Raw genomic sequence first — 144,179 nt, 5'->3', positions numbered from 1 at the left:
TCCTCCTCCTCTAGCCGCCGGTTGCTATCGCCTAGCAGCGTCGCCGCCGCTATCTCCGATCGGCGTCGACTAGCGTTGCCGCCATCTCCGATCGTACAGGGTCGGAGACAGAACGCAGATCAAAAGCAAATCACGCTGATCCAGGTATGAAGTTCGAAGAAAAACCTATATTTTTCCGATTTTTGCATATAAAAAGTGGGGGTTTAACGCATATACAGAGCATATAATCTGAAAGATACATAAGCATACATGCATGTACAAATTTCTGGAAAAACATATATACACCTCTTTTTTTTTTTTTAAGCTTTGTTTTTCGAAATTTTTCAAAAAAAAACTGGTGTCGAAAAATTGTTGTTTTTGGAATCCGAAAATCTAAAGATTTTTTTTTTTTTTTATTATAAATAATTATGTTTTTGGTGTTGGAAAAAAACAGTAAACAAAGGAGTATGATTAATATATAAAAAATCTCCTTTTTGTTTTGTGATAGGAATTCTGAATTTTTAGCCTTTTTGTTTTCATTTGAAAAAAAAAGGGATGACATGCGAAAAGGATTGTATAGATATGTTGGAGAAAAAAAACATACAGGTAAGGGAAACAAGCTCGGGATAGAAAGCTTAAAGGCACAGACAAGGCATATAACATGCATTAACAGAATATTAATCTGTATATCTAGGCTAGCAGAAATATGCAAAAAAATATGCATATAATCATACTGAAACAATCATATGTAAAAAAAATGTAAGTTACCGTTCACTGGAGCGTGCTGATAACGTGTTGTATTGCAAGTTTGTTATTAACCTTTGCAGACCTTAGCTCGCAGGAACAGTGAAACAAAGAGCAGTATGAAGAAGATAAAGAAAAGTGAGAAGAACAATTTTATTGCCTTGCTATCTCTAACTCCTGTACATGAATACAATAATATATAGAGTACAAATGTAACCTTCTCATTAAGTACAAAAACTGTTTCAGCTGTTACAAATTATCATAATAATGTCCATTAAGATTTTGATTTATAACAATAACAACTTTAAAGAAAAAGAGATAATCAAGAGGGGGGAGAATGAACGTCTCAACAAAAGAAATTTCATACTATTTATACAATTCTCAAAGTAGACTTAGATCAATCTCCACCGTCTATTTCCTTTTTTTGCGCCTATACAACGAGTCTTCCGCTGCTGCCGCATGAATCGGTCGACGAAGGCTTTCCGCTACTTTGCTGCACATTCTGCACGAATTGAAGACAAGAAGCAACATAAGACTGTCCACATCCCAGCCAAACTCGCCTTTGCAAAGTGATGTGGCAAAGCCACAGATACATTTTTTATTTTTATTTTTAATGAAAGGGGTTTGTAAATTTTCACTGCAAGCAAATTTGCAAACCCTGAAAAAGCTGCCGCGGCAGCTTTTGTATTTTTTTTTAAAATTTTATTTGATTTTCTGTACTTTTTAATATTTTAATATAATTAATAATGTTATTCTAATATATTGGGCCCACTTTTGAAAGTTGATTAGATTTGTAGGGATGTAGTGTGAATAATAGATGATTTGCAAATGGGATGATATGAAAGTGGGATCCATTTTTGAGAGTGGGAGAGATTTGCAGGGATAATATTAGCCTAATTATAATGTTTCAATTTGTTTTGTCTTTTTGCTATGAATTGGACCTAACTTAAAATAAACTTTAAACTAGAGTTGAACTATAAATTGGACTCAAAACTTAAATTTAACTAAATATTATTATAACACTTATTTAACTAACTAACTAATTAATTAAATTCTAAAATGAAATAATTATTATATAATAGTAAATAATTAATGTAAAATTATTATAAAGATGTATATAAAATAAGAGTGTAAAATATGCTTATCAAATTTTCCAACACTAAAACACTTGCTTGTCCCCAAGTAAAAATATTATTAGCGAAATAAATTAAAAACGAAATTTTCGGAACTCATAACACATCATGAACAACAATTTGAAACACCCTGCAATAAATAAGTTAGCACCCATATTCAAAATTGGAGGGAACTAAACAAGTAAGCCCTCACAGGGATATCACTCAAGTTCATTCCTATAAAATTGCTCTACCATACATAGGCTTGAATATCTTCTCAATCACCACTACCAGAGTCATGCATGTCACAAATCATAAGGACTTTCCACAAGTTGTAATGGGGCTAGGGTTAAGGTAGGGAATATTTAAGAAAGTAGCTCAAACATAACCTTCAAACTAGAGGAGCAAAATAAATGCAAATAATCCAAGATACTTGCTCAACACCCTCAAATTTTCACTCAAAACATTTCCCATTGACATTTCAACCCAACTATCATTCTCAAAAGTATAGAATTCTTCCTCAGTATGACAAGAACTTCCCCTTGCTTCATTTATTTAGAAGTAACTTCAACTCAAAATTAGTTGCTGATTCTTTCTCATTTTTCTCAAAAATTTGCAGCAATATTTTTCTTTTTCAACATATATTCATCATTTCTCACATTTCTTCATTTTTTCAATCTTCCATACTTTTTTTTTTTGAATCTTGAACTGCCTTCATTTTTTATAAAAGGCCAAAACCAAATTGGAAATGAAGATACAACCCACCTCACTCTCAATCATATTAACAAAATAAATGGTCTCCCCCACATTTATTCTTCACAAACTCACGTAGATTACAAAAATAGTCCAAAATTTGCTCCACTAGTTATTCAGCTGGGTGAAGGAACTATTTTTACATATAAAAGGCTTGTGATGTGGTTCAAAATAAAGAAACAAATGGCCATAAAGCTCAAAGTGGTTAACAAGGGGGAATAAATCATAGGACAAATAAGTTATTTGGCTAGTGAGGCTCAAGATCAAATAATGGCCTTAATCACACTTGAATCATGCATGGTCAAATTAGCTTTAACAGAGAATCAAGGCAAGTTCTAGAGAAACAAAATTATGGAAGAAATCACACAATAGAAAGGAAGTAAGACCGAAGTGTCAGTCAATGGCTCAAAACACTCACATGTTTATTGCTTACTTGATCTAGCTCTACATATCAAATATGAAATGCTAACAAACTAATCACAATTTGCCAGATTATTTATTCAATCATGTTATGAATTTCAAGAAAGGAAAATATAATAATTTTTTAAAATAATACTTATTTTGCATAAAATACTAATAAAATATTTTTGAAAATTTTGACATAAGCAAACAATTAATAAGATTTATAAATCCCCTCCTCCACACTTATTATCAACATTGTCCCCAATGTTGCATAAAAAAGCATAGAAAAGGATTATTAAATAAGAAAAGTGAATAAAAGGAAAAGAAAGGAAAATACTCCCATTGGGTTGCCTCCCAAGCAGAGCCTTTGTTTATCGTCGTTGGCTCGACTTATGATATTTCTTTAAATTTCCATCGTCTTTTTGAGTACATTCGATCATTATGATTATGTAAATGAATAAGCCCTTCCTGCAAATTAGTACTCAAAAATGATTTATTAATTTTTTCTTCTTTTCCATTAGATGCAATATCATCAAATTTAACAAGATTCGAAGAATCAACAAAAATTTCAAAACTATCATCACTAGGAGATTTCATGGTATCATAAATATTAAAACTCACAAATTTACCATTAAACTCCATTGTAAGCATACCACTATGAATATCAAAAAAAAATTTTGCAGTTTTTAAGAATGACCTTCCTAACAAAATATGAGAAATTTTATTATTATTTTCCATATCAAGCACATAAAAATCAGCTGGAAAAACCAAGTTATTAACTTCAACAAGAAAATCCTCAATCACACCCCTAGGATAAGTAGTAGATCCATCAGCCAATTGAATGACTACACTAGTTTTATTTAGGGGATTAGAGAGATCACCTCAGATAGATTATCACAAAGATAGAATTACAGAGTATATCGATGAATAAAACTCTAACTAATCCTAACTAATAGAAAGGCTAAGTCAACTAATCTATCACCACTAAAACAGAAACTATACAATATAAAATAATAATAATAATAATAATAATACATGACATACTAACACACCCCCTCAAGCACAAGGTTGTAAAGAGACAACATTGAGCTTGTCTCGTAAAGCAGCAAACCTTGGTGCCGGAAGTGGTTTGGTGAAGATATCTGCAAGTTGATCGGTAGTAGACACGTAGTTGACGACGAAGTCCCCCGAGGCCACCTTGTCACGGACAAAATGATAGTCAATTTCTACATGCTTGGTGCGAGCATGAAACACCGGGTTAGGACACAGATAAGTGGCACCGAGAACGTGGAAGGCTGACCAGAATGCATACTCAACTCTCGTAGTAAAGACACGACCCAGGTAACTTCGGCAGAGACATCCGCTAACGCTTTGTATTCCGCTTCAGTGGAGGAGCGTGCAACAGTGCGCTGTTTCTTGGAAAGCCAAGAAATGAGATTAGAGCCGAGATACACCGCGAACCCGCTCGTACTTTTCCTGTCTACCGGGCAACCAGCCCAGTCTGAGTCAGAAAAGGCATGTATACTGGTCGAGGCCGAGGGCGTGAGATGGAGGCCATAGTCAAGTGTTCCCTTGATGTAGCGTAAGACACGTTTCACAAGGGCCCAATGATCAACAGTCGGAGTGTGCATGAACTGGCATAGTCGGTTGACCGCATAAGCGAAGTCAGGGCGAGTGATGGTTAAGTACTGTAGGGCTCCGACTATCCGACGATACTGAGTCGGGTTGTCGAACAGATCTTCTGATGGTGTAGCTGGCTTGGTGACAGCAGCTGGTGTAGTGAGAGGCTTGCAGTCCACCATCCCTGAACGGCCTAGGAGATCCATCATATAACGCCGTTGGGACAAAATGAAACCTTGTCCTGACGCAACTGTCTCTATACCCAAGAAGAAACCAGGAGATCCTAGATCCCGAATTTTGAACGTAGTGGACAGTCGTTGCAAGAGTGAAGTCACCAGCTTGGCGTCGTTGCCCATCATTATTATGTCGTCGACGTAAACCAACAAAAACACTCGGGACTCCCCAGCAGAATAGTAAAACAAGGACGTCAGTTTTGGATGATTTAAAACCTGCAGACAGTAGAAAATCATGAAGACGCTTGAACCAGGCTCGTGGGGCCTGTTTCAAGCCATATAGGGACCTCTGTAGATGACATACATGCCCGGGTGTTGTGGGGTCCTCATACCCTGGAGGCTGCTTCATGTACATAGTTTCCGCTAAATGACCATTCAGGAAGGCATTGTGGACATCTAATTGTCGTAGAGTCCACTTGTTGGACACAGCAAGTGAAAAAAGCATCCGAACTGTGGTCGGTTTAACCACCGGGCTGAATGTGTCAAAGAAATCTTTCCCTGCTACCTGGTTGAACCCTTTTGCCACAAGCCGAGCTTTATAACGCTCGACTGAACCATCAGCGGTGCGTTTCGTGCGAAAAAACCCACTTGCAGCCAATGATGTTCATGTGAGGCTGAGGAGGGACCAACCGCCAGGTGTCGTTATGCAGCAAGGCATTAAACTCCTGGTCCATAGCCTCACGCCAATGCGCATGACCCACAGCTTGTGAATAGCATGTAGGATCCGCAACTGCAGTTAAGGCGTGAAAAGGCTCACCTGTGCCCTTTGTCATGCGACGAAGACGCATAACATGTTCCCGGGGCTGAGGTTGAGCGCGAGACTTCCGTGTCCTTGCCGGTGCAGTATGTGTTATAGCTAGTCGTGGAGACTCACGGGCTAACGGGACCGGTTCAGGTCCTGAGGGTGCAAGTGAGACACTCGGGACCGGAGCAGGTGTCGGGTCCGGAGTTGGACCATGTGACACAACTCGTGCTGAAGCCCACGGCAGGGCCGGTGTAGCCGATACTTGTTGAGAATAATCTGTAGCAAAATGGAAAACAGATTCGTCAATGCGGACATGACGACATATATAAGTCTTTCCGCTAATTAGATCAGTGCACCTATACCCCCTAAAGGACGGTGGATAACCTAAGAAGACACAAGGTGCGGAGCGGTACTCAATCTTGTGCCGGTTATATGGCCTTAGATATGGGTAGCACCGACACCCAAAGACACGAAGGAAGGTGTATGGGGGTGCAGTTTTAAATAGACGAGTGTATGGACTCTCATTATTTATGGCTAATGAGAGTAAGTAATTGATTAAGGTGTTTGCTGTTTCAAAGGCATATTCCCAGTATTGGAGGGGTACTTTGCCTTCTGCAAGTAGAGCTAAGCCTGTTTTAACAATATGCCGATTGCGCCGCTCTACTCGACTATTTTGTTCATGTGTATAGGCACAGGACTGCCGGTGATTTATCACTAAAGTTTGGAATATTGTGTGCAATTTGCGGTACTCACCCCCTAGATCAGATTGTATAGATTTGATAGAACGCGCAAACTGGCGCTCTACCAAGACACGAAACGACTCAAAGACTTTATATATGTCTGATTTTACCCGTAATGGATAAAACCAGCAAAATCTGGAGTAATCGTCTACAAACAGGCAAAAGTAGCGAAAACCACTATTAGACAATACAAGGGAAGGGCCCCAAATATCTGTAAAAATCAAGTCTAATACATTTGTAGTGGAATTTGGAACGCTATCTAATTTAAATCTAGACGATTTTCCCAGGTGGCATGATGCGCACGACTCGACTGGCTCAACTTTATTGCTCGTGACCGGAGTTTTGGAGTATTTTATTTAGGACTTGTTTGTGCGGGTGTCCTAACCGGCGGTGCCATGTAGTGGGAGTGGCCCGGGAACTGACGAACGCAAAATTTGACTTTGACACCGGGAGTTTGTACAACCCGCCTGCAGTTGGCCCCTTAAGAAGTACTGCTTTTGTTGTGGAGTCCTTCACAATAAAGAAATTATCATGAAATTAAAAAAAAAACGTTGTTGTCAACTGTAAATTTATGTACAGAAAGCAACGGAACAGAAAGAGACGGGACATGCATGATATTATTTAGATATAGTGATTTTGACACTGATGGTATAATTGCACGACCAATTCGCGAAATAGACAAACCTGCCCCATTACCCACTCTTAAGACATCTGATCCGCCATATTCATCTGATTGCCCGAGTATGTTTGCGTCCGGGGTGGCGTGAGCGGTGGCTCCGGTGTCCGGACACCACCCGTCTGCCGGAACAACCATTGGAGACGCTGGTACCTCGCTGGACATCGCGATGTGTGCCTGGGGTTGCGGTGGCTGCGTTGTGTATCTCTTATAACAATACACTGCCGAATGCCCGTGTGAACGGCATATCTGGCATCTCGGCGCACCCCTACCGCCAAGGCTTCCTCGGTTTTGACCGCCTCGACCCTGCCGGCCGCCGCGCTGATGTTGCGTGGACTGTTGCTGCCTCCCACCGCCATGCGAGCCACGGCCTGCTCCTGCGTACAAGGCAGTGTGCCCAGTTCCAACATCAACCGACGGGTAGTCATCCACAAGGATGAATTCGTGTGCCTGCAGGAAATCGGAAAGGGGAGTGAGGGTGACCGGAGCGCCGGTAGCAGTCAGCGATGTCGCCAGGGATTTCAGTTCCGGACGAAGACCCCTGATCACGTATAGATTTTGTTCCATCAAGGTGAGCGGCCGGCCGGCTTGGATAAGCGACTCGACGAGGACCCCGGCTCTTCCCAGGTAATCGGCCGTCGTCGAGTTGCCTTGACGCAGCATCTGGAACTGGCTCAGCAGCGTCAGGCAATGAGCTTTGCTGGATGAACCAAGAGCACCGGTGATGGAGGTCCATATCTCGGCGGATGTCTCTCGGCCAAGCGTAAGGTGGAGTACGTCGTCCGCCAGGGAGGAGACCAATAGCGACACGATCGTCTGGTCCTACTTGATCCACGCGTGATACTCCGGGTTGGCAACCGAAACTGCTTCGGCTGACGTCGTGGTCGAGTCGCCCGGTGGATGGTGCGCCTGGGACCGTCGCCGGTGGGCATGGGTAGCTGTCGTCCACGAAGCCCAAGAGGTCCTGGCCGCGGAGGAAGGAGAGGAGTTGCATTCTCCAGAAAAGAAAATTTTTCATCGTGAGTTTCATGGTAATATAATGGTGCGCGCCGGAGAGATTATTTCCGATGGCCGGTGACGGGGTTCCGGCGGCGGAGACTGTGCGTTCGGATGATGCCGACATGATGGAGTCGGAGATCGATCGACGCAGAGGGTGAGGGAGGGAAAATTGGTGGTGGAGGTTGAAGAGGATCGGATAACCTGTATGATACCATATTAGAGAAATCACCTCAGATAGATTATCACAAAGATAGAATTACAGAGTATATTGATGAATAAAACTCTAACTAATCCTAACTAATAGAAGGGCTAAGTCAACTAATCTATCACCACTAAAACAGAAACTATACAATATAAAATAATAATAATAATAATACATGACATACTAACATAGGGGTCCAAGATTTAAGAAGTATAAATAGAATATGGCATGACGCTAATAGAAGCTCCTAAACCTAACATATCATTTTCAAATTTCACACCACTTATCATGCACGGAATAGTAAACATACCTGGATCTTTACACTTGTCAGGAAGATTATTTGGACTAGCCACAGAGACATTCTCTTGCACTTTTACTTCCTCAACACTTTCTTTATTTTGTTTCTTTTTCAAAGTGCATAACTCTTTTAAAAAATTCGCATAGCGAGGTACTTTTTTCATAGAATCTAAAAATGATTTATTAGCCCCACATTCACAAAATGTCTCATACAGATCATTATTTGATTTCCCTCTATTTATTTCTAAAAGAGCTTAAGGAAATGGGGGTACTGGTTCATAATCAGAAAGAGAGGAGAGCTTACCTTGAGACTTCTCTTTATTGGTGGCAATGTTTCCTACACTTGTTTCCTTGTCTAAACCAACATTCTTTTCAATGGGCATACCTCTCACAGTAATTGCACTTACATTCTCTTTAGGATTAACAACCGTTTGAGATGGTAATTTGCCAGAACTCTGTGCCTCCAACCGACTAACCGTAGTTACTAGTTGGCCCATTTGTCTTTCTAAGTTTTGAATACTAGCCTTTGTTTCTTGAGTACTAGCTCTTGTCTCTTGTTGGAATTGTTGAGTCTCTTGTTGGAATAGTTGTATTTTTTGCTGAAACTGCAAAGTGTTAGTAGCAAGAGATTTAACTATATCTTCTAGATTTATACCTGAGCTAGAGCTTTGGGCTGGTTGTTGTCTTGGAGGAAATGGTTGTCTATATTGCTAAAAATTGGGACAATTCTGAACAAACTGGTTCCCTTGTGAGTTCCCATAGCTAAGGTTCAGGTGATCCCTCCCATCCAGGATTATATATATATATATATATATATATATATATATATATATATATATATATATATATATATATATATATATATATATATATATATATATGTAAATGTATATACCCCCTAAAAGACTTAGGATAACCAGGAAAGAGACACGTAAAGGATCTGTAAGATATTTTGTGACGATTATAGGGACGTATGTGAGGATAACATAGACAACCAAAGACACGAAGAAATGAGTAGGATGGAGGGGATTTATGCAATAATGAATGAGGACTGGAATTATTTAATACAACAGATGGCATTCTATTAATTAAATAAACCGCAGTTTCAAATGTAAAATCCAAAAACCTAGATGGAACATAAGAACGAGCCATGAGAGTAAGACCGGTTTCGACAATATGTCTGTGTTTTCGCTCCACACGACCATTTTGTTCGTGAGTATAAGCACGTGATTGTCTATGGTAGATCCCTAATTTTGTGAGAAAGGAATGTAACTTTTTGTACTCGGCACCTAAATCAGATTGGATAGATTTGATCTTACGATTGAAAAGTCGTTCAACAAGAGCATATTTTTGTTTCATGGGAAAATACCAAGTAAAAATGAGAGAAGTTATCAACAAAGAGAACAAAATATCTATAACCATCATAAGCCAAGAGAGAAGCTGGACCCAAAATATCAGTATAGATTAAATAAAAAAAGCTTGAACTAGAAGTGTCAACACGTGGCAATGAAAAACGAACAGATTTACCCAATTGACACGCATTACATAAACTAGAATTACAACGAATAGTACTACTAGACCCACTAACCGAACAAAAAGGAAGAACTCGACTAAGGACGCGATGATGTGGATAGCCTAAACGATCATGCCAGACAGACAGAGATGCACAAGCTGAAAGAAACGCGAAAGACGACGAACTTGGAACTGGTAGGGTGTGTTTGGTTCGCACATGACAATCGAAATCGGAATGAGAATCACATACTTGGTAATGATAATGAGTTCTGGTGAAAGTATTTTGCATGTTTGGTAGTAGGGTGGAATGAAAATGATTTTCAATATTGTTGTTTGATTATGTATAATCTAAAACCTGGAATGAAGCCCTTATAAAATAAAGGAATGAGTTTTTCCATTAATGGGATATTCCAAACTTGTAGTAGTTTTCTAAAAACCTGACAACCAAACAATAATAAAGACTTTCATACCTATTCCTGAATCCTAAACCAGTCAACCAAACACACCCGTAATGTGTATGACCCACCAGAACTATTGCCCCGAAGAAGAATCTCCTTGGTGTTGATATCCTTTACAACAAAAAGGGATGGGTGAAACTCAAAGAATAATTTATTATCATATGCAAATTTTTGAACAGATAATAAAGAAATAGATAATGTGGGAACATCAAGTATATTAGACAAATGAAACGACCTAGAGGGGGTATGAAAAGAAGCATGACCAATATGACTAATAGGCAAACCTGTACATCACCGACACTGGAGTGTGTCATTACCATTATACTCATCCGAGACAGAGAGTCCTGCTATATCTGGAGTTGCATGATTTGTTGCACCCGTGTCTGAGAACCAAGTATGAGAGTCTTGTGAGGAATCTGAAGGAGTTCCCTGATAAATCATATTAGCCTGATGATCCTTTTCATACCGCTTGTAACAAGTAACCGCAGTGTGCCATAGGACCCCAAAATGTTGATACATAGTTTGGTGATTACCATTCCTACCGCCACGGCCACGGCCACCATTGTCGCGATGGCCACCACCACCGCCACGGGACTGCCAACCATTTTGCCCGGAGCCACGACCACCACCACCACGCGATTGGCCCCACTTCCTCGCTGCTGTCTGCTTTGCTGTACAGCAAAAGTCGCCGGCGACGCATTCGGTCCACCACTGCCGGCGACGAACTCTCTGGCGCCGAGGAGATCTAAGAGCTCATGGAGTGTGACTGGTGTTCCCCAGATGTTGAGAGATGAGACAAGACCCTAGATAGAATTTGGGCCTCAACCCCTAGAAGACGTATAGATTTTGCTCCTCGAGTGGAACATACCGGCCAGCGAGAGTAAGGTCCTTTATCAGACCTGGGCTCAGCCGATATAATTGGCAACGGAGGCATCACCCTACTAAAGTGTCTGGAGCTGCCAGAGTAGGTTCAACGAGCGAGATCGAGACGAGGAGGCGAGAGTAGAGGTGACGGCAGTCCACATTACACGCCTGGTGTGATGCCCGATTGCCAAGGGCATAACTTCACCAGACAACGAAGACATGAGCATAGAAAGAAGCGCCTGATCTTGACGAACCCACAGAGGACGAGCGGGATTCGACAGTGGTGGCATCCCCTCCTCGCCGGTCGAGATCATGGCCAGCGGACAAGGGTTTGTGCCGTCCATGAAACCCATTAGGTCATGTCCGTTGAGAAAGGGAACAACTTGAGCCCTCCTAAATAAGAAGTTTCGATAAGTCAGTTTGACACTAATAAAGTGATGAGCGGTGGAGAGGATGGTTACGGTTGAAGCAACCGTTGAGAGAGCAGCATTAGAAACGGCCCGTCAGAGGAATTGACAGATCCGTCGGCCATTGGAAAGAAACCCTAACTAGCTGATACCAGATGAGAACTATTATTGAATGTATTAACAGTGATAATTACAAGAGTACAGATTCTAGGTATATATACAAAAGGAGACAGAGTGAGACTATGATTGTGAATCATAAATAGACTCAAATACATAGAGTCTTAATAACTGTAACACATAATTTTTTAATCAGAATCCACATGTTGGGTGACTTGCTCCATGTAATAACAATTGAGTGATTAGCAAGACAAACAAAAACAAATGCTTGCTGCGTTGTTCTCCACTTGCCCCACTAAAGCATTGCGTGATTTCCTAATTTTATATAAATGTTTTAATTTGTTTTGATTGCTTGTTTGATAAGGGCATATCTTTATTCCGTGTAAAAGAGTTCCAATTGAATTCCCTATATATAATTTATTATTTGATCTGATTCTTTTCGCACTAATTAATGGAACTACTATTTTTATACTTTAATTTTGTGGTTGGAAAGTAAAGTTGATAAGTAATCTTGCTGTTAAAAGAAAGACAAAACGATATTAGTGGCGTTTCAGTACGGTTTGAATTCTTCTCCATATTAGTCATTCAATAATGACTATTGTAGATGTTTAAAGACTCCAATGATAGATTTTAATAAATTTTTAGTGAATTTCACGTTCTAAAACACTAATAAACTTTTATGAAATTTTTAATTTTTAAAAATTTACAAAAATTATTAAAAATCTAAACTAAATGCATCTTTACAAACTTTCAATGACGTGTAGGCGTTCCAATAGGTACCACCCTAGTACACAATGCTGAGAAGCTAGGGGGACATGTAGGTGTTCCAATATCATCTACATTTGGAGTCGCAACAATGGATGGATCGCCAAATTGAGGATCATTGACAGGAGTTTATCTGGATGTATCAGCCTCCACCACCTACGTATAACTGCGGACGATTCGAACCAAACCATGCACTGTTGAAACTGAACCGGAATCAGAACCGTACTGTCAGTTCCGATTCTAATTAAGAACCGGAGCCCAAAGGCTGTTTCGGTTCTGAATAATTTGGAATTGGACGGGTCCGGTTCCAAAACCCAAAATAAAAAAATAATAATAATAAAAAACAAAAAAAAAAAATTAATGCACGTACACACTACACTTCCTAATTAAATGGCTAGATAGCTGTAATGAAAACTGTTAAACAGGTTTGTATGTACTAAAGGCATGGGAAGTGGCAACCGGGCATGAGAAAATAATATATATTAGAGTGTTTTTTCTTAAAATGGTCCCTCGACTATTACGACTCTGTTTGGCAAACCTAGCTGAAAAGCTATAAGCTAGGAGCTGAAAGCTGAAAAGGAGCTGAAAGCTGAAAAGCTATAAGCTCGGAGCTGAAAATATAAGAGCTGTTTAGCTAGCTGTTATGATTGAAAGTGTTTGGTAAAATTAGCTTTTTGATAAGCTGATAAATGTAAAAAGACTAAAAAGGACATCTTCATAAAATTTAAATTAGTTTATTTACATATTAAAATTTAACATTTCGACTTCCAAAAAAAGTAAACATTTTTTAAAATAAAACTATTTAGCATGATCATGATCTAGCATCCCATAATGAAGTAGCAATATTGTTGCGAATCTCCTTCATCTCCATAGAGGCCTGACTTAAATTTTCGTTGATGGAGATATTACTACTTGAATCTTGAAGGTAATCGGGCGGTATGTAATCTGGATGCTGCTCAAGCACATTAAACATCATGTCATCTTGCGAATTCTTCCGAATATAATTATGTAGTGCAAATGTGGCCATAATAACATCAATTTGGGTCTCCACACTAAACTGCGGCATTTTAGCAAGTATCTTCCATCTCTTCTTCAGTACTCCGAACGACCTCTCAATAGAAACGGAACACAGAAACTAAATTGCAGAGATTAAACTATTTGAATCAAGATGCAATATATACAAGAACTACAACAAAATAACATATACATACCTACGGACTGATGCTATGGGCTATGGCTATTGGATTGTTGCCGACTGCGGAGTGTGGCTGATGGACGATGCTTTTGCGGAATGCGAATGGGGGATGGACGAATGCTTTGCGGAATGCGAATGGTAGATGGATGAGTTTCTGAATGCAAATGAAGATGGGGGATGGACGAATGCTTTGCGGAATGCGAATGGTAGATGGACGAGTTTTTGAATGCAAATGAAGATGAAGAGATTTACGTGAAAGTTGCGGATAGGGAAGGGAAAGGGTTTTAATTCATATGGTTAAAAATGTCATTACTTTAAAATAATAAGGGTAAAGATGGAAAAAAAGTTAGGAAGCTAGGAGCTTATTTTGAAACGCTACCTAAGGTAGCGTTCCAAAATAAGCTCCTATTTTAAGCTAGGAGCTTATTTTGGGAACATTACCAAACAGAGCTTATAGCTTATTAGTAGCTTAAAATAAGCTATAAGCTCCTAGCTTATCTCGGCCAAACAGAGCCTACTAATTCTCAATTTTGTATTTCGACTTTCAATTGCATCAAATGTGGTCTCTCGACTTTTAGAGATTCACCCAATTTAGTCCTCCGTTACATATTCCATCTAATCATTGTTAAAATGGTGGGCATTTTTGTCCGTTAACCTATTGCATACCTAATATTCACTAAGAAATAGCCGAGGGACCATTTTGGGAAAAACTCTTTTATTTATTTTTTTTTTTATTTTCATTTTTTAGACTCTATCAAATTAGAATTTTTGTAATTTTTTTCTCACAAATATAAATAGTTAAAATCCCACAATACCTCAAAATTTTTAACTTTCTCTACAAACTTTTTCCCTATGTCTAAACATACGAACTTTTTCTCTATTCCTATCAAGTTTTACAAAAAACATCATAAATACTTATATACTTTTTATTTTTATCTTTTTATGTTCATATACATACATATCTATATATCTAAAAAATCATACTAAAAGTTCAATAGACAATCAATCACTATGTATCACATTAAATATTATTTTTATCATCCAAAATAACACTATTATTTGTTTTTTCGAGCTTAGACACCCAAAGAGTGCAAAATGTAGGGAAAATGTTGGACCGAAAGGTAAGTTTTTTCTAGTAACCGGCCTTCTCGGCTGAGCCGAAAAGTAAAATATCGTCTATGACCGAAAGGTAAGTTTACGTCTCAGTCACACGGCTAATGGCGCACTTCTAGGTCAGAGAGGTGTTTCTGGCACTTCTCGGAACTGAGAAGTACGCTTCACTTCTCGGTCAATGACAAAATGTTGAAAATTATTTTTGGAAAGTAGGCTTAACTTAGCCTACAAGGCCATTAGTTCAATTCAAAAGTTAGTACAAACCATAGAAACCATTTCCAAACTCCTACAACGTAGTACATCATGCTAAAGAGAGTCAACAACTATGATTATTAATTTTATGTATTAAAGGACAACTAAAACCTAACAAACCAAATGCAAAAATAATTAGCATAAAACAGACAATCCTAAACCAAAAGCTTCATCCTTTACCACAATTACAAGTTCTTGCCATGTTGAAGTTTGTTTGTATTTTATATATGAATATTAATAAAATTAAATTTGAAAGCGAAATTTTTTTACCAAGGTATGTAAAAAAAATGTTATTTTTAATAATAAAAATAATATTTAATGTGATACATAGTGATTGATTATCTATTAAACTTTAAGTATGATAAAAAAGCAAATTAACAGAGTTAAAAATGGAAACCGTAGCGGATTCGCTCTTAGAGATTTCCTCACCGGCGGCGACCCATTGATCGCCGGAAGACTAGGATTTACTCGAGAGAAGTGCCAAGAAATCCAAAAGAGGTTGAGATCAGATGCTATCGCCGTTGGGACTAACATCGGAGGAAATAATCAAAGAAACACCGACCTGCGTAGGGATATCTACTCCGGACTCGAATCAACGGAAAACTCCAAATGCTACCCCTCACCAAGCTTGGTTGCGTAAAGGAAGTTCCCAACCACAAGCCGAAGATGTGGATTCAGACGACGATATGTTGGATGAGGAGACGACGAAGTCTGAGTACCCAGTAATCTTGGTAACAAAGGTGGAAAAGGAAAGGTTAAGACGCCCTTGGCGGAGGTCGCTGATTATCAAGCTCTTGGGGAGAACGGTTAGTTATTCTTACCTCCTTCAAAGATTGGAACGCATGTGGAAGCCAGAAGCTCTATTCGAATTGATAGCATTGGATCAAGATGATTTCTTGGCCAAATTTGAATCGCTGAGAGATTATGAGTTTGTGAAATTTGAGGGTCCTTGGAGGTCTTGGACCATTATCTTATTGTGCAAGAAGAGTGGGAGCCCAGTTTTGATCCTCTGAATAACAAAACCAAGAAACTTCTTGTATGGTTCGATTTCCAGCACTGCCTGTGGAGTATTTCGATGAACAATTTCTCAAGAAGATGGGAAAGGGGGTCGGTCGGCCTGTGAAGATTTACACCACAACGAGTCTTGCTTCGAAAGGAAAGTTCGCTAGGATTTGTGTAGAGGTTGATCTTACGAAACCATTGGTGTCTAAATTCGTGTTGAATTTCAAAGAAAGACCTATTGAATATGAAGGTTTCCATATGGTTTGTTTCAATTGCAGTATTTACGGTCATTGCCAGGAGCAATGTGAGAATCTAGGAGCTGGGGTTGTGGATAATTCTGGGCAGGGTGGAGATAGACAAAGGACCACTGCACAACCAGTGGTTAAGCAGGTTCCGTCGGAGAGATTCGGCTCGTGGATGTTGGTTACTCGTAGAGATAGGCGGAATCGTAATGGAGTATCGGCCTTTCCAGTTGATCGTCCGCCTACTGAAAGAAGGCAGACAACCCCAAGGAACGAGCAAACATTCGAAGGTTTGGGGTCACAATCCCGTTTTGCCACTCTTGACGGACTGGAGGAGGATGGGGGTAATCAAACACAGCCTGGGTAAAACTCTGTCATGATGTTTCAACAGCCGGACGGGGGCCTTCCTAGAATTATGACCAATTTTCATAACCAGGTTTAGAGACAGCTAGATCAAGTTTTGGTGGAGCCTACTAGCCAGAGTGTTAGAGCTCAGGTGGTCTCTCAAGTGCAGCCACAAACCGTATCCCGGGGAGGGCTCAGAGGAGGTATTAGAAGGAATTCGGGAGGAGCGGTGCACACAACCGAGCAGTTGCGAAGGCCGATCATACTGTCGTTTGGGGATCAAACCAAAGGAGAAACATTACCTCCATGACCATTCATCATGCTAACAACATTCCAGAAGCTCCAGCAACAACGGACCTCTTGACTGTTTTCAAAGAGAATCCACAAGATCCGGGACCTTCATACTTGTGTTGTGCACCTCAGATTGATGAGGCTATGATTGAAGATAATGGTTTAGTCGCCCCTGTTGGGCTGGTTGGTCCCTGTCATTCGCGTTCTTAAGCGACTTGTGTTTTTCTTTTCATTTTGATATGTTGTGTCTTGTGTGGAATTGTCAGGGTGCGGTCTCAAGATCGTTTGGACGCACCCTAAAACATTTTTTCAGGATTCATAACCCGTCTATCGTGTGCTTGTTAGAATCCAAAGTCTCGGGTAGCCAAGATAACACTATCTGCTCTTGTTTCGCCTTCAACGAGTGGATTAGGGTGGAAGCGGTTGGCTTCTCAGGTGGTATATGGGTCCTTTGGAAGGACTCCATTGATGTCGAAATTATAGATACTCACCCCCAGTTTATCTCTATGCAGGTTAATGATAGGCAATCCGAACCATAGCTCTTAATGGTCGTGTATGGTGGCCCGAATCAATACCTTCGTAGACTTCTTTGACCTTTCATATAAGCTTTTCAACTCCCAGAAACCTTGGCTGGTGGCTGGTGATTTTAACTCGGTTACCTGCCAAGATGAATCAAGCAACGTAGAGCATTTTTCTATGGCCAGATGCAGGGACTTTAACGGTGGATAATTCGAGAAGGTCTGCTGGATTTAGGCTTTATTGGTGGTAAATTCACGTGGATGAGAGGCGTGAACTCGCCTTCTTTTAAGGGTGCCCGTCTTGATCGAGCTCTTGGAAATGTGGAATGGAGAATTAGGTTCCCGGATACTGTGGTGAAGCACTTGCGAATCATGAGATTCGATCATGCCCCTTTGCTAATCAATTTGAAGCCTCAGTTAAGAGAGATTATGCCCAGGAAGTTTAGGTTTAATGTTGCTTGGTCTACACACCCTTCCTTCCAGTCTCTAGTTCGGCAAACCTGGAATGATGGTCTGGAATTGGCATCCAATATTAAGGATATGGCTTTGACTCTAACAAGTTGGAACAATTACGTTGTACGTTTGGTAACATATTTCATAGGAAGAATCACTTTATTGCTAGGTTTGAGGGGATTCAACAAAGCTTGGCTCTCAATCCTAGATCCAACCTCATCAAACTCGAGAAGAAGCTGAGAAGGAATCTAGATGAAACACTTTATCAAGAAGAACTAGCATGGTTTCAACGGTCGAGGGAATAATAGATCTCTTCAGGAGACTGTAACACACGTTTTTACCACGCTGCAACAGCTGCAAAAAAGGTTAACGTAAGGTTCAAGACCTTGAAGGATGATGAGGACAATTGTATCATGGAGGAGGATCATATTAAGGTCCATTATTTTAAACCCATTGGTTAACATCGCATGACCAAACTTTTTGTGCCACTGCTTAGGCGCTTGTTTGAAACCATAGAGCGATTTAACCAACTTACACACTTTCCTTTCTTGGCCCGGAACCACGAACCCTTCGGGTTGTTCCATATAGATTTCCTCGTCTAATTCGCCATTTAGGAAAGCGGTTTTAACGTCCATTTGATGAACTTCCAAGTTCCACAACGCGGATATGGCAAGTATCATCCTAATGGAGTTAATTATCGTCATGGGAGAATATGTGTCGAAGTAATCAAGGCCCTCGCGTTGCCTGTAACCCGTGATTACAAGCTTAGCCTTATACTTCTCAATGGAACCATCAGGTTTCATCTTCCTTTTAAAGACCCACTTGGATCTTAAGGGTTTACTACCAGGAGGAAGATCAACAAGTTCCCAAGTGTGATTTTGTAGGATAGAATCCACTTCACTCTTTATAGCCTCTTTCCACATTGGTCCTTCTGTAGAAGTCACAGCTTCTACGTACGTTCGAGGCTTGTCCTCTATCAAACAAGATAGAAAATCGGGTTCATTTTCTAATAAACAAGTTAGAGTACCCGAATCATACTATAACAAGTAAGTTAGAAAATCAAGACCGAATGATTTTTCAACTCTTGCCCGCTTACTGCGTCTCGGCTCGAGCTCGGGTTCTTTCTCAGATTTCCCACTATCATTATCCATAGTTTCGTCAAACGTCCGTTTTGACGTACTTGGTCCCTCGTTGGACCCACAAGGAAATACATTTTCAAAGAAATATGCATTTCTTGATTCTATTATCGTGTTCTCATGTACGTCCGGATTATGGGACTCGTGTACTAAGAACCGACAAGCGTTGCTGTAGTGCATAACCAATAAAGATACAGTCCACCATCTTAGGACCTATCTTTACTTTCTTAGGTGTTGGCACCAAAACTTTGGCAAGACACCCCCACACTTTCAGGTACTAGTAGGAAGGTTTCCTACCGTTCCAAAACTCATAAGGAGTCTTATCGAGCTTCTTGCGGGGTACCTTATTTAAAAGGTAATTACTTGTCAAAATCGCCTCACCCCACATACCTTGAGGTAGGCCCGAACTTATAAGCATCTCATTCATCATATCTTTCAATGTACGATTCTTTCGTTCGGCAACACCGTTCGATTGAGGTGTGTAAGGTGTCGTACGTTCGTGTATGATACCTACACTTGCACAGAAGTCACCAATCGGTGCTTCGTACTCACCACCTCTATCGCTTCTAACCTTCTTAATTCTCCGATTAAGTTGGTTTTCCCCTTCATTCTTATAAAGAATGAATTTATCAACGATCTCATCTTTGCTCTTAAGCAAATACACATAGCAGTATCGTGTGCTATCGTTGATAAACGTGATAAAATACTTATTACCACATCTCGTTTGTATTAATATAAAATCGCACAAATCACTATGGATTAATTCAAGTGGTTCAGTTTCCCTTTCTATCGATTTGAAAGGTACTTTCGTTAGTTTTGCCTCAACACAAATTTCACACTTGTTATTTGTGTTAATTTGAAAGTTAGGAATATGGTGCATGCTAATTAATCTACGTATAGAATTAAAATTAACATGACATAGTCTACCATGCCACAAATTGGAAGACACAAGAAAGTAAACAGAATTAACTTTGCTTTTATTGATAACAAGAATTACACTGAACTTAAAAAGCCCATCAGTTACATATCATTTACCAACAAACATTCCTAACTTAGACAAAACTACTTTGTCTGACTCGAACACCATGCGGAACCCATGCTTGTTCAGCAGCGAGCCAGACACAAGATTCTTCCTCAGCTCCGGAACATACAGCACGTTGTTCAACGTCAGTTCCTTCTCGGAAGTCATCTTCAGAACCACCTTGCCCATGCCTTCCACAGCAGACTGAGCAGAGTTTCTCATCCACACCTTTTCACCTCAATGGTCTCAAAGGTGTTGAACATCTCTCGGTTGCAACACAAATGCCTGGTTACACCGGTATCGATGAACCACTCACGTGGGTTAGAGCCCACGAGGTTCACCTCGGTCACCATAGCCGAAAGGCTAATCTCGACCTCCTTCTTACTGCTCTCTCCAACAATGTTGGCTTTAGAATTCTTGTTCTTTTTCCTTGTAGCTTTGCATTCTGATGCTCTGTGTTCAGGCTTGCCACAATTGTAGCATTCACCAAGAAACTTGTTCTTGGTAACGCCACCTTTCGGACCTAGCTTTCGCTTGTCCTTCTTATTCCTCTTGGAGCTTTTACCGTGCTCCACAACGTTGGCCTTAGCGCCATCAACGACAGGAATTTTCCTATCATTCGTCTTGTTCCCCTCCTTAATCCTAAGTCGCTGGATTAGGTCCTCCAGGTTCATCTCATTTCGCTTATGCTTAAGGTAGTTCTTGAAGTCCTTCCAACCTGGAGGCAACAAGTGGACCACAGATCCCACTTGGAAGGCTTCACTCAGCACCATGCCCTCGTCACGGATCTCGTCGAAGATTAGTTGTAAATCTTCAACTTGACTTAGCACGGTCTTGGAATCAACCATTTTGAAGTCCAAGTATCAGGCAACCACAAATTTCTTTGCGCCGACATCCTCACTTCTATATTTGTGATCCAAGGCTTCCCAAAGCGCTCTTGATGTGCTTATCTTTCGATATACATCGTATAGCGCATCACACAATCCGTTTAGGATGTAGTTTCGGCAAAGGAAGTCTGAATCCTTCTAAATGCCAACAGCCATCATGGATCGAGCATCTTGTTCCTTCATCTCAGGAACTTTCTCGGACAAGAACCTTGCCAAGCCGAGAGTTTCTTGGTAGAACAACATCTTTTGTTGCCACCTCTTGAAGTTCGATCCGACACCGGTGAACTTCTACGACTTTTCAGTCGATCCGCTCGGTACCGAAGGTACCCAAGTCATGGGAATGTATCCCTCGGTGCTCCCACCATCTTGTGAACCAACGTTCACTGGTGGTGCCTGGGAATTCGCAACATTGTTTCCGTTCCCTCCATTGTTGTCTGCAACAACGTTTTCCTCTCCATGGATTGGTAGTACGGGGTCCTCCATTTCGTGTTCGTGCTTGGCCGAACCATTAGTGGTTCCGAACGACATTCGCACCGCCACAATGCCTTGATCACTCACCCGTCTACTTCCATACGATGCACCATCGCCCAACCTGTGCTGCCGTCCGGCCTTGCCTGACCCACTGGAACCAACCAGCTATCCCCAATCGCCCTTGGCCCGCGGCTAGTCGCCGCTCAGAGCTCCGCACTGTACGAGTATTGGTCAGCAGGTGTAACCGAGTTTCTTGCCTTGAGACAGAATTTGTACGAGTGTCCCAGTAATTGACAAAAGAAACAATATTTATGCAACCTCTCTTACTTGAAGGACACCCAACAACTCATTTTGTCGCGCTTACCAAGTTTCATGTGACGTTTCAACGGCCTTGCCACCGGGATTGAGACTCGTATGTGGTAGAAAGTCCTCCACAGGGCACCAACGAACCTGTCATTGCTCCTTACAAATGTACCAATAATTTCCCAACCTACTCAAGGATCAAATCTGACGTATACCCGAACGGGAGATCATAGAGTTGCACCCACATGTCAACAGAGTCCAGGACCACATCACCGGGTTGAACCCCCGCGCCCACCTGCTTGCGGACGAGGGTACTATTTTCGAATGACCAGGGACCCTCATCCAGAACTCGATGCATGTCCGTCTTGTGGAAGAAAACGAACAAGAACAAGTTTGGTTGGAGCTCAGTAATCTGGACACCCTTCACCGGACGGCAAACGAATGTTATAACCTGGCGCATGTACTCCACCTTCACTAGCTTGTCAGTCAAGAAACGGTCAACCACCACCCATGACTCCTCCGTACTGTCATCCACCAATCCAACCCACTCACCAACAGGTTCAAACTCAACCTCCTCGTCCTCTAACACCATATCCGCCCACCTGGCAGTGAGCCCTGCTACTCTACCCGAAGCCACTGTCGTTGCCATGCAAAAGCCAACCAAAGCTGAGGACGACTCCAGACTCTAGAACAACTGAAGCAGACGCCGTGGAAAATCGGAGAAAACCACCGGAAGGACTAAGCAAAACATCGAGAAAACTCAGGAAACCCTAGGAGAAGAGAGAAAACCCTAGAGTAAGGAACTTAATTATGTAAAATTTGATTGGGATGAGGTTCGGACCTAAGACTTTCCTTATGAAAATCAACGAGAAGAACTTAAATTAATAGAGGGTAAAGTAGGAAAATAAAAAAATTACTAAAATCAAAATAATCTGAACCATTCATTTCATCAAGTAATTTGACGGACATTTTTTAATTTCCGTTATAAGCCTAACTTTATTTTTTGAATGTAAGCCTAACTTTATTTACTTTTATTAGTATAGTAGATAGATAGTAGATAGTAGATTTATTGACTCTTATTAGTATACTAAATAATTTAATAAAGAAAAATATTGTACGGAAACAAAGTCCAAACCAACTTTAAATTAAAGGCTTTTCCGTACCAAAGGCTAACCACACTCTGTTAGCTTAAAGTGGCCTGGCCAAGACACGATAGTTTGATTTGACTCATCACTCATTGTGTCATTAATATATCAATAATATATAGTTTATAAAGAAAAATTACGAAGTGCAAGAGAGATAAAGTTTCCTCTTTATAATTAAGTAGAAACATAGGCTTAGCTTCCATGAATATATTATGTACCATGCTCCATATTATAAGATGAATCAAAGTGGATCACTAGTATATGCATCTTAAATGCTTATTTTAATATATTAAAATTTTATTTTTAGTATATTGTAGATTATTTTTTGTATACTATCTAAAAATTAATATTCAATACATTATAAATAAACACTCAGTATATTAAAAATGAACATTTATTAACGTTTTACCTTCTAACGTAGACCATGCATGCATAACTCAACAGGATAGCTCAAGTGGCAAATGAGCTCTCTTTATGACGAATCGGGTGGATCTAGACTGTTAAACGGACAGAAAAAGATCCGGACCACAATGTGGTGTACACAAAAAAAAAAAAAAAAAAAAAAAAAAAAAAAAAAAAAGACCATGCATGCATGGTCTACTGTATAATTTTCTCAACTTACAAGTTTCAAGATTCTACTAAAGTATATTTATTGGTTAGATGATGATAAAGATTTTTCATATAAGAATTATATTCACGCTAAAAATCATGTTTGGTCGAATTAGTCTCTATGGGTCCAAATTATAAGGCCAAGGTTGCTAGGTTACACCCAATTTGAAAAAGACTTTATTTAAGAGATCGGGTGATAATAAGCAAATGGTCAACACAATGTTGTGTGGATTATAATATAAAATATATTTTTAATATATTAAAAGTACATTATTTGTGTATTGAATGTACATTATACAAAATAATGTAATTTTAGTACTCAAATAATGTATTTTTCTTGAATATAATGTACATTAGTAATGTACTTAAAGTACATTATTTATTACTGAATGTACATTATTTAATAGTATGGTCCACACATCTATGTAAATCATGGTCCATACAATAATGACTGGGTGATAATATCATCATAATAAAGTAGTGACATTAATGCCAAATACCTTGTGCTTAGATAGCATCTCTGTAGCTTCCCTTGAGGAAAGGTCACAGGATGGAACTCTGGTGGTGGGAAATTGACTCCTTATGCTGTAATATTTAGAGAAAGTATAGAACATATACTACTTTGTAATAGAGTCAATAATATTTTTTTAAAAAAAATAGTGAGATTAATATTATTAGACTAGTTGGACCATTTAAATCCATTGTTCTCACTAAGCCCTTCTACTTTATTGAGATTAATAAATAACTCTCATTATTTCTCTTAGTAAGTATTATCTCGAAGCCTTTAATAGTAATTTTAGTTTGGGAAGAGTGATTGTCTTTGTCATCAAAATAAGGCAAGACAGTAAAGCTTATTATGAGCATGCCCCACATCATGCAAATTATACCATTGTTACCTGGTCTAAAAATAATATTTAGAATTTGTATTTACAATTAACATATTATGGACCCGCAGCTAATCAATTTTGTATACATAAACAAATTGAAGGTACTCTCATGCTAATTACATATTCACGTAACATGATAATTACAGACACATAAATTGTTATTTGCATGTACAGAATATGTTAACTATAGACACATAACATATTAACCAACATCTTATGTGTCTACCTTTAACATATTTTGTACTTGCATATAATTAACAGTTTATGTATTTGTAGTTATCATATTATGTGTATGTATTATGTAATTACCATGTTATATGTCTTTAATTTGTTTGCATGTACAAAGATTGTTAATTACAAATACAAAATGTATTAATTACAAACACATAATTTTTAGACCATAACTCACAATGCAATATGACCCTGATCCATGATATAACAATTGCCACATCATTCCTCCTCCAAACTCTATAAATGCCCCAATAGTGGAAACGTGTATTGGTGCACGGTTTAAGAGTTGAGTGTTAGTTTAGAGTTTAGAGAGATGCATGGTCTAGCACGCACTCTCCATTTGGCTTTTGGGATCTTTGGTATATATGTTCATTATATTTCTTCTGATCTCTATCCATTCGGTTTTTTTCTAATTATTCAATACACTTTTATTCTGACCCTTAATTGTTTTTTTTTTTTTTTTTTTTTTTTTTTTTTTTTTTTTTTTTTTGTGGATAGCAAATGGAACTGCTTTTTTCATCTTCTTGGCACCAATGTAAAATTCTCTCTCTCCCTCTCTCAATATACATGTATACATACAGATATAAACACTACTGGAAATTATGAAATTTCTGACCACCTGAAAGTGATCTTAAATCAAGTCTAAATCCTTGTTCCGACCACTTTTGGTATCCGAAAAAACCTTTGTTGCTATTTCTGACCACTTTTTGGTATCAACTGTATTTAAGATCACTTTCAGGTGGTCGGAAATTCCATAATTTCCAGTAGTAAAATATAGGTGTATATATGTACCTATATGTATGAACCTTCTCAAATCACTTTTAATGGGGTGTTTGGTGAATAACTGTTAGTTGATTGGGTTAGTAAGTTTGACTAGTTGATACTATTAGTTGATTGTAGAAAGTTGTTTGGTAAATTAGATGTTAGCTTATAACTGTTTACATGCAAAATGACCTTCTCAAAAAACTTATCAAAAAAATTGTTTTGAACAACTTTTAAAATTTTACTATGTTGAAACAATAAGCTATTACAAAAAGCTAATTAATCAAACACGACTAGTTAACCATGTGAAACAATTAATAGTGATCAAACAAACTAAAATTAGTTGACTATGTTACCAACCAAGGCTACTATAATTTAACTATAATGACTTTCTTTAAATGAATAAAAGTGAAGGCATTTTTATTTTATTAATCGATTATAGAAGGTGTCACATCTTTTATTATTTTTAATATTTGATATATATATATATATATATATATATATATATATATATATATATATATATATATATATGTGTGTGTGTGTGTGTGTGTGTGTGTGTGTGTATGTGTGAATTTTTATGAGGTTAGTAATATCAAATTATTATTGAGAAAAAGAAAAAAGTGATTTTTTTAAAAATATAATTGTCCTATCTTGTTTCAAATTTTTATTTTTAGCAAAACGATCTTGGAGTAGGAGACATTGATACCTTTTTTATATATTACTAATGGGCAATTTCATAATAAAACTTGTTGAATTAATATATTACTATGTAAAAAGTTAGAATATCATCTAACCTAGTTTATTTAGCAGTGTGTATCATATATATTAATTATTAATAAATGTTACGATATTAAGATATTAATATCCTTGCAATATCTCATCTTTTTCTAATTTGACCTTACTACATTATTAATATATTTGTAACTTTATTGCAAAGTTTTTCACTATTTCTACACTATCAAAATAAAATCTAATATAATAGCAACCATATCATTTTATTTTACTAAAATAAGTTAAACCCCACCTTACCAAATGTCAAGGTGGAAGCTATGCAAGGACACAGACAAGACAAGTGGAAAGCCTTGCATCCACATGTTGGATTTAATAATAATAATAATAATAATAATAATAATAATAATAATAATAATAATAATAATAATTACTTATGTTAATTTGCCATATACGATTGCAATTCCAATCATTTTAAGGATGAACAGATACTACAATGTAATAGAGCTAGTAGCATTCAAAAAAAAAAAAAGGATGGAATAGTCTTACAAAGATGACTATTTATGAATGTTATAACTAAAAAGAGCAAATTTCACTTTTCTTTGCTAATTGTTGTAATACTGTCACATTTAATTTTTTTATATAATTTTTTCACATTATATTATTGAATTTTATTTATTTGTCATCATTAATTATTATTTAAATTTTTTTTATTATTTCACCATTTAATAATTATAACTAACATGTAATTTTATTATTCAATTAAAGAGTTTCTATGAGAAGAGGGAAAATTACATGTTGGAGAAAGATGTTTCAATGACAAAATTATATGTTAGTCATATTTATTAAACTGCAAAATAATAAAATTTTAAATAGAGAAATAATATATTGTGGCAAGGAAATAAAAGTCATTGATATAATGAAATTAAATTAAAAGAATATTAAAATTCAATGTTACTTATTTTCCCTCTAAAGTTTACTTGATAATATATGTTTATTGATTTCTTGATGTAGTAACAAAACTCTATTTATTAGCCAATTACATCACGTGTTAAAAAATGAATTTCAGTTACTAATCAAATACAAAATTAAAAATAAATAAAAATAAAGTCAATTAATTAGTGCCACCCATATGAGAATGTTGATGTTAAAATTTAAAATTATGAGGACAATATAGCATCACTTATTACACTACAATTTATGTTTTTATCGTGATCGAATCCATTATAAATTGAATATGAAAATATAGTGTGAAAGTAGAGAAAAGTAATATTTTTGTTTAAAACACTAGGCCCAACAGAGTGTACACAATACCTGAAATAACGGTTAAAATGTCAACCCAAAAAATAAATAAATAATATATACAATACAAGGAATGAACTGTAAATAATATCTAGTGTTTAAAACGATAATGCCTAAAATGGATACAATAGTGTCTATTTATAGTGTCCCTCTTGATACTTGACAAGTGTACAATCTTATTAATTCTTCATTTTTTATCATACATGTGTCTCTCATTATTCTATAATTAGCGCCATTTACATGAATAAGTAAAGCATCATGTCCTTTAAAAAAAATACTCCGTAAGATATAGGGCAACTTGGCAGGTTAGTAGGGGTGTTGATGTGATTGATGTTGTGAGTTCAATACCCACGTGATATAATTCTTTTAATATTTTGCTCCCTTCTTTTGAGCCATCATCATGCACCCACTAGATATAGTTACTTTAATATTTTGCTCCCTCCTTTTGCACCCACCGGATATAGGGCAAATTATGTGTCCATCGGGCACAGATATAGGGTAAGTTTGAACACGATTTTAAAATTGTTCATAATTATAAATATATAATTCAAGAATTATGAATATATAGTTCTATAATTATGAATATAGAGTCGTGAACTATATGTAATTATGAACAAATAGTTCTGTAATTATGAATATAGAAATTCAATAATTGTTTATATAAAATTCAAAAATTAATTATATATAACTTTATAATTATGAATATATAGTTTAGTAATTATGAACATAGAGTTCTGTAATTGTAAATATAGAGTTCAATAATTGTGAATATGAAGTTCAAAAATTATGAATATACAACTTTATAATTATGAAGATATAGTTAAGTAATTATGAACGTAGAACTGTGTCCACATTGCAAGATGGACATGATTCTACAGCATAAGGATTGTCAGATATAGTTTCTTTAATATTTTGTTCTCTACTTTTGAGCAATCGTTATACCCTGCACCACGGTGCACATAGCACTGTGCGCCCCGCACCTTCCAAAATGACGTCGTTTTGATAAGTTGTGTGGAGAGTCGACGCGACAGAGTGTATGTGTATTATATTATATAATTATGTACATTGTGTTATACAATTATGTACATTCTGGTATACAATTATGTACATTATTTTATACAATTATGTACATTTTTTATACAATTATGTACATTTTTTATACAATTATGTACATTCAAACACACGATTTTTTTAACAGTTAAAAGTTTATGTACATTCTCATACACAATTATATACAGTTTAACATATAATCATGTACATTTTCAAAACATGAATTTTTTTCACAAATTAACAGCAAACACAAAAAAATAAAATTTTCAATAAAAAAAGAAGAAGTGCATCATTTTACACCAGGGCGCGCAAGATATAAATTGCCACTTTTGAGTTATCATGTATCCTTTCTTCTTAGCCCATCAAGACTATTATTCTTTTTAGGTCAAAATCTTTCTAATAAAATAGTCACAAGGCCCATCAACAACCTATGAAAACTATAAATATACATAATATTTTTGGGGTTCAAGCTTATAAAGGCAAATTTTGCCGTGGACCATAGTCTAAAACAATGTCGTTTCTTTTGATGAAAAGAAATAACACACATTCCGTGTAATTAGTTTTGTTTGTATAACATATTCAGTTTCATTTTGTATACATTATAGTTTCATTTCGGCACAATTAAAGTTTCATTTTGTTTCAACTATAGTTTCATTTGACATTATACATACAATAGTCTTCTCTCAAAAGGTTGAATCCCCAACTCTAAAGGCCCCAAAATAGTCTTATTATAGTGAGACTTGTTATTGAATTTCATTTTTATACACACTGTAGTCTAATTACACACGACTAAATTATAATTCTAATTAAACTACGGGTTTCATTGGACAATATACAGTCAAATATGTGAAACTGTTTTTTAGTTTTATTTTATATATATTTTAGTTTCATTACAACACAACTAAAGTATCATTTTGATATAAATACAGTTTCATTTGATAATATACACTCAATATGTGAGACATGCATGTTACTCAGTTTCTTTTTATACATACTGTAATTTCATTTTAGCTCTATGGAATGGATATCAAAGTGATTGGTATTGTTTGGTTGATAGGTTTCTAGAACATTACTATGGGTTTCAAATACCCCCTTAATTGAAAAACCCAAACTCAAATAAAATAACAGTATCATCTCCTTTCATTCCATTATTCCTTCGCATTCCCTTTGATTAGTGCTTTTAGATTTTTTTTTTGTTTTTTTTTTTTGTTCATATTGGTGTTTTGGATGTTTATATATATATATATATATATATATATATATATATATATATATATATATATATATATATATATATATATATATATATATATATATCAGAATCAATTGTCTTGATTTTGTGTTCTTGTATTTTTTAAATCTTTATTCTCATTATTGGATCATACATAACTAAACAACATTATTGATAATCTTTCTCATTCCACCATACTACCAAACATGCAAAATACTTTTACTAAAACTCATTATCATTACCAAGTATTTGATTCCCATGTGCGAACCAAACACACTCTAAAGTACCATTGTCAATTAAACTACAGCTTTATTTGACAGTATACACTCAATATGTGAGACATGTTATTTAGTTTCATTTTATACATACTACAATTTCATTTCGACATAGCTAAAGTATCATTTTAATTCAATTACAGTTTCATTTGATAATATAAGCACAATATGCGAGACAGATTATACAAGTTTATTTTAGATATATTGCAGTTTCATTTTGTTCTGAACACACCAAAAATATGAGATTTACTAGAATTTAACGATTGATATTTTTTTTTTTTACTTAAAAAAACGATGTCATGTTCGAACCATGGTTCACACAGCTGTGTTTTCAACCGGCTTATAAATATACACATTACTTTTTATTTTGGTAACATAATACAATATTTTTATGGGTGTTGCTATTTGCACCACCCTTTGGTTAAAAAGTAGGTATAAAGTATCTTGAAATTGTAAAAAGGTGAAAACTTTTAATAATTACATAGGTGGTGTAAATAGCCAAATGGGGGTTCATTTTGCTATTTGCACCACCTTGGTCAAACCTCATTTATGAGGTGTAATTAATAATTTTTAATTCAAATTTTAATTAAAAGAAAATTGTACTTTTCCCCCCTAAGTTATATACTTATAGTACTTTTTACCCCTAAATTATTCATGTTAGCATATTAGCCCCATCAATTATTCTAAAAGTGACGATTTCCCCCCTGATATATTAAATTGACATTTTTACCCTTAAAGTAAACATTTTATTTATTTATCTTCTTTAACAAATTATTGCGTATACGTAGGGATGACCACGGTTCAGTTCTAACTGAACCAGACACTATAACAATCGAATTAAAGGTTTCCGGTTAAGGGAAAATTGTAAACTTTTTCCCTTTGAGTTATATTATTATAGCACTTTTTTCCTCTCAGTTATTTGTTTATCCACATTTGCTCCCTCAATTATATTAAAAGTGGCAGGTTTTTACCATTTTATGTTAGGTGAACATTTATACCCTTAAAACTAAATATTTCATTTATTTTTTCTTCTCCAACAAATTATTGTTTATATGTACAGATGATTATGGTTCGCTTCGAACAATTTTTTATTTTATTGCCAATTCAAAATTTATTTATTTACTTATTATAAATTCTATTTCTTATTTTTAAACTAATATAAATTCAATAATTATTTTATTTTATTTCATTTTTTCGGTTCTGAATCGTAAGTATAAGAAAATAAAGTTGTGTTGTGCCTTCACAATTAGTTATATTTGTTCTATATTTTCTTTAACATTTTTAACCATAAGAATCTAAGCTCCACTCCCAAGGACCTATGACCATTTATTTGAAATGGTAATTGAAATGTCATCATATTACATGATAGTTGACTTAATCATATTATATATAATAATCCTATAAAAATCAATTGCTGTTAAATCAAAGTAATTGTAGATTACTAGTATATATGTCCTCTAATGAAGGTGTGCATTCCTCAAAAAGAGAGAAATCAAATATAATCTTAGATATAGAATCACACTCCAAAATGCCATTGGAGCGTAATGGATTGTCAACTTCAATATGACTGCGAAAGCCTAAGAAATCAATACTTTTTTCCCCTTTTTAACTGGAATGAAGTTTGGAAGAGTAATATATAACACGTGTGATTGCAAATTAAAACAAACTGCCTTTGGCTTTGCTTATGATTCAGAATCGAAAAAATAAAATACAATAAAATAATTAGTAAATTTATTTAAAAAAAGAAATAAAATTTATAATAAATAAATAAATTTTAAACTGGCAATAAAATTAAAAAAAAAATTTGTTTGAACTGAACCGTGACCATCCGTACATATAAAGAATAATTTGTTGGAGAAGAAAAAAATAAATGAAATATTTAGTTTTAATGGTAAAAATGTCTATCAAACATAAAAGGAAGAGAACATGTCACTTTTAATATAACTAAGAGGCAAATGTGGATACATTAATAACTAAGAGGAAAAAAGTGTTAAAAGCATATAGCTAAGGGGAAAAGTAGTGTCATTTATAATAAATATTTGTTAAAAAAATAATGTTTGACTAAAATTAATGAATGTGGTGCAAATAGCAATTTTCTATTTTTTTAGAAACTAAGGAAGGGGGAAACCCAAAAGTTACATGGATGGGCTGTCCATTTGCCTCCAAACAGGTAGCCCAACTTTCTCTTCTTCCAGGATAGACCATAGCTCGTCCGGTATGGTCTCATAGATCTTCAATCCTGATGGGCAGTCCCGCAGTTTGGCCATACAATCTGCAGCGCGGTTTTGATCCCTAGGAGCATAGGAAACTACCCAGTTGGCAATGTTTGTGAGCTCTCGGTTGCATGCATGAACTATGTTCCTTGCGGTATTACCTACCAACCCATTGTGATTAATTGCGTTGACTATACTCATAGAATCACTCTCGAAACAGACCCTCTCCATATTCAAGGAGATTGCGAGTTGGACACCTTTGAGAAGCGCCCAGGCTTCGGCAGCGTCCACTGAGCATGCTCCGACTGAGTATGTGAAGCCCTTAACATAATCTCCTTGATCATTCCTGATGATTCCGCCACACTTAGCTTGACTGGAGGATGAGCACAGGGATGCATCGATGTTTATTTTCAGCCACCCTTGTGGCGGTTTATTCCAGCTTATAAGCTTCCAGTTGCGTACTGATTGCCCTGTTCTCATCATCGTTGCCTTGTTGAAAGCTTCGTTAATTTCTTTGCACTGTGCAAGAACCCAGTAAACTTTCTGGTTGGTATTTAAACTCTTCCCATTGAATATCCTATCATTCCTCCATCTCCAGAGCCACCATATGGCGACTGCAAATGTGATTTTGTTCGTATGGCTTCGTCTGGTGCAATTCCATCCTTCTACTCCTGCATCCAGCCAATCTAAAAAGTTTGAGTCTTGGTACTGTCTGGCTGTGATAGGCATTAGTTCTTCCCATAGTTGCCTAGCTGTTGGACATCCTCGGAGTATGTGTTCTGTTGATTCCACCTGATCATTGCATAGGTCACAACTGGAATCCCCCGTAAGGCCTCTCTTGGCTCTATTTTCATTTGACATAATCCTGTTGTGCCTTACTAGCCAAATGAATAACTGCATCTTACTAGGGATCTTCAGCTTCCATATCTTCTTCCACTTGCGTGATTCGGGATGCGGCTGTTGATTAGTTATCAGGGAATAGGTTGAAGAGACGGAGAATTCCCCGGATAGGCTATGTCCCCAGCCAACCAAGTCTTCTTTAGCATCGTCTGTCAGATTAAAAGCTGCTAGCTTTTGAAGAGTTTGTGCAGGCAGAAGATCTGTTAAGTCCTCCCATTTCCATCCTGAATAGGTTTCCCAATACTCCGATACTTTGGCGTATAAGACTGGTAGCGGGAGATTCACCGAGACGTGGTTGATTAGCGGTTGTTGCTCAATCCATGGCTCCAACCAGAATAGCGTATTCCTGCCATTTGCAACTAATTTCTTTGTACCTTTCTTTATGGTTGGTGCTGCTTTGAGGACTCCTTTCCATGCGTTAGACATCCCTATTTTTGGTTGCCATGTGTTTGGGTCGGGACTTTGTATTCTATATTTTGCTCTCATGATTTGTGCCCATAGGCCCTCCTCTTCCTGTTGTAGCCTCCATCCAAGCTTAGCCATGAAGGCTAAATTCATTGCTTCCAGATTCCTAATGCCTAACCCTCCATTTGCCGTGTCATTTGTTACTGTATCCCATGCTACTAGGCTATGTTTTCTTTCACCATCCTTGCCTCCCCATAGAAAGTTCCTTGTTATCTTCTCTATTTCTTTCAGAATACCCAGGGGCATCAATGTAGACTGCATGGTGTACATTGGTATTGCGGAGAGAACTGATTGAACAAGAACCCTTCTACCTGCCAATGAGAGAGTTTTCATTTTCCAACCTGATAGCCTGCTTTGGACTTTACTCACTATCCCTTGAAATGATTCCTTTCTTAGTCTGCCATGCTGTGAGGGAACTCCGAGATATTTGCCTAGATCTTGGGTTACTTCAATCTTTAGTATCTCTGCTACCGACTGTTTTGTTGCTGCCGATGTGTTCTTTGAGAAATACATGAGGGATTTGTTGTAGTTTACTTTCTGACCTGAGCTATTGCAATAGAGGTCTAGGCACTGTTTGATCACTTGCGCTTGTTTTAGTGTGGCTTCTCCAAAAAGCACCATATCATCTGCGAACAGGAGGTGTGATATGCTGGGTCCATCTCTTGATACACTTATCCCCTTCCAGAGCCCCTCTTCTACTCTCTCATTAATCAGGTGACTTAATCGTTCGATGCAGAGCACGAATAACAGTGGGGATATGGGATCTCCTTGGCGGATCCCTCTCGTTGGTTTAAACCATGGAGATCTTTGTCCATTTAAAGTGACTGCCAATCTGGTCGATGTAATGCAGCCTAGTATATTCCTTATCCAAGTTTCATTAAATCCTGCAACCCGGAGAGAATCTTCCACAAAGTTCCATGAGAGCCTGTCATATGCTTTTTCAAAGTCGATTTTTATAACCATCATGCCCGTTCTTCCCTTTTTGCGATTCACTGTGTTCAGTGCCTCTTGATATGCAACTATGTTATCTGCTATTTGCCTGCCTGGCACAAAACTTGACTGGTTCGGCCCAATCAATCTCTGCATTGCTGTTTTCAATCTAGATGTGAGAGCCTTGGAAATTACCTTGTACGATACGTTGCATAGGCTTATGGGTCTTAGTTGTTTCGCATTCTCCGGGCTCTGTACTTTCGGGATTAATACTATGACAGTGTCATTGGATCCATCCGAGAGGTTCCCAGTAGCGAGATAGTTAAGTACAAAAGAGCTTAGCTTTCCCCCCGCTATCGACCAGTTGTGTTGGTAAAAGCCAGCATGATACCCGTCCGGCCCAGGGGCTTTGAAAGGGGACATGTCAAAGCATGCTTGTTTCACTTCCAACAACGTAAATGGCGCATTCACCTCTTCCCATTCGACTTCCGACAGGGATGGGAACTTGTTCTTCCAATTTGGTTTGTCTCGGTTGGGTGATTCTTCTGAATATAGCTCTGAAAGGAAGTCTTTCATGTGTCCAAGGATGGCTTCATCTGTTTCTAGCCAATGTTCCTGGCTATCTTTCAACCTTACAATCTTAGAGCGTGATTTCTTGGCGGCTGTCGCGGCATGGTAAAACCTCGTGTTCCTGTCACCCGTTGCTATCCAATCTTCACGTGAGCTTTGAAACCAATAGAGCTCTTCCTGGCTTAGAAGTTCCTCTAGTTCCTTTTGTAGTTTCTTATTCAATCTTATTAAATCTGATCTAGGCCGCTTCTCCATAGCAGTTTGAACTCCCTTTATTCTGGCAAGAACTCTTCTTTTTCTTTGAAAAATGTTCCCGAAGTAGTCGCGGTTCCAGCTTTGGAGTTTCCTTGCTAGTTCTTCTTTAGCAAGTTCTAGATTATACTCTGCATTCCAGTTGTTCTTGACTATGCTCACGAAGTCTGGGTGCCTGGCCCATGCTGCGTTGTACTTAAATTCTCTCTGGCTAGGAGTCTTCTGATTGATTTTAGTTCTTAAGAGGAGAGGTGCATGGTCTGAGTTGACTATGGGCAAATGCAGGACATTTGCATCCGGAAAACGTGTTCTCCATTCCAGGTTGCATAAGGCCCTATCTAGCCTCGCCGCTTTGAAAGAGTCCTGACTTAGTCCTCTTCGCCACGTGAACTGGGAGCCTTCGAAGCCGACGTCAATTAAGCCTTCATCAAATATCCAATTCCTAAATCCTGCACAACGTGAAGGTGAGAGGTTAGTGCTGCCAAATACTTCATCTATAGAGAGTACCGAGTTATAATCTCCTAGGGACACCCATGGACCTCGCATGTTGAGGCCCTCCTGGGTTAAAGACTCAAAAAGTTGCCTCCTAAGTGCGTGGTCAGGGCTGCCATAAACAAACGAGAGATTCCACGGTATTGTGTTATCTTCCTCGATTTCTAGTAGTATAAATTGGGGATGGGTTTTCGAGATTTTAACTTGGATCTCATTATTCCAAAGGATCCAAATCCCTCCAGAGAAGCCATAGGCTTCGACTCTAACCCACTGGTCATACGAGAGGTCAAAACAAATCTCGTTTGCATGTTCTCCTGAGACTTTTGGCTCGAGGAGACATAAAATACTAGGCTTATACTCTTGTAGGAAAAGCTTAAGGGTACGGCGGAAGGTTTTGGATGCCGCCCCCTGGCAGTTCCATACTAGTGTATTCATAAAAACAGATTTCAAGGGGCTGCTCAATTGAGCAGAGGAGACTCCTTGGCCATCCCACGTTGGCCTTGTCTCGGCAAATCATCCTCCATGGCTTCTCCTGGGGTGTCACAATCATAGAAATCCATTCCTTCGTCTGGGGGTGCTTCTACATAAGTGCTTGCTGATGGTTGGTTAGTCGATATTCCCGGGTCGATTTGCCTGTGGTTCACATATGATCTTGTGACTGGTTGGCCCCTTGCAGAACCCCGAACCAATGTGTGTTCATCTTCAGCTGCAGCCCTCCGGGGTGTAGTTGAGCTGCCCCTCCCTCTTTCTTGTGTAGGTACATTGAACCTTATGTTTGGTAGTCGGCTGGTCGGAGAGAGTGGGCCATTCGTAGGATCCTGCCCTCCATCCCTCTGTTCGCCTTCTCTTTGTGATTCTATCGAAGGGTGCTTCTCAGGCCTGTTCCGTGCTTCTGAATTTGTTCTACTGGGGGAGTGTGGCGGCTTCTCTTTCCTTTGCTGACTTGCTGTGGGGATCTGACTTGTTCCAAGTTGTTGGTGCCCATTAGTGCTCAGATGAACTTGTTCTTCTCTATACCGTCCATTTGCCCTTCCTCTAGATGGTGGATCCGATATTGGTTCCTTGCCTGTATTCCTTCGATTGATGTTGCCTTCGTCTGTTCTTTCCTCTTGCTGCTCATCCTCACCTTGAGAGCTTAGGGGTCCAAATCTGGAATTCTGATACTGTGGGATAGGGGTTCTTGATGAACTTGGATCTTGGTACCTTCCGGTCGCATTTTCCTTGGAGTTGGGATTTCGATGTACCCCGGTTTTGGGTTGTCGCCGGTCTTTTCTTTTCACTAGCATCCATGGTCCAAATCTGTCTTTGAGGTGGTCTTTGGCTGTAGTCCCTTGTGTAGTCTCTGTTGGTTTTTGGCTATCATCGCTTGCCTTCTCTTTAAGTATATCATCGTCCATGGCCTCCGCCGTCGACTCAGCCTGTTGCTGCTTCTCCTGGCCGCAAGACTCAGACCTATGTCCATACTTTCCGCACTTAAAGCAGATAAGGTGGATGCCCTCATACTCCACTGGGTACTCCTCATCTTCAATTGTAAATTTGGCTAGTAGTTGCTTGGTGATGTCGATCTCAACGCATATTCGGGCAAATTTTCCTCTTGACGCAAGGCAAGTTGTATCATCAATCTTTACTGTTTTTCCGATCTTATCGCCCAGCTTGACCAGCGTTTCCTCATCAAAATACTCAATGGGGATGTCCGGTAGTCTTACCCAAACGCAGATCTTTCGTGTCTTGTTCGTCTGGGGTCTAAAGTTGGGCTTCCACTTCTGGACAATTAGGTAGTGGTCTTGAATCACCCAAGGACCCTCGCATCTAGCAATATCGTAATCTCTCTGCAATTCGAATCTTGCCAGGAAGTATTCATGTTCTAAATCAATGAGCTCGAGATTACCTTCTGGTTTCCACAAAGAACGGAGACGGCGAATTAGGTAATTGTACCCGATTGACTTTCCCCATAGTTGGATGATAAGCGTTCTGCGCCACGGTCTCCTAATTCTTATCTTCTCCTCCTTTGATAGTCTGATCTTAGGGCATTCTGGGTTGTCTTGTTCTTCGGAGCCTTCATCGTCACTGGTGTCATCATCCCCTCCTTCTAGGTCATCTTTCTTGTATGTCATGAATTTCCTTAGGCTTAGTTTATAACTCGCTGGTAGTGGTGGGTTCAAGAACTCCGGCTGTCTGTTTTCGCCTGGGGAGTTCATCGCTTCTGGGTCCAAATTCGCGGTGAAGTTCCTATTTGTCGGTGCTGTCGTCTCCGGAGTATCGTCCTCGCGTGGTGTGTTAACCGGTGTTTCTATCTGGTCTCGAGTTCTTTTTGTCTTTTTAGCCACTCTTGCACTTGCACTTGCTTCTGGGACCTCCGGCGACCGATTGATCGCCGTCGCATCGGCATCAACAGAGAGCGTTTCCATTCTTTACTTACTGAACGCTTAACATTATATAGCAATTTTCTATTACACCACCTAAAAGTTATCACACCTATTAAATAAATAGTGTAAATAGCAATTAGGGTGGTGCAAATAGAATTCCCCTATTTTTATATATGACATTGTAATGTTCGTAATTTTGAAATTTTTGAAATTTGTGCAGAATTTTTTTTCCCTTCCTACATTATTGCTAGTTTCAACATTTAATTTTCTTGATGTTTTTTTTTTCTTAAACAAATTCTAGTATTACATTCCAGAGGATCATCAAGAAAAGGAGCACGGAAAAGTTCTCTGGATTGCCCTATGTCATGACTTTGCTCAATTGCCTGCTTTGTGCTTGGTAAATTCAATTCTTTCAACACTTCATTCTATTTTTCACTTAAAGACTTACTTCTTTGTTTATCAACACTAAATTAAACATATTCACGTAATGACTTTTGGTATTAATTTTTTGCATTAAGAAGTTATAGTTTTAATTAATTTGTTGTTACCTCAAACAATTCATATAACCTCATTTTAGATAAAAGTCACACTAGGTATTAAATAACCACATTTTACTTTTAGAATATTATTTTTACACACACGTACATATGTGTGTGGTTTCGTTTTCTTTTGTTAATGTCTAATTTATCCTTAATTAATACTCCGTAGTTTATTTTAGTTGTGTATTATAAATGTATTATTATACAATAATACTACCAACTCAAAGAATGTGGTTGAGTGGAAGGGACACGTCAATCTTTAACCAAATGTTAAAGGCTTGATCCTTGACTCTGGGTATGGAGTAGTCCTTTATTCCATCCAAAATGTAGGGAAATTATTGCAATGCTTAATATAAGTACTTTGTATTAAAATTTTTGATTTTAGATAGTTAAATAATAATAATAATAATAATAATAATAATAATAATAATAATAATAATAATAATAATAATAATAATAATAATAATAATAATAAAATAACAGAAAAAATAGACATAAATGAAAGATACAATTTTCATTGACGCTTATTAGTTTTTACATTATTATTATTTGGTATGCGATAATGACAGGTACGGGTTGCCTTTTGTGTCGCCTAACAACATACTTATGACAACAATTGATGGAATCGGAACGGTAATTGAGTTAGCATTTGTGGTCACATTTATAGTATTTGCGCCAAAGAATGAAAAGAAAAAAACGGGAGCACTCCTTATTTTAGTGGTCGGAATATTCGTTGTTGTTGCGCTTCTTTCGATACTTGTTTTCCATGGGAGAATCAGACAGCTCTTTTGCGGTTTCGCTGCCTTAATCTCCACTGCCATTATGTTCTTCTCGCCTCTATCAGTCATTGTAAGCTCTTCTCATCTTCCCCTTTCTCAACCTTATAAATTACTAGTCATTTTTTGTGCTGCACTTCATTATTATTATTAGAGTAAATTTCAGGAATTGTCCCTTGATTATTGATCTCAATTATTATTTTTTATCTTTGGATTATCAATTGGACTATAAATGGTCTCTAGTATTGATTTTTACCAATTTTCGTCTTTAACTTTTTTTTTCGAATGCTTCGTCTTTAACTTTTAATTTAACTATAAATGGTTCCTTGACTATTGATTTTTTCCAAATTTGGTCTTCTAATTAAATATCATTTTAATAAACATTAAATTTAAGGGTAGTAATTTAAGAATTTTAGTTCTTCACAATGATAAACTTAATGTATTAAATTTATGAACTCAATTTGTTCATCTCAACAACAAGCTAATTTTTACATTATTATTCTTAAATTTACTAGTTATTAAATAGATATTTAACTGAATGAACAAATTTGAAACAAAATCAATAGTCAATGGATCATTTATGTTCATATTGAAAGTTGGCAAAAACATGGTTGCAAAAATCGCGCCTAGGCGGCTGCCGGCCGCCGCGAGGAAGGCCGGAATCGGCCTCCTCTGCTGCCGGCCGCCTAGACCGCCCCCCAGCCGGCCGGTTCGGCGAGTTTTTTATTTTTTATTTTTAATTTTAATTTTTTTTGTGCGTTGTAAAGTTGGAAAAGTTTGGGAAGTCATAACTTTTTATGTATTTAGATGGTTTAAACAATCTTTTGAACACTTTTACAACCACTTACGTAAATAGTTTGTAAGAAATAACTATGGAAACCTTATGTGTTATTACTAAATTTTTAAAAATTTTAATTTTTAACTAAAAACAAAAAAAAAAAAAATCGGCGCCTATGCGCCCCCTTGGCGTCTAGGGGGCGCCTAACGTTTTTTGCAACATTGGGTAAAAATCAATAGTCAAAGGACAATTTATGGTCCAATTGAAAGTCAAATGATACAAATTGACAAATATCAATAGTCAATGGACCATTCCTGAAATTTACTCTTATTATTACTATTATAGCTAGGATTCCTAGGAAAATGATAATTGAGTAAACTCCAATGAAGTAAAACTCATGTCATATGTCTAGATTTTATTGGAGAAAGATGAAAAGAAACATATAAAAACTATGACTCACATTTTTATGAATGAACCAAAGTTTGGAAAATTATCATTTTGGTCAATCAAATTTTTTCAAATTGTTAATGTAGTCCTTAGTTTGCAATTTCAACTAACTTATCATCGAATTGTTTTAAATTTCATCAATTAAACCATTGTAGGATCAAATTGCCAAAATTTTCAAAATGGGGAAATCACCATTTTAGTCACTCGAAAGGGTTCAATCGGCAAAATTTTAAACAATTCGAGAATCAAACTAATTGAAATTGAAAGCGAGAGACTATATTGAGAGTTGGGAAACAATTGAGAGATCAAAATAATGATTTTTTCATTAAAGTATGACATGTAAACAGAGAGTATAAAATAGAATAAAAAGTAAGAATATCTATCTTTAGTATTACTAATTTTTATTTGTTTTGCTTATTCTACTCTATACAGTTTCATTGATTAACTATATATACTTCAAGTATATCAACCTACTAAATACTAATCTAAAAACTAATAAGTCTAAAAACTAATAAGTGTGAGTGAAGGTCATATCCTTCATTTATGTCCCTTTTTTTTTGTTACGTTTTTGTTTTGTTTTTTTTTTTTTTTTAATACATTATGCTATAAGAGTTGTACTATACATTATATATTTCTAACAAATATAGTCATACCGTTATAACTTCCATTATCTTTTCTACTATTATTACCATGCACATGCATCCACCATATATTTTCTAATCTTCTTCAATAATAATAATAATAATAATAATAATAATAATAATAATAATAATAATAATAATAATAATAATAATAATAATAATAATAATAATAATATACACATTATATATTGAAATTATACATTAGTTATTTTCTAAAATATAAATATCAAATTTATAAAAATGTTTTACATTATTATTATTATTATTATTATTATTATTATTATTATTATTATTATTATTATTATTTACAAAAATATAAATATTTAAGATCTAAATAAATTTAAAATTTTAATATAAATTATTTTTTTGACGAGTTAATATAAATTACTAATATTAGGCATTTATTTTTGTGCGTTGCACATAAAAATACTAGTAAAATAATAATCATTTCTAAAAGTATGTTTGGCTCTAGGCATGTTGCACACGGCGCAAAAAATTAGGTGTCCAAATTCTATTGAACAGCTTTATTATTATATTGTGGATAGTTCACATAAGTGATGTGAACTACAAATAAAAAGTACATTATTTTTTTTATATAAAATATATTATTTAAAAGTATATTATTTAAATATTAAATTATATTATTTGAAAGTATATTATTTAAATATTAAATTAATTAAGTTATTTATTATATAACCGTGAAAATAAAATAAAAATATAATATTTATGAAAAAATTTATTTCAAATTATAAATATTTTTTTAATAAAATATACATCTAAAATTTCACGTAAAAAGTGAAAAATCATCAATCTAACTTTTATCTCAATTATTTTAAATTAATAATATTATATGAACAAATACTACAATATAATAAAGTCAGTAGCTTTCAAAAAAAAATTAATAATATTAAAAAAAACAATTAAGTGTTAAGTATTTTAATAACATCCATACAAAATTACATATTATACAAAAAAAAAAAAAAACATGTATTTAAAATTTTAAATTCAAAAAACATGTAGTTAGAGTTTTAGAATCCTATACTAAGATTATGAATGTATTGTAAGAAAAAAAAAAAAAAACCAAAATACCTACAAATCATATTATTATAAAGCTGTAGCTTGGGCTTGGTTCATAGGTTAGACACAAGAAATGAAAATAAAAGTCATACACATTGTTTGGTCAATAACTTTTTAAAACACATGTATATGATTTGATTATCCCTATAATTACAAAACACATGGTCTATTTTAAATAAGATATCATTCAATTAATTTAGCATTATCCTTTCTCATTTCATCGCCTCCGTATTTCATTGCATCCTCACTCATGTTTCCTAGCTCACTTCATTGTCACTCTTAAGATCAAATGCCTTAATTTTTTTTATTTTTTTTGTTTTTGTATTTTTAAAATCATTTTTTCCGATTATAAGATAATATATAACCAAACATTAATATTGGTAATCATTCTAATTCCACTATACTACCAAACATGCACAATACTTTCACCAAAACCCATTTCAGTTACCAAGTATTTGATTCGTATTTCAATTCCGATTCTCATGTTTGAACCAAATACACCCTTAATTTTACTTTTTCTATGCTTTGACACAAATGAGTTGCCATCAACACAGGTGCGTATGAGAAATCAATTATAATGTAAGATTGTTCATTATTAATAATCTTCTTAATGCGGTTTTATTTATCTCTCATGTGTAGTTTATGAACTATTATACAATGCATACCATCGATAATGATTACAGGTTTCTCATGTCACCCAAAAAAAAAAACACCTAGCTAGACTGCCTGAGATTTTAAGGTGGAAATAAGAAATAAGCCAGCCTAATTTATTAAAAAAATTTAATATATAGCTTTTCAGTATAGCCACAGGAGGATAATTATTTGTCATCATGTATGTTAATTATTATGATAGAACATTATATTTGAACATTTTAAAGTGAAATGAACATTCTTTTAGGAAAACAAACAATTAGTAGTTTGATCTTCATGAAAATTTGACGAGTGCAGAGGGTTGTGATGAAGACAAAGAGTGTAGAGTTCATGCCATTCCTCTTGACTTTCTCCATGTTCCTATGTGGCACTGCTTGGCTCATTTTTGGCCTCCTTGAGAGGGACCCTTTTGTTTATGTAAGCTACCACTTCCGAATCTATTAATAAATATACATTTATATATACGAGAAAATTGTAATTTATGTCACTCAGATATAGATTAATTATAAATGTCACCTTTCAATTCTAAGTGGTATATATAAATGTTGCCTCTGAATTGTCAAAATGTGTCCCCATATATTGTAATTTATGTTCTTCAGGAGAGTCAACATTTATACCACTTAGAATTGAGGAGTGATATTTATAAATAGCTTATACTTGAGGACATAAATTATAACCTATATAATATTTTCCTTCATCTAATTAATTACATGTTACTCATATTTGTATGATAATAAAGGTACCAAATGGCATTGGATGTGGTGTCGGAGTATTGCAATTGATACTATATGCAATCTATTGTGAGAAGACAATATTCATGACCATCAAGAGATCTTTTTCCCAAGAGATGATCCAAAACAATGCCATGCCCCAACAGGAGAAGAAGCAATCAAGCATCCTGTCATCAAAATATGATGAACCAGTCTAGTGTGTGTCTATATATATATAGGAAAATCAATGTTATTGTGCTTTCTAGTATATGTCTCTAAACAATGCAAAATCAAGCAATTGAACCAAAAGTGACATGTTTACCTATTAGTTTCTGACGTGGAAGTTACCAAATTAAAAAAATAAATTTTAAAATTTTATTTTAATAATTTAAATACATAAATTTAAAAAAAAAACATTTGGCTTCGTCTCTGGCATGGAGTGATGGAGATGAAGAGCTCTTCGTCCCCAACAACCTGGAAACAAAATGCTCTTCGTCCCCATCAGCTTGGAGACGAAGCCACAATTTTATGTGTACCATTGTAGAAATACATACAAAAAATATTAATACCGTAATGACCTAAATTATTTCTAATAATACAAAAGCATAATTAAAACATTAAGTCTTGTTCTAAATAATTAAAATAAGATTAATTAATAAAAAAAAAACTTAACCTAGGTTTGTTAAAAAAATGTAAGAAAATAATTTTCAAGATTCCATATTTGTAATCTTTGATGCTTAACTTTGAATGTTATGTATTTAGTTTGGCTAATTAATTGACCAAAGTTTATGTTAAATTTTATATTGTATAGTTTTTAATACTGTCTAACATATTCATAGTATATATTCAACAATTATTCCAACTTTGATTGGGAGCGGGTTCGAACCTAAGATCTTCCACTTATTTCTTATGAAAATCAATAAGGGTCTGTTTGGAAACCCGGAAAATGACTTCTGGAAATCATTTTCCGGGTTTTTGGTGTTTGGGAAGGCTGAAAATAAAATGGTCAAAGGAAAATGCTAGTTAGTCAATGGAAAATGAGGGCTAAAATCTGGAAAATGACTTCCCCTTTTTTTTGGCGGAAGTCATTTTCCATCTTCCAATCAACACACGCTCAAACCTTCTTCTCCCAAAATATGACTTCACCATTTCAGATTTTTTTTTTCAACCTTCTTCACTGGTTTCCCCACCAAAAACCAGTTTGGTTTCCGGTGGGGAAACCAGTGTGCAGTCACTGGTTTCCGACGGGAAACCAGTGACTGCACTGGTTTCCGATTGCCGATCGGAAACCAGTGACCCACTGGTTTTCGATCGGAAAACCAGTGAGACTGGTTTCCGATCGGAAACTAGTGAATTGGTTTTCCGCATCGGAAACCAGATCTGGTTTCCGATGCGGAAAACCAGTTCCGAAATCAGATGCAATTTTTTTTTTATTTTTTATTTTTTATGTCAAATCATGTTGCTGTTATTTTTTTTTACTGATTATATAATAAAATGATTTTGTTTAATTTGTGAATTTTAATTTTCAAGACTTTATTTATGCATTTATGTTTTTTCTAATATGTAATTGTGATTTCAAATTGTCATAATCGGTATATAATAATTAAAATGTTTTAGTATTTCATTTTGTTCATTTTCTGAAAAATGAACCAAACACCAAAAGACATTTTTCCATCATTTTCTGAAAAATGAACCAAACACCAAAAGACAGTTTTCCATTGTGCAGCCAAACACAGGAAAGGAAAATGACTTTTGGAAAATGACTCATTTTCCAGAAGTCATTTTCCGGGTTTCCAAACAGACCCTAAGTTAAGAATTGAATAATAAATAGTTAATTGAATATTCCGTTACTAATAGAATACGGAGGTATTTAAAAAAAGTAAGTGATATAAAATACGGTAAAATAGGAAAAATAATTTTAAAAATACTAAAATTAAAATAATATGAACCATTCATTTCAACAAAAAATTGGACCAACATTTTTTAGTTCCCGTGAGAACCAGCATTCCTATGAGTGCATAAGAACTAATCACATCCATTAAAAAAATAGATATATGGATGAGATTAATTGGAGAGATTTAAAACGTGTGTGTGCATATTAGGCATTGTGATGTGTACATATTAACCATGTGTCGTGTGCAACATATGGACAATATAATATACACAAATAATAAAGCCTAATATACATACGCGCGATTTTAATCTCTCAATTAATCTCATCTATAGATCTATTTTTCAAATAGATGACATTGGTTCTCATGGACTCATGGGGAGGGGATTCTCATGGAATTGCATCCCTATGGTTGAATTCAAGTGAGAACATTCCCTTAAATAGAAACGACTAAGAACTAATCTAGTGCATCCATTATTAATTTGACTTTCAATGGTTAAGATGATTTTAATATTTAATCAGCATATTAAAAACAACTAATAAGTAATAACCAAGGTTACTATTGTTTTTAAAAAAATAACCAAGGTTACTATTGTAAATTTCATGATCCATAAAAACAAATAATAATAATTTATGCTGATCTTTTCCATGATTTTAGGTGTCCATAAGGAAGGAGACTTAGGTTGTTGTGAATCAACTATGATACTGAAACGAGAGAGAAAACACACGAGAAAGAAACTAACGTCACCAAAAGTAGACGCTGCCAGTATATAGTAACCATGGACCCCGGAGATACGCTTTTCTTTCCAATGCTAAAACGCAAACCCTAATTATATTTTGAGTAATACTACATGTATTCTCACATTGTACTCCATTTTTTTACTCCATGCTTACATATCACCTTTTGATTCATTCAAAGCAAGGTGGGCCACAGTTGTTATTACTTTCTTTTCATCTTCCTCCAATAAAATTAGAACATGTGGCGGGAGTTTTACTCCCTTGGAGTACATATATCATTTTCCTTATATTTTAAAACAGGTCCGTGTGAACTTACGTAAATTCCCGTGTGCAAGTCCATAAACCACACATGTCCAACGCACGGCGACCGCAGTGCACATAACGGGTACGCCTACTGCGTGCACGTGTAATTCGTGAGAAAATCGGACCGCGATGAGTCGTATGGTAACATGGGGTGGCGGACTGGCGGGAGCACTATCACAGAATAGAATCCTTGCAAACCTGTAACAAAGGAAGACGACTAATGGATTTAATTAACCCGGGGTTGCCCAAATTACTAAAACCGATTAAGAACGCAAATAGGAAATAGATAGGTAAAATGATGTTCGGGACCATATATGGTATTAGATAACGATTGTCAAGCTATTACAAGGAGAATGTAATGTTATTATAGTGGTAGTTTAGGACAAAGTTACTAGAAACAGATAAGAGATGTCTTAACGGGACAAAGGGCAGGTCTTTTATACATCCCGAACCTCCTAACTGCCCCTCTAAGGGCAGGTCTTTTGACCGTGCCCGGTTCGGAGAAAGGCTTGCACACCAACCGTCCGAGGCCTCGTGCTGAGGCCTCATGCTGAGGCAGCCCGGGTTGAGCGCGAGGCTCAACCCCGAGGCTCGAGATCTGCTCGGATCCTCCGCGCTCCGTCTTCTCGGGTCGGTTTGGCTCTACTCGTAATTATCCATCATTAGTCTCCCACTCTTCGAGTTGTGAGTAGTCGTCAGCGAAGGAGAGTAAATGTTCCGACCCGTGCGCCCAAAATTCCGACCCCATAAATCCGCATCCGAGACCCTCTTGTTCACGTGCAAAAAATATTTAATCGCGATAATGTTGGAGTTCTATCGCGAATATGACTTCTTCATCTGGTAGGACTCCAATAAATAGTGGTAGATTCCCAATATGTTTCATTTATCTTCCCTATAAATACCTCAAAAGTCCACCCATCACATCCATCACCTCTCACCACTCCCCATCCTTTCCTCGTTTCTCTCCCTCATTTTAGAATTTCGAATTTCCCCCTTGTCCTTCTCTTCCCTTCTCTATATAAACACTCATCCTCCCATTCATTCTTCTCACCACCAAAACAATTCCCCTTCTCTCCTCTCTTCTACTCACGAGCCGAGCTACGCCGCGCCCTCCCAAGCCGAGCCCTTTCCACGAGCCCCTAGCCCGAGCATGGTAAACTTCCTCCTACCTCTTTTCCCACTTTTTCGCACGTTTTTTTTCGTTTTCGGCCGAACACCCCCCCCCCCCCCTCACTTTCCTCGTTTGCCTTATATTTTTGCATGCATTCTTCTTCCAGTTCTTTAGACGATCTTTTGGATTCCTTAGACACCTAGGACCTCCTTATGGACCCCACTAACGATACCCCCTCTGCTTTTGCCGCACACTCCCCTTCCATGGAGGTCACCACACCATATGTGAGCCTTTAGATGCCCCCCCCCCCCCCCCACCGCCTCTTATGGCCGACCCCGATTCCGCTCCTTTCGAAGATCCACCTTGTATATCGGGCTAGAAACACTCGTTCCTTCCACTACCTTGTCTGAGACCTCTGAACAAGAATTCGAGGAGGCCAAGAGCTACGCGGGCACGATTGCCAAGATCCGTCTACCTTCCCCAGGGGGAATATTACGACGCCCCCCGAACCTCACTTCTTTGGTGTCCACGTGCAATCCCTACATCTTGGATTCCGCTTCCCCATACACCTGTTCATGATAGATTTCCTCAACCATTATGGGGTAAGCCTGGGACAACTAGTCCCCAATGCCCATTATCTGCTTTTTGCTTTTCTCCTTCGATGCTAGGCCATCAATTTGAAACCCTACCTGGAAGTCTTTCAAAGCCTCTTCCAAGTTATCGAGTCCTCGGGCTACACGAGTAAGGTTATGTAGCTATTGCTGCTCGGGCCAATATGAAGGTGTTCCATGACATTAACCAAACCAATAGGGATTGGAAGCCACACTTCGTCTTTATCTCTATAGGCTCTCCTCGCCCCTTCCTTTCTAGGAATACCCGCTTCCTACGACACAGGGTTCCCCCCAAGACGGCTCCTTTGGCGCAGGATGTTCACAACTTTCGGGGTGAGTTAGGGGAGATCGTTATCGGAGACATGATCACTAAGGAAAACATGCAGAGTTTGGGCTTCATACAGGGACCTCCACTGCTGCCCTGTATACGCCCCCGGCATTTACACGCCTCCAGGTCCGATTCACGACACGTGATTGAGTTGAGTGAGTCTGACGAGACTGAGCATTCCTCGGGGTCATCGACCGAGGCCTTTGCCGAACTCTCTCCCAGTTCCGTCGCCAGCCCCTCCCGCGCCTCCTCTAGATGTTTCTTCATTCTCCCCTACTGGACCACCAACTATTTAGATTACTTGCATGCTTACTTGGACTTACTTTGATTGCAATGGATCATCTAGCATAGCCTTGTTTCGTGAGCGCCTCGATCGTGTTGTGGAGCGCGCCCCCACGGCTAAGAGACAGAGAGTCCCTGCGCGTACCCGAGCCCCTCTTGCTGGGCCGAGCCGTCTTCCTGCGGAGACTAGAGCATGGTCAAGCTGACCTCTTGCATCAGTGGCACCTCCCCCGCCTCCTCCAACAGAATCCGTGCGCCACCTACCCTGCGTCGTCTATAACGCGCTTCGCGACTTTCAAACTTCTCTTGAGGTACGCTTTCCTTCTTATGCTTTCGATTTTGATTTGTGCACCCGTCTTTACTATTCTGATGCCCCCCCCCCCCTGGTGCTGCCTGCAGGGTTAGGCCACGACATCCGAGGCCCGTGCTGAGGTGGCCCTTCGAGCCTTAGAGGATGATAAAAGATGGGCTAGAGAGGCGGGCCGTGCTTTGGAGGCGAAGACTAGTCACGCCAACAACACCCTCAAGACTTTGGAGGCGGAGAGGGAGAGACACGCCAATGAGCTTACACATGTCATCCCTACCTATAGGAGGTCCGAAGATTTCGTTCAGGATGCTGAGGCGTACGTCCGGGAGCGCATCAATGAGATAGTGGCCTCTTGGCTTGCTAGTGACGCCGACAAGGAGAATGTGGCAAAGGAGAGCGTTTTGGCTTGCTAGCTGGGCAAGTATGTGATGCAGCAAGACATCTATAGCACCTTGCGCCAAAAGGGTGATGCCTTCAACCCAGAAATATTAGAATTGTCGGCACAGATGGAAAATCCCAAACCGGACATGCCTGCGACGGGCACCACGAGGAGTGGAAAGGTCGCTGCCGCTGCGTCTTTCTCTTTGTTGCCCCTGGATAGTGATGATGAGTCAGGTGCGATGGTTTCCTCTTCTAGGGCTATCTTGCCTACCCTGCTAAGCATCCATCTCCCCGACGTGCCAGAAGACTTGACGATGGTGACCACAGCTGTTGCACCCACCACCGAGCTCCAGCCTGCTTCTACACCGAATCTTAATGAGAAGACTTGGGATATTTAGTTTTTGTTCCCTTCATGGCTTATGTACTTAGACTTTGCCGTAGTAGGACACTGAAGTCTTGCATATTGCGAACTTTTCTTATGGTTAGACAATGAACTTTTTGCATCCCACACTTTTATCTCTCGTTAGTACCTGTATAGAAATGAAACTTGTTCGCGAGACAAATGCGAGCTCTCGGCTGAGGTGTCGATTAGAAACCGCGACCCACGGTTCGGTGATGACCTCGGCATGTTCACCCGCTCCGAGGGTCAAAATGTGACCTAGGCCGAGGTACACCTCGGCTGAGAGGTCAGTAAGGGGCCTCGGTGTGGCCTCTCAGCCGAGGGGTCCAAACGGGCCTCGGCCACAAGGTCGGCACAAGACCTCGGCTTGATGCCGCGCTCTTGGCTGTGTCCGGCTTAGCCGTTTTGCAACCTGCCACTATCAAGCACGGGGCTTGAACCTGGTTCGGGATTCGGACCCCCGCACCATGGGTTATGTAACACCCCTAATTTTTTAAACATTTAAAAGCTTATATAAATAACGCAATCTATCGTTAAACATCCAAACAGTGCATAAACTATTCGTGAGAGTCAGGGTGCTATGACACACCTAGGTTTGAGAACCTAGGTGCACAGGCTAAACTAACCAATACATAAAATCCATAAGTTCAAAACACAAGCCAAGGCACGTAGGCCATCATCAGCACCAATACTAACTAAGCTAACGTTACAAGTCCAGCTAGCGCACTCCTTAGCTACTGATCATCACATGAAAAACATGTCGTAGCAACTGTCAGCGAATAATGCCGAGTAACCCACTCCCACACGTTAAGTAAAATAAGTATAAATATAGGAAATCATTTTGAGACTGGAATACATATATAATCCTGAGCAACTCTAGCTTTAAAACCATGATCAAGATTCGAGACACCATCAATAAGGCAACATTTCGAATATTATAGAGATACTAGCATGCATCCTACGTTTGCAAGGCATAATAGGCACGTAAGCTCATAAATAGCAATTAAAGGCAACAATGAGATCCAATGACAATCAATTAGCAAGTAATCATCAAAGCACACAATCCATCTTCCAACCTTATACCAAATTCCAACCTTTACTCCTCTCCATCCTTATATCAGTTCCAACCTGTACCTGTAGGCCACCCTTATATCACCTCCCTTATTCCTCCGGAGCACACATGCCCCACACCGAAACCACCAACAAGTTGACCAACATGGTAGCACCGAAGTGCCATTCGCATGATCCGTGCCTATAGCACTATAATCAAGGGGTCAGCGCATATACCTCTAACATGGCACCACAGTGCTTATACCCTGACCCAAGCCTTTAGCCAGCAAGTCTAAGGGGTGGTACATGCCTTTAGCACGATAATCGAGCACTCGTTGTGCTATTCACCAACAATTCATCTCCACTAATCACAATCTCATTATCATCGATCTCAACCATCATTGTGTAATGATCACAATACCCATCATCATTCAATCAATCAATCATACAATCATACAATCAACAATAACAATCAAGGTACAATAACAAACGACACATGATACATACAAATTCCTAGAACGATACTCAAAACATCATACGAGACTCATAAACATCAAACGGGGTTAAACGGGACACGGGGAAAAATAGCCCATCGCACCACCACATTCTAGCAGGTGGAAGACTACCCGCCGGTGGGTAGCCAAGTTTCCAGCGGGTGCCCGGCGGGCAGTCGATTGCCCGCCGGCCGCCCGCTGGAATCGGGCAGTCAGGACCGCGGGTAGGTGGTGGGGGTTCGCTTCCCCCACCTACCCTCCCACCCTCCACTAGTACGAAGGTAAATATTCGATTCGGTGTTCGTTCGTGTAACCCAAAACCATGTCCAAACACATTCCAACACGTATCAACAACAACACGGATTCGATTAACAAAGATTGAACCAAGGGTCATTCCAATTACATTCTAACACGATTCCTAAACACGCCAAGACTCGTCATCAATCACATAACGGTTCAGGAGCATCCAGAACCTCAAGAACATCAAGAAATCCATATGCAAAGCCCTAAAGACAAGTCCTAGACTAGAATCAACACCCGAGCATGCATAAACACACCCAAGAACATCACAACACGAGATTCACGATATAAACCATAGGGACAAGCTCTAGATATAATTAAATACAAGATCAAACCAATAAACACATAGGGTCATCAAGAATATCAAGAATAGCAATAATTCACCATATAAACCTAAAGACAAGCTCTAACAAGATATACATACAAAATCACACATTCAATCAACCAACGGAGCCAATCAATAAACAATAGCAAGGAAAATAGGTTTTGTAAGACATGGGTTACCTCTTAGCCCTTAATCAAATTCCCTTGGCTACTAAGGTTCTTCTGTAAGATCTCCTCCCAATTGGTTCTTCCTAGGCTCGGTAGGGGGAATTCCTTTGCTAGATTACCTGAGGGAATATTTCGGGTGGCAGAGCTATTCGTGGTAGGGTTTCTAAATACTTTCTAATCCCCTATATATAGATTCAGGAATCCTAACTAGAATCGGAATAGTAAAGGCCCACTTTCCCTATTCCTGACAGGATTAAAGCTGTGCTAGGGATAAGGGTCCATGGTCCATTGTGAACCATATCAATTAATTAAAGAAATTCTAGTCCAATTAAATCCTTTTTAATTATACATTAACGAAAATAATTCCATAATTAATCCGGATTTGGAGGGCGTAACACGGGGTGTTACAGGTTAGCTCGATTTTTTTTTTTTTTTTTTTTTTTTTTGGTTTTTTAATGGATGTAGAGGTGTAGCTATATGGTCAAGGGTACCCCTTGGGGTTATATGCTCTTCTATCGGGGTGGTGCGCGAGGTCAGACCTTGCGTTTCCCTTAGGGTACTAGCTTTCCAACCTGGGTCATTGACCCCTTGGCCGTTGAGCTCTTTCGTCGGGGTTGTGCGCGAAGTCAGACTTCATGTCCCCCTTAGGGTACCAGCTTTCCGACTTGGGTCATTGACCCCTTGACCATTGAGCTCTTTCATCGGGGTGGTGCGCGAAGTCGGACCTCGTGTCCCCCTTAGGCCACCAGCTTTCTGACCTGGGTCCTTGACCCCTTGGCCATTGAGCTCTTCTGTCGGTGTGGTGCGCGAGATCGGGCCTCGCGCCCCTCTTTAGGGTGCGTTTGGAGGGGTCGGGTGGGTACCTCCCTGTCTCTCCCATAGAAATAATGAAAATGAGCCATGACGAAATTTTTATTAATTTTATTCAGCTGAAGGGAATGGACCACTTTTGACGGGTACATTATTGAAAATATTTCACCAAGTGCTGGGCATTTCATACTCTTGTTATCGCCTTCCCTTTTGGGTTTTGGAGTTTGTTACTACCTGGGTGAACCACGGCTGTCACAATGTAAGGGCCCTCCCACTTCTTCGCGAATTTGCCCCCAGCCTGGGATTAGCTCGCCTCCTGCCTTTGGAACACATAGTCGCCGACATGAAAGGAGCAGGGGCGGACCCGTTTGTCGTGGTATGTTTTGGCCTACCATTGGTAATTTTTGGGTTTGATCAGGGTCGCTTCCCTCTTGTCATCTACCAGGTAGAGGTCTGCCTAATGACGCGCCTCGTTGAGGTCCGGGTCGTACTCTTGGGCTCGGCGAGAGGGTATGACCACCTCCGCTGGGGCACGGTCCTCGAATCCATAACAGAGGCCAGGGGGTGGTACGATATGCCCATAGGATGGCGTCTAATCCTTCCACCCAGGCTCATTCGGCTTATTCGAGGTTCTTTTTTAGGCCATCCACGATGGTGCAGTTCGCGTTCTCCACCTGCTTGTTAGCTTGCGGGTAGGCGGCGACGATGCGGCTGTGCGTGATGTGCCACTCTGTGCAAAACTTTTCGTACTCTTACCCCTCAAATTGGTGTCCGTTATCAGTGATGACCTGTATCAGGACTCCGAAGCGGCGCAAAAAATTTTTTGTAGCTGGTGATGATTGCTAACTGTTCAGCCTCTACCCACTTGTGAAGTAGTCTATCGCCATTATAAAGTATTTTCGTTTGCTCGAGCCCATGGGTAGGGCTCCCACTATGTCGACCACCCCATCTTGAGAATGGGATCACCGAGCTGATAGGGGTGTAGTTCGTGGCGGGTCGCCCCGGGCCATTCTGGAAGTGTTGGTAGGTCCTGCACCCCCGAGCGTAGTTCGCACATGCCTTGGCCATGCCAGGACAGAAATACCCTTGTAAGATAGCCCTCGGAGCCATGGTATAGGCCCCTGGAGAGCTTAACAGGTCTCTTCATGTATCTCTTCCATGAACGATCTTGCCTCTTCGGGATGCAAGCTGTGTAACAGGGTGCTGTTATAGGACCTCTTGTAAAGTATGTTGTTGATGACTAAATAGGTTGGGGAACGCCTCTTCGCGAGCTTTGCCTCGACCTCGTCTGCGGGTAATGCTCCTGTTCTCTTGTACTCCTTGCGGTGTTCCAACCAGTAGGGAGGTCGGGTTTGCACGGGGAGGACCAGGTAGGCCTCCAAAATTGACCGCTTGAGGTCTTCTATCTGAGCTATCTTGGAGATGTGTTCTGGGGCCTATTGGGTGAGCTTGGATAACATGTCTGCGTCTACATTTTGCTCCCGTGATACCTGCAAAACTTCATAATTGATCAATTGCCCTAACAATCGTAGGACCATGTCTCGGTACCGTCTCATCCTTTCTTCGTTGGCCTCGAATTCCCCCGTGACCTATCCCACCACGAGTCGGTAGTCACACCGGATTTTGACCTTTTTGGCTCTCATGTTTAGCTCGAGCCGGAGTCTTCCTAGGAGCACCTCGTGTTCGGCTTCGTTATTGGAAAACTTGAAGTCGAAGCGGAGGGCGTAATAGGCTGGGAACCCTTCTGGGGTGATAAGGACGACTCCTCCTCCCCAGCCTTTGGTGCTCGAGGACCCATCTATTGAGAGGGTCCACCACTCATCCTCTTCGTCTCGGGCTTATTCTGTGGACTCCCGGGCAGTGCACTCGACTATAAAGTCCGCAAGTGCATACCCCTTGATAGCCGGTCTGGGATTGAAATGGATATCGAACTGGCTCAGGCGCATAGACCACTTGACCAACCTACTGGACGACCCCGAGGCCCTCAACTTCGTGTCTAGGGGTTGGTTGGTGAGCACATGTATGGGATGGGCTTGGAAATAGTGATTGAGCTTTTTAGCAGAAGCTTCTACCGCAAATATGGCCTTCTCGACGAGTGTGTACCTAATATCGGCCCCCCGTAGAGGTCAGCTCACATAGTAGACGGGTCACTGAACCCCCTCATCGTCCCGGACCAACACGGAGCTTACCGCGACCTGTGAGATACCCAAGTACATGTACATGACCTCCCCCTTGACAGGTTTGGCCAAGGTGGGGGGGGGGGGGGGGGGGAAGAGACATCAGGTACATTTTGAGGTCCTCAAAAGCTTTTTGGTATTCAGAGGACCATTCGAAACCTTTAGACCTCTTGAGCACCCAAAGAAAGGTAGAGACCTCTCGGCTGACTTGGAGAGGAATCGACCCAGGACTGCCAGCCGCCCATTGAGGTGTTGGACCTCCCGGAGGGACCTAGGAGGTTCCATGTCCAGGATGGCGTTGACCTTCTTAGGGTTGGGCTCTATGCCCATCTTAAAGACCATGTACCCTAAAAACTTTCCCCCGTGTACCCCGAAGGTGCATTTCTTGGGGTTCCACCTCAAGTTAAAGCGTTTCATTATCGAAAATACATCGGCTAGGTCGTCCACATGGGGGTTGGTTTCGGGGCTCTTGACTATCATGTCGTCGACGTAGGTCTGAACACCTTTGCTATTATCCGGGTGTATGTAGCCCCCAAATTTTTGAGCCCAAACGCCATGACCCTGTAGTAGTATTCCCCCTCAAGCGTGGTGAAAGCCGTCTTCTCCTCGTCGTCCTCATGCATGAAAATTTGATGGTATCCTTTGGAGGCGTATAAGAAACTCATTAGGGGCGCATCCTGTCGTTTCGTCCACTAGCTAGTCGCTTGGGCACGGGGAAGGGGTCCATAGGGCAGGACTTGCTGAGGTCGATGTAGTCCACACACATCCTTTAGGTGGGCGGCTTGGGGGCGAGGATCACGTTGGCGAGCCACTCCGGGTACAGGACCTCTTGTATTTGCCCTATCTACAGGAGGGTGTCGACCTCCATTTTCACAAACTCTCTCCTCTCAGCGGAGAGGTATCTTTTGCATTGTTGCACTGGTTTGGTTGTGGGGTCTACAGCCAGTTTGTGTGTGATTACCTCCCCGGCTATGGCCCAGTATGTCATCAGGACCCCACGCGAACACCTCTTTGTAGCTTCAAATGGTGTTGACGATCTGAGCTCGGAACTCAGCTAGGAGTCCGACCCCCACCTTCACGACCGTGTCAAGTCGACTGAGGTCTAGGACGACCTCCTCTATCACCACCACGGGCTCGGCCCCCACTGTAAATCCTTCTTACCTATCTGGCGGAATTACCTGTAGGTAGCAGTTGCGGCTCACCTTCTGGTCTCCCCGGGCGACCCAGGCCCCGTTGGCGTTGGAAACTTGAGGCACAGGTGCTCCATTGAAATCACGCATCTGAGGTTCTCTTGGGCGGGTCGGCCGAATATTATGTTATGGGCGCAGGCGCGCAACTGATTTTAACGACCACGAACTCCACCTCACATCTCTTATCATAGGGTGGGGTGCCTATCTCCACCTCTAGGTCGATCGACCCCTCCGTCTCGATAGAGTCCCCTCGTGAACCCGAATTGGGGGGTCCTCACTTGTTCCAATTATTTCTTGGAGAGGCTTAATTAACTGTGTAAATGTGTCATAGTACATGATGTTTACCGAGCTGCCTGTGTCGACGAGCACCCGGTACACAACCACGTTCTTGATGTCGACCTTGATTACCAAGGCGTCACAGTGGGGGAGGGGGCCATTCGGCAGATCAGCGTTAGTGAAGGTGATGGGCTCTCTCCTCAGCTTCTTCTCATGCGGTGCCCGTACGACCTCCCCCACGTACAGACCTATTGCCCATTTCTTCCGCTCGGCCGGTGTGTCTCCCCCCTTGGATCCCCCAAAACTGACATAGATGGCATGTTTCTTTTGGGATTGGGGGTTCTCTAACTCCTTTTCCTCCTCATTGGTAAGTTGGCCGAGCTCTTTCTTGCGCGGTGCCGAGGTGGATGGCAAGGAGCCACCCCCTTTGTTTCATAGGTTGCCTTGACTCTGGCCCTGGCTTTGCCCGGGTCTCTTTATGAATTTACCTAAGTAGCCCATTTGGATGAGCTCCTCGATCTGCCGCTTGAGGAGGATGCATGCGTCTGTGTCATGCCCCTTCCGCCGGTGGAACCTAGAGTACTTGTTGGGGTCCCCCTTCGGTGATATCTTCATACATTCCTCCCTTGGGTATTCTACGACTCTTTGGCCCTCCGCATGGGCTAGGATGGTTCTTACAAGCTGTGTGGGCCCCTCGGCAAACTCACGTCGGTACGGCTGTGGCGTCCTACGCTCCTCCTAGGGTGCCTTATCTTTTCGGCTTCTCTCATCCTCCTCCTTCGTCTTCTCGGGGATTTCAACGTCAACAAACCTCGCTTCCTGTCCATCAGCTTGGTATAGATCATGGGGGGATACCAGATGAGGTCCTAGTAGAAGGCACCAGATCTCAAATTGTTCCTGAAGATCAGCATGGCCGACTTGCCGTCGAAATTGGCGACCCCCATGGCCTCGTTCCTCTACTTGCCGAGGTACTCGGCTAATGACTCCGAGCTCTTTTGCTTAAGGTAACATAGGTCAGTTGTGACACCCCGTAAATCTAACCCTTAATTGAGATTAATTGAGGAATTAATCCTATTTCTCCTTGGATACTTTCCTTCTAAAAATCCTGAAATTTAATAGTCGAGGGACTAGAATTTGACTAGTTTCCTTAGTCAACCATGTGTACATTTTTCCTTATGCTTTGTACCTCAACCCTTTTGTCTTCCTAACTTTAGTAAGGGTAAAGTTGACCTTTCACACATGTTTTTATGCTCAAGTTTTTCCTAGCAAGACACTTCACTCATTTCCCTTACTAGCCAAATCATAAACACTCCACCTTCCCTCTAAAGAAATCTTGGCTTGCTCTTCAAGCTAAAAGAAGAACCATTTACCCTTGCAAAGTTTCATCCAAAGATTCCACCTTTCTACCTCCCTAACATAGGAAAGTGTAAGATCTAAAGTTATTTAGTTAGCTTTAAGGTGTCTTTATCTTATTTTGGTGTTTTCTTTGTGGTTTGGTTGTGTAAGAAATCTTTGGTGAGAAAGAGCTTCAAGGAGAGGCCTAGGAGTGCGAGAAGTAAGAGGTTTTTGGTTTTCAAAGGTAACCCATGCTATACAAAACCTATTTTCTATTGCTATGAATGATTATTGGCTTCTATTTGATGATTCTTGGGGTATTTGTGAGATTTGATGCATGATCTTGTGATAATGCATGTTTAGAGCTTGTATTTAGGGTTCTTGAATGCCTTTCTTTGAGCTATTCTTGGGTTCAAGTCATATCTTTGTTGTATGTGAGGTTTTGGGTGTTTTGGACTTGAACTTGTCCTTGGAGATGAATTTCTCCGAAGGGAAAAATTGGTGTATCGGGATGTATCCCAGGGGCGGAACGGCGGGCAGTGGCCTACCCACCGCCCCACCCGCGGGGAACGCAGTCTTAAGGGGTTGTACCCCGCGGGCAGAACCACGGGTGATGGCCTATCCGTGGCCCCACCCGCGGGGAACGTTGGTGGTGATGTCGGGGAGTTGTTTTCCCCGTGGTTCTTTCCTTTGGTATTTGATGTTTTGACCTCCCGTTGTTGGATTGTTGAGTTTTTGAGAGTCTTCTTGATGTTTCGTATGTCTAGAATGATGTTTTAGGAATCCATGTTAGGATTTGGTGTCTTGAATCGTGCTAAGGGTCCAACCTTGTGATTCATTGGACTAATATGAGTCTTGAAGGTTCGTTGGAACGTTTTACCCGTTGAAGGAGCATGCTAGTTTTGATGTTGATATGCCAGTATGTATGGTTTGTTCTTTCTTGTTGAGGATTGGCAACTCGTATTGCCAATCATGTTGGTATTGGATTGTAGTCCATTGTTGTTGAGTATTACTTCATGTCTTTATTGAAATCGCTTGGCTGATTCTTATGGTGTGATCTTGTACAAATCGTTATACCCTTTGTTGATACTTGATTGGGCTATTGATGAGCCTTAATCTTCTTGATGATGACTATGTGTGAATATGAATGAGATTGGTGGTTTTGTTACTTGAGCTTTGCTCACAAGATCGATGGTATGTTACTATGAATTTAATGGTACCCTCGTGTACAGAGAAATCGGCAGTATATTGATTGGTGGTGTGATTGGTGGGGGACGACAGTCCCAGGAGGGAGAAGGTTGGACTCGGTGTACAGGGTAGCACTCGAAGGTACAGGTTGGAACTGTGATAAGGCCGGGGGTAGCCATAAGGGTGGTACTAAGGTATAAGGTTGGAACGTGAAACTTGTCATTATATGATCGTTGTATTTCCTGCTTATGAGCATGTCAATGACGAACTCTACCTTGTGGATGGTAGGTTGCATCTAGAGTTGTGGTTTTCACTTGTTGATTGTGGTCTATATTGCTTTGTTGAAGTTGTTGGTCTTGATCTTTATTGAGAGTGTGATATGTTGATTGTTGTCTCATCTCTTGGTTTTCAAATGCTATATACTGTACTCCTCAGTTTCAAACGGTTTTGACTATATCTATGTATATATATTGATACTTAACGCGTATTGGTGGGTTACCAGCTTTATTCGCTGACCGGGTGTTATCCCGTGTCTTTACAGGTTTTGATTAGATCGGAGAGCGCGCTAGTTGTGGATCGTAGTTAGTGTAGCTCTCGTTTGCCTTATCTTATTGTTGGCCTGTGAGCCGTAGAACTTTGACATTGGTTTTAGTTGTAGCCTTTGCACCTATCTTTTGGTATAGGTTTGGCATAGCACTACCGGAATTATGTTAGCTTCCGCTTTGTTAATTGATTAATGTTAGACTGTTTTCTCTAATTAAGCTTTAAAAATGTTGGTTAAATTCGGGAGTGTTACATCAGTGATCTGCTTCCTTTTCTGTATGCTGCTGGTGAAATGGGACAAAAATCGCATTGTGAGGTCAGAAAAGGTAGAGATGGACCCCTCTTGTAGGGACCCAAACTAATTATGTGCCTTATCGTCCAGAGTGGAGAAGAACCCCCTGCACATGATGGCATCAGTGGCCCCGATTATCATCATGGCGGCCCTACACCTGGTGAGATGTGTCCGTGGATCCGTCGTCCCCGAGTACGCTTTGATGGTAGGAAAACCGAAATCTTTGGGCAAAGGTTTCTCCATAATGGCGTTTGGGAACAGAGTGGACAGCACAAAGGAAGATGACATTATCATGTTAGTTTTTGTACAACTTAAATTGCTAAGCATGATTTTTCCAAACCCCATTAGTTCCGCGACCACTCGGCGGAGTGCATCTACCACTTTTAATTGTAGCCCTAACCTCTACCGGATAGTTACCCTCTTGCCTAACCATACCAAGACGGCTATAGAAGCGGTCTGCCAATGTCCGACAAAGCCACCTACTTGAACTCCTTCCCCTCGACCCTTCACCTCTCTTCTCCTGGAGCGAGGTTGAGTTTTAGGGCAATCGCCGGTAGCATGGGTCGCACCGCGACGCTGGGTCCTCTCTCGCCATGGTGATATCACTCAGGACCGTTCCAATAGGAAATGAGGTCCTGTGCAATATCTTAAATTGGACCCTTTTTAAAAAAAAAAATAATTTGTATATATAAATAATAGTTGTTCAAAAAATTGTGTCAAAAATTCAAAATATAAATTTTGTATAAAAAATACGTCTAAAATTTCATTTAAAAAGTGACATGCGTCGTGTAAAAGATGCAAAATCATCCATCAAACTTATGATATCAAATTCTTCCAAAATCTCATTTACAATAGAGATTAAAACTAATCATATATGTTAAATAAAAACGAATCATTTGGTTTATCACTGTGACCAATATCATCTAAACAACTATCAACCTAACATTTTTATTGTTTTCATTGTCACAGTGATATCTGTCATCGTTGTGCACACTATCATTTAAATTTTTTTCAATCTCACAATTATCTTAATATGAAGATTAGCATCTAACAACTTTCGTTGACATTATCTTTTTGTACATCTATTTGAGTTTCTTTTATAGTGAATTTTTCAAGAGCTCCATTTTGAGATTGAGTTAGTTGCTCAATTCTTGTTTTCTTTTAAGCTTCTCAAATCTAGATGAATATTTTTTAGAAGACATAATTATAAAATGAAAAAATAAAAATTTATTTAGAAACTCTATGAACATATAATTAATCAAGAAACAAATTATTGAATATATTATTCTGAAATCAAAATTATTAAGTCATGTAAATAAAATGATAAACAAAAATTGTTAAATATTTAGTAATTTTAATTACATGGTAAGAGTAACTTGGAGGGTGTGGTTGAGTGGAAGAGACTCATTCATCCTAAATTTTGGTCAAGAGTTCGATCCTTTCTAGGCCAGCTGTCTTGGGTTTGATTTGTGTAAATAAGCAGCAAATTTGGTAATGAAATCAAACTAATTAGCCTAATATTATATACTGTATACATAATGCCTGGGTTGCGCAATGCGGACTTGCGCATCAAGAAAAAGGGTTTCGCCCCGTAATGCCGCTTGCCGCTTACACAATGTATATACATTTTTTTTTTTTTTTTTTATAAATTATGGGCCCTGTGCAAAGGCCCTGGGCAGACGGCCCTGATATCACTTCATCTTCCTACGCGGATGCCCGGGGCACTTGACCTTGAATCCCTGTCACCAATTGGGTTAGAGCCGCAGCTGCATGCTGAATGACTTGGGCCGTCACTTTGAGATCCACAGGTGTTATAGCCTTGAGTGATCTCCAGCTCTCAATGAAAGCACCAATGATGGTAAATATGTTACCGAAAATATTTGTTTATAAGTGAACAGAGATAAATTGTGTTGTTATGGCCTCAGTACAAAGTTTCAAAGTGTCCCCCTACTTTTTACATGGGCTCAGCTTTTATACTGTACAATGGCAACAACTACAATAATGCGAAATAACGGCCTCCTAATAAGTGCAACGACTCCTGTAACACCCCGTGTTACGGACTTTAATCATGAATTAATTATTTAATTAATTTCGTTAAAAATAATTTAAAAGGATTTAATTTGGTTAGAATTCCCTTTAATTAATTAATGCGGTCCACCATGAACCGTGGACCCTTGCCTAAACTAGAGTCTTAAGCCTATTAGGAATAAAGAGAGTAAACCTTTTACTACTGAGATTCTAATTAGGAATCCTAGACCTATATACCTGTTAGGAATAGAAAGTAGGTTTTCACTATTCAGACTCTGATTAGGATTTCTAACTCTATAAATAGGGATTAGAAAGCAATTAGAACCCTTACCACCCATAGTTATATTACACGAAAATATTCCCAAGAGATTCCTCACCGTCAAGCCTAGGGAGATCAATCAGAGGGAAATCTTAGAGAAAAACCTTAAGCCAAGGGAGGATTGATTAAGGCTAAAAGGTAACCCATGTCTCGACAAAACCTATTTTCCTTGCTATATCTTATTCATTGGCTCCTACGATATATGATTCTGTGTTTGAGTCTTGATAGAGCTTTGCCTAGGGTTTATATTGTGTTTATGTGATAATCTTGATGTTCTTGATATTATGATTGATTATATGAACGATCTTGTATTTTGATTATGTCTAGAGCCCTAGGGTTATATCGTGAATTTCGTATTATGATGTTCTTGGTATATTTGGGTGGGACTATGCATGATCGGGTGTTGAGTCTAGCCTAGGACTTGTGTTTAGTACTTTGCATATAGATTTCTTGATGTTCTTGTGGTTCCGAATGCTCTTGGACCGTTATATGATTTATGTTAGGTCTTGGTATGTTTAGGAATCGTGTTAGAACGTATTTGGGGTGATTCTTGGTTTAATTCCGTATTGGATACGTGGTGTTGTCATTATGTGTTTGAATGTGTGTGGACATGGTTTCGGGTTTCACGAGAGATCCCGGGACCGAAAGTTGCCTGTGTATCAGTGGGGGGACTGACCACCCGCCACCTACCTGTTGCCCGTGTCACTGTTCCAACGGGCAGCCGGCGGGCGGTGGTCTGCCCGCCGGCCACCCGCTTGAATAGCGAGTGGCCACCGGCGGGTGGTTGGCGGGTGGTCCTCTCCGCCACCTACCCGCTGGAAACCGGTCGAGGTTCGTGATGTTTGTAGACACTTAAATTTTGATAAATATTGATTATTTATCAATATTAGTATATTTGAATATATTTAAAATATTTTGGATAATATTGATATTATCTAATTTGTTAATTAGATAACATCAAAAGAGTTTGAGTTTATCAAAACTCTTCTATCCTACAGCTATAAATAGGGACTTTCATTTCTATGTAATCACACAAAAATCCTAGGAAAAATTCATAGAAATATCTTAAGCTTTGAAGCTTATTCAGGAATCACAATAAAAATGTGATCCTAAAAGTAAAAGCCTCTCATCCAATCCAATCATGTATGTTGATCCAAACCTCCATTGAAGATCAAGCTATTTGAACCCGGAGACCCTTCAAGAAGAACAAGCTATACAAGCCATTCTTTGAAGATTAAGCCACTTGAAACCTGGAGGCCCTTCAATGGTGGGGTGTTCAAGGCGTCCAATTGAAGAAGCAGAGGAGATCCAGAGATCTTATACCCACACCGCATTGATATATACTACTGTAACCAGAATTTTGAATATTACTATATTTTATTCAATTTTCTTTGTTCACAATGTTTTCGCCCGTTTGTTGTTTCCCCGTGTCCTGTTGTACCCCGTTTGTCGTGTATGAGTCTCGTTTGTCGTTTAGATATCGTTCTAGGAATTTATGTGTAATACATGTCGTTGTTGTTGTGTCTTGATTGTTATTTGATTATGTGTTAATTGATTGAATGATGATGAGTATCGTGGTCATTGCGCAATGGCCGGTGTGATTGATGATGAGATTGTGATTGGTGGAAATAAATTGTTGGCGGTTAGCACCACTTGTGCCCGGTCATTATACTAAAGGTACAAGCCAAAGCGGTGACTGTGCTGAAAAGGCACATACCCACCTTCAACTAGCTTGCCGTTGAGCATGGGTCAGGTTATAAGTGTTGCAGTGTCATGTTATAGCTATATGCGCTAACCCCTTGATATTGGCACTAGAGATGCGGATCATTGAATGGAACTGCGGCACCATCTTGATATATTGGTGGTTGATAGGTGGTTTGTTGGTGGGGGCATGTAGTTGCCCGGTGGCATAAGGGGTGGTGATATAAGGGTGGCCTGGAAGTATAGGTTGGAACTGATATAAGGACGGAGGGGAGCTACAAAGTTGGAACTTGGTATAAGGTTGGAGGATGAATTGTATGCTTGATGACTACTTGCTAATTGACTATATTGAATGCCTTCGTTGCTTCTACTTGTTATTTGTATGCTTATCTGCATGTCATGCCTTGTATTGCATGCTTAGGATGCCTGTTAGTTCTTATGATTACTCTAGGATGATTTAGTTTGTTAATATGTCTTTAGTCTTGATCTTGGATTTAAATTAGAGTCTCGTAAGTATATATATGTATTCCAGTTTCAAAATGAGTTTCTTATATCTACCTATATTGTACTTAACGCGTTGGAGTGGGTTACCAGCATTATTCGCTGACGGTTGTTATACCGAATGTTTTTCAGGTGATGAGCATTAGCTTCAGAGCGCGTTAGTCAGAGCCTTGGACTTAGCTTATTTAGCCTTAGCTTAGTAGTTGGCCTGCGTGCCTTGGGATTGTCTTTGAATATTGAATTAAGGATTTATTATGCTTAGTTAGCTTAGCCTGTGCACCTAGGTTCTCAAACCTAGGTGTGACATAGCACCCCGACACTTATGGTTAGCTTTATGCTCTGTTTGGGATTCAGTCAATGGATTTGCCTTTATTTTATAAGTTTTAAATATCTCAGAATTTAGGGGTGTTACAGCTCCCCTCCATAAGTGTCAGAACTCCTCAGTAATTGATGTGGGTTCTCTTCTGTAACTACTCTTTGATGAGGTGGTAGTACATTGGACTCTAAGAATCGTTCCACCCGGCCTCCTCCTGCTTCACTATTAACCGTTATCAACTAACAGTGTTGATTGCTTTGACTACTTTAGGTCAATCCAAATGTGCTTCGGGTCGGGTCCAATGACTAATCCAATTATCACGTCAGCTACCATTTTCACATTTATTTCAAACTTCTTTATCTCTCTCTCCATTTCTCATCAGGTAACCCTATCCCCTCTCTCTCTCTCTCTCTCTCTCTCATGGATGAAACGGAGGAGTCAATGTCCTCCGTAGTCCCTGTCTCAAGGCAAGGCATCCTCCTCTGTCATCGCCATTGCAGAACAACCACCATTTGTTGTCTCCTTCTCAAGACGGAGATGGAAAAGGGCATATCTCTCTCTCTCTCTCTCTCTCTCTCTCTCTCTCTCTCTCTCTCTATTGTCCTCTGTAGTCCTTGTCTCAAGGCAATGCGTCCTCCTCTGTCATCGCCATTGCAGAACAACCACCATTTGTTGTCTCCTTCTCAAGACGGAGATGGAAGAGGGAGCTTCTCTCTATGATCTCCATCTTTAGACAACAATTCCCTTCATTTTCTCCTTTGGATGATTGTTTTTGGACAACAAAACTTTGAGGTAAATATTTTTATTTTTTATTTTTTATTTTCTGCCACTTCAAATTTATTTTGGTGTGTGTGTGTGTGTATTTTTTTTTTTTTTTTTTTTGGTGACATGGTGGAGCTGATAGTTGATGGAGATGATTCTTGTTGAGAATGCTGCAAGCTAAGATTGTTTATGTTTGTCATTTGAAGACAAGAATTGTGAATATATTTTTTTGATTATATGATAAATTGTAATGATATGATAAATTCGATATAACAGTTATCACTTCGACCCATGCACATCTAATATAGCAACATAATTTAATAATATATCAAACCAGCTTTAAATTAAAGGCATTTCCGCACTAAAGCCTAATCACTCTTTGTTAGCCTAAAGTGGCCACGACACGATATGTTGATTTGACTCATCACTCATTGTGTCAATAATATATCAATAATGTTTATAAAGAAAAATGACAAAGTGCAACAGAGATAAAGTTGCCTCTTTATAATTAAGTAGGAACATAGGCTTAGCTTACACAGCTTCCATCAATATATTATATATGTACCATGATCCATATTATAAGCAATTTATATCATGGACCAAGGTCCACATAGCATTGTGGATCTTGGATCAAAATGACGAGATACAAAATTCATACTCATAAGGTACCGCATTTCATAATACAAAACACAAAAAATTACAATACAAGACACATACATATGTTATATATTTATTTATTTTTCAAATCTGGTTTAGGTACAAAATTTGTGTTGATAGACACAAAATTTCATAACACAAGATACACAAATTCATAACATAAGACACAACTACTAATTTGTTTCAGGTACAGAATTGATACTTTCAAGATACATAATTTCATAACACAAGACAAAAAAAAAAAAAAAAAAAAAAAAAAAACTCACAACATAAAACACAAACACATGCATCAGGTCTACAGTGCATTGTGAACCCTGATCCATGGTATAAGGATTCACAAGTATATTGTTAGGCGACACAAAAGGCAACCCGTACCTGTCAATTCATCATCGCGTACCAAATAATAATAATAATAATAATAATAATAATAATAATAATAATAATAATAATAATAATAATAATGATGATGATGATGATGATGGAAAATTGCACTTTTCGTCCCCAAGTTATAGGGTAATTGTAGAATTCGTTCCTAAGTGTTGGTCATACTCACTTTTCATCTCTAAATTATCATTGACGTTGCACTTTTCATCCCTTTACTAATAAAACATTAGGGACGAAATTTACAATTTTAGTATAACTCGGGGACGAAAAGTGCAACGCCAATGATAACTTATGGATGAATACTGAGCATGACAAACACTCATGAATACAGTTATAGAGTTATGAATCTACAGTTATGAGATTATGAATCTACAGTTATGGAATTATGAATGTACAGTTATTGATCAAATTATGAACAAAGAGCTCTAACATTATGAACTTACAATTATGAACATATAATGATAAAATTATGAACATAGAGCTCTAAAATTGTGAACATAGAGCTTCGAAAATTATGAATGTACAATTATAGAGTTATGAATGTACAGTTATGGAGTTATGAATGTACAGTTATGGAATTATGAATATACAGTTATAGAGTTATGAACGTACAGTTATGAAATTATGAATGTACAGTTATTAATAATATAGTAATAAAATTATGAACATATATTCCTATAACAAAGCGGTCTGATTTTTTTAAAAAAAAAAAAAAAAAAAAAAAAGATAACAGTGCCTAACGACACTATTACCCGTGTCCAGCAAGCATGCTGGACACAGGTCCAACGCATAACGATTGCTATCCGGTGGGCGCATCATGATATCCCAAAAAGTGGAAGCAAAATATTGAAACTATAAATATATCATTATTTTTTGGGGGTTTTCAAGCTTATAAGTATCCACAATACTTTTTATTTTGGTAATACAATATTTTTATATATGACATTGTAATGTTCGTAATTTTAAATTTTTGAAAATTTGTGCAGATTTTTGTTTTCTTTCTCTACATTATTGCTAGTTTTAACATTTAAATTTCTTGATGTTTGATATATATATATATATATATATATATATATATATATATATATATATATATATATATATATATATATATATATTTTATGTTCCTTGAACAAATTCTAGTGTTACATTCAAGAGGATCATCAAGAAAAGGAGTACGGAAGAGTTTTCTGGATTTCCCCCTGTCATTACCTTGCTCAGTTGCATGCTTGGTGCTTGGTAATAAATTCTTTCAACACTTCATTCTATTTTTTACATAAAAGACTTACTTCTCTGTGTATCAACACTAAATTAAAACATATTGAAGTAATGACTTTGGTATTAATTTTTTGCATTAATAAATTAAACTTTTAATTAATTTGTTGTTACCTCAAACAATTCATAACTAATAACCTATTTTAGATAAAAGTAATTAACAATACGTATGATCATAATTAAATAACAACATTTTAGTTTTAGAATATTTTTACACACACAGATGTGTGTGGATTCGTTTTCTTTTGTTAATGTGTAATTTGTCCTTAATTACTAGTTTATTTTCGTTGCACATTATAAATGTATTATACAACAACGCCACCAACTTGGGCTGTGATTGACTGGAAGGGACTCATCTATTCTCAGGGTCGTTCCAATAATAATTGGGTCTTGTTTTCAAGTAATTTTTATATATAAATAATAATTGTTCAAAAAGTTGTGTCAAAAATTCAAAATATAAATATTATATAAAAAATACATCTATTTGAGTGTTTTTTTTTTTTTTTTTGTAATGAATTTTTCAAGAGTTCCTTTTTTAAATTGAGTTACTTTCTCAATTATTCTTTTTTTTAAACACTTTTCAAACTATGAATATTTTCTACAAGACATAAAATCCTAAGGAAAAAATAAATTTTTTTTAGAAACACTATGAATAAATAATTAATCAAGAAATGAATTTTTGAATATATTATTCCGAAATAAGAATTAATAAGTTATGTAAATAAAACAATAAATAAGAATTGTGAAATAATACGTAATTTTAATTATTTGTCGAGAAAATTGAAGAACTTGAGAATTTATATGATAAAAAAAAAATTAAAGAATCAGTAGCACTCGAATAGAATCTATCATCTTTCCCAAATTTAAATTACTTAATCTAGTTCAAATACACAAGCACTCAAATAGTCAAATTATATACTCAAATTAAATATTTCAATATTTAAATTAATTCAAATAACTAGAAATTCTAGGTTAGAATTCACAAACAGCAGCCTCAAATTAAAAGTTCAATTGTTCAAATACCTAGGTTGTAAGCAATTCGCCAATTTGTTGTAGTGTTTCTCTTGTGAGTCAATCGTCTGTCTCTGTTTGTCGTACGCTAGAATAGGTTATTAGGTTTGTGTTTCAGTATTTGTCGGCTCTGTTCGTAGTCTTCCAACGCTAAGCCTAAACCGCCATATAGCACTAGTCTTATCATTATTACTAGTATTTTATGTTCTTTCTCCCAACCAATACAGGGGATTAGTTCCAATGTCAATTACCAAAATAGTACTTTTACTATAACGAAATTACCAAATTCAATTTATTATTATGAAAATGCAAAGTGTAGAAAAATTAAATTAGGAGTGTATAGCATTATTCTTATTATTATTACTTGTATTTTTTTATGCCTAATTCGCAAAAATCAATGCGCAATATTAGTACTCTATTAAAATTCTAGTTTATTTAAATTTTAAATATTTATATTATTGTATAATAATAATAATAATAATAATAATAATAATAATAACAACAACAACAACAACAACAACATCATCAACAACAATAATAATAATAATAATAGTAATAATAATAATAATAATAATGTAAACCATTTTTAGAAATTTGATATTTATATTTTAGGAAATAACTTATATAGTACTCCAATATATAATGTGTATATATTATATAGTATAACTCTTATAGCATAATATATATATATATATATATATATATATATATATATATATATATATATATATATATAAAAGTAACAGAAAAAAATAGACATAAATGAATGGTAAAATTTTCATTGATATTATTATTATTATTATTATTATTATTATTGTTATTATTATTATTATTATTATTATTATTATTAGGAGGAGGAGGAGGGAAAAATGCACTTTTCGTTTCTAATTTATAGAGTAATTGCAGTTCTAATTTATAGAGTAATTGTAAAATTCGTTCCTGAGTGTTTGTCATGCTCAGTATTCATCCATAAGTTATCATTGGCGTTGCACTTTTCGTCCCCGAGTTATACTAAAATTGTAAATTTCGTCCCTAATGTTTTATTAGTAAAGGGATGAAAAGTGCAACGTCAATGATAATTTAGAGATGAAAAGTGAGTATGACCAACACTTAGGAACGAATTCTACAATTACCCTATAACTTGGGGACGAAAAGTGCAATTTTCCATCATCATCATCATCATCATCATTATTATTATTGTTATTATTATTATTATTATTATTATTATTATTATTATTATTATTATTATTATTATTATTATTATTATTTGGTACGCGATGATGAATTGACAGGTACGTGTTGCCTTTTGTGTCGCCTAACAATATACTTGTGACAACAATTGATGGAATCGGAACGGTAATTGAGTTAGCATTTGTGGTCATATTTATAGTATTTGCGCCAAAGAAAGAAAAGAAAAAAATGGGAGCGCTCCTTATTTTAGTGGTCGGAATATTCGTTGCCATTGCGCTTCTTTCGGTGCTTGTTTTCCATGGGAGAATCAGACAGCTCTTTTGCGGTTTTGCTACCATAATCTGCACCGCCATTATGTTCTTCTCGCCTCTATCAGTCATTGTAAGCTCTTCTCATCTTCCCCTTTCTCAACCTTATAAATTACTAGTCATTTTATGTGTTGCACTTCATTATTATTATTAGAGTTAATTTCAAGAATGGTCCATTGACTATTATCATTTATTAATTTTTATCGTTCAATTTTTAATTGGACTATAAATGGTCTCTTGACCATTGATCTTTATCAATTTTCGTCCTCAACTTTTAATTTAACTACTCCGTATTTTTTTTTTTTGAAAACTTAATTTAACTATAAGTGGTCCCTTGATTATTGATTTTTTTCAAATTTGATCTTCTAATTAAATATCATTGTAATAAACATTATTTAAGGGTAGTAATGTAAGAATTTTAGTTCTTCACAATAATAAACTCAATGTATTAAATTTATGAACTCAATTTGTCCATCTCAACAGCAAGCTAATTTTTATATTATTATTCTTAAATTTAATGTTTATTAAATAGATATTTAACTGAAGGACCATTTATGTTCATATTGAAAGTTGGTAAAGATCAATAGTCAAAGGACCATTTATAGTCCAATTGAAAGTAAAAGGATACAAATTGGTAAATGTCAATATTCAAGGGACCATTTCTGAAATTAACTCTTATTATTATTATTATTATTATTATTATTATTATTATTATTATTATTATTATTATTATTATTATTATTATTATTATTATTATTATTATTATTATTATTATTATTATTATTATTATTATTGTTGTTGTTGTTATTATTATTATTATAGCTAGGAAACTAATAAGTGTGAGTGAAGGTTATACTCTTCATTTATATCCCTTTTTCCATTACGTTTTTTTTTTTTTTTTTTAAATATACATTATGCTATAAGAGTTGTATTATACATTATTTTAGACAAATATGCCCCTACCGTTATAACTTCCATTATCTTTTCCACTATTATTACCATAATACCATGCACATGCATACACAATTAGTAGTTTTTGATCTTCATGGAAATTTGATGAGTGCAGAGGGTTGTGATGAAGACAAAGAGTGTAGAGTTCATGCCATTCCTCTTGACGTTCTCCATGTTCCTATGTGGTACTGCTTGGCTCATTTTTGGTTTCCTTGAAAAGGACCCTTTTGTTTATGTAAGCTAGCACTTCCAAATCGATCTTATGCATGCTTAATCATTAATAAATATAGGAATAAGGGTCAAATAGGCCATCGAATTGCACCCAATAATGCAATTAGCCATCGAACTTTAAAAAGTTACAATTAGATCCCTGAGCGAACCAATCCTATTCAATTAGTCTAATTTGTAAGTTTTTCAAGTCGTTAGCAGGTCACCTTTTTCAAAATATTTTTTTAAAAATAATTATTATTTAAAATAATTATTTAATATTAATAATTATAAAATGAAAATTAAAAAAAAAAAAAAAAACAAACAAACAAACAAACCAGATCGACGGAGACGAAGAAACCTTCTTCGTCTCTGGCTGGAGACGAAGAAAAGTTATATTCGTCTCCATAGCCGGAGACGAAGAAGTTATCTTCGTCTCTGGCTGGAGACGAAGGATTCTTCTTGTTTTTTTTTTTTTTTTTTTTAAATTTATTTTTTATTTTAAATAATTATTTTAAATAATAATTTTTTAAAAATATTTTAAATTAGGGGTGACCTGCTAACAACCTGAAAAACCTACAAATTGGACTAATTGAATAGAATTGGTTAGTTCAGGGACTTAATTGTAGCTTTTTAAAGTTCGGTGGCCTAATTGCATTATTGAATGCAGTTCGATAGCCTATTTGACCCTTATTCCATAAATATATATCTATATATATGGAAAAATTGCAATTTAATGTCTTAGATATAAACTAATTATAAATGTCACTTTTCAATTTCAAGTGGTATAAATGTGATCATATATTGCCTCCGTATATTATAATTTATGCGCCTCAGGAAAGGTAACATTTATACCACTTAGAATTCAGGGCCGGTCCTATCATTTTATAGGCCCGAGGCGTAGCAACAAAAATGGGCCCTAGCTACATGAAATTAATATACATTTTTATAACTAAAATTTTTATTAAATAAGGACGGGTCACAAAATAGGCATTTAAAAAAAAATAAATTTGTGGCCCCGTTCTTATAAATAAATGAAGCCCTATCAAAAGTATAAGAGCAACCTTTAAAACCAATATTGTAAAATATAAGATTTTTATTTCAAATAAGTACGAACGGTGTAACACTCAGTTGAATGCAAAAATCACAATTTATACTGTAAAATATATGATTTTTATGTCAAATAAGTATGAACGGTGTAAATATTAGGCCCTCTAAAAATTGAGGCCTTGTGTTGTTGCTTATCTTGCATGCCCCAAAATCCGGCCATGAAAATACTAATGTCAAATAACTTGACTATTTTACATACATATGAAAACAATTCTATATGTTTTCCTAAATTCAAAATTATCAATACCTGCATCAGTGACTTCATAAATAAACAATTATAGCTTATAAAAACGAATAAACAATTTGATACCAAATAAGCTTATACGCAATCACATTATGATTATTATAAAAAAAATAAAGTAATTATTATTAAAAATTTATAAAACAAAACTTATAAACAAGAGCAGAGCATGAAGTCTTAATTATTGAGAAAAATAAATCAGAACACTTTAAGTGCGATAAAAGATATTCATAATAAAATATGAAACATAATTAATTTGATAAAATAGTTCGAATAGAAAACACATTATAAATCACATATCTTCTATATTGGTATTATATTTATAAATACTTTTTGTTTTAGTTAGATTAATTTCAAGTTTTTTCTAGATTAATTTAAATACGATAACACACAGTAGAACTTCTAAACTACATTAACTAGATAATTCATAAAAAAAGTAAATTATCTTTTCAAATATTTTTCATAACTAAATCACAAAATATATTAACATTATTCATTATAAAGTTCACAAATAACATGTATTCTAAATATAAATTGTAAATTACTCGAATAGAAATTGATTCCAAATTTGATATAGATCACAAATCAATCTATATTATAAATCTCATTATTATTATAGAAAGGTAAAAAAAAAATTACAAAGTTACAAATTTAATAAAAAATACAAATTAAAAATAGAAATAAATTCAATTTAATACTGCATAAATTTAATGTACGTATATGGGTTCTAATAGTAGTTCTACAAAGTAGAGAATGAAATTGTACGCATGAGGGCTCAACCCCACAACCTTTTAGAAATAAACAAGGCAACTTACCAGTTAGGCTGAATAACCCATTTAATAATTCTAATGTATATTAAATACCTATACAATAACACTATAGTATAAATAAAACATAGTGGGGTGGGATGGGGCCCCCTTCCAAGCGTGGGCCCTGGGCAAGGGCCCAGCCTGCCCTTGCCCAGGGCCGGGCCTGTTAGAATTGAGGGTGATATTTATAAATAGTTTATACTCGAGGACATAAATTACAATCTTTCTAATATTTTCCTTCATCTAATTAATTACATGTTACTCATATATGTATGATAATAAAGGTACCAAATGGCATTGGATGTGGTCTCAGAGTATTGCAATTGATACTATATGCAATCTATAGTGAGAAGACAATATTCATGACCATTAAGAGATCATTTTCCCATGGGATGTTCCAAATCAATGTCATGCCCCAACAAGAGAAGAAGCAACCAAGCATCCCGTCATCAAAATATGATGAACCAGTCTAGTGTGTTTGTCTGTGGAAATCAATGGTATCGTACTTCGTAGTTTCCTGGGCTCTTGTTAGAGACACATTTCTGTTCCTTGTTACACATGTACTTAATACATGTGTATAAAGTGTTTAATGAGATGTTTAACATGTAAGTTATGGCTTTAATTTATATTTATATATATATATATATATATATATATATATATATATATATATATAATATAATTAAGATCGTTATTGTTTAAGGTTTAACACTTGACCTGGTGATGCAAGGTAGTAAAAACCTAAGAATATTTACGGGAATTATGAGTGGTAGGAAAATATTTTGCAACAGTTACTATGGACATTTAGGAGCACCAAAAAAAATTTGTTTACTGTCACTAATACAAATTGAATCAAAAATTTGAACTATATTCATATGTTGTTATAAAAAAATAAAAAATAAAAAAAATCCTAAAATTGTGTAGTTGTTGTAAGATATTCGTTAATCATTAATATATATATTTTTTTTATCTTCGGTATAGTCTACGTTGCGCCAGAAAGACAGAACCGAGAATAGAGAGAGAAATTAAAATGGAAAACGGTAATACAGAGTACTCAAGGAAAATTACGGGGAAAATCTTTCATTCATTCAACCATTGTACAATATAATTGAAATATATATTCTCCAACAAACCAGGAGATCAGAATAACAAACCACTACTGAATAAAGGCCACATAATTAAAACTCAACAACACTCCCCCTTGGACATTATCTTTCCGTGATCACGTCTCGTTAAAACTTTGTTAGGAAAACACTGTGGAAAAAACTAGTCAAGGAAAAGAGTACATGATGTATCTATAATCATGTGTTATAAGGGTTGCCTCATAAAAACTCTTATGCTAAGAAATCCCTATGGGAAAAAAAACTTAGCTAAAGGAAAAAAGAGTACAACCATAAACCAATCATAAACCTTCAGGGTATAATCTTCAAGATTTTGGGGTTTTTATTTATTTAAGTATTTATTTGCACATTTCACCTTTTTACATTACTATATCATACTCATGTCTCGTTAAAACCTCACTAGAAAAACTCAGTGGGAAAAACTAGTTTAGGAAAAGAGTGCATGATGTATGTGTATTCTTGTTTTAGATAAGCTGCCAAATTAAAAACTTTAGATCGATTAAGGATAAACCCCGTGGGTAAAAACTTAACTAAGGAAAAAGAGTATAGCTGTTAGTCGTCAAGACCCAATCTTTAGGATTGATCCATGTAAAATGGTACTCCCTCTCAAGATAAAAATCTTCAAATCCCACACATAAAATATATTTTCAAAAATTTGTAGAAATGGATTGGACAAATCTTCTAGATTGTCACTAGAGTGAATATCTTGCACAATAATTTTATGACTCTAATCTTTTAGAGCTCATATGGGTTGAATTTTGACGCTATATATGCGTTTTCAAATATTCTTTACCATACTTATATATCAGTTGTGCAACACAAACGTTATTATATTGTCCTCATTTAGGACATTGGGAGTACTTCATTGTTTAACCAGTTTGAGATTTGGCATCACAGGGATCAAACAAAATAGCCAGTACCCAAGTAGCCTATCAAACTATACATTTGTCTCTCACAAAAATGTCAAAATCTTTTGTAACTCGGAGAATATATTAAATACTATTCCAATATTTCATTATAGAAAGTGCCCTAGATGTTGCTAGCAATTTCATCGCAAATATCATGCCGGTTGCGATTATTGAACTTCTGGTTCTAAAATGGTGCTCCAACAACAATGAAGTAAGGGATTTTCAAGGTATCCTCACCGAGTCTAAACGGTTCCTTATCTACTTCAAGAGATTATTAGGCAATCTTTAGTTTGATAAAACATAACACTTATCCATATAAACATGTGAAAAGCATTTTTAGATATATGCTAACTCGTGTATAAAATTCCTTCAAGGAAATACTCGATCTGCAGATTGAGATTATACTTGGGTTTCCCAAGTTTTTCACCTCAAACTCCGTCGTAAGGGATGGGCTAATATCATTAAGCTCTTTATGTATTTTGATCATCTTTATACAATTTATATTGACTAAGATAATAGATAAATTATAAATAACTCCATTAGCAACTCCTCAATGAACACATAATGACACATATTATCTATATATTCATTCTTCAAGAGGAAAAACACTAAGTCCATTATTTACATTTCAGGTCATATAAAGACTTTTAATTTGTAATTTAATAATATACATGTTGCTATTTTCATTTTTCTCATGTTGAGAATTTAAAATCCTTCAGGGTCTTTTTAAAATTAATATTAGCTGCATATCTAAGTTTATTATTCTGCCAATGATATTATGTAACGGAACTTAATGCCATTTACTGTGGGAGAGTATATTAGATTAAAATCAATTAAGGGTCTCTGCGTGAACCCATAAGCTACAAACTCGCTTCATATCACATCACCTCATTATTCTAATTTCTCTTTCGTGCACACACCCATTTGTAACCTTCAGGGTTAACGCTCAACGGTGTATTGTTATAAAGAGAATATATCCATTTTAGCAAGTTGAGCTATGCCTTAATGGTTCCTTTATACGTTAAATAGTCATGACACTTCCAGTGCCTAACTCTGGATCTAGATTATCATATAACGAGCAATTTGTAAAGGCAATTGTGTTGTCGACAACTATAATATTTTTATAAATTTCTCCAATATTTATATATATAGTTCATTGCAATATTTAAGTCAACTAGATTCTAGACATTTCCCTAAGATATTCAGATCTGGTCGTTCCGCATCCCAAGTATTATAATTATTTGGTATACCGATAAATTTACTGGGGGTTTTTCACCTTTTGGATTAACGTCTTCAAGACATAATCCTTTAACAGATTTTAAGAGTGACAAAGTTTCTTTACTAGATCTAGGATTATGATTCTTATCTCTTACACCGATAGATCTCCTACACTTATAGCATCAAGGAGTATCGGTAGATATATTTGGTCCAAGTTGGGGAAGGTACACGGTACCTAGTCACTCTTTTATATATTTGACAGATTATTTGCTAATGTCTCAAATAAATTATCTTCTGAACTCCCAGTTCAGTCTAACTAGTATGTGGAATTCTTAACTAATGAAGATCTTTTCATTCCGTGGAACTTCTCGGCATTTCATTAAATTATCTGGGCTCATATCTCTCCTAATGCCGTGAACCGATCTTCATAAAGTATGCAGTTAGTGTATCTATTGATCCCCTATCAAGGGCTCTGGGTATTTGGACAACAAACAGAGGTTTATAACCAACATGTATACCCAACTTCATTTTATAGCCCTTAAAGGTACGTTGTGGTAGTGATACAATAAAATAGATTGCATACTAAGGATAAAAACGCAGATTGGGAATATTCAATACTACCACGTACTAGGTGTATGAGGGATTAATTTAGATATGCAGTGAGTCATATTTGGATTCAATACGAAAGTATATCATGTTCCATATCCTCAAAATAGATAATTTGATAATTTCTCCTTCACACTTGCCTTATAAAATACTCATGTGGATAAGAAATTCAAATATCTGACTCATTATGTTTGCCCTAATGACCCAATTGCTCATGCCATAATTTAAAAGAATTTGGGTCTTTAAAATTTTAAAAGAATTGCAACATATGGAGCACTCATAAGTATGTGTTGGAAAAATAGCATTAAAATGGCATTTTAAGTGGCTATTTTGTGGTATAATTATCAGTGGGGTCCACTTCCGATTTGGGTTGGGTCAAAGTGGAATCGGGTTCTTCGTAGTGAGACAAAGAGATTGATATATTGTACGCTTAAAACGGATAATGGGTGAATGAGATATTGATTCTCAAAGTAGACCCATTTGAGTTGGAAAAATGAAGGAAAAAAGAATGCTTTTGTCCCACATTGGTTTGGGAAGTAGAGTTGCACCACTATTTATACAAGAGTCTTTCTAAAGCTTATTGAATTGTATAGCATAGAGGCTCTTTTTCTCGCGCAAGGAAAATGCCAAATTGAGACTAGAAAGGTTTGAACTCGTGTACGTCGATTTAGTGGCTGGCTGTTAAGGGCTGGTTTAATGGCCAGCCCAGCCATATCTCTTCCTCCCCCCTTTTCTAGAGTTTAACTCTTGACCCGAAGAAGAGCAACCCATACAACCTCAAGGTTGTATCAGAGTAGAGCAGCAGAAATTTAAAAAGTGAACAAGAGACACAACATGCTTGCTACTACTCCTTTATTGCTACTGTGGTCTAAGCTTTGCTCTAGTTTGCCGGATTCTTTGTTTGGGTGTTCAAACGTTGAACCGTAGTACGTTTTATCCTATGAAACCTAGGCTACAACGCTCCTAGCACTTTTGGGAGGTAACAAATAAGGTTTTAAGGAAAGAGTGTTTTGCTCAACTCGTAATAACCATATTTCTTCATCTCCTTTTTTGTTGGTTGGAATTATAATCTGGGAATTATAAATTCCATTTTGGTTGATATCTATATATATTTTCGTGTGTGTGTGTATATATATATATATATATATATATATATATATATATATATATATATATATATATATATATATATATATATATTCGTGTGAATATATATAATATTTTTTTTGGTAAATCCACTTGGTTCATTAATTTTCAACAATCTTAAAACCTTATAATTTTTGATGAACAAGTCGATGGATTCCAAAAGCGTTAGAACCGTGAATGTTGCCGGTGGTGCACATTCAAATGGTCGGAACAGAAACGATGTTGCACATTCCGAGATGCTGGTTGGCGGCAGCAACGTTGGAAATGACGCTTCCATGGGAGTTGCAAAATTAGACGTTTGTGCTCCGGAGAACCTTGGTTCACGAACCGATAGACTAGTGGCTGGTGGCACGCAATTGGTACCTATTGTGATGCCTAGTGGATCGGCTAAAAGCCACGAAGGATCCAGTGATTATGTGATCACTACACGGTCTTAGGATTATGGTAGTGTGAATAACGACTCCAATCGTGATCAAAGGAAAGGCAAACGCAAGTTTAGTCTTGAAGATTATTATGAGAAGGAGGTGAGCAGTCACTATGAAGCGAACCGTCATCCTGGTGAAAAGGTTGAGGAAAACTTCGCTTTCGTTAAAGAATGTGGATGGTTGGACGAGTGAGGTCACAACCAAGGTTTCTTTAACAGGTACACCTGATGTGCGATTAAGGGACCACCCTCCGTGGAGTGGACGGTTGAAAAATGGAACAAGGAACACGGGTTTGAAGGACTACTACGAGATAGGAATAAGGAAATTTGTTTCCAATGTAATTTTCCTATTTATTTATTTGTTGAATAAATATTGTAGTATCCTTGTAATATTTTTATTATTGAATTAAAATATAATTGTACCATTGAGTTATTGAATCATAGTACATACGAATTATTTGATGAAATAATGTTAAATGTATGAAATGATTCAATATGGATGCCTTGTGCATCAAGTAGCATTTTTTGGAAAATGCTAAAATGGCTTAACGGCCGAAACAGAATGTAACAAACGTGTTTCATGTTGAAATCCCGTAAAGGACTTCGGTTCTGGTTCACGTAGAACGATAAGGATTTCAAGAACAATCAATTTGTCAAAAATAGAATAGCTATATAATCGTGAGCGTCACAGCTCAAACGTTGAATATTTTAAATAATATTCTCGATACGGTTATATAAGCTTGGTTCAACTAGTTTGGAAAATTTGGTTGATTTGTTCTTGTTAATTGTGTTATAATTAACTTGATCAAAATATCAAATTGTACTAGTATGAAATTAAATTTGAGACAAATAATGATTTGTTGAATAGTGGTTTTGTAGCACTAACAGAGAGTGAAGTTAAATTAGCACTGTGTATTGCTAATTAACTTAGCATGGCACTAGTTAAGTGCTATTTAAAAGCACTAATACAAGTGCTTAATAGCACGAATGATAGTGCTTAATGGCATTTACAAAAGGAGGTTTGGCTAGTTGTGTAATTAGCTAATAATCCTAGTGCTAATTAAAGAGCACTGAAATTATAAATTGAGTAACCAAAAGTTGTTGTGGGTTTATAATTTAAAGCAATAGAATATTGCTTTGAAATCAGTGCTTTAGCTTAGTAGCAACGATTTGTGCTTTTTGTATAGCATGACTCGTGCTTCATTCCTAAGCATTGATTCGTGCTTCAATTTTGGAAGCACTGATTCGTGTTTTGAGCTTTTTGATCAAAATCTAATGATTTTGTAAGTGCTAATTTGTTCGCACCTACGAGATGTGTTAATGTGTAGCACATGTTTATTATTTATAAGAATAAAAGAGAAAACCAAATTAATCGTGGATTAATGCGGTTACGAACGATCGATGTGGTGAACATGAAACACCTATTGGTGGTTTCTACGCAAGCATTGGTATCATACTCGAGCGTACGGCACGGTATTCACCTCAATCGAACGATGTTGCCGAACATAAATATCAAGACGTTGATAAGTTCGGGTCTACCTCAAAGTGTGTGGGGTGAGACAATACTTTGGACAAGTACCTTTTAAATAAGGTTACCCGCATGAAATTCTTACGAATTCTGGGTACGTAGGAAGCTTTTCTACTAATACCTAAAATGTGGGGGTGTCTTGCGAAAAGCGTTTATTGGTTCTTAGTATACGAGTCCCATAGTCTGGAGGTACACAAGAACACGATAAATTGAATCAAGAAATTCATCGTTCTTTGAAGATATATTTCCGTGAAGGTTTAATAAATGAACCTAGCACGTTGAAATGAACATTCGGCGTAGCTGTGGTTGGAGGGCATAAAAGAGAACCCGAACTCAAAGCTAGACGTAGCAAGCGAGCTAGGATTGGAAAATCCTCTGGTCCAGATTTTCTGACGTACACGTTAGAGTGTGATGCGCATATTCTAACTTGTTTACTAGAAATGAATCGGATTTTCTGACAATGTTGTTAGAAAATGAGCCTTGAAAACGCATGTAGAAGTTGTGATTTCTACGAGAGGACCAATGTGGAATGATGCTACAAAAGATGAAGTAGATTCTATCATAGAGCATACTTGGAACCGGTTGTTCTTTCTCCCAGTTGTAAAACCTTTGGATCTTAATGGATCACATGTCGGAAGATAAAATCGGTTGGTTATATTGAAATACATGGTTGGGCTTGTAATTATAGATTACATGCAACGCGAGTGCCGCGGTTACTTCAATATATATTCTCTTGTGATGAGAATGAAATCCATTAGTATGATACTTGCCATAGCCGTTTAAGCAAGACTTGGAAGTTTATCGAAATGGATGTATCGCTTTCTTAATAGACATGGAACGACCTGAGGGTTTTGTGGTTCCGCGCTATGGAAAGAAAGTGCGTAATTGGTGAGATCATTATATGGTTCAAAACAGTTGCCTTAGTATTTGGCATGTGAGGTTTGATCATGCATTGATGACCAACGATTTTAGTATGAACAAATGTGACAACCCAGTCTACGTAATGCGTACGATAGACGATGATATCACTGTTTGTTTATACACGATAAACTCATTGTGGGTAGTAACGACGATCAGATGATCAAATCTACCAAGAACATGTTAAATTTTAGATTTTACATGAAAGACATGGGTTTGGCAGATTCAATCTTCGAGATTAGAATCGTGAGAAGACCGTATGCTCTCGTGTTTAGCCAATCTCATTGAGTTGATTGAATCCTTGCAAAGGATGATAATCAAGTGGCTTGGACACCGTTAATCACGTATTGTATTTCTCGCGGAGATTACATTCAGATTATTGGTGGTTTATTTGTATCTAATGGGTTGTACTAGGCCAGATATTGCCTTTGCGGTTAATGAACTCAGTAGACATACGAGTAACCCTAGTGATACGCACTAGAAGGAAATAGTGAGAGTTATGAGATACTTAAGGTATGCTCGTGGCTTTGGACTGCACTACACGGGATATCTAGTTGTACTTGGAAAGTATAGCACGTTAACGAGATATCAAAGGACGCTAAGTCCATTAACGGCTACGTGTTTACGTAGGCCAGTGCAGTTGGTTGTATGGGAATTCTCAAAACGACTTGTGATAGCTAAGATCCATGACGGAATCTAAGCTGAGAGCCTTAGACATGTGTCGCGGAAAGGCTGAAAGACTACGCCATTTTTCGAGGATATTCCTAATTGGGAAAAATCATACCTCTAATTTGTGTGCATTGCGATAGTCAATGCAAAATTGATTAAGTACAAAGTTATATGTCGTAGACATAATACCATTTAATAAAATTTCCACAACGAGTGTTATCTCTATTGACTACGTGATGTCAAAAGATAGTGTAGCGGCCGCTAACTCGCTATGTAACACCCCCTAAAAACCATGCTATTTAAAGCCTTAAACATGCAGATATCTTAAACAAAATATTAGACACATCGGAAGACTGAAAGAGGAATATATAAACTGGAAGTCAAAGGGGTGCTATGCCACGCTCATCCAAGGATGAATGCGCTAATATCTGCATAATTCAACATCTAAAACCATACATGTTCAAGTACTAAGTCTAAACTGGGCTCACAGGCCACAAAACACAAGAAGGGGCTACACTAGCTGGCACTAAACCGCGCTCTCGTCTAAACATCACCTGAAAGAAACACATAAAAGATGGGACGACGGCCGGTCAGCGAATGATGCTGGTAACCCACCAATACATGTGAAATATCATACATAGATAAGATATACATTTGTAAAATCATTTGCGAAACGGAATACTTATATATAAGTTCAAAACCAAGAGTAAAGGTCAGCACGAGACTCAAAGCACTCACAATAAGATAAGGGAACACATCCCAAGACACGCCAAGAAGCAATAATAACTCATAAGAATGACTCAAGGCATAATCTACCATCACACCATAGATTAACACCCGACATGCATAACACAAGAAATAAGGACACAACCAACGACAACACATGCCAAGGCAACATATGCCTTCGTGACTACACACGTCACAAGAAGAGAACTCACAACAATGGCTACACAAGCCCTCGTGACATCACCTATCATGAGTTGATATGCCTTCCTTATGCCCGGTTCCAACCTTATGGCTACCCGCAACTTTATGTCTAGTTCCAACCGTTACCTCCAGGACCCCTGTACTTCTTAGTCCAACCTTTTACCTCTTGGGACCGTCGTCCCCCACCAACAAACCACCAACAAGACCACCAATTCATAGTACACAGGGGTACCGATCACATACATGGCAACACATGCCACCCAAGAAATACGTGAACCTTACACAAAGGTCACAACTCCATAATCACGTCATGACCACCACGAGGACCACTGCAATACCTTGGTGACTAGTGTCCCATACCACTAATCGTGCAATCCAGGTAAAACACCACACACATCACACCACAACAGGAATCAATCAACGGATCACAACGAAGATATGTAACCATACTCAATCAAGGAATGGTTCACAGTCCAACAACAACGATGAATAACACAAGTTATCATCAACAATAGGAAGGTACAAACAACACACATGCTAGCATTTAAACACCGAACTAGCATGCTTATCAAACAGATAAACCAAACGTAGTTCCGAAGAACACATAAGACTCATACGGTTCAACGAAACACAATGTTGAACACTTAGCACCATTCAAGACACCAAAACCTACATGGGAATCCTACCATATAGTTCTAGACATACGAAACATAAAGAAGACACTCAAATAGTTCCACAAAAGAACAACGGGAAGTCAAAAGACCAAATATCGAGTCAAAAGAATCACGGAGAACAAATCCCCGCCAAACCACATCATGTTCCCCGCGGGTGGACCCACGGGTAGACCCCCCACCCGTGGTTCCGCCCGCGGGTACACCACCCACGTCCAACTTGTTCCCCGCGGGTGGGCGGCGGGTAGGCCACTGCCCGCCGTTCCGCCCGCGGGTACATACCTGTATACCAAATAATCCCTTCGGGGATTTTCAACACCAAGCTCAAATTCAAGTCCAAAACTGCTAAATCTCACCAAATACAACAAAATGACTTGAATCAAAGGAATAGCCAAACAATGACATACATGAAGCCTAATAACAAGCTCTAGATGTGTATTTTCACAAGACAATGCATAAACACTCACATTTCATAGCAAAACACATGTAGAATCCAAGAAATCATCATATAGGTAAGCAAAATAGATTTTGTAGAGCATGGGTTACCTCTTGTAGACAAAAACCTTCACTTAACACCTCACCAAGCTCCTAATAAAGCTCACCTTCCAAACCCACTTCAAGAACACACCAAAAAGATCATAAAGATTCTATCTTTAAGAAAAGACACTTAAGAAAACACTAAAAACACAAGATGAACATAGATCTTACCCTCCTTGATGCCCAAATGTATGAAAGGTAGAATCTTGGGGACAACTCTTGAGGATTTGACAAAGATTCAACTTGGCTTGGAAGAAAAGCTATCTACCTTTTTAGAGAGAAGGTAGAGCTAAAGTTTGGAAAGTGTAAGGAGAGAAATGAGGATTGTCTACTAGGTTAGCTTGCATTACTAACACAAGGTGAAAAGTCTTGAATACCCTTACTAACATAAAGAGGTGTAAGGGAACAAGGGAACTCCTTACAAAACTTAAGGTACAACCTTGACTTTGGGGTTGACTAGTCAATTACTAGTCCCCGACTATTGAATTTTCAGGAATTAAAGGAATTAAATTACCAATTGGTTTAGGATTAATTACTTATTTAATCCCTTAATCGATTTTGGATTACGGGGTGTCACATCCTCTCCCCCTTCAAAGAAGCTTCGTCCCCGAAGCTTGGGTACGACGAATTAAGACAAACGGTGAGATGAAACAACTATGTGACAAGAATGCCAAGAACAATCTCTTTTGGTCAAAACCCAAAAGGATTCACAAGGATTCAAAGCAAGAAAGAAGGTATACTAAAACAAGAATTGAAGGAAATTTTAGCCAACGGATATATTGAGCATATCAAACTCTATACCAAACACAACCACCGACTTCTAGCCAACAGCTACGAGCTAACAACTACTTCAAAGCACCAACCACAAAACTAGCTACTCAACAAAACAAACAAGCAAGAGTAAGCACTCAAAGCAAACAACAAGCAACTACCAACAGTAACAACAACTAAGAAGATAACAACAATTAAAGAAGGGCAAACAAGATCACCACAGCACCGAGCTAGAACGACTCGCTCTCCGACTCATCGGTGCTCTCCTCGGATTCTTCATCATCCCCACCTCTACGGCTCGAACTGGCCTCAATCTGATCTAGCCTTTGGTGCACGGCAACAAACTGCGTCTTCATGTACGCGAAGCCTTCTTCGATCATGCGGTTCTGTTAACGAAGCAAGGTGACTACACGTTCCTCATGCGTCATGAAATCATGCTCCCTTTTGGTGCGAGCTTCCCTTCTTCTTTGATTTTCTTCACTTTCAGAATCACTTTCTTCGGTCTCGGCAGCTTCCAGTGTTTCCACTTCCTCCTCACGGCCTGCTTCACCCTCATCTTCTTCATCACCTCCCAAACTCTGGACTGCGAGGTTCAACTTCCCGGCATGAATCCCAAGCTCGGCTGCCAACTCGGCTCTTTCTTCGGGGGATTTCCTTGCAACCTCTTCGAGAGTGATGTAATCACCATCATCCAACTGAAACAAATTGTAACTTCGAAGATTGGTGGCATCTAACACCTACTTTCCCACGGCCTTCGGTAGACAACCATCAACACTTACACCTTTCCTAACCAGAATCCAGCTCAACACCATCCCGTACGGTAGGCTCTTTCGGTTATGATCACGGCAGAAAATCATATGTTGCAACATCAAAGCTGGCAGATTGAACTTGACCATATTCTTGAGGCAAAAGGCAAAGGTGCACTCCAACTTTCCCAACAACTTACTTTTGTTGTTATTAGGCAACAAACAGTCCGGTACCAACATAACCAAGATCCTTTGCTCCGCGGACAACCACTTTTTCTCCGGTCTTGAAGCTTGAGTGAAACCACTCGTGCGGCCCAACAAATAACCCAAATAGTCCCGGTACCCCCATGGTATCCGTACTAATCCATGAGTTACCGCTATACTGAGCAACTCCCGAAGCAGATAAACTCAAAAGTTGAGCTAGCCTCTTTTTAGACAGAACAACTTTCACACCTCTCACTTTAGAAGTGATCTCAAGCTTATCACCATCCTTTGTCACAACCATGTGACGATAAAATTCCTTAATCAAACTAGGGTAAGTCTCGGCCCTTATGGCGAGGAACCCATCCAACAAACCTTGGAATCTAAGCATATCCAACAAAGAATTAGGAAAAGATTCCGGGTCAAAGGCTTTACCTTCAAGAACAAGGTAATGGGCATCCACCCATTCCGCTTTTCTAGCCAAACTTGATCTTCTAGGCATGGAAGGAGATGACCCAAAGCTCAGCAAAAGAAGCCCACAACTTTCCTCCTCTTTTCCACTTCACTCTCGCTGCCTCTCACCCTCTCGCTGTTCTCTCGGGGTCGCGACAACGCAGCAGATCAGCGGCGAAGCTCCGGCGGCGGCTAAACTGGTGGACGGCGGTGGTGCGTCGACGGGCAGGTGGTGGTGGCGGGTTGCAGGTGAGGCAACAGGTGGGGGGTGTATTTCGGCTGCTCACGGGTGGGAAGGGAAGAGAAAGAAAGATTTGGGAATTTAGGGATTTTGGGGAAGAATGGGGGAAAAGATGATTTAATTTGGGGATTTGGATAAAGTGAGAATTTTATGTTTTAGATGGAATTAAAATTGAGTCGATTTCAAGAAAGATAATTAGCTTAAGTGGTTTAAGAGTTGGGTTAGAAAAAGAGTACACTCGGGTTTGAAACTTAAGGCTTACAAATAAATATTTGGCTTGACTTTTAGGCTACTCAAGGAAAGATTTTGGGTATGGGTTTTCTATTCCCAAATTCAAAGAATACTTGGAGAGATTTTGGTGGTTCTCAAAAAGAAAGGTCGCAAGAATATCCAAGTATAACCCAAGCATGATTCATTTCAAGAATGAATAACTAACTCCATCGCGAGGCTTACTCATAAAACTAAGAGAATCATTCATCAAGAAAGTCTTACACTTAATTCCCAAAGGAATCATTATCAAGGAAACAACATGTCAAGGATAGGGAAGTAACTCAAGTAGACAACAAAGAAACACAAGGCAAACAAGGAACGAGATGCGTTCTAAAGACAAGGGTAGGCTAGAAAAGAATTACCTGCTAGCTCCTCCTCCACTAAGCCCTCGGTCTCCGCCTGCGAATGCCCCATTACGAAGCCTTGATGACCTGGCCCCAGCTGCTCCGCGGCTCGAGCTACCTCCCGCTGCTCCTCTGGCTCCAGGGGTGGCGGCAGTGCCCTTTGACTGTGGCCCCTATCTCCGCAACGAAAGAACCTATAACGCCCAGCCATGACAATCTTGGCCCGCGTGCACCTTCGCACATCTACGGCACGGAAACAACTTAGCTTGATTTCCTTGCTCCATCCGGTTGGGTCCTTGGGTTGGAGATGACACATTCTTAGCTTGAAAACTCGGTCGTGGCTTCTTGAAGGTGGAAGAACCTCCGCTCTCGGTCCTCTTTCTCGCTAGCTCAAAAGATCCTCGCTGAAGCTGCTGAACACAGTACAGATCCGCGGCACTCACATAAGCATCCTTAAGAGAACTTGGCCTGCTCACAGTCAAAGCTTTTCATGCCTCATAATTCAAGCCGGCAACGAATTTCTCGACCTTAGCGAGCTTCGTAGGCACGAGTATCCGAGCAAAGCGCGCCAACTCCAAAAACTTCTTGTGGTACTCGACCACAGACAGAGATCCTTGTTGCAGGTGGAGGAATTCCTCATACATGGCGGCTCGCACGTGTGCCGGGTAAAACGTCTCGTGCATCCTATCCTTAAGCGCGGACCAATTGAACTCAGGCTCCTCAAGGAAGGTCGGACCCTCATGAATCCACCACAGATCAGCCTCATGAAAGAAGTAGAACGTTGCCAGTTCTACCCTTCTCTCCTCGGGACAGCCCACAACCGCGAAGATCTTGTCGAACACTCTCATCCATTCCTCCAAAACAACCGGGTCTTCTTTACCCACAAAGGTCAGCGGCCTGAGACCCCACACCAAACAACCCATGTCCCTGTGCCCAGCAGGTTGAGGAGGTGGCACGGGATGGTTGTTGTTCAGCAAAACCTCACTAAGAGTCTGCATCGTCTGTGTCAACTGCTGGAGGTTCTGAGCAAGCTGCTCGTTCGTTGGGGTCTACGGGGTACGCGCTTGTGGACGAGGAGGCATCGCAAACTTCTACAACAACAACACGATTACCAAAAGACAGCAAACAAACAAATAACTGAAAGCAACACTCAGCTCACCGCGCAACCTAGAGTCCAAAGCCTAACACTTAGATCCTTAAGGTCACTTTAAGGTCTCAAACCACACTTAGCCACTTAGAAGTCTAGACTTTACCCTCCTAAGCAAAAAACCTAGGTTCTGATGCCAACTGTAACACCCCCCAAAAACCATGCTAATTAAAGCCTTAAACATGCAGATATCTTAAACAAAACATTAGACACAGCGGAAGACTGAAAGAGGAATATATAAACTGGAAGTCAAAGGGGTGCTATGCCACGCTCATCCAGGGATGAACGCACAGGCTAATATCTGCATAATTCAACATCTAAAACCATACATGTTCAAGTACTAAGTCTAAACAGGGCTCACAGGCCACAAAACACAAGAAGGAGCTACACTAGCCGGCGCTAAACCGCGCTCTCGTCTAAACATCACCTGAAAGAAAAACATAAAAGATGGGACGACGCCCGGTCAGCGAATGATGTTGGTAACCCACCAATACATGTGAAATATCATACATAGATAAGATATACATTTGTAAAATCAATTGCGAAACGGAATACTTATATATAAGTTCAAAACCAAGAGTGAAGGTCAACACGAAACTCAAAGCACTCATAATAAGATAAGGGAACACATCCCAAGACACGCCAAGAAGCAATAATAACTCATAAGAACGACTCAAGGCATAATCTACCATCACACCGTAGATTAACACCCGACATGCATAACACAAGAAAATAAGGACACAACCAACGGCAACACATGCCTTCGTGACTACACACGTCACAAGAAGACAACTCACAACAACGGCTACACAAACCCTCGTGACATCACCCATCACGAGTTGATATGTCTTCCTTATGTCCGGTTCCAACCTTATGGCTACCCCAACCTTATGTCTAGTTCCAACCGTTACCTCCAGGACCCCTCTATTTCTTAGTCCAACCTTTTACCTCTTGGGACCGTCGTCCCCCACCAACAAGACCACCAATTCATAGTACACAAGGGTACCGATCACACACATGGCAACACATGCCACCCAAGAAATACGTGAACCTTACACAAAGGTCACAACTCCATAATCACGTCATGGCCACCACGAGGACCACTGCAATACCTTGGTGACTAGTGGCCCATACCACTAATCGTGCAATCCAGGTAAAGCCACACACACATCACACCACAACAGGAATCAATCAACGGATCACAACGAAGATATGAAACCATACTCAATCAAGGAATGGATCACAGTCCAACAACAACGATGAATAACACAAGTTATCATCAACAATAGGAAGGTACAAACAGCACACATGCTAGCATTTAAACACCGAACTAGCATGCTTATCAAACGGATAAACCAAACGTAGTTCCGAAGAACACAAAAGACTCATCACGGTTCAACGAAACACAATGTTGAACACTTAGCACCATTCAAGACACCTAAACCTACATGGAATCCTACCATATAGTTCTAGACATACGAAACATCAAGAACACACTCAAATAGTTCCACAAAAAAACAACGGGAAGTCAAAAGACCAAATACCAAGTCAAAAGAATCACGGGAAACAAATCCCCGCCAAACCACATCATGTTCCCCGCGGGTGGACCCACGGGTAGACCCCCCACCCGTGGTTCCGCCCGCGGGTACACTACCCACGTCCAGCTTCTTCCCCACGGGTGGGTGGCGAGTAGGCCACTGCCCGCCGTTCCGCCCGCGGGTACATACCTGTACACCAAATAATCCCTTCGGGGATTTTCAACACAAAGCTCAAATTCAAGTCCAAACATGCCAAATCTCACCAAATACAACAAAATGACTTGAATTAAAGGAATAGCCAAGCAATGGCATACATGAACCCTAATAACATGCTCTAGATATGCATTTTCACAAGACAATGCATAAACACTCACATTTCATAGCAAAACACATGTAGAATCCAAGAAATCATCATATAGGTAAGCAAAATAGATTTTGTAGAGCATTGGTTATCTCTTGTAGACAAAAACCTTCACTTAACACCTCACCAAGCTCCTAATAAAGCTCACCTTCCAAACCCACTTTAAGAACACACCAAAAAGATCATAAAGATTCTATCTTTAAGAAAAGACACCTAAGAAAACACTAAAAACACAAGATGAACATAGATCTTACCCTCCTAGATGCCCAAATGTATGAAAGGTAGAATCTTGGGGACAACTCTTGAAGATTTGACAAAGCTTCAACTTGGCTTGGAAGAAAAGCTATCTACCTTTTTAGAGAGAAGGTAGAGCTAAAGTTTGGAAAGTGTAAGGAGAGAAATGAGATTGTCTACTAGGTTAGCTTGCATTACTAACACAAGGTGAAAAGTCATGAATACTCTTACTAACATAAAGAGGTGTAAGGGAACAAGGGAACTCCTTACAAAGCTTAAGGTACAACCTTGACTTTGGGGTTGACTAGTCAATTACTAGTCCCCGACTATTGAATTTTTAGGAATTAGACAATATACACTCAAATATGTGAAATTGTTATTCAGCTTCGTTTTATATACACTATAGTTTAATTACAACACAACTAAAGTATCATTTTGATACAACTACAGTTTCATTTGACAATATACACTCAATATGTGAGACATGTTATTCAGTTTCAGTTTAAACATACTGTAGTTTCATTTCACCACAACTAAAGTATCATTTCAATTCAATTACAGTTTCATTTGACAATATAAACACAATATGCGAGACAAGTTATTCGGTTTCATTTTAGATACGTTGTAGTTTCATTTTGTTCTGAACACACAAAAAATACGAGATTTTTTATAATTTAACAACTGTCGTTGCTTTACTTAATGAAACGACGCCGTTTTCGAACTATGGTCCACACAACTGTGTGGAACTATAAATATACACATTATTTTTGGGGTTAAGCTTATAAATATACACATACATTACTTTTTATTTTGATAATACAATATTTTTTATAGGATAATTCTATTTGCACCACCCTATTTGCTATTTACACCACCCTATTAAATAGGTATAATAATTTATAGGTGGTGCAAATAGAAAAGCCAACATCATTAAATATGGTCAAATATTAATATTTATTATTCTATTTTTTATCCTCAAAATATTAATTAAAAAAAAAAAAAAAAAAAAAAAAGAGATAACCCACCCGTCACCTTCTCCGGTGAGAAGGCGACCTACTGGGCTGCCTTCTCATCGGAGAAGGCAGCAAAGTTAAAAAAAAAAAAAAAAAAAAAAAAAAAAAATTCCCGTCACCTTCTCCGATGAGAAGGCAACCCACCTAGTCGGGCTGCTTTTTCACCAGAGAAGGCAACCCAGGTAGAAGCCTACCTGAGTCGGGACCCACTAGGCTGCCTTCTCCGATGAGAAGGCAGTTCCTCGGCCTTCTCACTGGGGAAGGTGACATTTCGTTGTTTTTTTTTTTTTTTTAATGTTTTAATTAATTAAATATTGAATTAATAAATTATTAATTGCAATTTTAACCAGGTGGTGCAAATAGCAAAATGTATTTCAATTTGGCTATTTACACCACCTATTAATTATTAAAAGTTTTACCTGTTTACAATTTCAAGGTGTTTTATACTCACTTTTGGTCAAAGGGTGGTGCAAATAGCAACACCATTTTTATATATGACATTGTAATGTTCGTAATTTTAAAATTTTTGAAATTTGTGCAGTTTTTTTTTTCTCTACATTATTGCTAGTTTCAACATTTAATTTTCTTGATGTTTGATTTTTTTTTTTTTTTGGTTCTTTAAACAAATATTAATGTTACATTCAAGAGGATCATCGAAAAAACGAGCAGGGAAGAATTCTTTGGATTGCCCTATGTCATGACCTTGCTCAATTGCTTGCTTTGTGCTTGGTAAATTCAGTTCTTTGAACACTTCATTTTATTTTTTACTTATAGACTTACTTCTTTATATATTAACACCAAATTAAACATATTCAAGTAATGACTTTGGAATTACTTTTTTGCATTAAGAAATTATATTTTTAATTAATTTGTTGTTACCTCAAACAATTCATAATAACCACATTTTAGATAAAAGTAACCACATTTTAATTTAGAATATTTTTACACACACAGATGTGTGTGGATTCGTTTTCTTTTGTTAATGTCTAATTTGTCCTTAATTAATAGTTCATTTTTGTTGTGTTTTATAAATATATTATACAACAACACCACCAATCTGGGATGTGATTGAGTGGAAGGGATTTATTCATGTTATCTGAAATACAATAATCTCACAGAAAAAAATTATTATTTTTGGAAAAAAAGCACCATTTTGGTCCATCAATTCTTTTTGAACGAACAATATATCAATATTTTCGTCTAACTAAGAAGAACCCGAATCAACCTTCCCCGACCCAAATTGGAAGTGGACCCACATATATTTGTACCACAAAATAGTCACTTATTATGTCATTTTCATGCTATTTTTCCAACAATTCATTCTGAACCAAATGTTAAGGGTTTGATCTTTGGCTTTGGGTATGAAGTAGTCCTTTGTTCCACCCAAAATGTAAGGAAATTATTTTTTTATGCGCGATGCGCAAAAATCAATGTCAAATATTAGTACTCTATATTAAAATATTTAAGATTTATATTATTCTATAATAATAATAATAATAATAATAATAATAATAATAATAATAATAATAAGGGAATAAAAAGGGTTAAATAGGCCCTCGAACTGTAGCTGAAAAGTCAATTAACCTCCTAAACATTTTAAAAATGTAATTACACCCATTAACAATTTATTTTGATACAATGAAGTCCAAAAACCAGTTAATAACATGTTATCACAATTCATTACGATTCTAACAATTCACCGGCGGAATTTCAAACAATAAAGTGACTTGCGAACGAAATATTATAATCTGTAACTTACACGTACTTTACACCTTGTCGGCAACATATATTCTGCTGCTTTTATGCTATGACCTTTTCGCTATTCATGTACGAAGATTTTTAAAAATGTTATTTTTAAACACAAATCTTATCTTACTCTATATAATAGCAAAATGTTTTTTTGTCAATCAATTTCCCGCCTAAATGAAATTGCATCATTTTAAGGTATTAAAATACCAATTAAATGAAATTGCATCATTTTAAGGTATATAATGTATCATACTTATCTATTTTCAATACATGTTAATCTACCATTATTGTTATTTAATGATGAAGCAGGTAATACATTCCAGTATTTTTAAGTTAACATTTTATTATATAAATTAATTTTTGTTTACTGGAAAAAAAATTAGAGTATCCAATTTTAAAAAATAAGATTAACCTGTTTTTTTATTTTTACAATTTTGTTGATCGACAACAATTTAATTGTTCATTCTAATATAGTTTTGAGAGGGAATTTTTTTTTGAAAAAGTTACTAAATCAGTTACTAAATTGAAAAAAAAAAATTAAAATTTAAATCAGTTGCATGAACAATAATATTGGAGAGACGAATAAGTTTAAACAAATAATTATTGAACTGATATTAAGTAATTAGAAAATATGATGTATTTCTTAATTTCGTTTTAAACAATAAGTTTTACCTGAAGATGATACTGTATTTATTAGTTTGTTTTGGATTTGCTCCGGTCACCCGATTTTTCAGATCGGCATTTGGAGAAGAAAGCAATTCCACAACGGCCAAAAGCTACGATCAGATTATCTGAAAAGTTTTTTAGCAGTGGATTACTTGGACGTGCGACGGTTTAAAATCGAGTGTGTCAAGACGCCGGGAACAGAGAAGGTTCGTGTAAGTCATTGAACATTTTAGAGAGAATGACGAACGCAACAGAGTAGACGGAAGCGCAATCGTCAAAAAATATGGATTAGGGTTTGGTAATGAGGTTTTATAATTGGGTTAATGGGCTTAGGTATTGGGCTGAAATGCAACGTAACTGGTTATATGGATAGATAATTAAATGTTTATTGGGCTTAGCATTGCAGATTTTATTTTTTCTTTCATGTCATGAAATATTTCATATTTAGTTTAGATTTATATATGTTGTACGTATATAATTATTATTATTAAGCAATGTTTAAGAAAAGATTTTCGTAGTTAGTTTCAATGTATGATGATGATATTGTATTTTTTATTTATATATTGTCAAGTATATGTACTATAGGCTTTATTTGCAAATCATATTAATAAATGTTTTTATATATAAGAAAATTTAATTTCATAATTTTTTTTATTGTATATTGTGTGATTTCCTAATTTTTAATTTTTTTTTATAAAAATGTGTGTGTGTGTGTGTGTATAATTATTTTAATGTACACTTTTTAAATCTCATGTGGTATGTTATAACACAATTCTTTATAATATATGCTAACAATATGTTTTTTTTTTTTTTTTTTTTTTTTTTTTTTTTTTTTTTTTTTTTATATCTGAGAAGGCGGGGGATACCCGAAAAGATAGATCAAGCTATCCTATGGGTGTAGGAAGCCCTGTGAATCCTACGTGTTGAGGACGCCCCTAATTTGTCCAGATGTACTAGCTCCATGATCTGATGAGGGGGAGTCTCATAGAACCGCAACCCATCGTCGCCCAGCTCTCCCATCGCTGCAAGTTTATCAGCTACACGGTTTTGCTCTCTGAAGACATGCAAGTACTGAACTTCTAAAAAGTTTAAAGCCTCCCGCACACACAACCTGCCAATATTGTGGTTTTGGCTTCGCCAACCCTCCTCTGCGCGTAGGCTATCCACCAAGGATTTCGAGTCACACTCAACTATGATCCTCATGGCACCATATGCTTTGGCCATCCGAAGTCCTTGCACCACGCCCCAAGCCTCCGCGGCTTCAACCGAACAGCTTCCGATCTTGAAGGAGAAACCCCGGCACCAATCTCCATGACCATCACGTAAAGCCCCGCCACAAGTCGCTGATCCCGAACGGTTGCAGTTGCCATCCACATTTAATTTATACCATCCTGCCGCCGGCTTCTTCCAGGATACGCTAGTATCAACATAGTTACTTTGACCTTTGTGCGTCATCTTCTTCTTTTCAAACGCCCCAAGAATCTCATGATCATACTGATGCAGCCATTGCACTTTTTGGTCGACCCCAGTATTGATCTCGCAGAAGACCGCTTCGTTTCGCCAACGCCATATCCACCATAGCCTGATCCCAAACTTTTCAGGCCAATCATCCGGAAATCCGTCCTTTGTGTTTCCTCGGATGTTAATTGCGAGCCACTCTTCCCATTGCAAAGTTCGAAGGTTCTCCCGTGTCGTCCAGTGCAAGGCGTTCTCCCAGATTAGTCGAGCAGCGGCACATTCTCTGAAAAGGTGGCTCAAAGTCTCCTTCTTTCCTGCACAACGAGAACAAAAATCATTAGTCGTGAGGTGACGTCTTGCCCGTTCAACATTCGTTAGGATCTTTCCATGTTGAACGAGCCAGACAAAAACAGTAATTTTCGCCGGCACCCGCAAGGTCCAAATTGCTTTCCACGTTCGGTCAGTACCCTCCGCATGAGAAGGATCAATCATCGCATATGCTGATCTTACCGAAAATCGACCCTGAGGATCCGGTCCCCAACCCCATTCATCTCGGATGCCGGGTTCTGCCAGTTCAAAACCAGCGAGACGATTTCGGTCATCCCGCGGCAGGAGCTGGTCGATCTTCTCCCATTTCCAACCGGTGGTGTGATCCCAGTAGCTTTCCACATTTGCATATAACTCCGGAAGGCTCAGAGGGTGGAGCATTTTCTCGTATAAAGGATAGTTGGTCAGCCATTTATCCATCCAGAAATTGGTCGATCTTCCATCCCTAACAATTCTCGCGACACCATTTTCCAGGATACTGTTAGCGCCGGACATGCCACGCCATATGTTTGAGATACTCCTTCGATTCAAGATGTCCATAGTAGCGCCAACCCTATGCTTGTATTTGGCCGCCAAGGTTCTAGTCCACAAAGCAGAAGGCTCCGTTCGATATCGCCAGCAAAGCTTGACCATGCAAGCTACGTTCATGGCATGCAATTTTCTTAGGCCAAGTCCTCCATTAGCTTTTCCCGTGGTAACCAAATCCCAGCTAACCAAGCTCATTCTGTTACCACCTGTTTGTTCATTACTACCCCAGATGAAACGTCTGGTTCTTTTCTCAATTTCCTCGCAGACACCTTTCGGGAGTGCTACCGTCTGCATGGTATAGACCGGGATTGCATATAAGACAGACTTTGCCAAAGTGATTCTCCCGGCTAGGGTCAGCATTTTTGCTTTCCACCCTTCCAACCTGCTGGATATCCGTTCCAAGAGGCCTGCATACGTGTTGCAGGTTATCCGCCCATGAAGGGAAGGTACACCTAGATAGCGCCCCAAATCCTTCGTCTCCACAATGCCAAGCTTGCTCGCAATCCTGGCTGCCAGATCAGTCGGAGTGTTTTTGGAGAAAAGAACTTGTGATTTACTAAGGCTGATTTTCTGTCCTGACATTCTGCAAAAGGTCTGAAGGCAGTTTTGAACAACCTCGACTTGTTTTTCTGAAGCCTCGGTAAACAGAACCATGTCGTTAGCAAAACAGAGGTGCGATAGGATTGGTCCGTCTGGTGCCAGCTGAATACCTTTCCAATTTCGCCTGTCCACTTCCGCTAGGATTAGATGACTTAGCCGTTCCATGCACAAAACGAAAAGTGCCGGGGACATAGCGTCCCCCTGCCTAATACCCCTCTCAGGTGTGAACTGGTCAAGGCGTTTTCCATTCCAAAGAACTGCAAGCTTAGAGGTAGTAACACACGCCATAATAATATTAACCCAATTGGAATTGAAACCTGCATGTACCAGAGTATTCCGGATGAAATCCCAAGATAACCTGTCATAGGCTTTCTCCAAGTCTAGTTTTAGAGCCATGAACCCCTTTTTGCCTCGGAATTCCCGCATTGAGTGCATAATTTCCTGGTACACAATAATATTGTTTGAGATTTGCCTTCCTGGGACAAACGAGCTTTGTTGCGGGCCAATCACCTGTGGCAAAACATTTTTTAAACGATTAGTAATGGTCTTTGTCAAAATTTTATAGCTTACATTACAGAGACTGATAGGTCGAAACTGCTTGATCGAATCAGGACCCCGGACTTTTGGAATAAGCGCCACTAGAGTGTCGTTTATGCCTTCGGGGAGGCTGCCAGTGTGTATGGCCTCCCTGACCATGTTAAAAACGCTGTCACCGGTTATGTCCCACGTATGCTGATAAAAACCTGCTGGCAAACCATCCGGGCCCGGTGCTTTAAAAGGTTTCATATCAAAGACCGCTTGGTACACCTCCTCCTTAATGACAGGTCTGTTGAATACCGTCCAGACTGCTCACCTGAGGCTAGGGAAGCGTAGTTCTTGACTTGGTTCATCCTGACTCGTCGTGGACTTAGTGAAAAGATTGATAAAGAAATCCCTGACGTGATCCCGTAGACCTGGCCCCTCCGGGAGCCAATTTCCATTCTCGTCCCTAAGCCCGGCCACCCTGGTGCGTGACTTGCGAATTGTAGCAGCCGCATGATAGTAGGCTGTGTTTCTGTCCCCTGAAGTTATCCATTCTTCTCTGGACCGTTGGAACCATATTAGTTCCTCCTAGTGTAGGGTGTTTTCCAACTCATTCCTTAGTTTCTTTTCCAAGTTTCCCAGCCCATTACGGGGATTTAAATTTCGTGCCCTCTGAATACCTTCAATTCGAGCCAGCAATTCATTCTTTCTTTTGAAAATGTTTCCAAACACCTCCCTATTCCAAGCGTTAAGATCGTGAGCCATCTTCCGAACATTTACAGGCAAGCTAGCGTCCTGCTTCCAAGATTGCTGCACAAGCGAAGATAGTCCCTGATTAGTGATCCAAGCAGCCTGAAATTGAAAACGAGATAAATTAGATGGATTTTCCTTGCGGTCCCCAAGTAGTTGTATTAATATAGGTGCATGATCCGATGCAACCCTTGGCAAGTGCTTCACCGCCGCATCCGGAAAATTGACTCGCCAGTCAGTATTACACAAAGCTCGATCAAGACGGGCTCCTTTTATTTGGTCACTCGCTCCGTCTTTAACCCATGTCAGGTTGGGCCCCGTATACCCCAGGTCAATCAGGCCCTCATCCTGGATCCAGGTGACGAAATCCGCGCTTCTTTGGGAAGAGAAGGACCTGTAATTAGTCGTCTCATCCTTAGAAGTGACCGAATTGAAGTCCCCAGCCACGAGCCAAGGTCCTTGCGGGCCCCTTTTGGATTGTGATAAATCTTGCCAAAGTCGGCGTCTAAGATTGTGAGCTGGGCTTCCATACACCGGAGCGAACACCCAGGGTACTTGGCCGCTTTGGGTGACCTGTAAGAGAATGAATTGCGGGTGAGTAAACAGAACTGAGATATGGACCGGGTCTTTCCATAGAACCCAGATGCCTCCACTGAAGCCCACAGCCTCCACTCGAACCCAATCTGAGAACCCAAACATAGAGCAGATTTTATTTGCCTGTGCTCCTGAAACTTTTGGCTCGAATAATCCAAGAATGCTAGGCTTATGTACCTGCAATAAAAGTTTGAGGGCGCGATGGAATGAATTTCCACTCGCCCCTTGACAGTTCCAGAGCATAAGATCCATAAAACAAATATGGGAAGAAAAGAAAAAGAGAACCAGAAATCCCCCAGAAACACAACAACAAAAGATAGAACACAAAAGGAAAAAACAAGCACAGAAACCTCAAAGGCCAAGACTGGCCTCCGCTCCTCCACCGCCCGCGTCCTGAGTCGATTCGAGGGCCATCACCACATCGCCCTCTGCATCCATCCGTTCTGGAGGATCGGCATGGTGTTCTTTGGTAGGCTGCCAGACGGGAGACGGAAGGTCCCCAATCAACTCACCCGCAAAAACTCTTGCCGAGTGAATGATCAGTCCACTTTGCTCACCCCTAACAACGGTATGCTCATCTTCTTCTGCAGCCCGTCTGGTTCCAATTCGACCACCTCCCCGGGCCCTTGTGATTGCGTCCCTTCTGGCTACCTGTGTTCGACTCATCCCAGCTGTTTCATTCAGGATCTGCTTCTCAACTGCGACTACATTTGGCCTCCTATTGCTACCGCTCCCGTTCAACCCACTTCTGACACCCCGCTCATCCTCCAACACTAATGATGGTTGTCCGTTGAGATCCTCCTAGTTGACTCCTGCAGGCACCTTTGCCTCCTGCGATTCCCTATTCTCCTCCTCTTCTACAGCAAGTAGCCCAAATCTCGAGTTTTGTAGCCCACCATTTTTTCCGGCGACCACCTCTCGACGTCCCTCCTGTGGACCCCGCGGCGGTCGTGTTGTTTGTTTAGGTCCAGCTCTCGATCTCCTCCCAGGGGCAATCATCCACGCTCCGAAGGGCTCCGCACCAATGGTAATCCCTCCCTTCGCTTCAGCGGCGTGGGTTCTGACCTCTTTCGGCTCTTCATTATCGTTCCCAGAGACCGGCCTGGCCATTTTCGGGCAGGCCTCGGGACTGTGATCATAAAATCCACAAGAAAAACATACCATATGGATTCCTTCATATGACACTGATCGTACGCGGCCTTTGTACGTGAATTTCGATATCAAAGGCTTCGTGATATCAACTTCGACGCATATTCTAGCAAACATTCCCCTGGAGACCTGGCTCGTCGCTTGATCAACTCGAATCGTTCGTCCCACCTTGTTGCCTAATTTCCTGAGAAAAATCAAACTATAATACTCAGCAGGTAAACATGGGATCCGAATCCATACCAGAACCTTCTCCGTAACATCCGAGAAGGGATCAAAATCAGGCACCCATGGTTTCACGATTAAGTAGTGATCCATGATCATCCATGGACCTTCAAACATTGCATGCTCCAGGTCTTCCACAGCCCCAAATCTGACAATGAAATATCCATTGTCAATGGCAATCAAGTCCATCGTACCGCGCGGCTTCCACATGGAGGTAAGGCGCCGTAGCAGATATGCATAGCCCACATTCCTCCCCATCACCTTGATGATCAAAGCTTTGCGCCAAGGAGCTCTGATTTCCCTCACCTTTGCCCGCGTTAGACGAATAGTGGGGCAGAACGGATCATCATGTTCCTCGTCAGAAGTATCCTCGTCGCTTTCTTCCTCCAACGTATCCTCTTCTCTGCATCTGGTCTGGACCTCCTGCCCAGAGACCATCGCTGCGTATGTCCGACGAGACATCTCCGGTACCTGCGTTAAAGAACAAGGCGTTACCGGGAGAACCGATTCGCTTACGTGCGTTACCTGCATGGCCGGATCGTCGTTCTCCATCAACTCCTCCATCGGCGTTTCCGGCACCTCGCCAATCTCGCCCTGTGCAGGTTGTACCGACGATCCTGCATCCATATCGACGTGTTTCTTAGCCTTCTTCGTATTCCATTCTAAGAGATCTCGATCTTCCTCAGATCGCTGACAGGATAACGTTTCTCCGATCGGCTCCATGGGGATATCTAAATGTCTATCACGTAACATCACTTGTAGTTCATTGAATCATAACACAAAAATTTTATGCTAACAATATGTGATGTTCCATATAACAACCAATTTAGTATTGTTAAAGAAAAATACATTTCAGAATAAGTTTTAATTTCATGATTAATATTTTATTTTATTGTTTTTAAAATATTATCAATATTAAAGTTACTTAAATTTTATGCCGTGCATCGCACATGACAAAAACTAGTTGACGTAATTTCAAAATCTTTATCTTCATATTCTATGTTCAGATTATGAATTTACATTTATTAAATTATGAATTTTCTGTTATGTAATTATGAACTTACAATTATGTAATTATGAATTTTCTGTAAATTCATAATCTCATAATAGAAAATTCATAACCTCATAACAGAAAATTGATAATTTCATAACAGAAAATTCATAATCTCATAAAAGAAAAACATTTATTAAATTATGAATTTTCTGTTATGAGATTATGAATTTACAGTTATGTAATTATGAATAAAATTCATAATCTCATAACAGCAAATTCATAATCTCATAAAAGAAAATTCATAATTTCATAACTGCACATTCATAAATCCATGCATGCACATTCATAATTTATGAGTGTTGAAGAATCTTGAGCGAAGAAGAATTGAAACCGAGAAATGTGAAAATGAAGAAGAAAAGTCGTGCTATTAATTAAAAAAAAAAAAAAAAGATTAGTGGAAGATAACGGTGCCACTTACGGGCACCGTTACCGTTTGGGACCGTGTTCACCATGGATGGTGAACACGGTTCCATGGCATAACTATTGGATGAAGTGATGAACATAGGCTGGGCTGAACCGAGCTTTATAAATTAGGCATGGGACTATTGGAGAAATCTAAGGCCTCAGCCTGAGTCTAGAAATAGTTATTGCATGGACCATGATCTAAAAACGACAATGTCTTGCGTAATTTTTTTTTCACACAACCCATTGCAACATACATTTTTATAACTCAGTGTACATTATTTTAAAGCATAATGTACATTATTCTAACTTATAAAGTACATATTTTACCTCAGAAGTTTCATTACTAACATATAATGTACATTATTCTAACTCATAAAATTCAACAATGCCGTTTTAGACCGCGACCGTGGTCCACACAGCTATGTGGACCACAGTCCACACAATAATTTTCCTTAGTCTAGGTCTGTATGTATGTTTTTTTTTTTTTTTTTTTTTTTGGGATAATGATCGATCAAATAGACCCTCCAACTATATATCAAATGCAATTAGCCCCTCGAACTAAAAAAACCTTCAATTAAACACTTAAAATTGTTAAAAGTGTGCAATTACCTTTTTTAACAAGTTACTAAAAAGTAACCAGTTAATTTTGCTTGCTTGGCATTTCATTTAATTTTTTTTTTTAAAACTTAGAAAAGCCGCCGGATTTGTTGGATACCGCTGGATTCGTCCGTTGGTAGTTGCCGGCGGCGGATAAGCTACCAGATTTGTCTGTTCGACACTACCAGATTCATCGTCCATTCAACTTTTGTGTTTCGCTCGCTGGCTCATCTTCTCCGTTTATGGAGAAGCAGCTAGCTTCTCCATGTCCGGAGAAGAGAAGCCATGGCTTCTCTGTTTGAGAAACCAACGAGCTTCTCCGCCCAAATCTGGACGGAGAAGCTTGATGGCTTCTAGTCCATGCCATGGCGGCAGGCTAGGCAAGCTGCCAGCCTGCCATAGTGTCATGGCATTGTTTTTTTTTGTTTTTTTTTTTTAAATAATATATTCAATTTAACTTTTTAAAAAGTTAATATCAAAATATTAATTGACGTGGAATCTTTCGTGGAAGGTGACTTGAAGATAACATACTTTTATAGGTTAAATAAGTTAATTGCACTATTTCAACAAGTTTAAGGGTTTAATTGAATATTTTTTTTAGTTCGAGAGACAAATTACACTTTAGTACATTGTTGGAGGATTATTTGACCCTTATCCCTTTTCTTTTTCTTTTTTTTTTTGTAAAGGTTCAAGCCTGAAGTTAAAATTGATCTGGTCTAACTTGAAGCCTGTTTAAAGGCCTATTTAATATATATATATATATATATATATATATATATATATATATATGCCATTAATGGTTTTTTTAAAAAAAAAATTCAATCCTAAACCCAAATTATGCTACTTTTAATTGGGTTCTAAACAATACCCTAAACAAGATACATATTTTCATTATTGTTCGGTCGGTGTCCTTTAGATCCTTATTAATCCAGATTAAAGATGTTTGTATAATCATATCCATAAGAAAGTCAAGACATGTATGATATGCTTAAAAGGAAAGAATTAATGTAATAATTAAGGTTGAAGATGATGAGAATATAATTGTGTTGTGTGCAATAATAATGTCTGAGAGTACAGGAAGCGAATATATAGAGATGCTAGATAGAATCGTAATCTAACACGAATAATATAGTCCTAGTCTAATATGAATAATATAGTCCTAATACTTTCCCTTAAGTACAAGGTTGGCTAGTGAAAACATTGAGCTTGTCACGGAGAGAATTAAAACGAAGAGACGACAGAGACTTTGTGAAAATATCCGCTAGTTGATCCTTGGTTGAAATAAAGTGCACTTCTAACTCCTCTTTGGCTACTTTATCGCGAACAAAATGATAGTCAATCTCAATGTGCTTCGTGCAAGCATGAAACACTGGATTGACACATAAATAAGTAGCTCCCAAATTATCACACCATAGTCGAAGAGGAGACGCAGGCGGGATGCCGATTTCATGTAACAGAGAAACGAGCCATGTAACTTCTGCAGATACATCAGCGAGACCCTTGTATTCTGCTTCAGTCGAAAAACGTGCCACAATCTGTTGCTTCCGACAAGTCCAAGATATAAGATTACTGCCCAAGAACACAGTAAAGCCACTAGTAGATTTGCGGTCATTCGGATCGCCAGCCCAAATACTTATATTTTTCCCTCTATCAGCTATGAATTCGGGCTTAGCTTGTGTTAAGGATATCTGTGGCTGACATATTTTTGTATATAATTAAATATAGTTGCATTCCTTTTATGTCGCATTGTTAGACTGGTTGTTACAACAACCTGCTAACTACTCACTATCTTCTCTTCCTTGTATGCTATTTAAAGCTGATTTTTTTACATCAATAATAACAGTTAAGTTCATAGTCTATTAGCTTGGACTTAACAAATAATCATCTAGACTCAAATTAAAATGGGGATCTATTTAAAATACATTTTTAGCTCATAAAAACAAATACACTTTTATTCCTAACACTTATGGGTACGTTAACCTTTATACGAACAAAAATTAGGACTCAGTCATGGCTAGGCCTATTGTATTTAGTTGATCGATATGATACTAGCAGATGTGTATGGTAACATTAAATAGTTGATTGAGCTCACAATTGGCAGACCATACCCGGTAGATCACATAGGATTCTCCAGTAGATCTCAATCATGTGTAGCAAATCCTAGCGGTTCATCTCCTCACCAAACTCGAACCGTAGATCTCAACTCTATGAGTTTACTTTTAAATTAATGGGATAAGATCTTCCGGCAAATGTCCTATCATCTGACTACGACTAAAATTATCATAAGCATTGAAGTCATGAATCGACAGACCTTTATGCAACATATTCGAGATGTACTGACAGTCGTACTTTTAGCATAGCCTAAGTATAATGAAATATAGTTTGTCCTTTTCTAAAAAGAGTTGCTGGGTACATTTTCCAATGACTCCAGCAACAAGATATCTTTTGATTACATTCAAACATAATTTTTGGACCTACACTAATGAGAGACATTCCTTTCAACTAAAAAGAAATGTGTCTTTATCAAAAGGTCAATGGCGTGTTACGAAAAAGAAAGAAATAGCAGGTTTTAGACACCTACCATTTCAATAGGCACTCACGGGAATTTTTCAAACCTTCAAATTTCCAAACACTCATATCTATATAAAGAGCCACTCCTGAAGCTTTAAAGAAGTTACAGAAATTATGCAAAATTACAACTCTTATATGAGCAAACTCGATGATTACCCAACCATTCTTAGTGCTCAAACGCTTCAAGAATCTTTCCAGATCCTATCTAATTAGCATTCTAGACTAAAACTCATTGTCACAATGATTTGGGATTCTCTCAAGGTGACTTGGTGGACGTCCTTGACGAGAAAGCTAGGCAGTGAAGAACGTGCAGCTCTTTGCCGAAAATCGTTCGAAGGATGTAATCAGAATTTAGAAAGTAACCTAGTTAGCTTGGTTTGTAAGTAATGTGAAAGGATAAGTGTTCACTTGTGTTTTAGCAATACTAGTGAAACTTTCTGTGATAAGGAGAAGAGTGGAAGAGTGGAGTAGGATTTACCTGAACAACTATAAAAACTTTGTGACTCAATCTCTCCTTACTCTTATCTTTTTACTTTCTGTTGAGCTTAATCTTCCCACACACCCACGTTTAAAATTGTAGCTACAAAACTTTCTTTAAGGATAGCTTTACCATCAACAAAAGTGATGATTGACTAACCTCTACCAACTAAGAATGGCGTAGTACATCATCGACAGCCAGATGTAGATGTTGTGGAAGAAGTAGTAGTAGTTATCTCATCACTAGTAAAACTTGTTGGAATTTTTAGCATGAAATGGTATTGTAAGTAGCTATTTTGTGGTACAAATATATGTGGGGTCCACTTTCAATTTGGTTCGGGTAAAAGTGGATTCGGATTCTTCGTAGTGAGACGAAGAGATTGATATATTGTACGCTCAAAATGGATAACGGGTGAATGAGGAATTGATTCTCAAAGTAGACCATTTGATTTGAAAAATGAAGATGGAAAGGCTTTGTAAAAGCACTTGTCCGAAATTGGTTTGGGAAGTGGGTTTGCACCACTATATATGCAAGAGTCTTTTAAAATGAAGTTAAATTGTATAGTATAGAGGCTCTCTCTTGGGTATATAGGCCTACATTGGCACTTGTAGGCATGAATGTCGCATTTGAATGCTGACTCTTTGGTTTGACTGCTTGCTCGTACCGTTCTTCATGCCAATATTTTGTAAAAAATTTCCAACTTTGAGCCACTGCCCGAAGAGTAAACTATGTTTACCATTTGAATGTTGACTCTTTGGTTTGACTAAGCAGTTCACTGCTCGTATGTAACCTTTACTATTCATGGGTACTGCTTGAACAACTAGTTGATTGCTCGTACCGTTCTTTACACACAACTTGGATCTTTCCTTGCTTTCTCGTTGGGTTTATTTTCTAAATATATATATATATATAAGAGTCCAAGAGAGTTAGGCCTATAATGGATAGAAAAAATGGCGGTCGCAGATTTTAATCAAATGAATGGCTCAGATTGATTAAAAGATTGATCAGATTTAAATTTTACACTAAACTTTTCTAAAATACCCACACACCGTTACTAATTTCGTTAAAATTTTAAGAATTGCCGTTAGTTCACCGTTAACTTACTCATTGATTTCAATAAAAAAAAAAAAAAAAGGTCTTAGGTTCGAACCTCATCCCAATCAAAGTTGGCATAATTAGTACTCTATTTTACTCTTATTAAATTACTAGTTTTTATACGCGCGAATAGAATAATGCCCAATACTTATTTTTAAATAAGTATTTCAAAGTATATCAATGCAATATTATATAGAAGATGTTCATGCATAGGTAAATAAATATTGAATTTGTTTATTTAAATCGGTAATTTAAAGTATATAAATGCAAGATAATATATGAGAGATTGATTATATATAACTGTCACAAAAATAAATGTTTGCAACTTTGTAATAACTTTAATCTAAGTACTAAGTCTAAAAGTGATAGTCTAAATAAATACTATTTTTTGATTTAAATTTTTCTAATTCTCTTTTAGGTAGCATTGTTATTGTTTTCATCTTCAGTACATGTCTTCTTCTTCTTTTTTTTTTTTTTTTTTTTTTTTTTTTTTTTTTTTTTTTTTTAATTGTGGTGTGCCATGTGCAATTGGTTTATTGGTAGTATTATAGAGGGATTCATCATGCAATGAGATTATGGTGTATGAAGTTTTAGATTTGTCTTGTGTATACGATTGAGATCTTAGTTGTGCTATGAACTCTTTATCTTACAAGCACATGTTGATATTTGGTAGTGGTAGTTTTCCATACATGTTTCATGTGTTGTGAGACATCTAATTCTAAATTAATTAAATGCATATATATTATTTTTTGTTGTAACAACTAATTTATTTTTAATCTAAAAACTTAATAAGTGTCAATACAAGTTATGTCCTTGATTCTTGTCCCTTTTTTATATGCTAATAAATATATACATTTTGCTTTAATTGTTGTACATTCATTTGCATTGGACAAAATCACCCTTACACCGTTATAACACCGTTAGTTTTTAATATATCTACCAATCTTACCATACACCTACAGCTATCATATCTTTTTCCTATTTTTAATTATCATTTTATTAAAATTATCATATAACAATTAATTTAATTATAAATTATATTTTAATTAAATATTTATATGAATGCTAAATTATATATGTGTATCATATATATATATATATATATATATATATATATATATATATATATATATATATATATATATATATATATATATATATATATATAATTTGTGTATCCATATCAATATATCATATATGTGAGTCTTAGCTTAGTATTATTTGTAAATTATTATTATATAAAAATATAATTTTTTATTATTATTATTTTTGTTTTGATTACTATATTATTCAAAAATATGATAATTCAAAAGTATCATCACTTTAAGAAATTGCAAAACATAATTTTTTAAACTAATTTTTTAAATTTTGTTACTTACAAATATTTTAATATTGGGCATAAATTTTCGCGCATCGCGCGTACAAAATGCTAGTTTAAGTAATAAGAGCAATAAAGTGGGAAAATTATGATGTGGAACCGTGTCCACCTTGCAAGGTGGACACGGTTCCAAAACTGTTCATAATTATGAATATATAGTTCAAAAATTATGAACATATAGTTCTATAATTATGAACATAGAGTTGTGAACATAATTATGAATATAGAGATCCAATAATTGTGAATGTAAAGTTAAAAAATTATGAATATATAGCTTTATAATTATGAACATATAGTTTAGTAATTATGAACATAGAGTTCTGTAATTGTAAATGTAGAGTTCAATAATTATGAATATGAAGTTCAAAAATTATGAATATATAGCTTTATAATTATGAACATATAGTTCAGTAATTATGAGCATAGAACTGTGTTCACATTGCAAGGTGGACACAATTCCACAGCATAACGATTGAATAAAGTGGTGTACATACTTTTCGTCCACAATAATGAAATCATTGATTTTTTTTTTTAAAATTTCCATTCGTTGTTGAGACAAATTGTTTTGAGAGTTTGTCAATGACAATTGCTGTCAATAGATGATGATAATAAATAATTCAAAATATAAGGTTACAATAGATATTATTATAATAATATAGTAAAAATTAACTTACAAATTTCTTTAGAAGTTTTCACGCATTGATAAAAGCATAATTGAAATATTAAGTTTTGTTTTCAATAATAAAAAGAAGATTAATTAAACGAAGAAAAAAAATTGAACTTAAATTTATTATTTTTTTAATGAAAAAAAATCAAATGATTATCAAAGTTCCTGGTTTATAATTATTGAATGCTATGTATATAGTCGGATTTGACCAAAGTTTATGTTAAATTTTATATTTTATTTTTAATACATTTTAACATATTCATAGTATATGTTTAACAATTATGCTAACTTTAATTGGAATGAAGTTCGGACCTAAGACCTTTCTTATAGAAATTAATGAGTAAGTTAAGAATAATAAATAGTTAACGAAATATTCTGTTAATAAAGTTTATACTAACGGAATTTAAGGTCATTTAAGGAAAGAAAATAATATAATAAAGGGTAAATAAGAAAAATCATTAAAAATACTAAAATCAAAATACTATGAACCATTCATTTTAAGAAACAAAGTAGTACCGACATTTTTTTTATTCCAGTTAAGGGCCTAACATTATTGGCTCTTATTAGAATTGTAGATATAAATAATAATTTAGTAGTTACAACAAAAAATAATACATATGCATTTCTTTAATTTAGAATTATGTGTCCACAATGTCTTTATTCAAAAAAAAAAAATTTATTCATTATCAATAAATTAAATAAGAGAAATAATTTTATTAGTTATATTGTCTTTATTTTTCTTCAATATAAAAATTCTTTATATTCAAATTTATTAATTGATTATATTCGCTACATTATCCTTACAATGTCTTTATTCAGTGAAAAAAAATTATTAATTATCAATAAATCAATTAAATGAAATATTTTCATTAGTTATATTGTCTTTATTTTTCTCAAATGTAAAAATTTTTACAATCAAATTCATCAATTAATTATATTCACTACATTATCTATTATCTTTTTTGTGCACTATTTTTCTAATTAAATATCAAAGTTATAATACAAAATAATGCTATATATTTATTTACCAAGTATTTTATTAATACCATGAAAAAATTAAAAAAATATAATTAATAAAGCCAACCATATTAACTGCTTGAGAGATTTTGTGACAAAGAGAGTATTCAAATCACACAACAAATTGAAGTGAGAACTACCTCGCAATGTCCTTGTTTGACAATCAGCAGTTAGCGGTTAGCGTTAGCGGATTATACTAGCGGATTTGACCAGCGAATTTATTTAATTATTAACATTGGGTAGAAAAAATGACCGCCAAATTATTAAATCAAATGAATGGTTCATATTTTTCAGGTTTTAATTTTTTTCTATTAAGATTTTCTAATTTATCCTTAATTATATGATTATCCATTTAACTTTTCCTTTAATTCACCTTTAGTCTAATTCTAATATTAAAGTCTAATATAGAATTATAACTACACCATTAATCTAATTCTAATATTAAAGTCTTAATAGAACTTAACCACAAATCCTAATGTCGGAATCTCCTCAAACAATATTAGTATATATTTAATATTTTATGCCCTAATTTTTATTTGTTCTCCCTTATGTCCCGTATTTGGTTTCAACCATACTTATACAATTATTTTATTGACAATTATAATCAATCTTGACTATATTATTTTGCATTTGTAAACTTAGAATTACTTATTTAACCCTCACGGGCTTAGCTCAATGGTTTAGTGGATAGTATTTGGGAGAAGAGACCAAGGTTTGAACCTCGGCGGCGGCAGTGCGGGAATTATGTCCAAAGTGGGCAGATTCCTTGTGTGTATCAGCATTTGGCCCTGTCTGCTGAACCATTGAGTCACCGTGATTTACAACTTCCCACAATGCTCTGTAGGGTCGGAGTGTGGGTGCCCTTGGAGTTGGGGACTCAACCTTTGGGAGAAGAATTACCTATTTAAATAGGCAAATTCAACCTTCAATTATCTATGCATGAACAATTTCAATATAATCATGCCTTAATATATTTAAAGTACTTATTTAAAAAAAAAAAAGCATTGGGCATTATCTCAATCGCGTAATGCGCGTAAAAAACTAGTATATATATATATATATATATATATATATATATATATATATATATATATATATATATATATATATATATATATATATAGTGAAAGGTTTCCGTGCGGTTGAATGCTTCCCATGCGGATGTGCGGTGGATTAATGTGCGTGATATTTGTACTCAATGTGCGTGAGTGTTGTGCTTAATGTGCCTGAGATTTGTACTTAATGTGCGTGAATGTGTAAAATGCAGCATAAAATATTGATGTCAGCTTCTTCCCCATCCCCAGTAGCCATTTGCCCCCTCCCTGATGATGATGATGCGGAGGCGAGCTATGGTGGTTTAGAATTATGGGAATAATACAACAGAAATCCACACTTAGCTGCTGTGCAAATTTTACTATGCGTGCGTCATTTATATAAACATTCAACTGCATTGAAGGTAGCTGATAATCCAGAATCTGTGGCCAAATTGAAGGAAGAAGTAACAAGAAGCTTGGTCGTTAATGTGCGTGGGTTTCTGTTCTGCTTCCTTCTGAGCTCGTAATTCTGAAATACTCACGCACATTAAGCACAAATCTCACGCACATTAAACACAATACTCAGGCACATTAAGTACAAAAACTCACGCATATTAACATGACGCACATTAAGTACAAATCTAAGGCACATTGAGTACAAACCTCACGCACATTAAGTATAAACCTCACGCACATTAATCCACCACACATCCGCACAGGAAGCCACAAATGCACCTGATCCCCTTCCATATATATATATATATATATATATATATATATATATATATATATATATATATATATATATATATATATATATATATATATATATATATATACCAGGACTATGTTGTCCAATGGTACCCGGGTTGGACTTCCACTTGGAAGGTTGTGAGTTCGAGCCCCAGTGGAGGCGTTATTAGCTCTTTGTGTTTCAGTAGGTTGAGAAAGTATATGAACAGATACTACAATGTAATAGAGCTAGTAGCATTCAAAATATATATATATATATATATATATATATATATATATATATATATATATATATATATATATATATATATATATATATATATATATATTCTAGACATATACGTCGTAGACATCACAACAAGTATTATCTCTGTTAACTACGTAAGGTCAAAGGATTATATATATATTCTAGACATATACGTCGTAGACATCACAACAAGACATATACGTCGTAGACATCACAACAAGTATTATCTCTGTTAACTACGTAAGGTCAAAGGATAATATAGTTGATCCGCTAACCAAAGGGTTGAGCAATGATGTTGTTGAGAAGTTGGCACGAGGAATAGGTTTGATCCGCTAACCAAAGGGGGGAGGAATAGGTTTAAACCCATTATTGGAATAGAAGTTCTGTAGTGGACACCTTATCAAGTTGGCGCCTAGGTTCAATGGGACAACTAAATTATTGAACGAAGCGTGTCACCATGGGAGTCTCGGACTCCCAACCATTCCTCATTAGAACAGTGACCATGGGAGTCTCGGACTCCCAACCATTCCTCATTAGAACAGTGACTCCCGCACAAGGTTTGCACATTGATGCTTTAATGATTCGAATGTCGGTTGAAATGTGTGAGTATGTGAGATACTCGGAAAAGAATCACCTATTTGAGAGAGAAATGGGGCCACTTCAAAGGAGAATTGATTGGGATCAATTCTTTAGAAACTCTTGTAGAACCAGGAACGACGTTCCATGGCCAAAACGGGCACACCCATGAGAACAGAACAAAGGTTGGAAGGTTCCTGTGTGGAATATGTCATCGTCTATACAAACGGCAATAGGTTCAAAGATATCATGTTCTACCGGACATCCAGTAGAGTAAACAAATCTTTACTAGGCAAGGTTTAAAGGGTAACATCTACCTGTGCTATGCAGGGATCGACCGTTAATTATATTCGTTTCATTTTTTCACGTCCCGAAAATCAATTTTCATTCATGTTGGGATTATTTGTTGGAATTTTTAGAATGAAATGGCGTTTTAAGTGGTTATTTTGTGGTACAAATATATGTGGGGTCCACTTCTGATTTGGGTCGGGTTAAAGTAGATTCGAGTTATTCGTAGCGAGACAAAGATATATATCGATGTATTGTACGCTAAAAATGGATATTGACTGAATGAGAAATTTATTTTCAAAGTAGACCAATTTGAGTTGAAAAATGAAGGTGGAAAGGCTTTGTAAAAGCACTTGTCCGACATTAGTTTGGGAAGTTGGTTTGCACCACTATATATACAAGAGCCTTTTAGAAGGAGGTTGAATTGTATAGCATAGAGGCTCTCTCTCGCGCGCAGGGGGTTGCAAATCTAATCTCAAAATGATCGTAAAAAAGGATTGACTTGTGTACGTACGCTGGCACCTACAGGGGCGGAATCAGAATAATCTCAAAATGATCCTAAAATGCGATTGACTCGCTGGAACCTACAGGCATGAAGGCCTTGCGGAATTGGAATAATCTCAAAATGATCCTAAAAAGGATTGACTCGAATGATCCTAAAAAGGATTGACTCGTGTACGTACGCGGGCACCTACAGGCATGAAGGCCTTGCGGAATCGGAATGTTGACTGCTCATATGTAACCTTTATTGCTCGAACTGAAGAGTACCATTTTGGAATATTTAATTCTGACTCTTCGGAATTAATTGCGAATTAATTCTATTTTTTAATTTTAGAATTAAATTCTAGGTTAATGGGCTGATGGTTACAGACTGGTTTTAAATCAGTGTTAATGTCATGGTTTAATGTTATTTACTTCTTCATCTCCTATAAAAGCCTTGTTGTTGACAGATTGTTTGAGTTGCTATTTTTTTGAGAACTTCAAAAAAAATTATTTTTTTGTTTTCTCTCCATCTCTCTCATATAGCTTTTGGTTAATCGACTTATTCACCACCAACAAAACTTTGTGGAGGTGGTTGTTTTATCAGTAGAAGATCTTTCTTCCAACACCTTGACAGACAAAGTCACATTGGCAAATCTATTGGAAGAGCAACAAATGTCAACTGAAGGAAGAGTAGTAAACCCTCGATTGGCTGATGTTTTAGAGGAAGAGATACATGTTACCCCTCCAGCAGACCCTATGGAGATGGAATCTACACTAGCAGATCAATTAGTAGACCTCTCCACAGATTAAGCTATGACATTTGAACCTCTAATTAAGAGTAGAGGAAACGCAATTAGTAGGAGTGGGTATTGAAATAGAATATTTCACCGTCACTTCTGTTGAACCTAATGGCTCACTAGCTAGGAGCTAAATAGACATCAAGCACTCAGTACATCTACAACATGTTCTAGCAAATGCTTTATCTAGCTCTCGACCTCTATCAGATGAAATTCACGCTCACATGGATGATATATTAGGTTACATGAACTCTTGACACCTATTCATTTTTAAAGAAGGGAAAGATGCTACCAAACACTCTTAGACAACACTCGTGAGTGGGGCAAATTCATTATTAGCCAAATTTATGAGGCCCTCAAAAAGTTTCATGATGAAACCATTCTATCATTGACAGCTTACCATTCATGATGAAACAAGTTTTTTGTAGCAAAAGAAGTATAACTTCTAGAGGATGAAGAAGGGGTTTGGCATAACTTAGAGGAAGAAGACAAGTTTAGCTAGCCTTATTGGAAGATATACAAAAGAATACAATGAAATGTCAAGCTCTTATAAACATGTTGTCAGCTAATATTCATTCATCAAATCCTCCAACAAACACTACTGGAAATTGTGAAATTTCCGACCACCTGAAAGTGATCTTAAATCAAGTCGAAAGTCTTGTTCCGACCACTTTTGATATCCGGAAAAACCTTTATTACTATTTCCGACCACTTTTTGCTTATGATTTGATTTAAGATCACTTTCATGTGGTCGGAAATTCTATAATTTTCAGTAGTGAAAATCGCAAAAAGTTATTGATACTTAATTCTTGAGGAACAAAAATCTTCAAGTAGTTGTGAAGGGGGGAACCGGTAGATGTTAGAGAGGTTCCAAGGACCGAAAGATTAGGCCCAAAAATCCCTTTCTATCCCATCATTATTGTATGGACCATGGTTTATACAAGTTGTATGGACTATATTTTGTATAGTCCAAAATAATGTACATTTAGTATAAAAATAATTTACATTCAATACATAAATAATGTACATTATATGCAGGGGATGTACATTATTCTTGTACTAAGTGTACATTATATTATATTATGTACACTCAGTACAAAAATAATGTACATTTAGTATATTAAAAATGTACTTTTTGTTATGGTCCAAGCATTATGTGGACCATGGTCCATACAATAATTTGACCTTTCCACCTAGATCTAGCAAAGCTGTTATATATGAGCGCCTGAGTGAACTTCAATGTTCAATTCCTTTCATTACTCTAGTTGATATGGTCCCAAGTAAAAAAGTGAAGCTCAACTGCTTAAAGCCCAATAAAAAAACAGAAGTTTTTTCCTTGGCGTTTGAACATGGTTATCTGGGCAAAAACCGTCAAGTCACTTACAAATTTGATATGGAATGGATAAACTTCACAAATTTTGAAGGTATTCTAGCTAATGCACGAAAGCAAAGAGCAAAAGAGCATAAGAAGAACTTAAAGGCTGGGAAGGCAAAGTCTAATTGGTTCAGCGTTGAAAAAGCTAAGAAAGCTCATGAGAATATGCAAGCTAGAAATATTGAAAAACACTTGAAAAAGTTGGAAGATGAAAGCGAAAGAATGCAAAGGGTTAAGGCTACAGTTGCAAATAAGAACAAATATAAGTTTAAGGTCTGTAACCATAAAAACCCTAGTGGTCTTTAGATGTTGACACTTAGGGTGTAAAAGTTGCATATGAGGTTATAATAAGGTTAAAAGTGTTATTAGCAGAGGATGTTGATACGCATCAAAGGAAAGAAATAATTAGTGGAAGGTCTACAAGGAATGAATCATATATAATTAGAGGATTTTTTTTTTTTTTTGAAAGTTACTAGCTCTATTACATTGTAGTATCTGTTCATATACTTTCTCAACCTACTGAAACACAAAGAACCAATAACGCCTCCACTGAGGCTTGAACTCATAATCTTCCACTTGGAAGTCCAACCCGGATACCATTAGACCACATAGTCCTAGTTATATAATTAGAGGATAATTGACTAAATATTAGTATAAGGAAATTATGTATATTATAATATATTATTACCTTGTATAGTTAGAATAATTGTAGTAACTTAATTATTATAGGTGTTAGTAATTTAGTATAAATAGGTCCATTGTATATGAATACGGGGAACCATTCAGAGGAAATATATTGCTATTTTACTATTCTAGTCTATTCCTTCTTGGAGCCCACACACGCTCGAAGTGTGAAAATTGGAGTTTGCCGTGACTCGAATACGGATTGGAACCAGAAGCCTGCTCGAAAGGTTTCTTCCGATGCGTACTAAATTTCAGTACGTAACATTGGTGCTTTCATTGATTCCATTGGTGAGAGTATCCCCTATCTTTTTATTTTTTGTTATTATTGTTATTTTGTTTGTTAGGCGCATACGCATTCCTTAGAATTTTTTTTTTCTTTCAGTCGCTTGTTTTCTTTTTCTTTTTTTCTTTTTCAAATTTTCTCCTTTTTTCTGCTCGAAAGCACCAATGTTACGTACTGAAATTTAGTACGCATCGGAAGAAACCTTTCGAGCAGGCTTCTGGCTCCAATCCGTATTCGAGTCACGGTAAACTCCAATTTTCACACTTCGAGCGTGTGTGGGCTCCAAGAAAGAATAGCTAAAAGCATAGAATAACAATATATTTCCTCTGAATGGTTCCCCGTATTCATATACAATGGACCTATTTATACTAAATTACTAACACATATAATAATTAAGTTACTACAATTATTCTAACTATACAAGGTAATAATATATTCTAATATACATAATTTCCTTATACTAATATTTAGTCAATTATCCTCTAATTACATATATTCATTCCTTGTAGACCATCCCCCTAATTAAATCACCAATTATTTCTTTCCTTTGTTGCGTATCAGACGTCCAAGGTTCTAATGCTTCATCCTGCAAATCCTTTTGTAATTTTGGCCATAGTTCACTCTTTAAAGTTTGTTTATTGTCCAAGAGTTGCAATAACTTACTTCGTATTATTTCATGGATGATCAATAAAATGCAAGTTTTTTTTTGGTGTGTGTGACACTTGAGTATGCATTATATTACATGGGTTTTTCTACCTTAATGTTTTAACGTTATCAAAAAGGTAAAAATTGTTAGGAATAATGTTACGTTATATAGGTTTTGGTGATTTTAATATTTGTAAAGTTAAGCATTTTAGAACCCCCAAAGTTATGTTGTAAGTATCAAGTTTAATAGGATTTTGCCTAAAGGTTAAAATAGGACTTAGTTTAATTAATAATTGCTTATTTAGCAAATATTGTCTAGAAGATCTTGTCATCAACTTATCATTGTGTAGCAAATCCATACTTCTACGTAGTCATCTGGTAGATCTTATTACTTACAACGAAACATTGATTCCAGTAGAATTTGATAAATCAATCAAAAGATCTTTTTAGCAGATATGATCAGGATCTTAATAGGAATAATAAGTAGTAGATCTATCAACTTGGCTCACCAGTAGCACTAGCCAATGACAAACTTTGTAATTCATGTGTTGAGGTCTTTTGGTAGATGCCTTATCATCTATCATCAGTTGGAATATAATCAACAGAGCTATCTAAGTCAAAGTTCAGCCGATCTTCTCAGTGTAGCAAATCCAAGGTCTACCAATTGAAGTACATCTGGTATATATAGAGAAATAAGAATTTATTTAGTGGAAAAAGAATTGTTTGACATAATATTCAAGACTCCTAAATTCAAGATATATTTAGAAAGGTTGTAGAGCTACTTTAGGATTCAAAATAATGCTTTCTATCAAAAAGGTATTGCCTAATACCCAAAGCTCAATGGTGTGCATCGTATAGGAGAAGATGGAAGTTTTTTGGATGTCTACCAACACAAAGAATGCCAATAGATACTTTCCAAACTTATTTGAATTTTGGCACTCGCAACTATATAAATATAGTCTCTCCTGAAGCTTAGAAACAATAATCACATATAGAATAAAAAGAGAGAAAAGTTAACAACGGGTACATTATCTGTAAGTGTACAAAATAGTACACATTAGATTGGCTAATTTATTAGTTTATTTTATTAATATGTAATGTTAATTAAAATTGATTTGTAATTAGTATTATTGGACCAAGTTAAAATGTGTGGTGGAGATTTATTGTTAATGAATTGGACAAAGAAGCAAGTCTGAAGATCTCATTTAATGAATGAGTGGTTGAGAAGAATTCAAGCCACATATGAAGCTACAATCAAGGCTTGGTGAAATGGGAGTTGCGTACAGTATATAAGGAAGGGAAAACGAAAGAGGAAGTTGCCAATTCTGAAATTCTGAATCCATACGCAAGCTTCCTATATTACTGCTTTAAAATTGATTATATTATTTGTGATTTAAATCTGTACTTCAAATCAGTACCTGTGACAGCTGAAGTGCTACACCAAAGATGGTTATGGCATGCACGGTTCAGTCCTGAGTAGGTGTTTTAGAAGAGTTGTAGTGGTAAAGGCTGTGAGCCGTTTGTAGTTACCTCTTGTAATACTCTGTGGTGAACATCTAGTGGATTGGACAGACGTGGGTTGTCCCGCAAACGTAGGAGAAGGAGCTCCGAACTGCGTAACAATTCTACTGTGTCTTTACTTTATTTACGCTTTCAATTTCGTTATTTATATGTTGATTGAATTGATTTAATTAAACAGCGAAATTGTCTCGTAATATAAAATCAAGTAGAATCCTTAGTGTTAAATGGATTTCAAGATACACGGGCTTTTTCATTATCATTCAAAGTATTCCAAGCATCCTAAGCTTCAAAGAATCATCTAGATTGTCTGCATATGTTTGTTAAGACAAAAACCTCTCTTTGTGTTTAAGAGGTTGGAGATCTTCACTCAAGCAGACTTGGTGGATGACCCTTTGGAGTTGGAAGATTAGTTAGTGAAGAATGTGCAGCATTGTGAAGAAAGTTGTTCCAATAATTGGCAAGGAGAATAACAAGTAACCTAGTTGGTTAGATCGCAACTAGTGTGTGAAATGCTCATTTCACTTGTATTCATACCATACTAGTGAAATCCACCCACACTGGGTCGGGGAAGGCCTCGGCCACTTTTTTTTTTTTTTTTTTGATTTTTATTTTTTTTTTTTTTTGTGTGTTCATATCTCACTTTGGTGGCATGTAGGCTCGACCAAAGGTCGGCTCTTCGGTAAGGTAGTGAGCGAGGTCAAACCCCATACCAGTCCTTAAGAGATAGCGTTTTTGTAACCAAATTTTGAGTTTTACCAAGAAAACGCCCTTCCGTCGGGTAGCTAGCGAGATCGAATCTCGTGCCGACCCTTAGGGAATAGAGTGTGCAAGCTCTTTTTTTTTTTTTTTTTTTTTTTTTTTTTTTTTTTTTTTTTTTGGAACGAGGACATGTCTCATTCAAATGAGTTCAAGGACACGGCCTCGACCTTCCACTCTACTAACACAAAGGGGCTCCGTGGACAAGAGTTGAAATAATTTTTTTTATTCAAAAAAATTGATCACGGCGGACCATAACCAATAGTTACATCAATAGTCTTATTGTTGATCTAATGTGTTTTAGCGGATAACATGTTTTTTCGCTGCACGGATTCCTCCCATAACTCATTTTCTCCTTTTTTTTTCCATGATCTTATCATACCCCCTCTTTTTCGTGTCAGAGGCGGATGACTCGAGTCCATCTCCCTTTTGCCACACATTTTCGGGTTGGCCCTTGTTGCCGGTGCCATTGTTGTTTCCCTGGATGCTTCACAAATTGAGTAAAGTATCCCCTCTGAATGAGTTCCTCTATTTGTCTCTTCAGAACGTGTCGTTAGTGTCGTGGCCAACCTGCCGATGGAACCGACAATATTTTGTTTGGTCTACCTTAGAAGAAACTTTGATGCATTCCTTTGGGAATTCCACCATCCCCATCTCCTCCGCTTGGTCCAGAATCACGCTAATCGGATGGTTAAGTGTGGTTAAATGACACAAGGGGACCAAACGGGGTACTCTTGAGGACTGATCTCTACTTCCCTTCTTTGATGGAGCTAATCTTGACACCTAGTTGGTTGGACCCATTTTCTCGGACTTGGCTCCTGCTTTGCCTTCTTCCTCTTTTCTTTTCTTCTTATCGGCTTCCTCTGCTTCTGCGTAGCGGTTGGCCGTCCTCATTGAATATTCATAGGAGCAAGGATGGTGGGTGTTTTGCTGTCTATGGAGGTCTCCTGATCTTAGTGCTTGGATAAATATCGAGGTCGCTGCCTTGGAGTCAAAGTCATACACGTTGTTAACTGGCCTCCTTCTTCCATTTCTTCCGAAAATCTCTTAGGTTCTCCCCTCTTTCATGCTTTATTACACAGATATGAGTGAAAGGTTTCTTGCGTTGTATATTTCCACAGAAGTAAGTCCAAAAACTCTAGGACAGCTGATAAATTTTGGATTGGTCCATCTGGAATTGTGTTGAACCAATCCTGCGCCGCCCCATCCAAGTTCGACAAGAATTCCCTGCACATGATGCATGGCATCATCTACCCCATTCATCACCATAGCTTTGATAGTCGGAAGCCCTTGTACCTTGTCATGTGTGCACGTGGGTCCGAGGTCTCGGCGTAAGCTTTGATAGCCGGAAGCCTGAAATCCTTCGGAAGGGGCACGTCCATTATCCTCGGGTTAAATGGTGTGGCCATACTAACCTCGGGTTCAGGCGACTGCTCCCTCGCCTCCATTTTTTTCTCTACCTCCTCTATTTTCTTCTACAGCTGCTCTACCACTTCCTCCTACACGCTCGGGGTTCGCTTATGCATAGTGGACCGGTGCAAAGCTAGCCCTCCAGACTCACCCACCCTTTCTGGTTCCGTCCTGGTGCGGTCCCTTAGTGGATGACCCCTCGGCCCTTAATTGTGGCACTAACCTCTGCCGGATAGTTAGCCTCTCGCCCAACCGTTCCAAGACGGGCATAAAAGTGATCGGCTGATGTCCGAAAAAGCCGCCTACTTGACCTCCTTCCCCTCAACCCTTACCTCTCTTCCCCTGGAGCGAGGTTGAGTTTCAGGGCGACTGCCGGTAGCATGGGTCGCACCACGGCGCTGGATCCTCTCTCGCCGTGGCGATATCACTTCATCTTCCTGTTTGGATGTCCGGGGAACTTGACTTTGAATCCCTGCCACCAATTAGGTTAGAGCTGCAACTGCTTGCTGAATGACTTGGGTCGTCACCTGGAGATCCACAGGTGTTATAGCCTTGAGTTGATCTCCGGCTCTCAATGAAAGCAGCAATAACGGTAAATATGTTACCGGAAATATTTGTTTATAAGTGAACAAAGATAAATTGTGTTGTTATTGCCTCAGTACAAAGTTTCAAAGTGTCCCCCCCCCCCCCCTCCCCACTTGTTAAATGGGCTCAGCCTTTATACTGTACAATGGTAACGGCTACAATAATGGGCAATAACGGCCTCCTAATAAGTGCAACGGCTCCCCTCTATAAGTGTCAGGGCTCCTCAGTAATTGATGTGCGTTCTCCTCCGTAACTGCTCTTTGATGAGGCGATAGTGCATTGGACTCTAAGAACCGTTCCACCTCCACCAGCTGCTTCACTCTTGACCGTTACCAACTGACAGTGTTGATTACTTTGACTACTTTGGGTCATTCCAAATGTGCTTCGAGTCAAGTGCAATGACTAATCCAATTATCCCGTCAGTTACCATTTTCACAATTATTTCAAACTTCTTATCTCTCTCTCCATTTCGCATCTAGTCCAAATGTGCTTTGAGATAAATATTTTCATTTCGTATTTTCTGCCACTTCAAATTTGTTTTGATGTGTGTGCGCGCGCTTTTTATTATTATTATTATTATTATTATTATTATTATTATTATTATTACTTTTTTTTTCTTTCTTTTTTTTTTTTTGGTGATTTGGTGCAGTGGAGCGCGCTGATTGTTGATGGAGATGATTGTTGAGAATGCTGCAAGGTTGTTTATGTTTGTCATTTGAAGACAAGAATTGTCACTATTTCTTTTTTTAGATTATATGATAAATTAGTATATAACAGTTATCACTTTCGAACCACGCACATCTCAGCTGAATCATTATTGCATAGACCATGGTCCACACAATTGTGTGGACCATAAAAAAAGTACACTTTTAAATATATTAAAGGTACATTATTTATGTACGTAAGGTACATTTTTAATATACTAAGGGTATATTATTTTATATAATGTATTTTTTGTACAAAAATAATGTACCTTCAGTACAAAAATAATGTATTTTTAATATATTAAAAATGTACCTGATATTCATGGCCCACACAATTGTGCATCATGGTCCACACAATAATTTGCCTATTGCATGGACCATGGTCCACACAATTGTTTGGACGATAAATAAAAAGTACATTTTTAATATATTAACGGTACATTATTTATGTACGTAAGGTACATTTTTTAAAGTACATTTTTAATATACTTAAAATATATTAGATATTTTATATAATGTACCTTCCATACAAAAAAAATATAACTTCAATATAAAAATAATGTACTTTTAATATATAAAAAATTATCTGATATTCATGATTCATACAGTTGTGTGGACCATTGATCCACACAATGATTTGCCCATCTCAATCATTATTGCATGTAATAAAGAAAACAATTGAAAGAGGGAATGTTCAAACCAACTTTAAATTAAATAAAGGCTTTTCCGCACCAAAGGCTAATCCCTCTCTGTTATCCCTAAAGTGGCCACGACAGGATATTTTGATTTGACTCATCACTCATTGTGTCAATAATATATCAATAATATAATGTTTATAAAGAAAAATGACGAAGTGCAAGATAAATAAAGTTGCCTCTTTATAATTAAGTAGTAACATAGGCTTAGCTTACACAGCTTCCATCAATATATTATGTAACATGATCCATATAATTATAAGATGAATCAAAGTGGATTACTAATACGTATAATTGATTTTTTGTATACTATCTAAAAATTAATATTTAATACATTATAAATAAACATTCAATATACTAAAAATAAATATTTATTAACGTTTTACCTTATAGCGTAGACCGTGCACGATCTACAGTATAATTTTCCCAACTTATAAGTTACAAGATTCTACTAATGTATCTTTATTTGTTAGATGATGATAAAGATTTTTCATATTAGAAATATGTTTTTTTTTTTTTTGAAAGTTACTGGCTCTATTACATTGTAGTATCTGTTCATATACTTTCTCAACCTACTGAAACACAAAGAACCAATAATGCCTCCACCGAGGCTTGAACTCATAATCTTCCAAATGGAAGTCCAACCCGGATACCATTAGACCACATAGTCCTGGTTTTCATATTAGAAATATATTCGCACTAAAATTCATGTTTGGTCGAATTAGTCTCTATGGGTCCAAATTATAAGGCCAAGGTTGCTTGGTTAGGAGCGTTATGCTGTGGACCCGTGTCTACCATATGCATGATGGACACGCTGTACATTCATAATTTTTATATTGAAGATTCATAATTTCTATATTGTAGATTCATAATTTTTTTTACTGTAGATTCATAATTTCTATACTGTAAATTTATAATGTAGATTCATAATTTCTATACAGCACATTCATAATTTTTGTATTGCAGATTCATAATTTCTATACTGCACATTCATAATTTCTGTACTGTAGATTCATAATTTTTATACTGTAGATTCATAATTTTTATAATGTAGATTCATAAAATTTATAATGTAAATTCATAATTTCTATACTGCACATTCATAATTTCTGTACTGTAGATTCATAATTTGATAACTATGTGTTTATAATTTGATAACTATACAGTTTAGAAAGAGTAAATACCCAAAATGGTCCCTCGACTATAGCTAAATTCACAAATTGGTCCTCGACTTTCAATTTCAACCAATTAAGTCCTTAACTTTGCAATTTTGACACGATTTGGTCCTCCATCTATTTGACCGTTTGTTGACCGTGATCGACGATCTCCAGAAGAACCTTCAGCTTTCGTTGGAGCACGTGGAGGCCTCCAGGATGACGTTGCACCGGTTCGGAAACACGTTGTCTTCTTCGCTCTGGTACGAACTCTACTACATTGAATCCAAAGGGATGATGAAGAAAGGCGATCAGATTTGGTAGATTGCTTTCGGCAGTGGATTCGAATGTAACAATGCGGTCTGGAAATGCAACCGGAACCTTAAAAAACCAACGATGGACCATAAAATTACATATATATCATCAAAAATCACAATCAACAAACGGTCAAATAAACAGAGGACCAAATTGTGTTAAAATTACAAAGTTAAGGACTTAATTGGTTGAAATTGAAAGTCGAGGACCAATTTGTGAATTTAGCTATAGTCGAGGGACCATTTTGGGTATTTACTCGTTTAGAAATTATGAATCTACATTACAGAAATTATGAATCTACAGTACAGAAATTATGAATGTGCAGTATAGAAATTATGAATCTACATTATAAATTTTATGAATCTACAGTTTAGAAATTATGAATCTACAGTATAGAAATTATGAATGTATAGCGTGTCAACCATGCACATGGTGGACATGGGTCCATATCATAATTTGCCGAAAATTACACCCAATTTGAAAAAGACTTTATTTAAGAGATCGGGTGATAATATCATCATAATAGAGTGATTCAAGTAGTGACATTAGTACTAAAAAGAAATGTGGTAGGAAATGAATTTGGAAGGGGAAGTTTCTAAAGCCCCCTAGAGTTATTGCCCCGTAGAAAATTTTCTTGGTGTTGATATCTTTCACAACAAATAAAAGACGGGTGGTCGAAACTCAAAAAAACACTTTATTATCTGACGCAAACTTTTGGACTGATAATAAAGATGTAGACAAATTAGGAACATGAAGAATATTATACAATTGAAAGGACCTAGAAGGGATATTAAAAGAAGCATGACCAACACGACTAATAGATAAGCACATACCGTCACCGACACGTAACGTGTCATTACCATTATACTCCTCCGAGATAGAAAGAGCAGCGATGTTTAGGGTGGCATGATTGGTTGCACCTGTGTCTGGAAAAGTACGAGACCCCTCAGGATCTGAAGGATGGTCTTGATATACTATATTAGCCTGATGATCTTTGGCATATCGAAGATGACACGTGACCGCAATATGACCAAGTACCACACACAATTGACATTTAGGCTCCCAATTATCATTCCTGTCGCCGCCACGATTTCGACCGCCGCCACCACCGTGCGCCTGACCGGATTGGCCGTAGTTGCGACCGCCTCCACCACGAGACTGGCCACCTCGCCCTCGCTGATGTCCTCCACGTTGCACTGTAAAGGCAGTCGACGAGCCACCACCTAGACTGCCACTCGACATGAACTCCTTCGCGCCAAGAAGATAAGCGAGCTCCTTGAGTGTTATGGGTTGGCCGCGAACATTGAGGGATGACGTGACTCCCCGGAACTTAGGGCGTAACCCTTTGAGGCCGTAAAGATTCTGCTCCTCGAGAGAGATTGGTCGACCAGTGAGGGTAAGCTCCTCAACCAAAACCCTCGCTTTTCCGATGTAGTCGAAGATAGACGCATCCCCCCTGGTGAAGCGATTGCAGCTGGCCGAGTAGGTTCAACGCACGAGAGCGAGACGATGACGCAAGGGAGCCGACGATGGCGCCCCAAACCGCCTGGCTAGTGTGATGTCCGATGGCCAACGACATCACCTCATCGGGTAATGATGAGATAAACATGGATAAGAGAGTCTGATCCTGCCAAACCCAAGCTAAGCTCGATGCGCAAGATTTGGTTGCGCCGACGTACTTTCTTCGCCAGAAAGAAAAGCCGGCAGACATGGGTACATACCATCAATGAACCCCATCAAATCATAACAATCAAGAAAAGGAACAACATGGGCTCTCCAAAACAGGAAGTTCTTGTAGGTCAGTTTGATACTGATAAAGTGGTAAGCGGTGGATAAAGAATTCACTGTCGTTGTGACCGAAGAGATACCAATATTAGAAACAGTCTGTTCCGAAGATTCAACAGATCCGTCAGCCATTAGAAAGAAACCCTAGCTTAACTGATACCAGATGAGAACTAATAGAATTGTATTCAGTTATATTATTATAAATGTATAGATTACAGATATATATAAAGAGAGAGTCTCAAAGAAACTGGATATGGAGTCATAGTTTAACTCAAATACATAAAGTCCTAATAGAGCTGCTGGTTAATGGAGTCATGGAGATGATTGTTGAGAATGTTGCAAGGTTGTTTATGTTTGTCATTTGAAGACAATAATTGTGAATTTTTTTTTTCATTATGTTATAAATTTTAATGATATGATAAATTAGTATATAACAGTTATCACTTTCGGCCCATGCACATTTCATATTTTCATATACCAACATAATTTGATAAAGAAAAAAGTTGAAAGAAGCAATGTCCAAACCAACTTTAAATTAAAGGCTTTTCCGCGCCAAAGGCTAATCATTCTCTGTTATCCCTAAAGTGGCCACGACACGATATTTTGATTTGACTCATCACTCATTGTGTCAATAATATATCAATAATATAATGTTTATAAAGAAATATGACGAAGTGCAAGAGAGATAAAGTTGCCTCTTTATAATTAAGTAGAATCATAGGCTTAGCTTACGCAGCTTCCATCAATATATTATATATGTACCATGATCCATATTATAAGCAATTTATATCATGGAGCAGGGTCCACGTAGCATTGTGAATCTTGAATTAAAACGATGAGATACAAAATTCATACTCGCAAGGTACATAATTTCATAACATAAAACACAAAAATCGCAATACAATGCACATATGCGTGTTATATATCTTACTTGTTTTTCAAATCTGATTTAGGTACAAAATTTGTGTTGATAGGCACAGAATTTCATAACACAAGACACAAATACATAACATAAAACACAACTACTAATTTCTTTCAGGTACAAAATTCATACTCTCAAAATACATAATTTCATAACACAAGACACACAAAAACTCATAATATAAAACATAAACACATGCATCACGGTCCACAGTGCAGTGTGAGCCCTGGTCCATGGTATAAGGATTGAGATGAATCGAAGTGGAACACTAATATGTATCTTAATGTTTATTTTTAATATATTAAAATTTTATTTTTAGTATAATGCATATTGATTTTTTATACACAATTTAAAAATTAATATTCAATACATTATAAATAAACATTCAATATAATAAAAATAATATTTATTAACGTTTTGCCTTTTAACGTAGGCCATGCATGGTCTACAGTATAATTTTATCAACTTACAAGTTACAAGATTCTACTAACGAATATTTATTTGTTAGGATGATGATAAAATTTTTCATATGGAAATATATTCACATTAAAAATCATGTTTGGTCGAATTAGTCTCTATGGGTCCAAATTATAAGGCCAAGGTTGCTAGGTTACACCCAATTTGTAAAAGACTTTATGTAAGAGATCGGGTGATAATATCATCAAAATTGAGTGATTAAAGTGGTAACATTAATATGTTAATGATTTTGGTGTCAAGTCTCATGAAGTAGTTCTCTTAAAATGAAATGTCATTGGTTTAAGCCTCAATCGGGAGGGGGGGCAGTGCAGGTAAATTCCATTAAATATAGGAGTCCTCTGTATTCCATTAATATATTTAAACTTGATGTTATTGTATTCTATAATAAAAATATAATAAAACATTTTGTCCGAATATAATGCATAAAAATTCAACAAAGAAAAAAATATAGTACAAAATGTTATTTAAAAATAATATTTTTAGTACATATTTAAATAAAAAATTATTTATCAAAATTTCAATGTCAATTCTTTTTAAAATTTTATTATCAATTAAAATTAAAACTAATCTATAGATTCTAAAACCATATTTATCAAGTATAAAAATAATGACTTTATATATATATATATATATATATATATAATTTTTTTTTTAAAATAGGCCTCCAAAATGGGGGTTCTGTGCGGTCGCATTGCCAGACATGGCTATGATCGGCCATGGAACGGTGATATATTGTAACAGAGTCAATAATACTCAAAAAGAAAAAAAAAAAAAAAGATAACATTATTATTAGACTACTTGGACCATTTAAATCCATTGTTCTCACTAAGCCCTTCTACTTTATTAAGATTAATAAATAAATTTCATTATTTCTCTTAGTAAGTATTATCTCGAATCCTTAAATAGTAATTTTATGATTGTCTTTGTCATCAAAATAAGGCAAGACAAGACAATAAAGCTTATTATGAGCATGCGCCACACCATGGCAAATTATACCATGGATTAGGGTTAACTTTGAATTGTGGACTTTAATTTAAAAATAACATTAAGATTCTGTATGTATTTGGGATAACATATCTTATGCCTACAGCTAACCATTTCTGCATATATAAACAAATTGAAGGCACATCACATGCTAATCCAGAGATTTGGCCAATTTGTGATAAGGTAAAATTGAGCCCAATTGGCAAATTGTTTTAAAAATCCATAGAAAAAGACAATTTGATGAGAGTGTTGATGATACTTCATAAATCGTTATGCTGTGCATCACCATGCGATGCATGGTGCATACGGATGCCAAAACGACGTCGTTTTATTAAAAAAACGCGCGTCTCCCTTTTTTAAAAAATTCAGGTTCGATTCCCAGCAACAACATTATATTGTTCATTCATTTTGGAATTTTAGTTCATAGATTATGGAAATATAGTTCATTGATTATGGAATTATAGTTCATCGATTATGGAATTGTAGTTCATCGATTCTGAAATTTTAGTTTATAGATTATGGAATTTTAGTTCATTCATTCTGGAATTTTTAGTTCATAGATTAGATTATGGAATTATAGTTCATCGATTATGGAATTATAGTTCATCGATTATGGAATTTTAGTTCATATGTTGTTGCTGGAATCGAACCTGATTTTTTTTTTAAGGGGGGACGCGCGTTGTTTTAAAACGACGTCGTTTTTGCATCCGTATGCACCATGCATGGTGCATACGGATGCACAGCATAATTTGCCATACTTCATTATCACCAAAAGAATCTTTTAGGATTCATTATTTTTTATACATTGTAGATGAAGCTATTATTTCATTGACCTAGAGGTTTGAACAATATGAATTATATGAAGGAACTTTTGTTTTGTTTTATTTTGTTTTTTTTTTTATTTTTGTTTAGTTCTGACAAGTTACGATCGATGACTGATATGAATTTGAAGTTTTGTTGCATTTGTTTAGAAGCAGCTCTTAAGAGGGATGAACAATGTGGTGATATTGATGGAAATGAATTGTATTGTGAGCTAAAATTGCTTAGAGAGATTTTATTGAAAGAAAAGATAGAGGCATTGAGTATATTGAATTCATTGAAACCGATGGGTTGTTTTCCAAATGCTACTATTGCATATCGAATATTATTGACTATCATAATTACTGTTGCCTCTGCAGAAAGGAGTTTTTCAAAGTTGAAATTGTTGAAATCTTACTTACGATGAAATATGCTGGAAGAGATACTTAATGGATTAGCTTTAATCTACATTGAAAATGAATTTTTGGAAGAAGTTGATATCAAAAGTTTGATAGATGATTTTAGGTGTGTTTGCTTCGCACATAGGAATCGGAATCGGAATGGGTATCAAATACTTGGTAATGGTAATGGGTTTTGGTGAAAGTATTTAACATGTTTGGTAATAGGGTGTAATGGGAATGGTTACTAATAGTAATGCTTGAGAATGAATAAGGGAATGAAACCCTTATTTTAGAGTAAATACCTAAAATGGTCCCTCGACTATAGCTAAATTCACAAATTGGTCCTCGACTTTCAATTTTAACCAATTAAGTCCTTAACTTTGCAATTTTGACACGATTTGGTCCTCCATCTATTTGACTATTTGTTGACCGTGATCGTCGATCTCCAGAAGAACCTTCAGCTCTCGTCGGAGCACGTGGAGGCCTCCAGGATAACGTTGCACCGATTCGGAAACACGTCGTCTTCTTCGCTCTGGTACGAACTCAACTACATTGAATCCACTGCCGAATGCAACCGGAACCTTAAAAACCCGACGATGGACCATGAAATTACATATATATCCTCAAAAATCACAGTCAACAAACGGTCAAACAGACAGAGGACCAAATTGTGTTAAAATTGCAAAGTTAAGGACTTAATTGGTTGAAATTGAAAGTCGATGACCAATTTGTGAATTTAGCTATAGTCGAGGGACTATTTTGGGTATTTACTCCTTATTTTATTTGGGTATGGGTTTTTCAATTGATGGGGTATTCGAAACCCATAGTACTGTTCTAAAAACCTATCAACCAAACAACAACAATTACTTTCATACACATTCCTATGGGCAAAACCCACCAATCTAACACACCCTTTGTGTCTAAATGTGCACGGTGCATGTCACTTTTTAAACGAAATTTTAGATGCATTTTTTATACAATATTTATAGAACAAATTGCACTTTTAGTCCTGTGAGTAGTATGGTACTGGCAATTTGAGTACGTGACTTTCAAAACTCCCAATTTAAACCTTTAACTATGCAAAAATTGGCAGATTTGGTCCTCCGGGCCAAATTGCCGACCAATTTTGGCCGGAAAAACATAAATTGGTTCGAATTTATTTGTGTTGAGGGCAAAATCGTCATTTCACTCCCTTCTTCTTCATTCTCCCTTTCTTCTTCATTCTTCTTCTTCTTTCTTCGCTTCGATGGATTAATCAGAATTGGACTTAAGAAGAGGAAATTAGATCGAATCAACCACCTCGCTGAAAGCATTGGCTCTAAGGAAGGACGTTATGCAAGAAACTATCGAGGGGATCCAAGTGCAGATATCATTGCTCTGAAGAACTACATGAATGCTCAGTATTTTGGTGAGATTGGTGTTGGGTCACCACCTCAAAAGTTCACTGTGGTTTTTGACACTGGTAGTTCTAATCTTTGGGTGCCCTCTGCCAAGTGCTATTTATCAGTGAGATACTCTATAAACATTCTTGTATTTTGCATTACTATGCTATCAATCCACTCTCATGTTTGTTTTTGATGGATGTATCAGAAGCGAAGAAAGAAGAAGAAGAATGAAGAAGAAAGGGAGAATGAAGAAGAAGGGAGTGAAATGACGATTTTGCCCTCAACACAAATAAATTCGAACCAATTTATGTTTTTCCGACCAAAATTGGCCCGGAGGACCAAATCTGCCAATTTTTGCATAGTTAAAGGTTTAAATTGGGAGTTTTGAAAATCACGTATTCAAATTGCCAGTACCATACTACTCACAGGACCAAAAGTGCAATTTGTTCATATTTATATTTTGATATAACTTTTTAAACATCTATTATTTATATATAAAAATTACTTGAAAAGGGGTCCAAATTAAGATATTACACAAGGTCCAATTTTTATTGAAACGACCCTGCTTCGATCCATATGGTATAACAATTGCAGCATCAGTCCTCGTTCCAAACTCTATAAATGCCCCAAGTGGAAACGAATATTGGTGTACGGTTTAAGAGTTGAGTGTTAGTTTAGAGAGATGCACGGTCTAGCACGCACTCTCCATTTGGCTTTTGGGATCTTTGGTATGTTCATTATATTTCTTCTCTCATATGAAAATTGCGGCTTTTTTCTAATTATTATTCAGTACACTTTTATTCTGACCCTTAATTGTTTTTTTTGTTTTTTTTTTAATAGCAAATGCAACTGCTTTTTTCATCTTCTTGGCACCAATGTAAAATTCTCTCTCTTCCTCTCTCAATATACATGTATACATACAGATATAAATATAGGTGTGTATATGTACCTATATGTATGAACCTTCTCAAATCACTTTTAATGGGGTGTTTGGTAAATAGCTATTAGCTTATTGGGTTAGTGAATTTGACTAGTTGATAATATTAGCTGATTGTAGAAATATATTTGGTAAATTAGTTGTTAGCTGATGTTGGTGATAATGAACCAAAATCGATTTAATATCCCAAAAATAATATTTATATATACACATACAAGTATATAAAATATTATTGGATATTTATCCGAAATATATATATACACACAAATATATATATATATATATATATATAACGGAACCAACGGTTATATATACATGTATATCTACGAAAAGGATATACCAGTATATATCAACCAAAATCGGAACTGATAATCCTCAGATTATAAGTCCAATCCAACGAAAATATCAAAAGATGGAGAACGAATTTTTGCTTAAAAGCATAATCCAAAACACGAAAGAATGAGAAGAAAGAAAGAGCAGTACGAGTTAGGCAAAGTGCATGTCTTTCCTTAAAACCTTATTTGCCACCTCCCAAAAGTGCTAGGAGCGTTGTGGCCTAGGTTTCCCAGGATAAAACGTACAACGGTTCGACGTTTGAGCACCCAAACGAGCGAACCCGGCGAACAAGAGCACGTGCAAAACACAGTAGCAAGAAAAAGAGTAGGAGCAGATTTTTTAAGAAGAAAAGGTGCTTATCTTTGTGTGTTGTGTCTCTCTCGTTCTTCCCTCTTTTTCTGTTGTAAATCACTTGCTCCTACTACCTCTTCTTATATAGGAATTGGAGTACTAAATAGCATTTAGTAGGCATTCATGGCACGTTGGTAACATCTGAAACATCTGGTCATTAGTGCAGGTTTAATTCAAAATTCAAAATGAATTAATATAGAGATTAATTCCTGTAACGGATGAATTAAATCTCCACTGTCCAGAAACAACTCTGGTAGACCGAAGTTTAAGCCTTGCGCTGCTGGTCGGCCGCAGCACACTAGAGTTCAACTCTCGTGTTGCTCTCTGTTCGGCCAGCGTACGAGAGCATTGCTCTCGGGCCAGGTCGAACCTAGTTAACTCTCGTGTTGCTCTCTGTACGGCCAGCGCACGAGAGCATTGCTCTCGGGCCAGGTCGAACCCAGCTAACTCTCGTGTTGCTCTCTGTTCGGCCTGCGCACGAGAGCATTGCTCTCGGGCCAGGTCGAACCCAGCTTTCAAGTGATACCGAAAGTTGGCATAACTTACCTCGCAAGGCCAGCCAATTTTCGGACGACATTCGTGCCCGCAGGTGCCGGCGCACACGAGTTCGGGCTTGAATCAAGCCTTTTCAATTTCGTTTCTAGTTGGAATTTGATTTGCAGCCCCCCTCCCCAATAGTTATGCTGTGCAACCGAATGCACCATGCGCATGGTGCATACGATGCAAAACGACGTCGTTTTGACTAAAAACGCGCGTCCCACTTTAAAAAAAAAATCAGGTTCGATTCTCGGCAATAGCATTATTGTGGATATATAGTTATGAATTTATGGATATTTAGTTCATTCATTGTGGATATTTAGTTCATTCATTGTAAATATTTACTTCATTCATTCACTGTGGATATATAGTTATGAATTTCTGGATATTTAGTTCATTCATTGTGGATATTTAGTTCAATCATTGTGGATATATAATTTATGGATATATAAAAATGCGCGTTTTTTACTAAAACGACGTCGTTTTGGATCGAATGCACCATGCGCATGGTGCATTTGGTTGCAACAACATAATTTGCACCCACGCGCGCGAGAGAGCCTCTATGCTATACAATTCTATAAGTTCCAAAAGAGCCCTTGTATAAAAGGGGGGTGAAATCCTCTTTCCAAACCAATGTGGGACAAATCTCACTTTTCTCTTCATTGTCCCAACTCAATGGGTCTACTTTGAGAATCAATATCTCATTCACCCATTATCCGTTTTGAGCGTACAATATATCAATCTCTTCGTCTCACTACGAAGAATCCGAATCCACTTTGACCAGACCCAAATCGGAAGTGGACCCCACTGATAATTGTACCACAAAATAGCCACTTAACATGTCATTTTATATCATTTTAATGCTATTTTTCCAACAGCTGATAGCTTTTTACATGCAAAATAACATAACTTTTTCAAAAAACTTATCAAAAAAGCTGTATTGAGCAACTTTTTTAAATTCTAGCGTTTTGAAACAATAAGCTGTTACGAAAAGCTAATCAAACAAACATTCATATTAACTGTTTAACCAAGTCAAATAATTAATAGTGGTCAAAAAGGACAGAATTAACTAATAAACTAATTATAAATATACACATCACTTTTTATTTTGATAGTACAATATTTTTATATATGACATTGCAATGTTCGTAATTTTAAAATTTTTGAAATTTGTGCAGATTTTTTATTTTCTTTCTCTACATTATTGTTAGTTTTAACATTTAATTTTCTTGATGTCTGATTTTTTTTTTTTTTTTTTTTTTTTTGTTCCTTAAACAAATTCTAGTGGTACATTCAAGAGGATCATCAAGAAAAGGAGTACGGAAGAATTTTCTGGATTTCCCTATGTCATTACATTCCTCAGTTGCATGCTCGGTGCTTGGTAAATTCTTTCAACACTTCATTCTATTTTTTACTTAATTAAAGACTTACTTCTCTGTGTATCAACACCAAATTAAAACATATATATTGAAGTGATGACTTTGGTATTAATTTTTTGCATTAAGAAATTATATTTTTAATTAATTTGTTGTTACCTCGAACAATTCATAATTAATAACCTCATTTTAGATAAAAGTAATTAACAATACGTATGATCATAATTAAATAACAACATTTTACTTTTAGAATATTTTTACACACACAGGTGTGTGGATTCGTTTTCTTTTGTTAATGTCTAATTTGTCCTTAATTAATAGTTTATTTTTGTTGCACATTATAATTGTATTATGTACAACACCACCAATCTGGGTGTGGTTGAGTGGAAGGGACTCATCTATTCTTAACCAGTTAATCAAATGTCAAGGGTTTAATCATTGACTTTGAGTATAGAGCGGTTTTTTTTCCCAACCAATAGAGAGGATTAGTTATAGAGTCAATTACCAAAATAGTACTTTGACGATAACGAAACTAGAAAATCCATTTTATTATTATGAAAATGCAAAATTTAGGAAAATTAAATTAGGAGTGTATATATAGCATTAGTCTTATTATTATTACTAGTATTTTTTGTCCTTTATCCCAACCAATAGAGGGGATTAGTTCCATGTCAATTAACAATATAGTACTTTGACTATAACGGAATTAGCAAATTCATTTTTAATATTATGAAAATTCAAAATGTAGGAAAATTCAATTAGGAGTGTATAGGTCAAGCACTTTGTGCTCAGATGGTACCAATGTGGCTTCTTTTGAGGGAAGGTCACATAATAATAATGATGATAATAATAATAATAATAATAATAATAATAATAATAATAATAGTAATAATAGTAATAATAATAACAATAATAATAATAATAATAATAATAATAATAATAATAATAATTGTTTTCTCGGACTAAATCGATGAATAAGCGATTGAGGGACTACATTGACAGTTCGCTAATAATTGAGGGGCCAAATCGTTGATTAACTATTATTATTATTATTATTATTATTATTATTATTATTATTATTATTATTATTATTATTATTATTACACTTTTCGTCTAGGGTAATTGTATAATTCATCCCTGAGTGTTAGTCATGCTCACTTTTCATCCACAAGTTATCATTGGCGTTGCACTTTTCGTCCCTAAGTTATACTAAAATGATAAATTTCGTCCCTAATGTTTTATTAGTAAAGGGACGAAAAGTGCAACGTCAATAATAATTTAGAGACGAAAAGTGAATATGACCAACACTTAGAAATGAATTCTACAATTACCCTATAACTTGGGGATGTAAAGTGCAATTTTCCATTATTATTATTATTATTATTATTTTTTTTATTATTATTATTATCATTATTGTTGTTGTTGTTGTTGTTGTTGCTGCTGTTGTTGTTGTTGTTGTTGTTGTTATTATTATTATTATTATTATTATTATTATTATTATATTATTATTATTATTATTATTATTATTATTATTATTTGGTATGCGATAATGACAGGTACGGGTTGCCTTTTGTGTCGCCTAACAATATACTTGTGACAACAATTGATGGAATCGGAACGGTAATTGAGTTAGCATTTGTGGTCATATTTATAGTATTTGCGCCAAAGAATGAAAAGAAAAAAATCGGAGTGCTCCTTATTTTAGTGGTCGGAATATTCGTTGCCGTTGCGCTTCTTTCGGTGTTTGTTTTCCATGGGAGAATCAGACAGCTCTTTTGCGGTTTCGCTGCCTTAATCTGCGCTGCCATTATGTACTTCTCGCCTCTATCAGTCATTGTAAGCTCTTCTCATCTTCCCCTTTCTCAACCTTATAAATTACTAGTCATTTTTTGTGCTGCACTTCATTATTATTATTAGAGTTTTTTTTTGAGAAATTATTATTATTAAATTTAATTTCAGGAATAGTTCCTTGACTATTGTCATTTATTAATTTTTATTCTTCTATTTTTAATTGGATTATAAATGTTCTCTTGACTATTGATTTTTACCAATTTTCATTCTCAACTTTTAATTTAACTATTGATCTTTTCCAGGATATTGAAATAAGCCAGCCTAATTTATTAAAAAAAATTAATATATAGCTTTTCAGTATAGCCAAAGGAGGATAATTATTTATCATCCAGTATGCTATTATTGTACAACATTATATTTGAACATTTTAAAGTAAAATGAACATTCTTTTTTTTTTTTTTTTTAGGAAAACAAAAAATTAGTAGTTTTTCATCTTCATGAAAATTTGATGAGTGCAGAGGGTTGTGATGAAGACAAAGAGTGTAGAGTTCATGCCATTCCTCTTGACTTTCTCCATGGTCCTATGTGCCACTGCTTGGCTCATTTTTGGCCTCCTTGAGAAGGACCCTTTTGTTTATGTAAGCTACCACTTCCAAATCTTATGCATGCTTAATCATTAATAAATATATATTAATATATATGAAAAAAATTGCAATTTATGTCTTTCAAATATAAACTAATTATAAATGTCACCTTTCAATTCTAAGTGGTATAAATTTGATCATATATATATTACCCCCATATATTGTAATTTATGCTCCTCAAGAAGGGAAACAATTATACCACTTAGAATTGAGGGGGTGATATTTATAAATAGTTTATACTCGAAGACATAAATTACAATCTTTCTAATATTTTCCTCCATCTAATTAATTACATGTTACTCATATATGTATGATTATAAAGGTACCAAATGCCGTTGGATGTGGTGTCGGAGTATTGCAATTGATACTATATGCAATCTATAGTGAGAAGACAATATTCATGACCATCAAGAGATCTTTTTCCCATGGGATGCTCCAAATCAATGCCATGCCCCAACATGAGAAGAAGCAACCAAGCATCACGTCATCAAAATATGATGAACTAGTCTAGTGTTTGTGCGGAAATCAATGGTATCGTACTTTGTAGTTTCCTGGCCTCTTGTTGGAAATATATAGTGTGAACGAAGCTCAAATTCACACACTTCTGTTCCTTGTTACACATGTACTTAATATATGTGTATAAAGCGTGTAATGAGATGTTTACTATGTAAGTTATGGCTTTAATTTATATATATAATTAAGTTGTTATTGATTAAGGTTTAACACTTGGCCTGGTGATGCAAGTCAGTAAAAATTTAAGAATATTTACGGGAATAATGAGTGGTAGGAAAACATTTTGCAACAATTACTATGGACATTTAGGAGTACTAAAAAAAATTTGTTTACTGTCACTAATACAAATTGAATCAAAAATTTGAACTATATTCATATGTTGTAAAAAAGAAAAAAGAAAAAAGAAAAAAGAAAAAAGCTCCTAAAACTGTGTAGTTGTTGTAAGATATTTAATTTGTTAATTTTCAATAGTTGATCTTTTGGTGATCTTCGGTAGAGTCTACATTACGCCAGAGAGAGAACCGAGAATAAAGAAAGAAAATAGGAAACAGTAATACAGAGACACAGAGTACTCAGGGAAAATTATGGAGAAAATCTTTCATTCATTCAACCATTGTACAATATAATACAAATATATATTCTCCTACAAACCATGCGAATTACAAACCACTACTAAATAATGGCCACATAATTAAAACTTCATAACACTCTCCCTTGGACATTATCTTCCCGTGATCATGCCTCACTAAAAATCTTGCTAGGAAAACCCTATGAGAAAAACCTAGTCAAGAAAAAGAGTAAATGATGTATCTATAATCATGGATTATAAGGGGTGCCTCATAAAAACCCTTATGCTAAGAAAACCCAGTTGGAAAAAAAAAAAAAAAAAAAAAACTTAGCTAAAGGAAAAAGGAGTACAAACATAAACCAGTCATAAACCAGTCAAGATTTTGAGGTTTGTCTATTTAAGTATTTATTTGCACATTCTCCCTTTTTACATTACTATATCATACTCATGTCTCGCTAAAAACCTTACAAGAAAAATCCAGTGGGGAAAACTAGTTGAGGAAAAGAGTGCATGATGTATGTGTATTATTGTTTTAGATTAGCTGCCTCATTAAAAACCTTAGATTTAGGAAAAACACCATGGGGAAAAACTTAACTAATGAAAAAGAGTACAACTGTTAGTCGTCAAGACCCAATCTTCATGATTAACTCATGTAAAATGATACTCCCCCCTCAAGATAACAATCTTCAAATCCCACACATAAAATATATTTCCAAATATATATTTGTAGAAACACATTGGACAAATCTTCTGGATTGTCACTAGAGCGAATATCTTGCACAATAATTTTGTGACTCTTCTAGAGCTCATATGGGTTGAACTTTGATGTTATATATGCTTTGTCAAATATTCTTTAACATACTCATATATCATTTGTGCAACACAAGCGTTATTGTCCTCATTTAGGACATTGAGAGCAATTCATTGTTTAACCAGTTTGGGATTTGGCATCACGGGGATCAAACAAAATAGCCAGTACCCAAGTAACCGATCAAACCATACATTTGTTTTCACATAAATGTCAAAATCTTTTGTAACTCGAGGAATATATTAAACACTATTCTAATATTTAATTATAGAAGGAGCTCTAGATGTTGCTAGCAATTTCATCGCAAATATCATGCCGGTTGCGATTATGGAACTTCTGGTTCTAAAATGGTGCTTCAACAACAATGAAGTAAGGGACTTTCAAGGTATCCTCACCGAGTCTAAATGGATCCTTATCCACTTCAAGAGATTATTAGACAATCTTTTGTTTGATAAATCATGAGACTTATCCATATAAACATGTGAAATGCGTTTTTAGATATGGGCCAACTGGTGTATAAAATTCCTTCAAGGAAATACTCGATCTGCAGGTCGAGATCATACTTGGGTTTCCCAAGTCTTTCATCTCAAACTCTATCGATAGGCTTGAACTAATATCATTAAGCTCTTTATGTATTTCGATCATCTTTATACCATTTATATGGACTAAGATAATAGATAAATAACTCCATTAGCAACTCCTTAATGAGCACATATTCTCTATATATTCCTTATTCAAGAGGAAAAACACTTAGTCAATTATTTATATTTCAGGTCATATAACTACTTTTAATTTGTAATTTAATAATATACATGTTGCTATTTTCATTTTTCTCATATTGAGAACTTAAAATCCTTCAGGGACTTTTCGACATTAATATTAGCTGCATATCTAAGTTTATTATTCTACCAATGAGATTATGTAGCGGAACTTAATGCCATTTACTGTGGGAAAATATATTTGATTAAAATCAATCAAAGATCTCTGCGTGAACCCATATGCTACAAACTCGCTTCATATTATATCACCTCGTTGTTCTTATTTCTCTTTCGTGCACACACCCATTTGTAACCTTCAGGGTTAACGCTCAAAAGTGTATTGTTATAAAGAGAATATATCATTTTAGCGAGTTGAGCTATGCCTTAATTGCCCCTTTATACGTTAAATAGTCATGGCACTTCCGTTGCTTAACTCTGGATCCAGATTATCATATAACGAGCAATTTGTAAAGGCAATTGTGTTGCCGACAACTATAATATTTTTATAAATTTCTCCCATATTTATAATGAAAAAAAATCACCATTTTGGTCCATCAATTCGTTTTGAGCGAACAATATATCAATCTCTTCGTCTAACTAAGAAGAACCCAAATCCATTTTTACCCGACCCAAATTGAAAGTGGACCCAACATATATTTGTACCACAAAATAGTCACTTATTATGCTATTTTCTTGCAATTTTTTCAACATAACAATTCATTATGAACTAAATGTTAAGGGTTTGATCTTTGGATTTGGGTATGGAGTAGTCCTTTGTTCCACCCAAAATGTAGGAAAATTAATTTTTCATGCGCAATGCACAAAAACCAATGCCCAATATTAGTACTCTATAATAATAATAATAATAATAATAATAATAATAATAATAACAATAATAACAATAACAATAACAATAAAAATAACAATAATAATAACAACAATAACAATAACAATAACAATAATAATAATAATAATAATAATAACAATAACAATAACAATAACAATGACAATGACAATAACAATAACAACAACAACAACAACAAAATAATAATAATAATAATAATAATAATAGTAATAATAATAATAGTAATAATAATAATCGCCTGTACACCTTGTCGGCAACATATATTCTGCTGCTTTTATGCTATAACCTTTTCGCTATTTATGTACGAAGATTTAAAAAAAAAGTTATTTTAAAACACAAATTGACGTAATTTCATAATTTTTATCTTCATTATTGCTTGTAATTAAATTGGTAACTCTTTTTTCATAAGTGCCCAAGAACAAATTCATATGCCCTATATTCAAAACGATCAATATCAAATTTGTTAGGATCAAACTCTTATCAAATGTAATGTTCAATAAATTAATTTGGTTAACCATTAATCGAATTAGTTAAAATTGAATTAACTAGAATTTTATTTTTGTGAAACTCTTAACGAAACAAAAATACAATTTTTTGAATTAATCAAAACGTTATTTATATTATATAATATATTTAATGTGTTCCTTTTAAATTTGAAGAAGCATATATAGTCATTAATCTTTTCCTAAGAACCCCTAACATTGGATATATACAATATACCTTTGACTGCATTCTGCATGCAGTACCACATAGAGTGGACATCAGCAAGCCGTAGAGTCATCAAAGATACCTATTTTTTGGACCAACCAAATTGACAGAAAGAATTGGTTCGTTTGGCAGTTATCATGGCATATATGCACCTAAGAAAATGACAACAACACTGTATATGCATGAGGGCCTGTTTTCAACTTGCATTTGATGAGTGGAATCTCAAAAAAGAAAAAAAAAAAAAAAAGTTTAAGTGAAATATATACTTTTGGTCTTTTTTCTTGAATGGGGCTTAGATTTAAAGCCTTAGTCTATAAGAGCACCCTCATCAGTGCATTATTCATAGTTTTTGAGGATTAGAAGGCCAACATGGCGGAGAGAGAGGCAAGAGAGAGAGAGAGAGAGTGGGAGGACCTTCTGCAAATTCAAAGTTTTTTTAGAAATATGGGACATACTGAAAGCAACTTCCCGCGCACAGAGCTCGATTGCATCTCACTACTGCGCCCGCTCATCAAAAATAGCCAAAAGATAGTCAAGTCACAGAAGCATTCCAATAACTTAGACAATAAACCAAAGGTCTAAGTCCATGAATTTGGAATCTTAATCATACACCATAACTTCCCAAATAACTTCAATGTCCATTTTAAATGAACTGAACATAATGAGTCTTACTTATATGTCCCACAAAATTGTTTTGAGCCTTACGACCGAAATGGCCCAGGATCAATTTTGAAGAAACTAAAGACTCTATTAATCACTGAAGAATTTATTAAATTACAGTGCACCACAAGTTAAATGCTTTTGTTCTAATAAATTCCTTAATATTGTTGCAACATTTTCATAAATATGTTGTACAACCAAATGTTCTACTTAAGGCATGCTTATAAAGTTTTAGAGATCATACAGTGTACTCTTTTGTACAATTTGGATGCGTTTTCTCCTTCAGTTGTGCACATAATGTATTTTGAGAAACATCCCTTAAGGTACCGAGAATAAACATAGGGTTTGTTCATTAAGGACCTAAGTTGAAGAATTAAAATGCATGTGACCATAATAGATACTACTCTTATTAAAAAGAGGAAATGTCACTATGATTCGTGTGTTTTGTTCTTTGATGAAGGTTGTGCTAGCACTTGCACCAAGTGGGAGAATATAAGATTTTCCCTAATAATATATATTATATATTATATATTAGGGCCTTAATTAAGTGGTGCAAGTTGACTAGGCTTATTAAGTGGTCTGGTTGGACTGAATAACTGTACTAGAAGTTGTTAGTCCACCAAACTCTGTGCCTAATATAATCCTGGATTGATGGGATACAGGATGATGATGTTAGCACATTCAGTTACGGTACTCAGACTGCTCAGTAGATACCAATACACCATCTAGGGTTCTGAGTCAGGTCTGAGGCAAAACATGGCTAACAGTCTACCGTTAAAAGGCAACACAACAGGAACATCAACTATGGCTGGAGATCTACATGGCTACGCTTCCGCTATCATACGAGGTCAGGTTTCTCATATACTATGTATCACATGCTTCATATAATATGTGATAATAGGATCGACTAACCTCCAGCCATAGTTCTTGATACGGTTGAGCGATCCGGACTGCTGCAGAGATAACGAGTATTTTGTCTCTCACTTTACTCAGCTCTCTTTAGATGGTGTATGAGGTATGTGATGTGAGCAGTGAGAGGACTAGTGACCTTATATAACCACTGGTCATCATTGTGGTTGATTGTCTTTAGGTCTCCTAAACCCTAACAGACTCCTAATCATAATGGTAGTCTAGCTATTAGGTTATTAGTGTTGCACCACATATCAAATACTGAATATTATTATATATAGTATACGAGAAACCTAACCTCGTACGATAGCGGAAGCGTAGCCGTGTTAATCTCCAGCCATAGTTGATGTTCCTGTTGTGTTGCCTCTTAACGGTAGACCGTTAGCCATGTTTTGCCTTAGACCTGACTCAGAACCCTAGATGGTGTATTGGTATCTACTGAGCAGTCTGAGTACCGTAACTGAATGTGCTAACATCAATCATCCTGTATCCCATCAATCCAGGATTATATTTGGCACAGAGTTTGGTTGACTAACAACTACTAGTTATTAAGTCCAACCAGACCACTTAATAAGCCTAGGTCAACTTGCACCACTTAATTAAGGCCCTAATATATAATATATAATATATATTATTAGGGAAAATCTTACATTCTCCCACTTGGTGCAAGTACTAGCACAATCTTACATTCTCCCGTTGGGCGCATTAAGTGCTGACAATTTTTTTTTTTTAATCAGCTTTATTTTTTTTTTTTTCTTGTTTTTTTTTTTCTCTCCCCTCCCATATTCTCTTTCTTAATCACACTTACAAAAACTCCTTAAAAACAACCAAAAAAAAAAAAAAAAACTCTACTATTATCGGTGGTCAACATTAGCATTTACCAAAACCCAAGAGGAATGGAAAAGGAAATAGTGCCTAAAAGATGTTATTAAAAGAGCATGAAATATATAACTTAAGCAAGAAATTTAGTTTTACAAATCAATGTGTATGCAAAATGCTTTTATCTTGGGAGATCAAAGCGTTGCTAAATGGGGTCCAACCAAGATTTTATTACGTTAGTCTCATCGCGTAGAGTGTACATGTATACTAAGCTAGTGAAGTATACAAAAAATAATAATAAAATAATCAACATATATGCAACAATAATTTCAGGAGAATTTCTCTCCAATGGTTCTTGATTGAAACTCGATCATATTAGTCTTATTCAACATAAATTACTTGCTTCATTATGCGGAGAAGAAAAAAAGACAAACAATAGCGCAATAATCTAAGAATCACATTCGGAGAAAATTGACTAGCATCATAATCACAATCATATTCTGGCAAGATTTCAACACATTAAACATAGAATTCTAACACTATTATCCAGTTAGAAAGGGTTACAGAT

General features: G+C 36.8%; 2 protein-coding genes and 2 long non-coding RNA genes across 4 annotated transcripts; 2 read left to right on the top strand and 2 right to left on the bottom strand.

Annotated features, from left to right (window-relative positions):
- The first annotated feature begins 24,998 nt into the window (after window positions 1–24,998).
- On the top strand, window positions 24,999–44,121 carry LOC109184835 (bidirectional sugar transporter SWEET1-like). The gene is made up of 6 exons (XM_019334884.1): window positions 24,999–25,085; window positions 25,225–25,261; window positions 38,568–38,663; window positions 39,375–39,654; window positions 43,473–43,592; window positions 43,915–44,121. Exons 1-6 carry the CDS (start codon window positions 25,040–25,042, stop codon window positions 44,101–44,103), a joined length of 768 nt encoding a protein of 255 aa, XP_019190429.1. The 5' UTR covers window positions 24,999–25,039; the 3' UTR covers window positions 44,104–44,121.
- LOC109184839 lies at window positions 44,016–60,021 on the bottom strand. Its single transcript, XR_002054893.1, has 3 exons — window positions 60,002–60,021; window positions 59,759–59,764; window positions 44,016–44,110 (listed from the first exon to the last, which is right to left on the bottom strand). It is a non-coding gene; the product is annotated as an uncharacterized LOC109184839 (long non-coding RNA).
- Window positions 60,022–68,538: 8,517 nt separating this feature from the next.
- LOC109184840 lies at window positions 68,539–140,399 on the bottom strand. Its single transcript, XR_002054894.1, has 3 exons — window positions 140,379–140,399; window positions 107,250–107,255; window positions 68,539–68,688 (listed from the first exon to the last, which is right to left on the bottom strand). It is a non-coding gene; the product is annotated as an uncharacterized LOC109184840 (long non-coding RNA).
- LOC109184836 (bidirectional sugar transporter SWEET1-like) lies at window positions 131,685–137,692 on the top strand. Its single transcript, XM_019334886.1, has 6 exons — window positions 131,685–131,759; window positions 131,872–131,908; window positions 134,478–134,573; window positions 136,125–136,404; window positions 136,878–136,997; window positions 137,326–137,692. Exons 1-6 carry the CDS (start codon window positions 131,714–131,716, stop codon window positions 137,512–137,514), a joined length of 768 nt encoding a protein of 255 aa, XP_019190431.1. The 5' UTR covers window positions 131,685–131,713; the 3' UTR covers window positions 137,515–137,692.
- Window positions 140,400–144,179: the final 3,780 nt, after the last annotated feature.

The sequence above is a fragment of the Ipomoea nil genome, unplaced genomic scaffold, assembly GCF_001879475.1.
Source record: "Ipomoea nil cultivar Tokyo-kokei standard unplaced genomic scaffold, Asagao_1.1 scaffold1286, whole genome shotgun sequence".
In the NCBI taxonomy this organism is placed as follows: Eukaryota; Viridiplantae; Streptophyta; class Magnoliopsida; order Solanales; family Convolvulaceae; genus Ipomoea; species Ipomoea nil.
The sequence above is the reverse complement of the archived record's forward strand: the minus strand, read 5'-3'. Positions and strand labels throughout refer to the sequence as shown.

Bases quoted from the DNA above. Each gene is read 5' to 3' on its own strand.
- LOC109184835 (XM_019334884.1), top strand. From the start codon at position 25,040: ATGCATGGTCTAGCACGCACTCTCCATTTGGCTTTTGGGATCTTTG. The intron at 25,262-38,567 runs GTAAAATTCTCT...AACAAATTCTAG, and splicing joins TTCATCTTCTTGGCACCAAT to TATTACATTCCAGAGGATCA. The intron at 38,664-39,374 runs GTAAATTCAATT...CGATAATGACAG, and splicing joins AATTGCCTGCTTTGTGCTTG to GTACGGGTTGCCTTTTGTGT.
- LOC109184836 (XM_019334886.1), top strand. From the start codon at position 131,714: ATGCACGGTCTAGCACGCACTCTCCATTTGGCTTTTGGGATCTTTG. The intron at 131,909-134,477 runs GTAAAATTCTCT...AACAAATTCTAG, and splicing joins TTCATCTTCTTGGCACCAAT to TGGTACATTCAAGAGGATCA. The intron at 134,574-136,124 runs GTAAATTCTTTC...CGATAATGACAG, and splicing joins AGTTGCATGCTCGGTGCTTG to GTACGGGTTGCCTTTTGTGT.